This window comes from Falco punctatus (genome assembly GCF_963210335.1).
Source record: "Falco punctatus genome assembly, chromosome: 12".
NCBI lineage: Eukaryota > Metazoa > Chordata > Aves > Falconiformes > Falconidae > Falco > Falco punctatus.
Genome location: NC_137592.1, coordinates 27,026,717 through 27,169,441, shown reverse-complemented (window position 1 = coordinate 27,169,441; position 142,725 = coordinate 27,026,717). Strand labels below are relative to the sequence as shown.

At 46.6% G+C, this 142,725-nt stretch overlaps 1 protein-coding gene across 6 annotated transcripts; it reads left to right on the top strand.

The window, feature by feature from the left end:
• The first annotated feature begins 93,772 nt into the window (after positions 1 to 93,772).
• Positions 93,773 to 139,728, top strand: DUSP10 (dual specificity phosphatase 10). 6 transcript variants are annotated; one of them, XR_013931562.1, is made up of 5 exons: positions 93,773 to 93,944; positions 95,492 to 96,331; positions 115,131 to 115,508; positions 118,633 to 121,028; positions 121,462 to 139,728. XR_013931562.1 is itself a non-coding variant. In XM_080408692.1 (4 exons), the coding sequence occupies exons 2-4, from the start codon at positions 95,536 to 95,538 to the stop codon at positions 118,896 to 118,898; spliced, it is 1,440 nt and encodes a 479-aa protein (XP_080264818.1). In that variant the 5' UTR covers positions 93,773 to 93,944; positions 95,492 to 95,535; the 3' UTR covers positions 118,899 to 139,728. The 6 variants fall into 6 exon arrangements, 1 of the variants encoding a protein (XP_080264818.1); XR_013931563.1 differs by having other exon boundaries at positions 118,633 to 121,562; positions 139,481 to 139,728; XR_013931564.1 differs by having other exon boundaries at positions 118,633 to 121,562; positions 130,890 to 139,728.
• The last annotated feature ends 2,997 nt before the right edge of the window (positions 139,729 to 142,725 follow it).

The window sequence follows — 142,725 nt, the reverse complement described above, 5'->3', positions numbered from 1 at the left end:
GGACGATGGCAATCATGTGGGCTTAGCTGTAGATTAGAAAGTGTTTCTAGTTTGACATGGTAGAAATGGCTGGGGGATCCCAAGGAGCAAAAGCCATTCCTACCCAAACCCAGATTAATGCCATGGGATTCAAGTGGCCAGTTTCCTGTAGGTTCATTTGCAGATCCCACTTTCCATAATAGTAACTGTGCTTGCAGTTGTATAACAACTCTATAAACTCCATAAAACATGATTGAAATAATTCATTTGCAAATCACCACCAGCAAAACTCTTAATCAATTTGTCTGGTTTTGGAAGCTTCCAAACAGCCATTTCCTTCTTATTTTCACAGCACAACTCACTTTTATGAAACCTGCTTGAAAGCCTCTGAGTTTCAGGCTAGAAACAGAAAGAAATATATGAAGAATAGCTTTCATTTGGATTGCATCTCAGCAGGCAGTTTGCTTGCTTACAGTTAATCTGACCTGGGTTGTTCCAGCCAGCAGAATTTTTTTTTTTTTTTCATAAAGGGATGTTAATCAACATGTCTTAGTTCTTCAGATTAGAAGCTGACTTCTTCTACCCTTCTCCAATGTATAGTTCACAGCTAGGGCGCTTGATTCTGCATCTTTTATATCTGAACAGCTCTTATTGACACCAGTGTAAATTGAGAGCGATTCACATTAAGCTAATATAGTTTGAATGACATGATAGTCATTTAAAACAAGGAAACTGAGATGCACTTCTGATTGAGGATTCACAAAATGTTTGGAAATCACTTAAGGTTTGATTTCCTAAGGTTAGCAACGTGCATCTCCTTTACTAAAAGAGACTTTCCACATTTCTAGAGTTAATTTGTGCCTCCCTTTTCAACATTTCTCTTAGCTATTGATCAAAATATTTGCACTGTCCGTGTAAATACTCCAACAGGGCCAGATTTTTCCCCAGTGCATTTTTTTTTTCCTCACTGGCTCCTTTGGAATGGTGTCAGGAATGAACTTGTTTCATTGTTTGTTTCCAGTTATTTCTGGGATCATGCGTACAATCCCCACAGAGCCTTTCTTAATTTTTCTCATAGGTAAAATAATTTTCTTGCTTGCTGTTACACAATGTGTTATTTGCTTCACTTCTATTGAAATGATTTTGCTGTCTTTCACGTATTTTATACAGTTGTTACCCTGCTAGTAGAGCTTGCTTGCTCTGACAAAGCAAATGGCTTGCAAAGCATTCTGCAAAAACGTACAGGCATTCAGTATAACACTGCTAAACTTCCCTAACAATTTGTTCGCTGGTGAACTTCACTGTTTTTCTCTGGGCCCCTCCTGTTAGTGCTCTTATAGGCTGTATAGTGGTGCTGAACCAGTGGCCCACATAGTACTTCTGTTGGTCTTGTAGATGTGTTCTGTGGATCACTGGTCTGTGTAGCAATATGTATAAGCATTTCCGTACCTTCCACTAATATATACAAAGAATTGTTTTTCTTTTCCTATGTGAAAAAGTAGACATTATTCTTGGTTTCCAGTGCCTGCCCTTAGCTCTGTCACACTGCAGACTTTGGCTTGCTTGCCTCTGCTCTTGTCCTTTTTTTCTCATACCTTCTAAGGAGTGCAATATTTTTGGGATGCATCATTGAGTCCAGAGGACATTTGGGTGTGTATCTTTCAGTCTTTCCTTTTCCTTTCCCTTGGCTCCTGGCAGACCTGTGATCAGTTGAAGTCAAAATAGCCAGCTGAATGGCCACAAAATTTCCTGATTGCACGTGGCAACCCTGTTTGTACCAGACTCATTCCTGCTCAGGAGTATCTTTTCCCCGGAGAGAGTTACCGTGGGAATGAACTGGCAGTCACTTTGGATCACAGACAGCAGTCAGGCAGTGTGGAAACTCCAGCCCGCTTTTTGTAGATGTTTTCTGTTGTGACTTGGACCATGTGACCCCTCAGGGCAAGGCACTGCATAGATCCTCAGATGCTGGGATCCCTGTGCGTAAGGTGGGCAGATACCTGGGGCCTCTCATGTCCATTCCTGGAGCAGAGCCGATGGTGCCCTTCCTTGTGTACCAGGAGTGAACATCAGAGCAGCCCAACTCTTGGTTTCAGCTGAAGCTGCTGCAGCTCTGGAGATGGCAGTTGGGATGGAATTAGGAGGCCAGGAGAGATGTGCAGCACTGCACCCCATTATCCCAAGATGATGTGGAAAACCTCTGGAGAGGTTTCATGGTATGGCTCGACAAAGTCGTGGGTGACCTGGTCTAGTGCTGGTGATAGTGTTGTTCCAGTTGTGGGGCTGGTCTAAGGCCATCAAAAGTCCCCTCCAACTGACGCGGCTATGAATTTGTGGCTTTTCTTGGGAAATCAAGCAGACAAAATTGCAAATAAGTAAATAAGAAGAACAGAACAGCTACAGCGTGAAGTAAAACAGAACCATGAAGGAAGAAATGAGATGAGGGAACATCCAGAGGTCTTACAATAAATTCTAATGATGGGTTTAAGCAGAAAAGAAAGCAATCAAAGATGGGCCTTTGGGCATCTTAAGGGAAATACGTTATTTATCGAAGTTAATATTGAAGTTAATGGGACTTTGCAGCAAGAAGATTACAGCAGCATCTGTCAAAATCTGCAATGACAGACATGGTAGTAAAAGAGTAGCCAGAGAGGTGAAGGAGGAACAGAAATGTATTATAGCTGGGGCAGTCATAGGATGAAATGCATGAAACATAAGTGAGAAGGTTGTAAAGCTTTTTTTTTTTTTTTTTTTATAGCTGTTCTCCAAAAATGATGTCTCACCTTCAAAGACCTGTATCTTTGAAGACAAAGCATTTTGGCTAAGGAGTCCTTGAAACATTGCTGTACAATTGACAAAGTCCCAAGTCCCCGTTTCTGTACCCTGTACATACTGTGTGGACCAGCTCCAGGAAGGTGGCATTCTGCTCTGCAGGAGAGGGTGGTGACCTAATGTGCGGGCTGGCTTGTGGTGCCAACGTGTGGGTCACCACACACAGACCCAACACTCTGTGGATCAATGCCTGTGGGCATTGATTGTCTTCCAGGGACAGAAAACACTTTCCTGAAAGCCAGGAAGAGTGGAGCAAATGTTTCAACAATTAGGGGTAAAGGGGCATGGCAAGAGAGAGTGTGGCTCTTCCTCTTCCACTTGTGGGCAGAGGGTGGGGTTGTTCAGGATGCATTCTTCATGTTATTTTGGACCCTGAGAAAGCAGAGTTTCTCTTCTCTTCCTTTTATTTATTTACTTATTTTGGGTTGCTACATAGAACCCTGGGGAGGGCAGGCTTCTCACAGCCCAACCTGAAGAGCTGTTGAGTGAAAATTATGTAAATCCTGAGGAGGTTGTATGTGTGACAGAAGCTGTTCAACAATGATCTTCCTCTGGTATGCCAAGGATTCATTAAATGTAACTGCTTGGGGTCCAAGAAGGGCAAAACAACAGGTGGAGGCGCTTCAAAAAGCGGTTGGAATGTGGCAGCCAATGTCACCCGAGCCTTATTTGCTCCAATAACGAGGCGCACAGTGATACAAAACCAACATGGCATTTACAGTTATGGCATGATAAATGTTCTCCTGCGCTTAACAGCGTATCACATAGTTTTTATTCCTGTACATGGAGATTAAAATAATTTGATATGAGACCTTGCTTTTGCTCATCCCAGCAATGGCCAGGAAGTCTTTGTAATTTGGTCAAGTGCAAGAGTGAACCAGCCGTTTGACAAAGGCCCTGAACTTGCTGTCATTTGCTCAGCTGTCCACTGTGATGAAGTGATTGGGCGTAGCTATGGTCACAGCGTGGCAGAACAAGGATCCAGGTGCACTTTGGGAAGCACTGTACTTTTTGGTTTCTTTAAGCTGAGAGATGATTTCCTGGTCAGCTGGCAAGCATAGGAAACCATATGAGGTTCATGTCCTACAATGGCCATGGACAGGTGTATCACTTCCAGGAGATGGCCTTGATTATTCCATTGCTAGAACAACAAAAACTGGGTGTCCAGGAGATGGGGAGCAATGCCCAAGTAGCTGTCTTACAGCGTGTCCTCCAAAGCTAATGCTTGGACCTGATGAAGGATGTACCATGTGTGACCAAAGACCATCTGTAATAGCTTTTCTGAGATTATTTCCATGAAGAGTTTGAATCTGGCATGTTGTTCTATCAAGATACACTTGGAAAAATAAATGATTTTAAAGTTATATTAGACTTTGGAAGGAAGAAAAGCATCTGGCCTTCATGGAGGAGAAGTAACCTAAAGATGATGAATATACCAATTGTGGCTTAAAGTCAGTCAGTTTAATTCAGTGCCTGGCTTAGTCTTAAACCAGGCATACATTAAGTACTGTGATTATGGTGAAAATAAACTCTTCTGGTGAAGGTGTAAGGGAATGCACACAGTTTCACAGGCTGCCTCAAAATGTTAGCATTTGCTTTTGCTCCACCTGAACTTAAAATGGCAAGTGTCTTTGTAGCAGAGAACGGTACAACAGGAATAACCCCCCAGCAGGTACCGTCTGCCATGGTGTCTGTCTAGCACTGTAACAATTGTGTGTAGAAGTAACGCTTTCCATTTCCAGCAGTTAAGCACTCTTTTAAAAAAAAATTAATTCCCATGTCTGGAGCTAAAGTAGCTGATGTGTCAGACTAATCCACAAACTCTTCCAGTGCCAGTGGGTCCATTTACCCCAATATTTATTGCATCTAAGCTTTCAGGACACTCTGATCATAACCACAAATGGAATAGAAGAGGAATAAGTCCGTGGTGAATTCAGAGTTGGGGAAAAAGCAAGCAAGCACAAAATATCTGTGGTTTGACATAGCAAAGGGCAGTCTTTGCTCGGGGATATTCAAGTTGAGCATATTGATTTCTGAAGCAATTAACACATGATCCTTCATGATCCATTTACCCTTTATACCAATATACATTCAGGCAATGACAGTCTGAAATCAGGACTGCTCTTGCTTTTACTGTGGTGAAGATTTCAGAGAGAATAAGAATTACCATGCTAATTTCAGACAGGACAGCTAAATTAATAAGCATCCTCTAAAAAGTGAATTTCTCTCTTTTAGAAGGAAAGGTGGAATTTAAGGAAAATGTGTTGAACTCAAGTGTGAAGATGAGCTATGGCCAGGGAGTGCAACTGGTATAAGAGGCCAATTGTTCCACTCTTTTGAACAGACCTGAGCAAGGACATCAATTAGAGGAATTTTATCCTTGAAATGTAAAACTGTCTTCAGTATGACACAGGCTTGGAAGCCCAAGAGAAAAGGCCTATGGAAGATTTATCCTAAAACATAGGTTTGTGGCAACATACAGTTGTGACTATGGAGTCAGTGGTCTATAATAATATTGAAAAATGTATTTTATTAAGTTAACAGTAATATGGTCTTCTGTTGGCCAGGTCTTACTGAAAATTCACTGAAGAAAATTGAGTTCTTTGTCTTAATGGGCCCTCTTAAATGTTTTGGGTATAGTTATCTGAAATTTATAGAGAGATAACGACAAAGAAATGAAGAAAACTTAAGGTATTTGCTCTAGTAGAGTGTCTGTGTTTTCAGATTTCTGTAGCATGCTATGGTGCAAATAAAATGGCAGACATAATTTGGACAGGATAGGAGACCTGGCATCTGTGAAAGGCTCTGTACACAGAAAACAAGTCTTAAGACTAATAGGTTGTACTCTTTGAAACTGTTTATAATTGTTTTTTCCTATGGCATGGGAGAAAGCAGACTGTGAAGGTACAAGGTCATCCTTCTCCTGTTTCTTGTGTACATCAGCAGTCATTTTCCAGCAGAGAGATTTTAAGATTCAGCTGGGTCTTGTCCTCCAAACGAACTTGGATTCAGGCTCCTTTCAGTCCTTAGCTTGGATTTTTACTTAGGCGGTCATTATTGCAATGGGGGAAGATAAACAGGAGCAAATCCTCTTATTTTCCAGGGATTTTTTTTTTTTTTTTCCTTTCAGCCAGCTATAGTCTGAGTAACCTAGTCTATGAACCAAGAAAAGGAAGGGAGAGGGGTTAGGGAAGGAGGAGAAATAGCATAGTGAGTCACCCTGTCCACTATCTGTCTGAAGATCTATATTCTGCTTCCTTCTTAAATATAGAAATGATTTCATTCAATTATTAACTCTTGCCAACTAAACATTTGGTATGAAGGGGGTTCTTGGATGCTGATTCATAGTGATGGTTCTCTTAAGGAAAACTGAAGTAATCATGTATAATCTCTGCAATAAATCTTGACTAAAGCAGGAGATACATATTTAAAAATGCTTTTATTCAGTGCCTCTCACTTCTCTGTCCATTAAGCTGTGAGCAACACTAATGTAAACTGATAGATCCTTTTCCACAGAGATGGTCTTGTGGGTTCCAGATCCCACTCAAGTGATGGGTTTTAAAGGATAACAGGACTTTCTAACCTGTGGAAGCATCCTTCCACCCATGTAATCTCCTGGTGGTTTAATATTCCATGTTACGTGGCTCACACTCTGCCAGCTGCTCCTAGTAGGTTACCATGCTCCCACGGACTGCCTGTGATTTCAAATGGTGTCTCACCTAGGCAAAGTGGCTATAACCTCATCTTGAAACCAGGTGGAGGCACAACCCCAAAGTATCTAACACCAGGTTTTCATTCCAGCGTGGGACACTAGCTCGTCTCAGTAAGTCAGTAAGCAGAAGCACATACTTACTGGATCTGCCTTGCAAGGATACCACACTCAAATGTTTCGTTACCTGTGTGCTGAGGTGTTGAGGATGCATCTTTGTTAGTAAGGTGATGTAAGGAAGTCAGTGAGACATTGCTTTTAGTGGTTTATGATTCTCCACCATCAGATATTTTGACAAGGAACAAATTGATGGCTGCATTGGAAGTTTTAGGATGGGAGAAGGTGCTCGGGAAGGCACTATCATCTTATGAGTAAATCAATGCAGAGACATAAATTTGAACCAATAGGCAGATTAGCATGTTAAAGAAGGATTTAAAATACCTGAGCTGCCCGAAACAGTTTTGAAACTCCAGGAAATTCCCCTACTTATTTTAGGATCTGAAAGCTAAGTGGGAGTCAATAGGGGAAAATAATTTATTCTTCCATGGGAAACAGATGACTTGGCATCTGTCCATCTTCTATCTGTGATGGTGGCTGAAGGTAGATATTCACTTAATGCTCTCCCTCCAGACTGATTGAGTTCTTGGTTGCAGAGGGCCTTAGGCGCTGAAATCGCGAATGAACCAATACATCCCGCACTCAGAGGCATTGTGGAAAAATACCCTTGCACTTCAAAAAAACATATGTTACTCTGTTACTTTTTACTTTGGACAGGCCAGTGATACATGTTTCATCCTGCTTTGCAAAAATCATTAGCGTTTGTTTCACCTTGCTTGCAAGGCTTTGCTGACAAGTGCAACTTTTTCCTTTTGTAGCAAACCTGTTTCATGTGTCCAGGATCAACTTTCTCACTGTTTTTTTAGAAGCTAAAATGCACTGAAGAAGGGGAGAGAAGTAACAGTTCTGGCTCTCCTCAAACAAGAGTGGTGTGAATTTATACCATGCAGGTGGCCAAGGTAATCCAGACCCTTCATTTATAATCTGCTTTAATCATTTGAGTTTAGCCTTAATTGCTGGTTTGGGTTTGTTACTACTGTGCTGGAATGGTGGTGCAACAGACTATAGCCTAAAGGAAACCCCTTGACTCCTTTCTTCTTGTAGCTCATTGCTTCCTGCAGCTGAACCTAGGTGCGAGCAAAAGCCTTAGTAATATTGGAATCCTTAGATGTGAAGGAGTTTGCCTCAGATTCCGAGGTGTCCATCCCTTGCACCAAATGCAAAAAGAGGCAGGCATTGCAGGAGCTCTGGAGGCCATGCCTGCTTCACTCATTTTGCTGGCTGTTTACCTGCCTCATGTTTGCTGAGGTTTTTTTTGCCTTCAGGGAGTGTGACTGAAAACGGGAAACCTGCTTGGCCGTTGGACCATGTCAGTCCTGTGGTGGGAGGAGAAGGGGGCCCAGAACTCTCTGGAAGATGGAGTGGTGTAGTGCGTGTGGTCAGCCTCCACTGACTCCTGGGGGAGTAGGCTGCAAAAGAGGAGACTTTGCTTTCTCCCTCTAGTGCCACTCTGTTTAAAGGGGGGAAATCACCACTGAGGGGCCAGGGAGAAGAAAGATAGTGAATGGAAATTCAGAGATCTAGAAGAATGCCCAAAGGAAGCTGCAGCATGCAGGGGTGCACTCAGCCAAAGAGCTGAGCTGAGAGTGGCAGGAGTGGAGGGATGCCATGTTCCAGAAGGAAGGCTTTAAATCTTTTGTTCCCCAAACTCGGGCAGAAAAGCAAGAGAAGGCTGGAGTTTATTCACCCTCTTAGCTATCCTGAGGACAAGACTTCATCACCTAAATCCATTCTTTCCTGCAAATGTAGCAGAATAACGTATTTCTTAAAAGCCATTCTGAGTGAGTGCATGAAAGAAGGGATCTTACTGGCATTCATAGTTATTTACTTAAATGCAGATTTCTGTAATGAGGCAATTATGTATTGATTAGATTGCAGAGCAATGAGAGGCATGTGAGCATTTCCTCACCTCACCAGTAGCACGTTTGCCAGTAACCATGCATTGCCAGCAAGTATGTCTTGGTAAGTTAACATAGATAACAACTATAGACAACTACTGTCACTTGCACTGCAACCGCCTGTTATAAAAGACTATTCTCAGGCAGAGGGAGATGAAGCCAAAAGTAATTTGATCTTTGCAAGCATCTGTTTTGGACAATTATTGCTGATTAAATTTATTAACAACCACTGGGGAGCATACAACTCACACTTTGGATTTACCTTCTGTGGGAAGAAGCGTTTTGGCAAATCTGTGTCTGAAATTGGAACGGGAAAATGAAAAAACATAAATCTGGATACCATTTGTTTCTTCAGATTCACAATGAGTTTGCAACAATTTGTGGAAGCACTGGGGCTTTTTTTAGCAAGAGAGGCAGAGAAAACAGTTTCAACTTGGAAGTTTCACAGCCAGCACTTGATTTTTATAACATGGTTTGGTTGTACACAGGGAGGAGCTGAAGACAGGAAAAGTACTGACCCTGAAGGGGGTAATCATGAACTGTGAATGATCAGTGCAGTCTGATTCATCTACAGCATTTATGTCTATCTATGGAAAGATCTAAGGACATCAAATGCTATGCTCACCCCATAATGCCAATTATTTGTTAAGGAACAGATTCGTCACCATCATTATTATTAGTACTATGTTAGAAAAGCAATGTCGCAAATGAGATCAGGGTTTCCTTATCAAGATGAAACATGTATCATTGGCCTGCCCAAGGTAAAAGGGAACAGGGTAACATGCATTTCCCAAAGTGCAACCATATTTTTCTGTAGTCTTGGTGCAAATGCACAGTAAAGCCTTGCCTGCTCTGACAAGTTTGAATCGGCTCTAGTTATACATGCATGCTTATAAAGATCAGTTATATCTGTGTCCCTTGCTGGGAGTCCTCTCCCAGCCGTGACTGACAAAGGAGAAGTTACTGGCAAAGCTTTCCAATTACGGCATGCAGGTTATGCACATTTAAGTCCTGCTTCTTGTAGAAACTACTACTTTGATATCAAGTCCAAAGAGGAAGACCTTAGGTCACAGAACTCGCAACCTGAGCAGATCAAGTAGGAAGGCAGAGGTGCAAAAAGTTGTTTGTTGTGGGGTGCAGCGAGGACCCCCTTGGGGCCCCGGACCCTGAGACACACGAGCTGTCATTCACGAGCAAGCGTGCCTGCTTCCCCTGGTGCTGCGGGGACGGGCTGATGGGGCGGGACTGTGCCACCTCCAAGGGCTAACTGTGGTGCAGGGGGAGGCCAGCGCCCACTGCTGCGTTTCAGGCATTGCAGAGCACGCTTGGCATATTCCGGTCTCTGTGTGAACATTAAGGGACTATTCTTTGCTGTGCCATAGTGAAGTAAGGGGAATAACAGCACTATTACAGCTGATCCCTGATTTCTGGCCTGCATGTTTTCCTTTACCGACAGTGGAATCATTCACAAAGATGGTTTTGTTTGTCTTGTAATTTCCCATCTAATGGCATTTAAAAGTATTTGTTAAATGGAACAAGGTTGCCTGTTGCTTGTGGCATGCTTTGTTCTTTTTTTTTCTTTAATTTTTAGGGCTCTTTGGTGTTTGACTCTGGGTAATGCCAGTTTTGATTGCTCTCCTGAGTTGCTTGGTGGAAGCTGGCTGTTAAGCTGCTTGCCAGTCACACTTTGTTGTGTAATTGCCCTGAACCTCTGTTTCCAAATTATTGCTGGGTTGTGTAGCATCTCCGACATATTCAAAATGTTTGCAAAGAAATAAGAAATTGGATATCCTGTATTCCAAACTGGCTTATCTGAGTGCTTAGGCAGTATGAGTATGGGCACTTTGATTACATCATCCCCTTTTAAAAGAAGCTGACCCATGGAGAAATCACAGGGATGTTTGGAGCCCAGCCTCAGGCAGTCTTGTGTCTGCCTTCTAGAACTGGCAGCAGGACTCACTGCCTCCCCTCTGCCCACGGAGCCTGGATGGGTACCCAGAGCCATACCATGCACATATCTCTACTGCATTGTAGCATCTGGGGCCAAAAGGGTGTTTTTATAGCATTTTGAGAGTGGATAGGACCAAAGACATTATGTTCCTGTCTGTATTAGTTCTTTTGCAGAGAGTAACATTTTAAAGTGATGGAAAATGCTTGCAAGATAAACTGATGAATTAAGGGCCCAAATCATCCTTCCCCTGTGCGGTTGCATGGAGGGGAGGACAGAAAGGACTTGAGGACTGGTTTTGTCATGGGGGCAGGGCATTCAGCACCTGCCCTGATAGAGCACACACCTGGAGCTGTGCCCTTCCTGATGCCTTTTCTTCTGTTTGATGACATCAGCCTGAGTGTTCCCCCCCAGCAAGGTAATACATTTATAAAGCATACTGAGGAAAGTCAAACTTGTTCCCTGTAGGCAGTCTTGCACTGTGAAAGCTGGGAGAACTTACACTGAATGTTTTTCCTGCCCTGCAGTAAATGGTATGCAGTCAGTTTCCACAGTGAAGGCATTGCTAACCTGGCAAAGCCATCACTGATGTTAGCAAGCGTGAAGTTATTCCCCGTATGCATGTACTTGGTTAGCATGTCCCCTAATTTATTATCTGCTAGGGTAAGCTAGTCAAATTACAAGGACATTGCTACAAAAGCAGCACCATCATCGACTAGGTTATGTGTCCTTGGTCCCGCAACCAAGTTCAGGTTAACACTGAGCTCTGGCTGAACTGCATATTCTGGCTCTGTATGTGTGACTGGCTTAACTGCCTAATAACCAGGCTGCTGCTTTCTGGTGCTGCATGTCAGCTCAAGGCTGCTGCTGCAGAAAGGACAGACAGCCTTTCCAGGCCTGTTCCAGCACTGACTGCCAGCCTGGGTGTCCCTGTGGGGTCCTGCTGTTTTGCTGTACTTTTATTAATCTCATAGCCTGTATGATCTTCTGAAGGAAAGACTGTGTTCATTTGTTGGCTTGCTTGCTTTTCCTGTAGACAAAAATACCCTTCTCCTCCACCAAACCTGACAAACAAGCCTCTTCTCTTCCCCCAAACCCACTCCTGAACTCCCTTCTTTCAAACCAGAGTTTTGTCAGGTTTTGCCTCAGGAGTCAGAAGTAGTTTGCATGAGGATTTCAGGTTGGCCCAACAGAGCCATGGAAGAACCCCCAAATCAAGGTTGGAATGAGGCTTCCGTTTCTCCAGTGCAACCAAAATTTAGGTCTAGAGTTTTGCCCCAAATCCTGGTCTGTCTCTCTAGAGTGGCCTCCACTTGGTAAGCGCAAATGTGCTGCTTTGTCCTGTGAAGGAAACAGGAATACTTGGTTTGTATCGGAGGGAAAGGGACGGTGTTATGTGGCTCAGATCCCACTGATTTGCAGGGAAGATGTACATTTGATGCAGGAGGGCCTGTAACTTGTCACTCTATCACACATGAGCCCAGGTGGCTGAGGTGGAGCCTATGAAGATGTAGATGGCAAAAGATTTGTTAAAGTATCACATGGCAAGTGTGTATTATGTGTCTCGCTGTTCTGCTGGTGAAGGAGCCAGAAGATGAAGTCCTGAGGGATCAGTTACTGTATGTGTAAGCCTTCTGCCAAGTCGTGACTGGCAGCAACAGGAGCCACATTCAAATTTTACCCCATCCAGAGACCCTGTTCTCAGTGGGCTGATTTTCCTGGCACAAATCATTGCCTGAAGAATCAGAATTTTGTAAAGGCAGGGGAAAACAGGAGTGTCCGAACATACCATGCTTCATTCCTTTTTTCCTAAAGAATGTCTAAATTTAAAAAATTAAAACAAGCCCTCCTTAAAGGTTTAAAACAAGCTTCCCCTGCCTCCAGCTGTCTTGTCTCTTCTGTACCCTTGTTCTGGAGGTAGCTGGGAGACATCCTCCTTTCCCCACACCTTGGAGGAGGAGTTGGATGAACAAAGTGGGACGGACTGGCTCAGGCTTCCCTGTGCTACACTGACTGCAAACTGATCTCTACTTCATGACAAGGCTCGCTCTTTGTTAAAAAAAATGCCCCCCAAATGCAGTAAGAAAATGTATCTAAAATAAATGTCTCACAAGCCTTTGATTTATTTTACTCTCTTCTCAAATTGGGAGGTTGCTTTTTTTTCCAGACTGCAGTCGGATGGGTTGAACACAGCCCACCGTGGCAAGGCAGCCTCTGCCCTGTGGTGAAGGGAGTTGCAGGCACCCAAACTCCCTGTAGCAGGAGACGGATGATGGAGGTCCCCAGGCAGAAAGATGCACAGGATGGTGCCAGTAACAAAACTAAAGATGATGCCCTTCAGGAGGAAGGCTTTGCTGGGGTTTGGTGTGGGTGTGCTTGGAGGAGAGGGAGAAATAAGAGTGAGAACAGAAAAAGAGAAAAGAAGCAAAACCAGATAGGAAACACTGACAGCAAGAAACAGAGAAAAAGCCTGAAAGTAGCTTTTGGCAGCAGATTCCATTTGGTGCACCGGGAAGCAGAACACTGCATATTGTCCCCAAGTTCTTCATAAGTTTTACTTACTTTCAGTTTCTCTTCATACCTGGAATGACTTTGAGTGGTGTTTGCATACAGGTGGGTGGTGCATTCTCCTGGTGTTCCAAACAGGTACGAAGTGACTGGGGGGAGAAGGGAGGGAGACGCAGGGAGGCAGAGGGGGAGACTAAGGTGAGGCTGTCGGAGCAGAGCTCAGCTGAGCCGAGCTGGATCAGAAGGGAAAGGGGAGAGAGGCACAGGGGATGGGGAAAAAACAGGGGGATGTAATACTCTGGGTAGGCGGTGTGGGGTTGGCTTTTGGGGTCCCCAAAAATCCATCCCAGAGATGAGCACAGCTGGCTTTGCTGGCTCCACTGGTGGGGTGAGGCAGGCTCAGCATCAGGTGCAGAGTCAGGCCCTGACTTCCCTTTTATTTGGGGCACTGCTCGTTTGTGGCTGTTTTAAAGGCAAGCATTTTATTGCTGAAATTTCTCATCTTTCAAGAGATTAAGAGAAATGTTGTCTGGGAAATGAGCGTACTGAAAATCAGCCTTTAATTGCCCTCTGCATGACTGTGCTGCTTGAGTTCCCTGCATCAGGTGCTTGGTAATACCTCTTGCCTGTACGAGATAAAGTTTGGTGGCAGTGTTTTGGCTGGGTCAGGGATGTAACCCTGCAGGCATTTAACATCCTGGAAGCTTGATTAATGGTGAAGGCAACACTGAGGTACTTTAGCTCACTGCCGCTTTCACTTCTCATGCATCAAATGCGCGGAAACATGCTGTGAATGCACAAGGAAGAATATTTAATATCAATGATGTAATACTGTGCTGTTGGTTTGGTGGCTTTCTGGCGTTATTCGACACATCTTTCCCAGCAGAATGATGTTAGTGAAATGAGATTTTATTAAAAGCAAGCGGCTCAGTGTATCGTTAAGCATTCAGAGCAACGTCTCAATTTCCTTTCTAACGCTGTGGTGCTGAAAACACATCCCATTTCAAAAGCGAATGTTTAACCACACATGTAATTTGTGAGGAAAAAAAAGAAAATTTTTTGTCTTTTTGAAATCTGAAAGCATGCATATTAGCAAAGCAGGGTTTTGATTTTCTTTTTCTTTTCTTTCAAAGGAGTTGCATAAGAAAATTGTTCAAGTGATTTCTCCCCAGCTATTCTGCTGAGAGTTTCCTAATTACCCTCAGCATTTGAAAGGTGAATGGTACTCTTATATAATCAACATTAATAATTCAGCTTAGTCCAAGAAAGCTTATTGCAGCTAGTTCTTTGATGCCAGAAAACCTCTACTAAAGCATTCATTCTCAGTTTTGTTCATAAGCTCCTACTTAAGCCAGTCCAGGCAAAGTATTTTAACTTGGCTTCTACCGTTAAAAATATAGCAGAAATTATTTTGGGTGCACCATGGTAAATAGATATTGGAAACTTTATTAGAAATTTAGTTTTCAACTCTGTTTCTGATCCTCAGGATTGTCTTCTTTGGGTTAGTAGAAGATTCTCTAGAAATTACGTGCATGCAAACACACTTTCTCCCTCCTTTCTGCATGCCTTCTTTCTTTCTTTCTAACAGCCCTTTCTGGGGCAAATGCTGCTGTATGAAGTGATCAGCATTAATGGAGGCGAACAGTGATGATGTTCTTTATAACAGGAGTGTGAAAGGTCACACAAGATTTCCAGAGTGACTTTCTATCGTGTTGAACCACCACAACATACTATTACAGAGTCAACACAGTTACTGGAAGATAATTATCTTGTGCTCTTTTATTAGGGGGAATAATGGGAAGAACGCACCGACAGACTTGTCCTATCAAAATTGCATTGCATGGGGACTCCAAAGAAACTGAAATATTTTAGTAGCCTCCACCATTTTATGAAAGAGAAGATTTCTCCATGGGAATGAGTTTTATCAGACCTGATGGTGACATGTAGAAGTGTAGATGTTTACCTCAGCGTGGCTTATGCAGTCTGCTGTGACCAGAGATCCTCTGAAAGCACTTACTACTTTGACACCACTGTGCTTTCTAAGAGCAGGTACCAGAGGCGGATGAATGGATTTCTGTCAATCACATGTGCAAGTTCTCATGTTTTAATTTATTTCCTTCTGCGCTAGCCAATTTCCAAGGGATGAAGGTGGACATTTCAGGGTGCTGGTAATGTGGCAGGAAGGCGGAGATACAAAATGAGATTGGCAAGCTGGAGTCTTTAAAGGTCCAACTGCCCACGTGCAGCCAAGACCGTACATCATGCATACCTATCTTAGGGATTCTCATGGGCTACAGAAAGAAAAATAGCTCCTTTCTTTTGCTCTATCCTTTATTACTGAGATTTTCAAAAGTTGGGAGAGTCAAGGGAGAGATTTACTGCTTGAGCACATGCAAAACTAGTCACTCTAACATAAACAATATAAAAAACATCTCAGGGAATACTTCTGAAAGCAAAACAAAAAAGGTGCCTCTGCTTGAAATGCCTAATCCTACAAATGCATTTTGTGGGAGTGCCATCATTTCTTAAAGGTATCGTAAAGCTCAGCTGTTTGAAGCATTTTTACCTTATCTGTGGACAAGGAGAGTTCTGGTGAACATTTCTTCACACTTTCTGTTTCAAGATTCAAAATAACATATTCACTCATGGTGGTTGGGAGAAGTAATTTCTAGTAGGTAGAAACACAGTCTTTGCGTTTCCCAGCTTTCCCATCTCTCAGGTGGGTATAATGTTTGCAAACCCAGTAGGTGCATTGGAAAGATCACGGGGTTGTAAAGTGCTTTGATACATCAGGATGTGAGATGCTGCAGAAGAAGAATACTTTGATTTTTCTTTTTCGCTTGTGTAATATGTCCGTGAGCATTCTTGCTTCACTGTTAGCACAATTCTTGGAGTCTGTCAGTGCTTAAAAAAAAGATAGTGTTTTTTACAGACTTGATGGTTTGCCTACCTTCAGAAATTTGTGATTGCATGTCTCAGGATTGAAAAGCATTTGACTGATATTGAGGAAATTGGAAGTGGCTCTTTGTGTTGTCCCCAGTGAGGTGGAAACCAGCTGGGAAAAGGCTGGATCTAGAGCCTCCACCTCACCAGCAGCTGGCACTGCTCTCCCTGCCCCAGGAGGGAGCTTCTGGCATAGCCATGGTGGGATGGTCTTGTACAGATTTTCATAGTTCATCTTGCAAAGGGAGGGCCCAGGTTATTTTGAGACAAGGGACTCCTGCCTGCTCCAGACAATGAGGCTTGCCTGGCCCAGCTACTTTTTTTTTTTTTTTCTTTTTACTGCAACACTTGTTATTAATTTTTGGAGAGTTCAAGAATTATGTTGTAGCAATCCAGGTATTAAATATTACTCTGATTTTTTATTTTTTTTTTTGCTTTTAAAAGAGTCTAGAAAACTTCTTTGGAACAAAATGTTTATTATATGCTGTTTCATGTTTTATTTCATGTTCATCTATTCAGCATTATGCTTCATTAGCTGCGGGCTTGTCATATGATGATGTGTAATCAATCAATCATGTACCATTTGCGGTTATTTTGCGCATAAAGCCAGATTTCTCTGTTTTAGTGTCCAGATTGGTATGCATTTTTCTTGTGCTTTTCCAGCACTGAACCGCAGATAAGACCAGTTGTTAGTCTCAGAGATACCTGTCTGCTCAGGAAACTGCGAAGAAAACAAACTGCCTCTTTAATTAGAAAAGCTGTGGCTGCTCCTGATTTGAAAGACTAAATATCCATTTTCTCTCAAATTAATATGTTATTACCCACGTGGAAAGTCTGATTGTTGTTGAGTGGGAATAACTAGTTAGTGCTGTGCGGGAGGAGTGGTTCTCATGGAGGTTGGGTGGCCTTGGGGGCTGCCACATGGGAGAGGGCGCAGCACAGTTTGGAGCCCTGTCGATGGTGCTGGTGAAGCCCTGGGAGCCCCAAATCCGGTGCACAATTGAAGGGATAGCATCGTAAGCCTTTTTTAAAGATGACATGTTAGTCATTCCTTATAGCTACTTCTCGTGAATGATTTATAAACGTTACGGCTGTTGGGAAAAGAACTGTGCAGCATAGATTTTAAGAGGAAAGGTAAGGTTATTTGGAGAAAAGATGTAAATTAGGAAAATTGCCGTTACTCCAAGAAATCCCTCCAACTCATGAAAGATGTGAGATTTCTACCTACTCCTTCCCACTGTGATTTTATTTCTCTGGGCGCGTGACATTTTTGAGGGTTGGAAAATATGAGTGTGGATTAGGAAGGAAGCTGTGGAGTTCCCTGCATCAGTCAAAACGAAATGTAGTTGTTAGCTCTACATGAACATGAGCTAATCTGGAGCCTGTGCTTCATACCAGTATTCACTGGCCAAGAGCAGCTGTGAATAGGCAGAAAATGATACAGTACCACAGTACCACAGCCAGTGCCCTAGCTGTAACGGGTAGTTGATCAGCTCAGAGAGAGCTGCTCTTCTTCCATGTAGCTGCATTCTTAGCACTGCTCTTTGCAATCTTGTGACTTTCTCTTTGTGCCAAATAACAGTTAATTATTTTAAATCCAAGTGGAGATGCATGGAGGCCTCACTACTCAAGAGTCATATGATGTTGAGCAAAATGCTACGATTTTGCTGCTGGAGAATGGGGCTGTGAAATACGGCATTATCATCTGAAGCAAATAACCCCAATGGTTTTCTGTTTGTGTCCATGTACACATGACCTCTTTTGACTTTGAAGTGTAGTTGAAAAGAGAAATTCATTTGCTATTTGAATTTCCGTCATGCCTACAGAGAGAGAGAGAGAAGAGTCCCTTTGGGATGAACCTGTAAGCAGTTGCTACCTAAAAAAGAAAATAGAAGGTAATGGTGAAGTAGAGTGGGAACAGGTGGATAGATGGACTTGCTCAAGGTCATAGAAAAGAGGTAAAGTAAGCAAGGTCTCCTGAGTTACGCCTGGTAGAATAGCTGCTAGGCCATCATGCCTCCTTAACATGAGAGTCAACTTTGCTGCACCCAAGTCGTAGGCTCTCCTAGCCTGTGAAGGCAAGCTTCTGCCCCACATCAGATGGCAAGGACTTGAGCAGGGTCTCACATGTAGGGCAGAATCCCATGCAGCACTCTCGGGACACACTGGTGCTTGATCCCCTTAGCCAGGTAGCATGCAATTTAGCCATTTGGAGTGTTCATACCACACTGCTGAACATGACACAGCAATATCTCTTGTACGTGGTGGGGAGAGGGGAACACACGGGAGCATGACATGGGATGTTGATTTGTATCTTAATTCGGGGTCCTCAGTTTCTTTCTAACTCTGTGGAGTGTGTGGTACTTACACTTGTAGGTGGGTGGAAATGTCAGCTGCTTGTGTTAAGCCTCAGCTGAAGTTTGCTGGTTTTCATAAGTAATTGGTGGCCACAGTGATAGACAGATGTAGAAGTAATCCTGGCACTGGCATTCAATGACTATCCGCCTGCATAAGGGAAATGCTGGATTTTATCCATAGTGATGTTAGTTTACAGAGGAACTTCTTTGTTCAAATAGTAACCGTTGCTCATTCTGAACAAAAAACTGGGCAAATGTCTCCAGCAGTAGCCTGTGCATGGTCAGGAGACCAGAAGATGTAATAGGACGAAAGGACATCTGTGTATGCTCATGTAGGTACGTGCTCACACACCATTTTTCCTAACATTTGGCCAGCTCTGTTGATACGAGCTGACCACAAGTGAATGGGACAAAGTTTTTGGCTCTCCCTGTGTGTGTTTTGCTTAGCTCCACTGGAAGAGCTTCTAAGAGCTATTTGCTGCTAATCATTCTCAAGCAACGAATGAATGGAAAAGTATCTTACTAGAATGATTTACTGTTCATCACGCATAATAAATGAATAGAGTTATTCACTGGCAGTCACACATCTCTGGCTAATCCTTTTGAAGGTCACTCGTACCAGTCGCCAGTCTCTCATCACAGCTACTGCAGTAGGGAGTGACGTGTTGAGGATAGGGAGTTGTTTAAAAAAGTGGGATCAGGTCTGTCCGCCAGTCTGGGTTTGCTCTTCACCCTGATTCCTACACCTCACATCACTGAGGACTGGTAAAGAAAAGACCAGAAACAGATGAAAATGTAGTAATAGTGTTTGAATTATTAAATCATCTCAGAAAAGGAAAAAGCTGTCACTGTTAATTGGTCTTTAGGGAAGTTAGAGCAAAACAGTTTGTTCTGGGATGTCCTCTTACGCCCAGATATTACACTAACCAGGTTGCAGGGCATCTGCAATATCTTCCTCTTGGTGCAAAACCATCTGAATGAAGAAGAACTGGATTGCAACATATTATTAGCATTTTTATTATGTGCTACTTCAACTTCTTCAAAAAATCCCCTGATCTGAGTTTTGTGTTGTAATTTCCTTTATCAGTTCCAGAATCAGACAACACCAGAGAACAACAGCGATGTCACCTCACTGAAGAGAAGTGTCCAAGGAAATTAAGCTATTGTAATGACCTGGGAGGTATACTTCGGCACTGCTCACTCCCTGGGACTAAAGGAGACCTTAACTGTGTTACCACCCACCTCTCACAGCTACAGCAGAGTTTGCTGGTGACTCTGTTCCCTGCCTGAGCGGGTCTGAGCACCACAGAAAGTGCTAAATGTCTACAGGTCATTTGCAATGTACTAAAAATACACTTTGCGTTTCAACCTAAGGGAACCCAGACTGTATCACCCATCCCAGGGCATACTGCATGCCGAGGAGTGGCTGAGGTCTTCAAGCACAGGGATGAGAGCTGTGGATAGCAACACGAGTTAACACATTGGCCTAGCTTGATAAGATTTTTCCCTGCTGAGAGGTCTGTGAGTCATCTGATGTAGACAGGTACAGAGCTGCTGGAAAAGGCAATATTTCTTTCCTATTTCCCGTAAGTGTGAGGTGATCAGACCACCTGAAAGGCAGAAAGTGATTAGGGAGAAACTGAGAAACTTGCTGTCCCAGTCTTCCTTTCAGCCTCTCTTTGTTGCTTTAGATGATCACTCATTTTTGGTTCGTTTCTCCTGGGCCTTGCCTGGCTTTCTTGGTGTCCGTACAAAGGCCAGTCCTGAGGCTGCCATGTTTAGGGCTTGGTCTTTTGCCTTCTCCCAACAGCTGGACCAGGTATTGATCCTATGTTCTGAAAGATGCTGATCTTAATTAAAGATACCAAATATTCCTGCTTGACAGCAGGCCACTCTTTAGATATACTGACAAAGAGGACTGGGTAAATGGTACGTATTGACGGCACGCACAGTGCCTCAGTCTTTATACAGCTTCACTGATAGCGCTGCTGCTGTCTGTGGGGCTGGAAGATCAGCCTGTTCATGGGCGTGAACCTGAAGCCCCGGGACTCCATGAATCACTGTGGTTATCCGCTTCTTTTCACTCTGGATTCAGAGAAAAACCAGGTGAGCACAGACTGCTGTTATCCATGTCAGGAGCCTTGATACACTTCCATTCTATACTTCAGAAAGTAAATGCAATGGTGTTGGCTCATATACCTTAAGGAGGAGGATTGACTTAGTCTACCTTGAGAGAAATAGAAAAAGTATGTGCAAGGAACATCATTCTTGCTAAGGCCTTGCTTAATCCACAAAATTATTCTCTTCTGTGGGTTAAAGTTAGCCCCCATGTTATCCCCTCTCCTGGAAGAGTTCCCCCAGATACCTCCTGTGGATATTTCAGGCATGGGCCACACCGTGGTGGTTGCTGACTTGCCTGCCTCCACTCCTGTCTCTGGGAGTGTGTTTGTATCATGCTGGCACATCCAAAATGCAGGCAGATTTCAAAGGGCTCATGTTGCTGCTCTGCAGCAAAGTTGGCTGAAGATTTATTTTTGGCAGGCTGTTAATAAATAAAAGGACGTTGAAAATACAGGTCACAGAGTACAGCAGTATCCACTCCTGTTCTCCGCTGGGCTCAGTGGAGTGATGCTAATCCGGCCTCTTTCTCCTTCCTCTGCAGCCTTCCATTTCAAAACCAGTTTTGCATGCAGTTGGGTTGTAGGGATGTGGGAGTTGGGTTTGCTCAATTGGCAGCTCTGAAACCTGACCACCCCCCACCCCCCCTTCAGAACCAGAACCGAAACCTCCTTCTCTGTTTCCTCCCACAGATTCCGGTTTTCAGCTGTGGGGAACAAACCTGTGTGCATGTTTTAATTTTTTCTTTTTTGCTTACAAAAAAAAAGGCACCTTTCCTGTCCCGAAAGTTCCAATGACACTAAAAACTACCCAGGAGCTCAATGCCACTAGTCTTGCTGCACACCCAGACCTTGACTACGGTGTCAGCCAAGCTGATCGCTGCAGCTGTGCTTCAGAGGCTTAGCTTGTTTGTTATCAGGGTTCAGCAGGCAAAGGGCACCCTGAACTTGGCTGCTGCTCTGCTCCACCTCTAAAATCCTCTCTCACCTACCTCCAAGATAAAACAATACAAGCTCCATGCTAGTTAAGAGCGCAGGTGCGTGTAACCCTTAAGTGGAGGAGATGAGAAGTTTGGAAGTAGGCTAGACTATTTTTTTTTTTATGATGCTTAATTGCTCTCTGAAAGTGCCCTCATTGTGTTAAATCACATCAGTGTTGTTCAGCTTTCCCATGGCACCTGGATCATCCTTCTGCTTCAGTGGCACTGGCCTTCCATCATCTCTCCCTTTGCTGCACCATACCATTGCTACTTCGTTTGTCATCATAAATTCATCTAGCTGTGCTGCTGGTGGGTTTCCATTGTCGGGTCATACCAGCTTTCCTCATAAGTTCTTGCTTATCCGAGACACACAGCTGGGGCTTGGGTTTTTTCCAGACCTTTGGCCAGTCACTGTCTTTGTGATGCTCTGATGGAAGGGAAAAGAGCACTGTAGATGTGGAAATAGGGATGCTTTGCCCGTCTTTCCCTTCATCCCCTCATCTGCTCAGCCTCACCCTGCCAGACTGGCCCAGATATTTCCCCTTCTTCTGACCTTCAGCTCTCCCTCTTAAAATCCCTTGTTACATGGTCTTATATCATACAGCAAGAGAAGAGACTAGGCAAAGGAAGATGTGAATTTTATCAGCATTATACCGGACTTTGGTAGGAAGAGGTGAGGGCAGGAGCCCAGGTGGAAGGAAACTAGGAAAAAGGGACAGAGAAAGGGAAAGGGAGAAAGTAATTGCAATGTGCCACAGCAGTGATGGATAGCAGAATCAAGTAGAGTCAGGTTTACAGTGCAGCCAATTATTCTGCCTGTAAAGTTACGAGAGCAACTAATACCGTCCTTTGCCCCAGGGTTTATTTCTCCTTACTTGTAACACCGTTACCAAGAGAGAGATGACATTGCAGAACAACTGCTTGCTTCGTTTCAGGAGCAAGGAATGGTGAGTTGTTACAAGGAGGAGGAAGGATCCTGAAGTGGGATATGAAAAAATGGGATTTTTTTAGCCTGATTGGGGAAAAATGTGATTGAAAGAATCTGAAGTGGACACAATAATTAATTCAAGATAATGATGTTGAAAGAAACACTGTTTCTCTGTGTGATTTCTGTAATGATGGAAGCAAATCCATGCCCAGCCCTAGAATGTCTTACTTAGAAACTTTCTAAATCGTCGGTTCCTGATAGTGTTCTTGATTTTTCTGGTTTTAATGAGGCATCTCCCACTGAATGGTTGGGTTTTGGTTTCTTTCTTTTCATGGCAGAGTGGTCTAGATTTTCCATACATCAAATTTTCAGTGGGAAAATGATAATTTACTCAAGCTTATTAAAGACATTCCTCTGCAAATTTCAGGGTGGTAACTGAGAGCCTCTGATTTCTATTTTGAACAGGGAGGAGTCAAGAATATTCCAGATATTCCTCAGCCTCTAGGCAGGATAAAACACCAGATTAACAATGTACTGAGGATGTTAATGGAAAAGCTGGAGGGAGAAGACAAGCACTGTGCTCGTTTCTAACACTATTTGGGCATGTAAAAAACATTTTGTGCAAATCTGAATTCCTCTAGGATGTCGTAGCCAGTGTCTGTCTTACTACAGACTGGATCTGTTGACCACATGAGGCCATGGGGCAGCTGGACCACCCATGATTCAGTGTAATTTTCAATCCTTTTATTATTTACCAGAGGGTAAATTTTACCATCCTAGCATGTAGAAAGTTCATTCTTCTCCAGACAATTTTACAACTGTCTCCTTACAGAAGTGATACTGGCTCTCAAATCATTTGTTCAGATTTGAAGTGATGCTGTAAGAGAAGAAATTTTATCAACTGAACTGTGCAGTGGCTGATGAATCCCTCCAAGTCAGTACAAAAACATTTGTAAATTAGTATGGGCTATGTAAGAAAATTAAGAGCAATACTGAATTACAAGAAAACAAGCTTTGCCAGATGTCTCCTGTGCTGTGGAGAGGATGCCTGCCTACCCTAGATTTTCAAGCACATGTCCAGTCTGGGGCTTTTCTGAGGTGTCCAGGCTGAAACTTAATTTTTGCAAATGCTGAGCCTCAGAAACTCATGGACTTGAAGACCAGGCAGAGTGTGTTAGGAAATAAGGTACTTTTTTCTCAACACTTTCCAAAGTTATGACATCTGGTTTTAACGCTCAAGCTTTTAAGTGCTTTTCATGAAAAAGTGCAAGAGGCCACCCAGAATATCCACCAGCACAGTGGTTAGGAAACTCATCTGGTTCTTCTGGTGTGACTCTTTCTCTGTTTCTGGTTTTGAGAAGAAATTCAGCCTGAAGCTGGAAGGATTTAATCAAATCCTATTGTGACAAACAGGATTGCATTACCAAACATTGGCATGAAGAAGGGGCATCTCAAGTCGTAATGACTTACTGAGACCAGTAAGTTGCTTTTTCTAGAAGGATCGCAACAGTCTTACCAGCAGCTGAAGCATCATAACTCTGCTGTGAGACACGGTATGTAAACATTCTGCAGCCATATTATAGATCAATAAATTTGCTGTCGGATGTTAGTGACCTGTTTTTTGGAAACAGTTGATTCTGGAAATCAAGCTACCTGCAAGATGACCAAATCTGTACAATGGATCAGCAGTGCAAAGAGAGAAAGTTAATCTCCGTGGTCCGAGACATGGCAATCGGGCTGAGCTTCCCCCCTGTGTGCATGCTGCTCCTTGATGGAAAAATGGGAAGAGGAAATAATGTTACACTGCAGTGTAACATTTACAATTTATAGTCCCTATAGTGGGAGAAACCAAAAGGCATGGACCGCTACCAGGATCTATAGTGTATTGCGATGGAGGCGAGCTGGGCTGGTCTCTGCATTGTTCTTCCCTTTCTCTAGTTTCCCTCTCCGTAAGTCACTCCTGCACACACATTACACCTACCCAACACATATGGAAATAATTAAACAGCTTTGGAGAGGAAGTGTTTCCTGTGATAAACCAATTCTGTCTTGGTACTTAAGTGCTGTGGCAAAATTGACAACAAATTGACTCTGACGGGATTAGGGGTCCCCAGTGAGGGATTGTGTGGAATCTCGAGAGACACCTGCCACCCCTGCGGTGCTCCCCTTGCACGCCTGCCTCTCACACCGCGTGGCTCATCATCCGGGCTGCCTGGCCGCATGCTTTGTTGTGTGAAGCAGCATGAGGGCAGCTTTGCAAAACAGAACAATTGTCATGTGAGGCTGGAAGGACTCACCGTGCACCAGCCAGCGTCAGAGCAGGGTCACTGGCCAGGACCAGTGCTTTTGCAGTCTAACTGAAAACATGCTATCAAATTGTGCTTTCTACACCTGTAGTGGTGACAGACTTTCTGGTTTTTTACTTTCTAGGTCAGTGTTGGTTACCTGGAGGTAACTGTACATGAAAACCAATGAGACCATGTGCAGGGAGAGCAAATTTCCTCATGGTACTAGCCTTTAGGTCCTGCTTTATGTACTTGTGTTCAGGCTTCTCTAACCAGCAGTGCTGGATTTTGGGTTTTAAAACCTTTTTTCTCCTTCTCTCCTCAAACACTGAGCTCTTCTAGAGCAGAACCCTGCTGTTTGTGTTGTATGTGTCTCCTTTATGCGGTGATGCAGGCTGTAACAAAATGTATTAGATTGCATTATAGAGTGGGTAGTTTTGAGTTCATATAACCAAGCCAGAGCTGGAAGGCAGTGACGCTATCTACAGCTTAATGGTGGCCACCTGAATGCACTAATCACTAGCCACATGGCATTGGCAGGGAAATAAAGGCTCATCACCAATCCCTGTCACAGCTGTGACAAGCCGAGGTGTTTTAGGTCAGCAGTGCTGGGAAAAAAAGTCAGGTTGCTCAGCCCTGACTATTTGCGGCGTATTGATATTGTAGCTTGTGACCAAGGGCAGCGAGTGTTCGGATCTGGCTAAAACAGCGCTGGTACCAAGTAAGATTTTGCGTGTTATGATCCTGAAGTTTGCAAACCTGCTGGTCCATCCAGGCTGTTTTATCCTGGGAGAGAAACCCCGGTGAAACGCCTCTGTTCTGCAGTAGTTATCTCAAACAAAGCTCTGCTCAGTTTGGCTGGGTTTTACCTCTGTCTGCAGCTGAGGAGGTCTTGATTGCTGTCATGGCTGCACTGAGTGTGGCTGGGGGCTTCTGTCCTGTAGTCCGTTCGGACCCGCGGAGTGAAGCTGGGACTGGCAGCATGATGTGGAACACTTACTGTGTGTGACGGCATCGAGGTGTAAGACCCTATCACAGACCATTTTCTGCTTCTGTTATAGTTTTATAAAGACTTAAAGCTTTAAAGGCTTAAGGCTTGTTGCTCTTACGTTTAACTGGATGCATGGCTAATGTTTTGCAAAGCTGGGGACCAAAATTGCATCTGTAGAGAGAGACTTCACCTGCTGAGCTGGTATTTTAGATGTTTAATGTAAACAAAAAGTTTGGGGCATGTGCAGCCAAATCTGGACCTTTGTTTTCTTTCAATGTTGTGCCAAACTAATGCAGTTGAGCATGCTGTGTATGAATTGTGGTCATATACTATTGCCAAACAGATTTTGTTTTGCTTTCCTTGCTCTGTAATGCTTCTGTCTTGTTTTATTAGCAAACTGAAGTCACCTTGGGTGTAGACAACCCCGAATGTGCAGGATTGGAGTTGACAAATCTGCCAGGTTTTCCTGGGATTGGTTATTGCTTGGTTTTAAAGTTTGTTAGAGAGAGATTCTAATAATAATTTTTAAAAGCTGTCCTTACTAACTGGAGGCTTTGCTGCCACCTGTGAGAGCTGGAGAGGCCCTGATGGCGGTGGAGGCTGCTCTGAGGGTCCCCGAGTCTGTGGTTCCTCCGTGATCCACCTCTCAGTAAGTAAACAACGATAACATGAATTAAAAAAAAAAAATCCTGAAAGCTATCAGCTGGGTGGGTTAAATCTGGTGGGCCTCGTGGCTTTGTTCTCTGGTGTCTAACTGGGTGTGGATACCAAATGTAGTGTTTCCTTGACTGGGACTGTGTTCTGTCACTGGTGGATTTTTCTGGCATTTGGAAAGGGTTGAGCTTGCTTTCCCTTCGGTTCAGTGAAGGCTACGTATTGCTTCCTCCTGTCCCTCCCTTCAGCATAGCTTTTTCTATGGAAGCTGCAGGGGCTTAGTGTTTCTGGGAATTGAAAGTGTGGGAAATAACAAAAATAAAAATGGTATTGAGGTGCTGTTGAGTGCCAACGGGAGGCGATATGTGGGGTTCATCTGTACCTTTGAGATCTCGCGCACTGTGTAAGTCCCAGCAGAAATATGTTGGCCTCTGTTGTGAGGGGCTGGATCTGCTGCTGCCTGCCCCTGTGAAGTGTGCGTGGAAAGGAGGAAGGCTCTGTGGAGAAATCTGCCGTAAGTTAACTGCAATATATGTTAAGGTTCCTTGAAGCTCTTGTCAGGTCTTGGATCCTATTAGACCCTGCTGAGTAGTGATCTAAGGAAGCCTTAAAGCCTTAATGGTGGTGGGATCTTGCTCTTGGTAGGGGGACATTTCATGTTAGATTTTATTTTATGTTTTTTAAGTTAATGCAATGGTGCTTGTAACCCTCCATCTCCCCAGGCATCTCCTGGGAACTGTCTGTGAGTGGGTTTCTGGGACCAAACCCTTCATCAGGGAGGGGGTGAGGTATTAGTATCATCCCTCTGCAGGAGAAGGGGAGGACTGGAGAGCTGAGATGAGTAGGAGCCATCGCAGGAATGCAATGTGTTGATGGATCTGTGCACAGTTTAACAAAAAAACACTGAACAAACTTGCAGAAATTCAGATGAGGGCCACAAACCATGATTGGGTTTTGAGAAGTTGTCTTCTTGTGGTGAAATCCAGGAGCTTAGCCCTGGCAACAGGGTCAGAGGTGGAGGGGAAGTCTGAGGACAGTGGTGGATGGTAACTGGGGAGAAGGCAGTGAGGGAAAGGTAGAACAACAGGGGTCAGTCCCTGGAAATCAAGTTTGGCAAAGTGGATGTTGGGCACAAAGGGATAAGAAAGCAATTGACCACTGGGATGAGCTGCTGTTCAAATTGTGGATGTTTTATCTTGTGTTCAAATAATGAGTACCTGCCTAGCCAGAGGATGAATTTTAGTGTAATCTGCCGAGATCAAAATCGGCATGTCGGTTAGTGAAGTCTGAGAATTTGTTGTAGGCTTGAGGTAAATGCCACAAGCTGATAGCACAGCTGGGTTATTACAGGTAGTTATTCCATAATAACATGTCTGTGCCATTCTGCCATTTGCACGGGGTGGCTGCGCTTACTCCAGAGTCTGGCTCATGCTAGCAGGAGGTGTACGGGCCGTGAAGTGGTAGGTCTTTGACAGGAGAAAATGCTACCATGTTTTTAATTCTTTAGTGAGTTCAATAGATTCTGCCAAAAATCTGTTGTTATGAATTACAAGTTTGTGGCCTTCTGGTCAAATTTCCAATTAGAACAACACAGGTTTTTGAGAGTGTTTTGCATCTTAAAGTCCTTATGTCTGGAGGATGAGAGGAGGACGGTGTGGACCAGAACAGCCCAAGCATTCAGGTCAATTCATCGTGTAGTTCTTACTTCTCCTCCCAAAAGAGAAATTGGAAAATTGAAAACATGTTTGCAAAGTGTTTCTGGTTTTATTTTTCATGCTTTGAAATCAAATGTGCACTACAATTTAAAAAAACCCAAAACTTATCTCCAGGTAAACTTTCATTTTGGTGTTTCGTAAACCCTTCATGTAAGTGGAGATGAGGATTTCTGTTTTAGGACTTTTCTCAGATAAAGCTATTGAACTGCTGGTTGGGGGTGTGTGTATCTGCATCTTGAGAATGGAGAAATCAGATTTTTGAACCGCTTTGTTCATTTTAATTACTGGCAAATGCTACAAATTTTTCTCAAGGTCCACCCCCCCAAACTGTTGCTGTAGAAGGGGCCTGATAAGAAGAAAACTTATCTTGGCATAGACTGCTTCTGCCTCTATAGTGTTGAAAAGTTACCTTGCAAGACTTTGTTGCGTTTTCACAAAACTGGAATGAAATACAGTCAAAATACTGATGCGTTGTGCTTTCAGAATGGGTTTGCTTGACTACTAACTTCTTTTTTCCCCTCATTTAATCAGAAGAGATGATAAACAACTGGGAGTACACCAAAATCTATCATGCTGCACAGTCTGGAAAAAGCATAAACAAGAAGGCAATTAAGGTCTGGTAGCCCATGCTTTTTAAGAGTAGTTTGGCAGGAAAGCTTATTTAGATAGAGAACACAGGGTCTGTGGTGTTGAATTCAAATAACTTCGGTGCCACCTGCAATGATTCGGTCTCAGGGGGCTGCTCAAGAGTAGTAAGCTTCAGCAGTGCCCTTTTGGTTGTGTCCCTTGGTTATGGCAGTGGCAGAGGTGATCAAGAATGTACAAAGCCCCTGGGTGGATCTGAACAGTGAGTGTCTTCTGGCCTTCGGGAAGCTGCCTGTCCTTCACACGGAGCTCTGAGAAGAGAGAGGGCACATAGGTGAGCAGTAGCCCTGGAGAAAAGGGTCTGTGTGCCTCAAGCTCTGGCTTTAGATAAAATATCCTTCTCCTTTAGCTGAAGTTCCCTTGCTCAGTATGGGCTCAGTCAGCAAGGTAACTGCCCACCATAAACTTCACATAATCCCAGTTTCAGAAGGCAGTGAAATAAATGATGGTGCTAATGGAGACCATCGTTAGAAATAGCCGTGCTGTCCCCTGGCGTGGCTTGGCAGGACAGGGTTAGCCCTCGGTCAAGAGGAATCGAATTAGGCTGTAAAATACTGAAGCAAATCAACCAAGTTTACAGAGCCTTTCCCTGAACCAACCTTTCCTGTGCTGTTGCCCCCAGACCTCCTTCTCCTCTACCTGCTGAGGAGCCCCTCTCCCTCAGGGCCTGGTGCCAGTGCTGTTGAGCGATCGACCTGGGTGTCTGTCAGCAATCCATCGCTCCTTCACAGGCCATTAACTGCCCAGAAATCCCTCGGGCTGTCCTCCCTGGTACAGTGAAGAACAGCTGTAAGTGCAGCCTGACCTTAAATTACAACCAGAAGCTTCATCACAGCTTAAAACCAGCTATAAAGGGGAAAGGGCTGGGTGATGGATCCGTCCTCTGCTACCAAGTTAATGCTGGGGCTCTCTGTCCTTTGTGTTTCAATTAGTGCCTCGGTGTGCATTGCATAACGAGACACTAATGCACTATTAGAAATGACAAGAAGGTGGTAGCTCTGCTGGGTGGAAAAACATGTCATTAAAAAAGGCTGACAGCAGCCAGTGACAAACCACAGCAGGGAGTGTATTTAGCAACCTGGGCTCCCTGCTGTGCAAGGAGGTTAAGAGGAAGGAGAGAGATCATTCATAAAAGAGCAAGAAGGTCTTGCTTGCTGGTAAGTCATTTCTGTCATGCTGCTTCACATAGAGTGTGCTAGGGAGCAAACCCAAACCGCAGTGGAAACAACAAACAAGCGTGTGGGACTGTGCAAACCAGGTAATAACTACTCTTTCTCTCCCTACTGCGCTGTATTTGAGTAACATGCACATCTAGTAAAACTTAATGTAGTTAATAACTTTATTTTTACTAGTTAACTGTATTAGATGCCAATGATACACAATGAATGTTTTCCATTACTCCATTTGTTTGAGCAGGGATTGCAGTTTTTTGCAGCAAGGCCATAGTTATTAACTGTATTTGAGATCACAGCATAAACCTGGGAGGAAACATCTTCAGTCCCGTTGCTGTACCTGTTTTTTCTCTCCCCTACAAGGTTTGGCTTGGAGGTGAAAAAAGTTCCAGGCTTGCTAAAGCAGCTCTGATGGTGGCTGTAGCAACCATGGATTTGAGGCTCAAACCCATAACTGTCACAGCTAGAGCCCAACTTGGGAGTGCTCAGTGCAGCATGGATAGTTAGAAATGTCTCTTTCAGGATGTGCATTATGATTTTTGTCTTGAACCACTTGTTGAATGGTGCTTCAGGAATGAGTCAGTCACATACCGAATGAGTTCCCTGCGTGGGTCCCTCTGTGGCATGGGGTGAATTGGGCAGGACATTATGGCAAAAAAAAACCCTACAACACCCACCAGAAGGGTCTTGAAAATACCTCAAAGAGCAAGTTAGGAAGTGACATATTGCTTTGCAAAAAGTTGAAAGCCTGGTAGGATGCTTCTGTTCAGATGAGCAAAAAGCCATTGCGGTTGTAAAAGAAGAGGCTTGTGTTTCTTGCAGTTCTGCCCTCTGCACATGCGCCAGCTGGTTAAAGTCCATCCATAATGCTTGTGGAAAACTTTGGGGAGGCAGCAGCCAACCCTGATAGCGGTGTCCCTCTGCAGTGTGGGCATATTTGCCTGCTTTTGTCGTTCAGGCTTCTTTTGTGTTTTCCTAATTATCAGTTTTCATGCTACAGTTCCAGTTCCCATCTTTATTTCTGCTTCCGGTGCCTTTGGTGTTTTTTTTTTTTTTGTTTTGGTTTGGTTTTTTTTCCTCTCTGCTTCCACTCCCTTTGGTCCTGCTCTGAGTTTGCCTCCCGTGAAGCAGGGATTTGTCCTTGGGTATTGCTTGACCTGCTTTGCCAAGGTGTTTATCTTCTGCAATGCAGATACCAAACTTCTCAGTTTAATGTTTCCCCAGGCAGTTTGTTGGCTGAGGCAGAATGTGGGGAGGTTCCTTGAGGAAATACGTTTGCCTTCCCTGACCCCTCCAGAAATTTGGAGAGAAAGTCAAAGGGTACAGAAAATTGAACCAGGAGGTGTGTGGAGAGGGGAGAAACGAGAAACTTCTGCACTAGCAACAGGCACTGCAGCTGCCTGCTGCTTTGTGAAACTTGACATGAATTCAAGTGGATATTTATTAATGATGAAAAGAAAGCCAAAAAGGACTTGGTTTTTCTGCTCTCAGGCTGAAAAATTACATGGTGACATAGAAGAAATGGAATCATTTGCATCCAGTGGTGACTGAACAGGAAGGGGAGCCTCTTATCTCATGGGGTTTGGCTGTGAAAGCATCTTGTCACCAGCAGTCAATTCCTTGCAGGAGTCTTTAGCTGTACACTACAGATAAAACCCCCAGCTCCACAATATCATTTTTCCTCATGGAGAAAGGTTACAATGAAATTATAGTAAATGATATGGTATGTCTGCAAATTATTGGTTTGAGGGGCAGTTGTTTCCATTCCAGTTGCTACTCCATCACTCAGCACTTGAGTTGCATAATTCTTGTTTCATTTGCTGCTGCTTATGATAAGGGAGCTCAGACCAGCAGCCAAGGCCGGTGCCAAGAGCACCTAATCAAATCTAGTCATGCAGATCCCTGTCCGTAGGCTGGGCAAACTGCAGAGCATTTCAGGGCTGCAGCAAAACCGGACTTACTGTCCTCTTCCTGGCTGTGACAGCAGCAGGAAGAAATGGATCCCCAGCAGCATTGCCTCTGCTGGTACAACGCCGCTCCACCCCCATCGCCCTGCCTTCTTACAGGACATTGGTAGTGATGGCCCAAGCACAACACCTGTGCTGTGAGGCTGTTCTTCCCAATTGTTCCCTCACCAACAGTGTGCAGAGTCAGTGAGGGGCTGCTAGGGCCCAACGCCTGGGCAGCTTGCTGCAGGTGAGGCTTTCTTGGAGAGTCTTATTGAGCAGAGAAAGGAAGGTGTGTTCTTTCCTCTCAGATTCTTCTGACTTTGGTGGCAATGCAGTTGATGGAAACGGGCAGTTCTGGGCTTAACTCACTGCTTTAATGTGTGTTTACGTTGTCCTACAGGTGTATTTTGAGGCAGGGAAGGGTTGGCTGTGTGCTACTGCTGTGTCCTGCTCTGGGGTGCTGGATGCACCAATGTCCTTCCCAAGGGCAGGTGAGGGACAGGGCTCTGCCTGAAGAGACCTCAAGGAGGCCACCTCCAACTCACTGCCTGCCTCTCCTCTCTGCAGACGTAGCACAGTGGATGGGCACGCTGCTCTGGTAAGCTGGGGGGATGCTCCAGGCACAGCCGGGCAGGGGAACACGGCTCCTGAGCTGGGGAGAGGTCCCCCTGTGGCTGCGGGCAGCTCTCAGGCAGAGCTGCCTGACAAGAGAGGAGGTGACCTGGAGCTCACCCAGCTCTCTCCCTCTCCCTTCATGGTGCACAGGACACCAGCAGGAGCCAACAGAGCCTGACTGACCTGTTTCCTGTTGCTCAAAGTCCTTGAGAAGGAGCTGAGCTGCTGCCATGCCTGAGTGTCTGAATTATATTCCTTGATTGGCCCCCTATACTCTCTCAGAGGGAGTGAATACATCTCTTATGTTGTCATCAGTCCATTCGGAGCACTTCGGAAGGGGGATCTCTGTGTATATCTGAGCCACTCAGTCGCAGCTATGATGAGCAGCGAGCAGAAGCCTACACAAAGCTTTAATCTTTCTCACTGCAGGCTTTGCTCACCAGGTGAAAGCCTGCTTCTTGGGGCTGTGGCATTTTTGAGGTCAGATCATGAGCTCTCCAAGCTCGTGCTCTTGGAGACTTGGTGCTCCTCAAAATTTCACCTTTTATCATTACCATACAGGGGAACTGATCTGTAGCAAATGCTAGGTGCCACTGAGCAGAGCAGCATGTGCAGCAGATTGGGGATGAAAAGGGATGCACCTGACTCTCGGCTGTGCTTGTGACGCATGTTTTGCCTAACCACAACCACTTTTTTTCTCAAGGCCATTGTTGCAATTTTAACTGGTGTGTTCACAGCCTGCTCTGCTGACGTATTCTTCTGAACACTGTTGTCTGTGCTCTGCGCCAGCCTGAGGTGCTTGACACCCTCCTGCCTCACTCCAGATGCTAGCAGGAAGAGTTTGGCAGTGAGAAGGGAATCGGGGCAGAGCCAGAAGCTGCAGAGTTGTGTGTGATGAGGCTCTGTGTGTTGGTTGTCCTACGTGTTTTCCCGAGTAAGGTGTCAAATAGAGGATAAATACTTGTTTGCTGGTGCTGCTCCCTGGGAAGAGCAGCTCTCTTGGTAGGCTGGGCGAATGGTAGTGATTTGGGAAAGGGTGTGTCTGTTGCAAGAGCATGATGCCCCAGCAGTGGGTCATCCTATGTACCAGCCCCTTCTGCTCCGATATATTTCCCTGGCTGGAGAAATACTGTCCCTCTCCACCTACTACCTGTCGTCTCCACAGATCTTTTCAAGCCCCTGCAGTGAGGGCTTCTCCATCAAACTGTTCTTGGTTTTTCACGTCCTTGCAGCAGTGCAGCTCCACCCCTGAAAACACCCACCAGGAGCACCCACAAATGACAGACTGCTGCTGTGTGAGGCTGGTCAGGAAAAGAGCAATGCCCTCCAGGAAGGAGACATAATAAGGGGGTTGAAAGACATGGCTTGTTGAGGTGGGTGAGTATGTCAGGGCTTGGGAGTTGAAACCAAATCCACCCTTCACTTAGGGGTCCTCTTATCTTCAAAACAGCATTCTGGCTTTCACTGGTTTGTTTTACATGAGTGGAGGATGCTTTGATTTCACCAAATTAATTTAGACTTCTTTAGAAGCAGCATAAAATCTGTGACATTGGGTTGCATGTGTGCAGCTGTAGTACAGCAGCGTTGTTGCTTGTGTTTGAGGATCACAACTTCAGGGTGCCAGGCACGGCAGGATAAACACCATCCCTTCTCCTCCAAGCAAAATGCTACAGGAAAAAAGCAGCTGTCATAGTTGGCAGCTGCTGGAGAGCTATCTACAGACTACATGAGAAGGAGAAGCAACTAACCTGTTGGCCTCAGTTTGTAGCACAGCTTACCATATGTTGGAGCTGTGATGTGCACAGACAGTATCTCACCTCCAACAGAAACCACGTGTGGTGCCTGGAGCAAGGCGTAAAAGGTGTAATTGCTGGACTTGCTGTTCATAGGAAGCATGGTAATCCCATATATGATGATGCTTGAAAATATTTCTGCAAATTTGCAAAAGTACAAAATGCTTATGACCTTGTGCCTGCAGATAGTCTTATGCTTTAAGGCATATTTTATTTTAAAGATACGTACTTCTAGAGAAAGAACTTGGCATGCATTTTAAAGCCATAAACATTAGAGCTCTCAGACAAAGTGCTGTCTGCCTTGGCATCCATATCTCCTATATCTGTTTCATGTTGCCAAATTAGTTTGTTGCCTTTTGCTGTCAGTGAGGTAAACCACTGCTAATTTAGTCCACAATAGTGGTTTTTTTTCAGTTTTGTGCTATGGAGCCAAGTGCTCTGCTGAGATAAATCAGCACCCACCTTAGTCATTGGCCTGGGCAGCCGTGGAATAAGCCGGCTGCTGCCCTGCTGAGGAGTTACGGCTGTCCTGCACCCATGCCTTGTTTGGCCTGTGAAATTAGAAAGTGAGGCATGAAATTAGCAGCTGCTACAATTCTTGCTCATTTTGCTGACAAAAATGTTGTATGACATTAGTGAGGTGTTTCCTGCAGTCCAGGGTGAGAACCTGCAGGCTGGTTTCTATTCTGGTTTAGCATTCAGGGTTGGGATTACACAGAACTGCAGAAGCAAAGTGTGACCTCATGTCTGGGCTCCTGCACAGCCTCAGATAACTGAGGTGCTTCTTAAAAACACACCAAAACATTAAAAAAAAAAAAACACCACCACCAAATCAACAAAAAAACAACCTTGCATGTGCCTTCTTTGGGCCTCCATGTAGGAGCAAGGCACAGGTTTGCTTAACTGCCAAATCCAATCAGAAAAAATAGCAAAGAAATTTCATATTTAAAAACTATGGAAAGTTATTTCAGTCCAGCCGTTTTTTCTTCAGCTGAGTGTATATTGTGAAGGAAGACCCCTAAGAGGTGGAGAATAATTTCCATCCCACTAGGGAGATGGGGAGGCTGGAGCAGAGGAGAGGGAACTGCCTTTCTCCATGGTCACACAACAGCCAAGGCTGCAGTTGGAAAGTAGACCCAGACCTCTTAAATTTTGTTTTCTTGCTGTTTCTATTTTAAGGTTTTCTGTCACTTCCTGATGATTACCTCCCAGTCCTGCCATTTTAACAGAGCTAATATTTTAAAAGCTAGAATAAAAAGGAGATGGGGAAGGTGTTGAAGATGCCGGGTGAAGTCATACATGCCCTCCTTTCAGATGCAGATCACAGATCATGTAGGAAAAGATGTTTCTCCTCCTAAGGTCAGGCCACTGATGTATCCTGTAGGTACAGCAGGCTGGAACTGCCACGGTTCCTGCTCCCCATGTCTGGTTTGTCAGCTCTGTTTCCAGTGCAGTTCACATGAAAATCCCATAGTCAGGACCAGGCACTGATTCCAGCATGTTTGGATCTGACAGGTTTCAGCAGTGGGTGTGAGAACTGGGATGAGGTTCCCAACAGCGGGGTTTCCCCCGGTATGGAAATACGTGTATAGTGACCGTAGCCTTGCCCTGAGCTGGCTGTTGCTGTCATCCCAGGGATGGGGACTGAAATGTGGCTGGGTGGCATTTTTGTGTAACCATTTGTTTATAAACAAGAAGAAAAAAAAGGCAGGGGGAAGGGGGGGGGGGAACCAAGGGGGAAAAAAAAGAAACCCAACTCCAAAAAACTAGGAGTGAAAAGAAATTTCAAGTCAGCTAGATGACTTTGCTAGTCAAACACGGCCAGCTGTTTTGAGTGAAGTTTTTCTTGGGAAAAATCAAGCATTTTATCTCAGACTTTTAAGCAAAACTCTTTTGGTTCACAATGGCTTTTGTTCAGGAGTTGAACTAGTTGCAATTACAAATATATATATATATATATATATATAAAAAAAAAAAAGGCGGAGGTGGAGAGAAATGAAAGAAAATGCTGAATGTGAAGTCACGTGAGTGTGAGGGGTGGGGAGGGGTTGGTAAGAGCGATGATATTTTAGGTCAGGAGTGATGTAAATTGTGGTCTTTCCTTTGGGTTTGTTGGGGTTTTTTTTCTGACTCTTCCACCAGGTTGAAAAATGTCTCATTTTGCATGAGTATAAACTGTAGCAATCTCGGTTCAGAGAGGATTTGTACAAGCTAGTATTTGTCAGAGGAACATGAAAAAAGCTGTGACATCCCTAACTTATGCCAGGGCTTCACCTGACCTCCAGCATGGAAGGTGATGGATGTTTCTTCCTGTAGTTTCTTGGAGATTAATTTTCTACCACCTGCCTCTCGTATCTGATGAGGTCTCTGATGTGATATAAGAACATAGCTTTTTCAGGCTGAGCAGATATTGCTGTTGATAAGCAGCTATTTTTAATTTATGTATTATATATATAAATACACATAACATAGCTAATATATGAATATACAATTATAAATAATTTATAGTAGTATTTTAATAATATAATGATAGATTTTTTATATATATAAAAGCAAAAAGTACCTCTTCCAGGTGTGGGGAAACTACTTTTGCCTTTGGTTCATTTTGAATGTATGGCAGAGACTTCCAGGAGTTACTGAGGTGGCTATTCCTCAGATCAGTAAACAGATAAATGGATCATGTCCTCTTTGCTCTTGTATTTTTGAAATTGATTTGCAAAATTCCACTTTCTAATCTTCCCCCTTAATCCAAGCTCATCAGTCTGTTTCAGGCTGGCTCCTGATTCTTTGAATGATCAAGTGGGCTTCCTGTCTTTGTTCTCCAGCTAAAAATACAAACCATTTGACAAAGCTGCAATTAATATTTTCCTGTCATCTTGTCCTTTTCTTTATCAAACCTTCAGATCAAGTGTGGGTATTCAGATGTGAAGAAGGCACTGCATGATTTTATCCTTTCGGTTTGGTGGCAGTTAGGTAGGGAGAAAAAAAAGTCTTCAAAAAGAAAAAAACTCAATAGTGACATAATGTTAGCAAGTATTTTAATTTGATAATGTGGGTTTGGGGTTTGGAGTTTTTTCTTTCTTTTCTTCCCCACCCCCCCACCCCCCCAAAAAAAAAAAAAAAAAAAAAAAAAAAAAAAAATCAGAAATCTGAATTTCTGGAGGCTTTTATTTCTGAGGATGATGAAAATTAGCCTTCTGGGAAATGATTCCTCCTCAGTGTAGCTCTTTAATTTGCCTGTCTGAGCCCTTTAATAATGTTACTGCATCCTAATTGGAAGTCATTTGAAGGCAGACTAGGTTTTGATTGTGATTGATTTAATAGATCCTCATTGTAGCCTGTCTTGAGAAACCTATCTTGCCCTGGAATAAAGTTATTAATAGGCTCTGCTGTATATTGCTGATCCTTGGCGGGTGTGGAGGTACAGTCCTTATGATTTAATTTGGCCTTATAGTGTCTTGTGATGATTTATTCTGCAGATTGAGTGCTACCATGGAGGAAATGACAATGGTTTCTTCTGTGGGACATCCCAGTGGGGTGCCAGGGACCATGATGCCAGGATCTGTTGCTCCTTTGCCCTCAACCTGCTGCCACGATGGGGCTCCAGGGATCTGGGGAGCCCCGATGCTGCAGCCTCCTGTAGCCCTGTCTTTCATCAAGCAAGAATTTGCTTAACTGGGATGAACCCAATTATAGTTGTGCTTATGCATGTTGCAGCCAGGACCCCCTGAAGGTACCATTCCAGATGTGTTTAGCTGATATTGCCCCCCTCTAGGCCCTTTTGCATTTTTTAGTGCACCTGTAGACTTCCTTGGGACAGCTTCTACCAGCAGCAATGAAGTTGGGTCTAAATCAGCTTCAAAGGGTCAGAATTTGGCCTTCTCTCTTTATATGGAAAGAAAGTTGGAGTCACTCAACTTCCCTTTCTTCACACCCTACTGGAGCACAAAACATTCCTGCTCAGTGGCTCAGTGAAGCTACAGTCTAATGTTGAACTGGATTCATATTGGTTTATAACTGGAGTCTGAATACTGGCCAGAGCCATAACACGCTGTTTCTGACAGACTCACATTTTGAAGCTTAAGACGAAGGCATCTTTTAAGTAACCCCATTACTGATTCAAGAGCAATGGATATTAAAATGCCAATCAGTTTCTTTTAATTATGCTTGTGGCAACCTGGGAGAGCTGCTGATTTCATTTTGAGAATGCTGTCACTTTTTGACAGGTTAGAAAGAAGCCTGAGCTGGTGAGACTCCTGATCTGCAAAAGCACCAAGGTGAAGGCAGGCTTGGAATAAAACTGACCCTTAGCATGCTGTAGCTTATTGCTCCTGGCCAAAACCAGCAGTGGCAGTTACCTGAACCGATACAGTCTAATGGTAAAAACTTGCGCTAACCTTTCGTACTGTGCAGCAATGGGTATGGCCCAATTCCCCCTCTGCTTGGGGTGACCAAATGTGCTGCCTGTTTCATGCCACAGCTGACCTTGGGGGGTGCCACCCACATGACTGCAGAGCAGCTCTGACCCTTGGTGTGAGAGCCAAATACCTGTGTTTTCCCTCGTGTAACGTGGGATGTGCTGTTTCAGCAATGTAAAATGCTGCCTGACCTCGTAAGTACAGTGTGCATCAGCTGGCTGCTTGAACATCTTGTTGAAAATCATTATATTGTATTTTCCAAGCAAGTAAGCTTTTGTTTCTTGTGATGTAAGAGGGCAAACAAGTTGTGTGAGGATCCTGGCTCTTACCTACAGAGCATTGAGGAACACGTCCTGGTCCATGGGAGCTTTACCACTTCAGCAGATGTAAGATTCAGCTCTGTGTGTAAGCTCTGATGCACTTTGTGCTAGCGGATGCAGAGAGTTTTCCCTTGTACACATGATGAATTTACACTGCTTGGCTATACATCACTTGTACTCGTTCCTCTTCCAGCTGTCACAGGGCTCTTGTGCTGTGCCAGCAGTACCAGCTCTTCAGCATACTTCTCCATCGTCCCTTTTGAGGGGCTTGCATCTGTCTCCCCTCCCCCTCCTCTTTTGCATTAGCTCTTGTCTCATTTGTAATGGCAGTAAATGAAAAATGCAAAGTGCTGAGTCATGGGGTTATGATAACAAAAACGTCATTTGTGCTGGACAAATTAATATTGTGTTGCCTGTAGCATGATGACTGACCTCCTGTTCAAACGTCTGTCAAAGATGGTAAGTGTTCTGCATGCTGGTGTTGTCTCTGTCTCCTAAAGCATGTCCTGCAGCATCAGCTTACTGCCCATGCGCCTGGAGTGGTCACAGCAAGCAAGCGTGGGAGCTGGGGCAGTGCACGGATCCCTGGGGCTCACTGCTGTGGTACTTGCTCAGCCTCTGTGGATGGGTCTTGGATACCTCTGCTGCATCTGTGCTGCCCTCCTCTGCCTCTGTCCTGGGAGGAAGCTCCGTGGTCTCTGTTGTCCTGGGGTTGAGTTGCAGGGTGAATTCCAGGACTTTGTGCTCATCCTTCTGGCTGGATGCAGGAGAATGGGGGAAAGATGCTGCAAGACTACCAGCAGCATTATGGTTTGTTTTCTGTGAAAACAGTGGCTGGCTTCACATGCTCACCACCAGCTTGGTACAGATGCAGTGTCTCAAAACATTGCTCTCCGTGTCCTTGGGCATGGGGGTTGTGTCACCTCTAGTCCAGCGTGTTCCCTGGTACTAGATAATAAGATGACTCATGATGGAGAGCTGATTTTACAGCTAGAGGGTCAGGATGCTCAGCCACGGACCGTCTTGTTCTTACATAGCTCCAGCTGCTTGCTTGGAGCTACAGTGACTCGGTCAGTGTGTACTGATCATACAGCAGAGCCAGCAGCCCCATCACCTCTGCATGATGCCACAGACATGGGTGTCCATGGGGACACTTGAGCTGTGAGGGTGTGGGGATGCAGAGGGCAAGGGCAGGGGAGTAGGGAAGGTTGGGACATGAGTGCTGGGGGTTTGCTGTGAGTGGTCAGGGAGTGGGTGGAGGTGGGAGAAGGTCAGGGAAAGGGTGATACGTACCCCTACCGAGAGAAGTACAACCTCAGATAAGGTGCAAGGGTTAACGCATGGAACTGGAGCTGGCAGGCCTTGTCCAGCCATAGGAAATGCAGGTGAGCCATAGTTAATTAAACCTGGGGAAATGGCAGGTGAAAAACTAATGCCTCTAAGGCCAGAAGCTGGCTAAAGGTGCAACGGTGGTGTGGCACAAGGGCCAGGCCCTGCCCCACCTTCCATGGTCCCAGCGCAGCAGCTTGGGTGCAGGGGTCCTGAGCCCAGGGCAGGCAGCTGGGTGAATGCTGTGGCTGGCCCCAGCACCTTCCGGGGCGGGTGGGACACAGAGGGCTCCTGGGGGTATGTTGCAGTGGGGCTGCCAGCGGAGCAGCAGCGTATGCTGCTGGTGCGGATGGCTCCTTCTCCCTTTCTGTGGGTCTCTGGTATGCTTGTTTAGCTGATGGATTTGGAAAGTCTCCTCCAGGGCTGGGATGTGGCCTGGTGAAAGAGCCGTTGCTGGGGTCAATCGCCGTAGCCAGGAGCAGGCTGTGAGCACTTGGTCACCTTCACTGGGTTGAGGTGCAAGAGAGCACTTGGTGGATTTGCTCTGGGAAACCAAGCCGGCATTCAAAGCTTATGCAAACAGTAAACATGGAAATGCCCCATGCAGATATTCATGCAGAGGAAATAACATTAGAAAGAAGCTTCTGCAAATGCTCCGAGTGCCAAAATGTTCCCATGAACCAGCAGAGGTTTAAGGCAGACTGAAATTAAGAGCTTGTTCCTCTCACACTTGCCTGACTTGTGAAACAATTCTCTAATGGGAGTGTTGTTATACTGTATGTTTGTCAGCAACAAAACCAAAATCTCTAGCTTCTCCTAGTTAAACAACGAGTCAAAATCTTTCTGCTTTTCCAAGCTTTAGCCCCCTTTGCCAGAGACACCCGTCACATGCTGGGTCACCACCAGATGCTGTGCAAGCACCTAACCTTCAGGAACATCCTCTATTCCCAGTGACTTTAAGGATGTAAAATCACTGAATGTCTTTCGGTCAAACCTTTTTGGTGGTGGTTTTTGGATTGTGTTTTAATGGGTTGGTTTTTTTTTTTTTTTTTGTACAGGCTTACTGTGCAGTTATGGACTGTGACTTCCAGTGTGGCTGTGCCCTGGATTGCCCAGTGCTGGGGGAGGTTTTCTACATGAATTGCTCTGTATAAATAAACCCATGACAACAGTGAAGAAAAATGCAGGCTTTTGCTGTAAAAGTGCATCAGCTACTTCTTATTCTTAAAGAATTCTTCCACCAAATCATCACAAATCATCATTCTTTCCTCATTGCTGTATAGTCTGACAACAATATTTTTTATAGAGACAAAAAGAAGATGCATAGAAAAAAGCAATAACTGCACAGGATTCTAAAAGTCTGTTGAGCAATTGCCCCCTGGAAAGAATAGCTTTACAGCATATGCACATGAGTTTTAACCCTTGGCTGCCATTTAAACTAAGTTAGTGTATCTGGTATCACTGTTTTTTTTTTTTGCCTGGTTCTAGGAGGCTGAAGATCTGCTTTTATCTTCCTGTAGTGTACATCAGTGCAAGCTGCTTCATTGCACTGCAATGTCCTAGAGCCAGGGGGCAAAGCTGAGGATGGGACGGTGTTACTCAGAGGCCAGAAATGAAGGCTGTGTGGGTAGCAGCTCTGGGCTAAGAGCAGTAGATGCGGAGAGGATCCTGGTGCAAAGTAAAAAAACCGAGCACACAAAGCAGGGCCTCCATGACTGAACGTTGGGTGAGGGAGAAAGAGCCATTAGGCCATCATCTAACAGGTCTGGCACATCACAAGCAGCTGGGTGAGTGTTTGGTATTACCTGTGGCTGTCGGTGCACATAGTGCATGGCAATCTTTCACTGCTGAGTGTCTGAGACTTTCACGTGTACTTGGCAAGAGGTGTTTATGCGTTGCCTCCTGACCTCGCCTTGCCTTGGTTCAGCATTTCTTCATCAGCCCTGTCTCAGCACCCAGAGGATGCTATCACACTGCACGGTTCCTTTGTTCAATCTACTGCAAGATTTACTAGCTCTTCAGCTACTGTTAAGAATGGTGCATTTGTCATGTGCTGTTTAATTAGCACGGAGCATGAATCACAATAAAGGAGAGGAAGAGAACTGAGGTAAATGTCAGTTGATATACCAACAACGTGGCTACGAACATAAAATACCTCCATGTACTAGCCACACAATACCAAGGTCCCTTTTAACATAGCGTATGGCTGAATAGATGCGGGGAGAGCAGGGCTGCACTGATGCTGCCTTTTCCCTGCAGGCAGAAAGATCAATGGATTACCTGACCTTGGAGGGATATCTTTTTTTCCCCTCCAGACTTGAACACCCACTGTTATTGCAGAAGATCAAATAAAGAGCACGTTGCCTGTCTTGCAAATGCCAAGCCAAGGGCAAAGCCTGCTGTCATCTTCATTGATGTGTGTTGGCAGTGTTTGATGCTGGCTGGATTAGCTTGTTTCGTTTGCTCGCTGTGTGGCTTTCAAAGTGATAACTGCATTGAAATGACCAGGGTTTGGTTAATACTGATGTGCTTGTTATTCTTAAGTGTTGGTTCGGGATACAGCTGCTCTGAGGGGTGTACACCAGCCCTGTGTTAGCCGTTGGGCTTACTGCCCATGACACAAACGTGGTCAAGAGAAGGTTGCTGCCTGATGCTTTTCAGGCAAAAGCGAGCAAACGTTACATCCCTGCATTTTAGAGATGATGCGTTGAGCTGAGTGCCCTGATGTCACATGGCAGGTCCGTGGTAGCTGTCTCCTGAATCCCAGGTGGGCCCCATGGTTATTTTCTGTCCAGGCACCTGGCATGTCAGGTGATGGGGATGTCTTGTGGCTCATACTTTGGCTTGTGGCTGTGCTTGGAGCCTTGCAGCCTTCCTTCTGACTGCTTCCAGCACCCGGGTCAGGCCTCCTGGCTGTGATTGGTGGTGGGTCCCTTTCCAAAATGTTTTTGCTTATGGGAGAAAACCCCCTCTGCTCACCAGCTGGGGACCTGAGCACCCATTGATCTTTGTGATGTGTTGTGTCAATTCAATACTAAAAAAACCCAAAACAACCAAACGACAAAACTTACCCCAAACCCATTCAGGTGAGATTGGAGTATATTGAGCTTCTCTGTGCCATTGACCTGTGCGTTAGCTGGCTGCCTACAGTTTTGCTCGCATATGAAAATCTTAGGGTTTGCACAGAGGCTAAATTTGCATATGAAGAAAGGCTAACGATGCTGCTGCCTAGCTGTGTGTTTTAAAGGGCATTAGGAAACGTTGCCTTTTAAAATGACAGACAGATACTGTGAGTAAACTAGCAATATTTCAGAAAGGTGCCTGAGTAAGTGAGACCTGAATATTTTTCAACGTATCTAACCATACTAATCTTCTCTTCTGATTAGTGCACTGTTGTACTTAAGGCACAGTAGTAAATTGACAGAGGCTTAATCTTGCCTTTTTGAGGAGTCAGTAGGCCAAATTCTGCTCTTCTGTCTTAGCGCTAATACTGCAGCCACTTACCTCAGTACAATTATTCCCTGGTTCGGCTTTGTGCTGCACGGTTGGAGACTCCTGTGATGTGCCACCACCTCAGTGAGAAGTTAGGAGTAACTTCACTGGGTGCCCACCATGGTACTCCACGTGTGCTACCTTCTTTAACAGACCAGTATGTGCTAAGCAGGTCAGTGCTTGCTTCCTACCCCTCTCAGCAAAAGGGTAGCATGCTGAGGTTATTTTTCTCATCGTTTAGCCTCACCGAAGACCTTTAAATTTATACTGGTGTAAATTGGGTGATGCGGAGTGTCAGAGAGCCTGAGTTGTCTGATTGCCTGCTGCAGCGTTTCCCTCTGAGAGGGTAGGTCTCAGGTCTTGCTCCTCCACCCTGACCATAAAACCGCCTCTTTCCATAAAACGTGTAGGAACACAGTCCCCTTGAAGGCATCTGCTTTCTGTCAAATCCGGCTGAAGTCAGCCAGCGGGGAGAGTAGGAGAAAAACATCATAAAAGCGTTGCCTGTGTGCACGTGGAGTATGGTGGCAAAATGCTCTTGTCTTACAAAGCCTGGTGGCACTACGTGTGGAGGAAGGTAGCACCGCCTGCCCCCGAGCAGTCTCTGTGCACCTAGCTCTCTTGTGGGCGTGTGGAAATCAGTCCTGACTCAGCTATTCAAAACAAACCAGCATGTTTTCATAGGGGAGGCACTACGTGGTCATCCCAGCCTTGGCCTGAGTTCCTCCTGTGCTGCTCTGTCCTAGGCAGAGGTCGAGTCCTTGCCCAGGGCCCCCCAGATCAGGAGCACCCATAGCTGTGGGGCTTTGCCTGTGGGCCACTTGAGGAAGCTGAATTGTCCATCCTATGGTGGTGTGCATGAATAGTGTCATGGGTCATTTTCCTCGTTTTGGGACTTGATGTCCTGCCAGCTGTGATTAGGGAGCTCAGCAGGTGGTGCTGGGATGGGGCTCCTGGCACAGCTTCTGCCCCGCCGTGTGACATTTTGCCTTTTTGCTGTGGTGCTGACGGGACATCTGATGCTTTGAGATGATGTTCTCCACAGGTTATGGTGGTGGCAAACACTCAACCCAGCCTGAATAGTCCAAATACTGTAGCATACTGCAAAGCACTTGAAAAATGACATCATATGCAAAACAGTGGCCAAAATGGGAAAGTTAGACTTTGCTTTTGGCAGGCAAAGAGGGCAATGAAACAAGGCACAGAAATGAGCTTTTAAAGAATTTTCTAAGCAAGACTGGCTGGACAGCTGGTTTTGCCAGGGAGGATCATCTCATATGCTTCCATTTGGAGTACTAAATAATCTGATTTTAGGGTGAAATTGCTTGCTTCTGTGCATCATACTCTGTTCTGGTCCTTTTAATGCCATCAGCAGTGGGAGAAGGAAAAAGTTCCATCATAAGTTCTTCACTTAGGCTGCCTGGTCTCCTCCGCTGGGGCAGGCTGGCACTGTCCTGCATGCTGGTCTGTGCCCACGTAATGACTTGCTGAAGGATGTCACCACTGAGCAGCTCTGTTCACAGCTCCCTTGGGGCTGCTAAGTCCTGCCCCTGAGGACCCCACAGAAGGTCAGAATTACCAGCAAGCAGGTGCCTTACAGCCTCCTCTTGCCTGTACTTCTCTAGTCACAGCTCAGCAGCGAGCCAGAGGAAGACTCAACCTGTTCTCTTCTAAGGGAAAGAGTTTTCTATTTATGCTGCATTTTTCATGCTTTGTGTCTCATGCAGAAGTTTGGATATATTTTTTCAAAAAGCTTTGTTTCTAAGCCTCTGTGGCATCAATCAGGCACAAAGAAAAAGCTTCCAGAGAGTAGTGGATGGGAGGGTGGGAGTGGGTATGCGCTTTGGGGTGACACAGACTCCTGGACCCTGACAGTGGTTAGCTGGCTAATCATGTTTGGTGGTGGCGTATTTCTTTCTTGGCAATTGTGATTTTCATGTGCTTTCTTTTCCTACATACTTCCAGTTAACTATCATTATTCACACATAACATGGGCACGTGCAAACTGCATAATAGATTTTGTTGAACAATACCAGGCATATGGCTAAGGCTTTTATTCTGTCATTGCCATAACCCCATAACCCACTTCCCTCCAGCTCTTCCACCTCACATCACAACTTTTTTTTTTTTTTTACTGTGTAAGAGATTTGGAGCAGGGAGCACATGTGCTTTTTCTGCTTCAGGAGCCACCTAACACATTTAGTGGATACTGAAAAACAGTTGATGCCCAGTGATGTGTAACAAGGATTGCCAGGGCTCTGAACACCACAGAAGTGTTTGGCCTAAGCGTCTCCTCTTCCTGTGGGAGCAGTCACTTGCAACAGATCTTTCCAAGGCTGAGACACATCCCTCCCTTGCAGACAACAAATTTCAGTGCTCAGAGCATCTGGCATGAACCTCCCAGGGATGAGGGCCGGGCTGTGGACAGCCACGCCACGGCAGTGCGCTCGCCAGGTGGGTGCCCTCATTCAGGAGAGGAAGGACTTTGCTCCCCCCAGGTGAGCTGCTGCCCCATGGGGCTTGTACCCAGGCCAGCAGCACTGCAGGGGTTTTGCATGAAGGACACAAGACTCTTTGGTGGCTGGGCTGCTCCAGGTGTGGCACATCCATTACATGTGTGGTGGTTTAACCCCAGCTAGCAAGTAAGTATCAGGCAGCCGCTCGCTCGCTATCCCCCTGCCCTCGGTGGGATGGGGAGGAGAATTGGAAAAACCTCACGGGTTGAGATAAGAACAATTTAATAACTGAAATAAAGTAAAAGATTATAATAACAACAATTACAATGAAAAGGAGAGAGGAATAAAACCCAAGAGAAAAAAAACCCCAGAAGTGATGCACAGTACAGTTGGTTACCCCCCACTGACTGATGCCCAGCCAGCCCCGAGCAGCAGCAGCGATTGGCAGCCCCTGGCCAACTCCCCTTTTTGTTACTGTCTGTTGTGTGGCCATGCCAAGAGCTGCTCCACCTTTAATGCCAGTCCCCTAGCTATGGCTAAGTGGGTGGATTAAGGGAGGAGTGTGACCGGGGTGTACGTTACTGCAGGATAAAGTTATGGGACGAAATTAGCACTACGGTTAGGCATCCCAGAAGAGTTTCACAAATTCAAGTGACCATCTTTCCACTCTGCAGGCTCTCTTTAGCACGTGATCACAGGCGTGGTAAGTGAGATATCCTGTATTTACAGTTGCTGTGGCCACTCTGCCATTTGGTGCTATAGTTAAGGCTTGAAAGCCAAATACCCATGTGTCTCACAAATGACACATCTGCTTAAGAGATTCTTGTTCTGAAGCTGAAAATGTAAATACTTTAATAAAAAAGACATAAAAAGTAGTACATAGATGTTGACAGGGTTGGGCGCCCACCCTGTCTACGCGTGTAAGTTACGTTTTCACTTGTTTGCTGGGGCTTTACATCAAGCAGTCTTGAACTTAGAGACTGCTGAAGTCACTGCCGTGTTCCCCAGACCTCTCCCAGGCTCTGTCTTCAGACTCGTTTTTTCATCCCAGGGGCAAAATAGAGTAGACACTTAGAGGCTGAAGTGCTGAAAAACTTCCACACTGATGGGATCATAGCTGCAACAGGTGCCCTCAAAGAGAAGCTTTGGGCCACTCATCCAGGAGGTGCAGCCCACGCTGCCCAGCCAGGCAGGAGAGGGTTCATGGAACCACCACTCTGTTTCTGGACTGATGGCCTCAGAAGGGCAGTTTGTGTCCTTGTAAAGTGACTGGGACCTCTGCAGGGGCAGCACTGTTGGGACCAATGGTGGCTTAGCCACCAAGACCTGGAGGCTTCTTCTGGTATGGTATTTTCCCTACCCTGCTGTAGCTCTGTTGCCTGATTTACCCGTGGTCCTCATGGCCACCATGGCCAAGCTACCAGCATGGCTCACCCAGCTGCAGGGGTGGCAGGGCATGGTAACAAGGAGTACCCACACCCCTCCTCCTCCTCCTCAAGGCAGTGGTGATAAGGGAGAGCTTGTCTCTTTTATCTCACTTTCTGTCATCTTCCCAGCAGCACTGCCTTTTTAAAAAATAGATTAGAAACAGTTTATTGTCTGCATAAAAAAGAAATGGAAAAGATTGTGAATTCAGGGGCTCTAATCTTACACATTTCTTTGGGTTTGTGAAAGCCCCCACCCTACAGTGAGTCAAAGACTGTCCTCTCCTGGGCATTTTCTTCCAGGATAACAGGGATTTCACTGGGAGGTGTTGTCTTGGGGGCAGCTATGCCTCTGAAGTCCTCTTGTAAGAACTTCTCAGGCAACTTTGCTCTCAAAACAAATGAACAAACAAAACCCCCCATCCTTTTCCTTCATGTTACAGGGAGGTGAGAGGAAAGGATAGACTGCCGGCAGATTCTGGGGATGCTGGAGCCATACGAAAGGGCAGCACTCATGCTTCCTTAGTTACTCCAGTGCTAGCCTTACACGAGTGTGACTGCTCTTGAAGACAGCAGATCACATTTTTATGGCGATGCCATTATATTTAAAAACAATGGTGTAAAATTATGTGTTTGAACTTAAGAGCTCAGGCTTATTTTGGTTTTATATATCTTTTTGCCTTTTATGATTTCATGGATCATATAGCAAATTTAGTTTGACTACCTAGTAAATATAAGTAGGCCTGTAGGAATTGTACCGTTTGGCTCTGTTGAACGTATTTCAGAGAGACTTTTGAAAATAACCTGCTTTGGCCCAGCATAGTTCCTGCTGATGTCAACAGCAGAAGCCCTCTCCAAATTTCATCAGCAGAGGGGATGAGGCACTTCAGTGCTTTTGTAGATCCTGTCTTTAAAACATTGATGGAGAGTAAATACCCACAAATATTCCTGAACTAATTTTTTCCCAATGTTTGCGACATGATGATGTTACAGCTCATTTGAAAGAACTCGCAGCAAAGTGCTCCCATTCTCCAGACTTTCCTCCTTAAGTATTGTTGAACTTTCTTTTTTTTCTTTCTTCCCCCTGCCTCCCCCCCCCCCCACACACACACACACTTTAACCCATATCTTGTTCTTTCTGTAAGTCAAACACAGTCTTCTTCACACCATGCAGCTCCCACAATGGTCAGGTGAATTTTTGTTTTTCATATTGCTCCGATGATTCCGCTGAGGGGTTGAACAGCTGACACCTAATACATAGCACTACCTTGCCAGGTATTGCACAATAAATGCAAATATGGCTCAGAGGTCAAAGCAAAGTGAGGTTCTAGTGGCTTCAATCAATAGGCCTTAGGAGGAATGTGGCATGTGTTATAACTCTCTAGAATCCTTTATTTCTACTTGATGAAGCAATAATGGTAGAAATAATTTTAGAGACTTCCTCTCCCTTCCCAAGTTAGGCTGATACGCTGCAGATCCGGGCAACAGGTTTTGAAAGGGAGTGGGTGTAGATTTGGGGGATATTTCTGAGTTAAGACAAAAGGTCTTACCGTTTTATTTTTATTTTATCCTGCAGAAATATTTGTACTAGCCTTAAAAGGACTCTTCTCCTTGCTCACAAGTTGCATGTAGAAAAGCAGCCTAACTTTTTTTTGCATCAGTGGTCTGGCCTGCCCAGCATGGCCAGCTGAGTGCTCTGGGGGCATCAGAGCTATGCTGGGCACTGGGTGAAAGCAGTGCCGTGGAGGTGGTGTTATGTCAGTCTGGCCTTCTAGGGTCCGGGACCAGCTTTCCAGTGTTTGCTTGTGATGTGCTTGGGATAGTTACTTTTTACTCCAGGCTGTTATCTGGGTGAAATCTTGCGGCGAATGAAGAGACGGGACGCAGCTTGATGCAAGCAAATGTCAATTTATTGTACAGAAGCACGAGTTTTTACAGAAGCTGCACGTTTTAAACAGATTGGTTCTTGAAGCTAAGCCTTGCATACTAGGCAATCCCTGATTGGTGGTTAACTACCATCAATTAACCCCAAGGTGTTACCTTTCCTTGGCGCCATCCATCTCCCACTCCCCTGTGCTCTGTAAAGATGTCTCATCATGTTAATTGTTGTCTAGACAAGCTCGAGCACATTCCCCTCAGCTAACTGATTGCCATGCATGGTCCTAGTTTCCAGCCCACTCCTGCAAAATCTGGCACTGCTCAACCTAAGAGGATGTACCCTTTAGGTACCCTGAGATGGACAGTCCCATGGTGCTATATAGTCTGCACCGTTGCGTGGTCTAATCTGTTGTGCAAGCTTGGAGCTTGTGCTTGGGCGCAGGAACGCATCTGCTAGAGCAGGGCGGCAGAGGAGGCCAGGCTGAGGGCATGGCAGGTGGGTGGGAATTGGCTGTGTTTCTTCAGCTGATCTGAGCTGGTCCCCTGTGGGGACCATCTAGCCCAGCATTTGGTTTCAGAGAGCAGCAATAGGAGAGGCTGTTTAGGGAGAGCAAGAGTTTGGCTGCCGTTCACATTCCCAACCCTTGTACCCTCCCAATGTTCACAACCGTTGGGTTAGAGCTGTTGAGGCTATTGATCCCTTCAGGACCTAATACGGGTTTCTCTGCGCCGTGAAGCAAGCCTCAGGTACCTGGGGCAGTACAGGCATTGTTCTGCACAGTCATGCCTTGAGTGGCTGGTCTCGAGCTCTCTGACGTAGAAGTCAGAGCTATATATTTGCATTCGGAGCTCACATCTTCCTCGTGTTAAGTGTAGTCTCACAGTGAGTGTTATCGGTGTTAACAATCCACTTCTTTCTCCCATGGTTAAGTTGCTGACAAGTCCTCCTGCTGGTCTTTCAAGGGAAATAGAATAGATTAAACTTTAAGTATTTTAAAACAACAAAGTCTTGGAATATATGAGAGTTGGCAGCATTATTGCAGAGCATGGATTTAACTGATGTGAAGGAGTGTGATGGGCTAGTGCTCTTACTTTCTGGCTTTGGTCTAGGAGGTGACAAGGGGTGAGACAAGTGTTATTTGCAAGCACTTGTGAAGTGGGAACTGGCATAGCTCCTGATTTCATTGTTTCTGCTGTTTCATGTCTCCTGGGTGATGAATGAAACTGCTTACAAATATTTGTCTCCCTTCTGCCACATCCTTACCTTCTGCAGATGTTTCTGGGGCTCTACCCCCCCTCTACAAAGAGGATTCACAAGTCATCCTGGGGAGCTGTGGCAATCTACTGCATGCAGAGCTTGGGGCAGCTTCTGGGAGCAACACAGCTTAAAATGTTGGCTGAGGTATTTAGGTGAGCAGAGGGGTGCAGTTTGCTTAGACATTTGGCATCCAGGACGTTTTATGTGAACAAACAGCACATACAAAGAAACATTCGCTTAAGACTTCAGTCCTGGCTGTCCCTCATGGACCCTGGGCTTGAGCGCTGGTTCGGTGTTCCTGGAGGAGCAGGGTTGAGATGTGTACGCCAACTTTAAAGCAGAGTAGAGACTTACCTCCAAGTTGGGCTGTGCTAAGACTCTTTGAAGTTCAAATAGTAAGTTAAGCTGTGTGCACAGATACAGCCTTTCTACATATTTTGCTTGTCAAATCAACAGGGATTAGAAATGGTAATGTTATCTTTGTAATTCTTGAATGTTTGTTTCTTTAACCATCTTTATTCAGGCCTGATTGAAGGACCCTTTTAGGCTCCTTTTGACTTTGGCTGGTTTTGGATTACCTTTGTAATGCAACCTCTGCGTAGTGGGGACCAGAAGGTGCGTGAGATCCATGAACATGCTGGAGGCCTTACTGTGCACACATGGATAATTGCGAAGTGAAAGGCCACAAGAAGCTCCAAAAGCTAGTAATTGAAACAGATAAACCTGCGAATCCTCTTATCCTTCCCTGGCTGAGAGCGAGCAGTGATGCCAGTGTACGTAGGAGGTCTGTGACAAAGCTATGGCTTAGCCATAGTTATCCTGAGCCTTATCTTCGTTTGGAGAAGAAGGATTATTTTGCAAATTGGCAGCCTTACTGCCTGCTACAACTAACTCCATGGGGTGTCTGTTTGGGCTCTCACATCCATCTAATGAGTCCTGCTCATGTTAGTCTGTCTAAAGGGAGTAGAGGAAGGTTTATCATCAGTACTCCTCAGCAGATTGAATATTCTGCTTCAGGGTGATCTGCTGTTACTGGTCAAGTGGTAAAAGAGAGGAAAAATGCTAGGGAAAGAGGGAATGGAGAAAGGGAGAGGAAAAAGACTTCCAAAACACCTACTAAAAGCAACTTACAAAATCAGTTTTTCTGCCTGACAGAATACACTTCCACTGGAAGCAATGATGAGGGACTACTTATTCATGGCCTTGTCTGATCCTTATTTCATCCCCTGTGTGGTACGGTTATGTGCGCCAAAACACATGCCTGGTTAGTGCCTGTGTTCAAACTAGGAGAACTTGGAACCACCCTGAACAGTATTTTATTTGAAAAGAAAAAGTTAGCTGCTGTCAGTTCTGTTTTCTTCCCTGAATCCCAAGATACTGGTAAAGTTGACAAAAAGCATCACTGAACAATATATTAATTTATATTGGTGGAGAATATAAACCTAAGCATTATACTGAGTATACTGAAATACAGTGCAAGGCAAGCTAACTGACACCACTTTCAGGAATATTAATGGAGAGACACAACCAGAAGGGTAAACAGAAACAAATAGTGTAGGATTTCCTATCTGGAAACAAGAATTATCACTTACTGATGGTCCACAGAGTTGGCTGAAGTTCTTGAGTTGGCTCAGCTCCTCAGTCTCCAGCTGCTAAACTACTTTCAGAACAGATTAAAAAGACGTTGGAGATGTTCCTTATGTTACTCTCCATACAAACAATGGCTTTTCCAGTTTGCTAGTGAGAAGCTGCAGTTGACAAAAGGTTGGTAGAGGGACAAGTGATGAAGCTCTGGAGATAGGTAATCCTCTTTTGTAAGGACTTGGACTTCAAAATCAGTTGTGGGTTGTTGTTTTTTTTTTTTTTTTTTGTAGGTTGGTGGAGTTGGAACACTCCCATTGGGAATGAAATTAGTAACTTTTTGCATTTCCCATGCAGGAAGACAGGGGTGAAGACCCCTGGAAGACCTGTGGCTCCCGTTTCTACAGTATTGTGCCTGGTTTCTATTACGACTTTCTTGAAATCGAACTGTTTTCCCAAAACATTTGGGTTAGGGAAACTCCAAGGGAAATTCCAGTTCAGCACTTTTTTCCTGACTAGCACTGGTAAATTATGCTAAGGAATTTTAAGCTACACTGAGCAATGTGAATTACTTTATTAGTGTGCCCCAATCGAAGAAAGCATGTTTTACAGCCATTTGTAAAGTAATAAACACAGGGAAATGCAGACGAGCCTTACACAACGAATAATAATGTTATGGAAAGTAGCAACACTTCAAAGGGTTTAGGGGTAAGAGAACAGAAGTTCCAATCTGATAATGTGGCAGAAGCATATAGACAGGGAGGTTAAAGAGTGGAGAGTGGTGACTTACGATCAGAGAATCATAGAACGGTTTGGGTTGGAAGGGACTTTAAAGATCTAGTCCCAACCCCCTGCCGTGGGCAGGGACACCTTCCACTAGATCAGGCTGCTCCAAGCCTCATCCAACCAAGGACAGGGCATCCACAACTTTTCTGGGCAACTTGTTCTCGTCTCCCACCACCCTCATAGTAAATAATTTCTTCCTTACATCTAATGTAAATTTACCCTCCTTCAGGTTAAAGCCGTTCCCCCTTGTCCTATCTTGACATACCCTTGTAAAAAGTCCCTCTCCAGCTTTCTTGCAGGCCCCCTTTAGATCCTGGAAGGCTACTCTGAGGTCTCCGGGGAGCCTTCTCTTTTCCAGGCCAAACAACCCCAACTCCCTCAGCCTGTCTTCACAAGAGAGGTGCTCCAGCCCTCTGAGCATCTTTGTGGCATCCCCTGGACTCACTCCAACATGGCAGTGTCCTTCTTATGTTGGGGGCACCAGAGCTGAATCCATCACTCCAGGTGGGGTGTCAGGAGGGTGGAGCAGAGGGGGAGAATCACCTCCCTTGCCCTGCTGGTCACGCTTCTTTTGATGCAGCCCAGCATACAGTTGGCTTTCCGGGCTGCAAGCACATGTTGTTGGATCATGTTGAGCTTCTCATCAACCAACACCCCCAAGTCTTTCTCCTCAGGGCTGCTCTCAATCCATTCTCCACCCAGCCTGTATTTGTGCTTGGGATTGCCCTGATCCACGTGCAAGACCTTGCACTTGGCCTTGTTGAATTTCATGTGGTTCACTTGGGCCCACCTCTCAGGCCTGTCAAGGTCCCTCTGGATGGCATCCCTTTCCTCCAGTGTGTCAGCTGCACCACAGCTTGGTGTCATTGGCAAAATTGCTGAGGGTGCGCTCAATCCCACTGTCCGTGTCACCAACAAAGATGTTGAACAGCACGAGTCCCAGTAGTGACCCCTGATGAGCGCCACTTGTCACTGGTCTCTACTTGGACATCGAGCTGTTGACAGCAACTCTTTGAGTGTGGCCGTCCAGCCAATTCCTTATCCACCGAGTGGTCCATCTGTCAAATCCATGTCTCTCCAATTTAGAGACAAGGATGTCATGCAGGACAGTGTCAAATGCTTGACACCCCCTCCTCATCTCCCCAGCCTGTTCTTCTTAAAGACCCTGTATCCTTCCATTCCTACACTTCAGTCACAGGAGCCATGCCACCCAGTCTCTGTGATGCCAATAAGATCATAGCCCTGCAGGCGTGTGCATGTCTCTAACTCTTATTTATTCCCCACACTTTGTACGTTTGCATAGAGGCATGTAAGTTGGGCCCCTGATAAAGCTGACTTACTGGCTGGAGTGGCTGGAATTCCTTTGTACTGCTCTTCAGGTGCCCTTCTGCTGACCCCTCTCCAGGCCCTGTGCATCTGTTTCTTGTACTGGCATGAAACTGGTAGGAATGGGATGGACTGAGATTCCCTTCCCCCGGCAACTTCAGTTGATGATGCTGGTGGGGGCACAACAGTGAAACAATCTGTCTGGTTCTGTTGATCTCATTTAAAGAAAATTTGTGGAAAAAGATGGTCAGAAAAATGCCTAGGGAATAGTTCTTATGTTTGGAGAAAATGTATCCAAAGAGAGTTTGAAGAACTCATCATACTTCACTCATCAAAAAATAAGATCAAGAGTTTCCTGGGTTATGATGTATAAACCCAGTACATGGGGAATATAGCAGTTATTGAATCTAAACAGCTATTGAATTTAGTGGAGAAAACCTATAACAGAGACCTTTGAGTGCTGAGGCCATTTAAGCTAAAAGTTAAGAAAATGCTTTTACTGCTCTGTGTTGATCAGTCACTGGGAAAACTGCTAATGTCAGCAGTGGAATCTCATCTCTGTGTGTCTTCATAACAGGACAGGCTGTCTTTTAGGAAACAAATATATACCAATTATTCATATGGATTACTGGGTTCAGCAGAAGAATAAGTATCTGAATCTGAAAGGGCTGTGATAGCTTACAAGCTTGTTTAAATGATCAGATGGTTTTGTTAGTCTTGAATCCTAACAAGTATGAAATGGAATCACAAAAGGTAGAGGAAGTGTCCAAGGCACCGTTTCAGCTTGTTGTGACATTTCTTGCCATTACAATATCAGATAGCAGTCACAATGGAAAATAGAATAGATAAGTAATATAAAATCTTTCCCTAAGAGCAAAGATCAGGGAACAATTTCCTGGCTTTGGAGTCCTGTTCCCTTTGAAGGCTGGTGGAAGATGGGACCCAGGCTCCCACCTGTCCTGGGAATGGGATGTGGGCACCTGAGTTGTCACAGTGCTGTCACTGTGATGCAGAGCCTGGTGCTGAGCAGCCTCATGTCAGCGTCACAACACGAAGGGGCCACTTCTAAAGCAGCAGGAACAAGCCTTATTTTTGTGTAGCCTCAATACACGCCAGACATGCTTTTGCTGGTAAAGCTCCACACTGATCGCTAGCTTCCATCACTGCTGGTTAGACAGCAAGCAGCGAGACAAATCAAGAATAGACAGTAACGGGCGATGGAGATTTAGCCACTGTGACCTTGAGACTTGCAAATGAGCTATTGCAAAGGGTCAGGAAAAGTGCTTCTGCCTCTTGGGGAAAGGACATACATGGCATTGTTTTATGTCTCTTAATAACTTGCCAATAAATTTTATTAACACTAGCCTCACAACGAGGTCAATCAATCAATCAGTTTCCACATTTGCAGCATATTTACAAGAAATGCCTTAAGGCACTTTCCAAAAATACAGACATCACTGTGAAATCTTTAAATAAACAAGGGGGCTGAAAAGGGAGGAATCAATACAATTTTTATATCTGTATTAATATTTCATATTATATATTATCTGTAAATGAATAGTCAGGTTTTATATAATATCTTACATATAACCTTATAAAAAACATACAGCTGTAATGCAGTCCTCTACTTGCCCTTTCTTTCCCATCTGCTAAAAGGTCATTGTGTAAATGCTGGACTGCACAAATCACGCTTCCTCCTGACTGGAGAAAGCAGCAGAGCTTTTTGTTCTCAAACCTCCTGATAATGATGCAGTAAAAGAGCTATTAAGTGTTTAAAAATGCTGGTCAAATGGACAAAATGAGGTGTCAGGCTAATGAGCAGTAGAAACATTTAGAACCTTTAGATTCAAATTATCTGTACAGTGGTACTGTGGTGGGTCTTTAACCATGGGTGGGTCCCCAATAAAATTTGGGGAAATCAGCCAACTGGGACTTGCAATAATTCAGATTCTTAAAAAATGGTGAGCTATCATACAGGAGTGAAACAAGAAACTGAAGGAAGAACATTGGATTCAGACACAGTATGACTGTTTCTTGTGAGGTCTCGGTAATATCTATCATTGTGCATATTCAGATTTCTGAAAGAGGCAGGAGACGATAATTGAGCCATATGTAATAGTAGCAGGGAGTTGTATAATAAATTCTATGCTCAGTCAAGCATTGCTTAGTTTCTGTCTGAGTTTCATTTCCAGCAATTGCTAGACAGTCAAGATTGAACTCCAGACAAGCAGAGGTGGGACCTGGATTGCATCAAGAATTATGTGTTAGTCATGAGAATTACAGCGTGATCTATTATTAGAGCATCAGAAAATAGCCCTGTGAAGTAAGGAAGAGGCTTAAAAGCATAGAAACAAGACCTGAGAGGGATCTCGCTGTGTCAAAATTAAGGGAAAATAGTAATCTTCCCTTGTGGCAAATAGATTCTTAGGGACATAGCTTAGTGGTGGAGTTAGCAGTGTTAGGTTTACGGCTGGACTCAAGGATCTTAAAGGTCTTTTCCAACCTAAATGTTTCTGTGATTCTATGCTGTAAAACGTTGCCTCACAAATAGGAAGGCTGCCCTATATCGAGATGCCTCTGGACCGCCTGCCTCTTTCAGAGTTCCCCTCTCCGAGGGGCTTGGCTGTGGGTTAGTTCCCTACCCCTGGGCTGAGCTGGAGGCCTCAGCTCCATGTGCTCGGAAGTACTTCCTTAGCCTGCTGTAGCCCTTGGCCCTGCCTGACCAGATGCCCTTTTGATTCAGGGCCAGATCCTGACCTCTGGACTTTCTAGCTTCACCTTGGAGCTGCCTTGTCACTATGGACTGGCTTGGTGGTCTGGACTCTCTGCAGACCCTGGTTACAACTTCTGGATAACAGGCAGCAGGGCTGGAGTCCGGGGCGTGTTCCGCTGGTTCTGTTGGCCTCAGAGGATGTGTGGCTCACTGCGTGCGCAGGATCCTCCGGCACAGTGCCACGTACAACAGCAGCAGCGCACCAGGGCACGTTGGACTCACCGTGAAGTTGCCAGCTCTGCTAACACTTGCACTTGCACAGCTCAGCACAGAGTGCCTCCAGGGCTCCTTCCCAATTTACCACACTCAGGGCCTGTACCTCTCCAAAACTCACTTCCACTTTTAACATGAAACGTTTTGGTGGGGTTTCGTTCAGGCTTGCAGCATCACAGTTAAATTCCTTGTCCTTGGAGGCTGGATAGAAAACCTTGACCTGGAGTGAAGCAGTCTTTGAGTGTTCAAGTCACACGCTTGAGTGTAACCAGACCACATATCCCAAAATTGAAGGCTGACCTGGCACAGTGAACTTCTACAGTGTACCTTTGTAATTTGGAAGAGTACACTCAGTTGTGCAGATACGTGTTGGTGTTTGGGGGTCTTTGGTGGATTTGGTTTTGTTTGGTATTTTTTTAAAGTAGAAATGACTGCAACATTATCATCCTTTCTTACTTATAGGGACTTGTAAATTGATTTTTGACAGCTTTTGCCTTGGAATGGGCCAGGAGTTGGTTAAGAATTTATGGGTCAAGATTTGTAGACAGTCCAATATGGATGCCTTTGTAGTGGGTATCTGCTATGGACCTCCTGATTAGGAAGAAGTAATAGGTGAGGCCTTCAGACAGCTGAAAGAAGCCTTACATTCATAGGCCCTTGTCCTCATGGGGTACTCAGCCCAGTATCTGGTGAAATGGTAATACAGCAAGGCACAAGCAATCCAGGAGTTTTCTGGAGTGCAGTGATGAAACCTCCTAGCACAGGTAATCAGGTAGCCAACAGCGAAAGGTGATTTCCTGGGCCTGATACTTATAGACAAGGAAGAACTGGCCTGGGACATAAGTGAAAGGCAGTCTTGGCTGCAGTAACTAGGAGATGGTGGAGTTCAGGACCCTGAGAGGAGGGAGCAGGGCAAAGAGTAGCCCTGGATTTCTATATAGCAGACTTCGGTCTCTTAAGAGACCTGCTTGGAAGAATTCCGGGGGGGGGGACAGCCTTGGAGAGACAAGAGGTCAAGGGGAGCAGGGTGATATTCAAGGATCACCTCCTCCAAGCTCAAGAAAGGACCATCCTGAAAAGTAGGAAGATGAGAAAAGGGCAGCAGGAGGCCTGCATCAAGGAGTGAGGAGCTCCTAACTGAAATTGGACATAAAAAGGAAGTGTACAAGAGGTGCAGACGAAAGGAGGTGACCCAGGAGTATAGAGTTGCTCTCTCGCTCATGCAGGGAGAGAATTAGAAAAGCCAAGGCCAGCCTGCAGTTGAACCTGGCAAGGGATGTGAAGGGCAGCAAGAAAGACTTCTAAAGTTACATAAACAGCAAAAGGAGGAGTTGCGAAAACATGGAACTACTGCTGAATGGGGCAGGAGAATTAGTGATAAATGACATGGTACTGTGCTAGTGATGCATGGCATGACAAGGCTGAGGTATTAAATGTTGTCTTTGCCTTAGACTTGACCAGTAAAATTAGCCTTTGGGAGTCTCAGGCCCCTGAGACCAGCAGGAAAGTCTGGAACAAGGAGGACTTACCCTCAGTGAAGGAGGATCCGACTAGGAAGCACTTAAAAATACTAGACATGCACCCATGAGGCCTGATGTGTTGCACCCAAAGTGCTGAGGGAGCTAGCTGATGTCATTGTGAGGCCACTCTTAATTATCTTTGATTATGTTGAGTGATCATTATGACTGGGAGAGGTTCCTAAAGACTGAAAAAGCAAGTAACACTCCTGTATTCAAAAAAGGCAGGAAGGAAATGTGGGATACTGCAGGCTGGTCAGCCATACCTCAGTCCCTGGGAAAGTGATGGAGAAGATCTTCCTGGAAGGCATTTCCAAACACATGAATAACGAGTAAGTGATTGGGAGTTGTCAGTATGGGTTTACAAAGATGAAATCATGATTGAGCAACCATGTTGCCTTCTACAGCGAGATGACTAGCTTGGTGGACAAGAGGAAAGCAGTAAATTTATGGGGTTTTTCTTTATTGTGAGGGGAGTCAAACACTGGCACAGGTTGTCCAGAGGGGTTGTGAAGTCTCCATCCTTTGAGATACTCAAAACCCAACGGGACACGGTCTCAGGCAGCCTGCTGTAGCTGACCCTGCTTGAGCTGGGGCTGGGGCGTTGGACTAGATCATCTCAGGAGGTCTCTTTCAACCTAAACAGTTCTGTGTGAATTTATACACCCTATGTAGATTTTGCTACTGAAGAACCTCTTAATCCATATTGCACCAGTCACCAGCGACAACAAATTAAATAAAAAAGGTCATTTTCTAAAGCTTTGGTAGAAATTGCATTGAAGTCACTAAAAAGTCCCATTGATTTCAAAGGGCTTTGGCTTAGTCCCAATGCTCCTTATTTAAATAACTGTCTAAATGTTCTGATTTTCATGAATATAGGGAATGCAGCTGCTCCAGAGGGCTTCACTTGGCTTTGATCAGGCTCTAATTACTTGTACTTGTTTAAAATGTTTCTAAAAAGTTTGAAAATTTGGTATTTTTTTTCCCCTCACAGTCAACAAACTCAGTAATTCCTGGAGGGGTATGGTTTAAACTTTCCCCAGAGCTCAACCTTTTATATAAAATAACTTTAGACAAAATATTGTTATAAAATACGACTCTGAGTATGAAAAATCAGCCACATGGTAGAGAGATTGTTCTGTAATCACAGAAACTGGCCAAGAGGTTTGGTGTCTCCGGCTTGTAAGGGCAAAATTCTGCAGCAGAGTGTTGGAAGGTGTCATCCAGCAAACATGTACCAAGTCAGAAATCAGAGACAGGAATGACTGGAGATAGGGAGAGAAGCATTGGATCCCTCTTTCCTATAAGCAGCAGCTGTGTGGGACACAGTAATTCCAGTGATGGATGTTTTTGCCTTCTACTTAGTCAGTAGGTGCAGGTTGTGTGAATGATGATGTTTCTGAAAAAGACTGGTAATATAATATCCTAGGCTGCCTAGAGATTTGAGATTTGTTATTGAAAAACTCAAATGGGAATCCTGAAACTGTTTTCTGAACCCTGGAAAGCTTAGACGCCAGAGGGAAAGTGATAGCAGTGACATTCTGGTAAAATGTTCATCAGCTATTGTCATACTTTGTTAAAATCAATGAGTTAAATACCCTCAACAATTATGCCAGTTATTAACAGCTTAGGAATGTGTAAATCTAATTCGTAAAGAAGGTCATCTGGGCAGGGTTTCCTATTCTGCTACCAAAAGGTGTGTAATTTCTGTATAAATTATTTTGCCTTTTCTGCAACTGAAATTATCCATCAGTTAAATGATTATAATAAAAAACCCAGGCCTTTAGCTCACAGGGATAGATTGTTATTAGCCATACCTTGGTTCCTATTAAGAGCTCAACATTTTAGCCATACCTTGGTTCCTATTAAGAGCTCAACATTTTTCTTATGTAAGTACAAGATACTGTTACTTTTTTTTTTTTTTTAATACTTCATAGACCTACATTCTGTTTCAAATTATTACCACATCTTAAGGTTGATATAGCCAGAACACCTTGTGTGGTGTAGATTTCTTCTTTGAAAGCACTGGTAAACATGGCTCCATCTATATTTCTTCCCTATCTGCTGCAAAAGCAAAAAAAAAAGCTCTGATGGATGCATATGACTATGGGGAAAGACAAAGCAGAAATATCCAGCCTGGTTAAGTGCAAACAAGAAATATCAAACCAGACAGCTAGCTAAGCAGACAGGCAGATCAAAAGGATAGGGATGACCACAGACATACACTGAGAATTATACTTGTCCCTCCTGAGGATACCTGGATGTGTAAGAAGTGGCATGAGATAATGGATAGAAAGGTACACCTGCCCTCTGTCACCTGTTTTACTTTCCTAGTGAAAATTCAGGGTATAAAGATAACCTTAAAATAAATACTTCTGAGTTTCTTTGTAACAGCAATAAATGGAAGTAATAACAAGTGCCAGAAGAGGAAATGGTTGGTTCTTTAAATGGTCAAGCCAGACTCTGGCTGTGATCAGAAGGGACCAGCCAGAAGGGTTGTGAGCGACACTGAATGCTTCCTTTTCCCCACAGACCAGTTACTACAGAGCCGTGCCGTTAGCCCAGGGCAAATAACTCGCCTGCAACCCACCCTGAACCCATGCACAGCCGCACACTGAAACTTGGCGTAGTATGTTGGCACAGACTGAGAAACAACTTGTGAGCCTCCTCAAGTGAAAGCATATTATCCTGTGACACAATTCGTTCTGCTTGAATGAAAAAGACAAAATTCCAGCATTCATCATTTCCACCATTGTAAACTCCAACAAGGCTAGAGATGTTTCAAATTTACATTAATGTAAAAGAGGGAAAGATTCAGACCACGAACCTCACATTTTTGGCTCACAGACTCTAAGTTTGTTAAGAAGGCGCAGATGTAATGACTGATAAAACCAAAACCTACGCTTTCTTGCTTTGCTATGCAGGAGAGGAAGCGGTTTTTCATCTAAAATGCGATACCACAAAGAACTAACTTTTTCCATGTCTGAGTTATACAATGTTCTTTGTAGCTAGATTCTTGGCACTCATCAAAATATGACTAATAAAAAGACTGCGCTTGAAGAGATATGTACAGGATCCAGCTACTAAAATGAAGTCACCTTGATCTTAGTGTGGGCAATCCTTATCAGAGCGCTTCTGGGTTTCTTGATATGAAGTGTTATTCATCCTCTGTACCTGGCTTTTACTGCTGATGGGGTGCAGTAGCAAGATACTGCTACGTAAGGCAGCTGTCAGTACCTTCAGCTGCAACGAGGACCTGAATCCGTGGGGTACCTACCTGCTGCTGTAGGTGTTCATACTTCATTACACCCGTTCACTCCAGTGGAAGGGTTGGTTGTAACTGCTGGTCTGTCTTTTCACGAGCAATCGGGAAGTCTTGAGGGGTTAAGCTCTCGCATTTAAGCAGAAAGTGGATGCTGTACCAGATATTTCTGCTACGATCCTGTACCTGAAGATAGTAGCATACAGAGCAAAGTTTCCCAGGGAGGATGGACTCTGAGATGTGGGGCCAAGGCCTTCTTTCTGCCCTTTGGCTTCAGGAAAGGGTTGGGGGTGCATATGATTTGGGGAAGGAACCACAGAGCAGGGACTGCTCAGGGCTCTCTCCCAGCACCCAGAACTACCGTGTTTCACCTTGACTGCTTTTAGCAATCCCCAGCTGCTGTGTATTCTTGCTTCTGATCCTCCTTGAGTGATGTCCTCTTGCCACGTGCTGTGATAGACTGGAGGAATTGTGCTCTTTCAGCTTCTGGTCTGGCACAACCACTTCGAGGGACTGCAGCTAAGCCATGGGGCAGAGATGCTCTGCAGGTGGCCCATGAACCTGGCTGGAGCATGCTGAAGCTGCCTTCTGGCCTACGTGACCGATTTTCTTTCACATACAAACTAGGCTGTTGAGAAAGGGAAGGAGAGAACGTCCTATACACCTGGGCCCCTTCTAGCGTGGAGGTGGGCCATGCATGGTCCTGCCAGCCCCCAGGTCCCACAGTTTAGATGAGGCCAAAGGGTAGCTAATATTTAAGTCTTTCATTTAGTTTTATTCAGTTACTGAAAACCTATTAGGTCTAGTTTTAATTGGAGTGAGGCCACGTTGCACTGATCTGAAGGGGTAAAGGTACCTCTTAATGGTATAAATTAGTTTCAATTTTAAAGCACTGCTTTAATTCGTTCTTCAGTGTGAAGAGTGAAGAATAATTGCATTGGCTTCTTGTTATCACTGCTTGATGTATTCAGACCATCTGTGTGCACGCTGGCGTATCTTGGCAATGGCTGGAGAGCATTAATGCATGGGGCAGAGCTGGGGAGCCGACCTGAGGTTTACGGAGGGTACCAGAATTAGGGTTTTGTCTCTGAACATTGTCTAAATTATGTTTTAATTGATGTTTCAAAAGAGAAAGTTTTGAAATACGTGAATGGAAACTTCCTAAAAGCAGAAGTCCCTTGTTTCTCAGGTAGTTTCTTGCTCTTACACCAGCCTGCTGAAACAGGGCATTGTAAGAGCTCCCTCCCAGTTTCCCTTGACTATCCCAGCTCTTACAGGGGTCTGGTGATGTTTGGTATTTCAGTGCGCTTTAAGATCCCTCATGAAAGGTGCTGTATAAATGCACCTTTTTACACAGAAATAATACCATCTGCTAGGGTTGTGTGTGTGTATATATAGAGAGATCTATCTTATTTCCATGCCCTGGCTGCCCATCTAGGATGTAAAAAGATATTATTTTGCCTCTGTGTCCCTGGGCAAGGCTGGGAGAGTGGGTAGAGTCAAATTGCCACAACTACTTGTATGATGCAAAGAAAAAAAACCCTCTTTACAAACAGCACACAACCCCCCCCCTCTTCCAGGTGCAGGTTTTGTGCAAATAGGGACTTCTCATGCTAGCGTCAGGTGAAAATGATGGATTGCTGGTGGCTGGATTGAAGCAGTCTGGTACCTGAGCTATTCCTTAACGATGTGCTGCGGTCTCCTTCAGCTTTTTCTTAATGCTGGGGTGACTTTCCATCTTGAGTGGTGTCTCTCTGTGTCACCAGCTGGCACTGTAGCTGGTCTGCCATGTTATCAGGGGGCTCTTCCAGCTGTGCGGAATAAATATGTGGAAGTGCACATCTTCAAGACATACTGATGTACAAGATGTAGCTGAAAACAACTCAATGGAGCAACCACTGCTGGCCACAGCCTGAGTGTGTGCATTAGCATTAGGCCTTCATGTGTCAGAGAATGGTCTTGAGGTGATGGGGAAAGGCAAAGCAGCAGGGGACAGGTTAATTGTTTGGGTGCCTTTTTCAGTCCTGAGTTTCTACAATCAAGAGACCTAAGGGTTCCTAAATGTCTGCTGGTACTTGGCTCTGAGGAAGTCGGGGTAGTGGGATGCAGAAACCAAGGGCTAAGTTTCTTCCCATTGCTCTAGGGTGAGTGTGACCAGAGTGCCATGGAAAATGCATGCTCCGAGGGCATAAAGGGTGTAAAATACAGCTATTTACATGCAGGAGGTTTCCCATCAGACTGTTCTCTCTGTCCCCCAGATTTCTGCTGACTACGTAGTAGATAAGAGTGTAAGAAAGAAGCCATCAGATCTGGGTTATCTTCTTGCAGGGAAAGAGTGAGCACAGATTTAGGAGGCAGACTACACCCTGCACTACGATTAACCACGTCAACGAGCAAAAAGTCCACTTGCTTATGTTAACAGCTTAGCATCCTACTTGATAAAGCATGTTTCACTAACCATGTTTTCTGTTTCAGTCTTTACAAAGGACGTAGGGCCTTGAACGTGTTGCTAGAGAAGTCCCATCCTGCTGCTGCTGTAGTCCTTTGGCCCTTTCAAACTGGGATGGGAAGCACGGCATGGGTCTGAGTCTCCCAGGAGTGGGTCTGCTGCTGGATCACGGGTTCTCCAAAGTCCCTTGTCTTTGGGTGCTCTGATGATTTTGCTGTTTGCTAATTTTTGTGTCCTCGATCCTAAACCTAACAGTCTTTATAACATCTGGCGTGTGTAATGTGCTGTACATAGAATGCAGGAATCATTTGCTTTTCTGCACTGGCAAGCAGCCTTCCCTTAGGATGAAGGGACTGTTATTTAACAGCCCATAGAAATACATACAGCAGCTGGAAAAGGAGTAAATAAGGAAACAGGAAGCAAAGCTTTTTCAAGAAGTGAAGAGGCAGGACTATTATTTAACACTGAGGGATGTTCTCTGTCCTTCAGGATGCTCTCATGGGGTCTTCTGAAACTGGGCTAGCTTTTCTGTTCATTTTAACAAAGGCTGGATGGGCTCCGGTGCAGTAAGTCCCCGAGAGAGCTGACAAAGGCTACCCAGGCTTGTCAAGGAGGACATTGCAAAATGGCATTTTTAGCTGTAGCTCCTGATTTCTTTCAAGCTGGCACCACACCTGTACAATGGAAAGAGAATCAGCCAGCAGCTAAACTTGTACTTCCTTCTGATATATCAATACATTTTGTTAGAAACAATCAGTCATTTATAATCCTTATACGACAGCTGCAGTTTCTCCTCTCAGACTCGCATACTGTGCCATTATAAATAGATTGTCATATTCCTTGCAGCACTAAATTGCTTTCTGCATTCCCAGTCCCTGGGCGGACTGATTGACTTGGGAAACCTGCCATTTTGGTAGCCCTCCAGAAAAAGTGATTACTTATTTTTGCATCTGTTGCCAAACCTGTGTAAGTGTGTTACCATTAAAAAGTCAGTATTTAACCACAATTACCATAAAGGGGTATTTGATATGACAGTTCTTTCCTGCTGTGTTATGTTTCTCTGTACACAAAGAGCAAACGGATGGTTTTAATTAGAGAAGGAGGGCCTTCCTAGCGATATCTGCACTGCTTCGAACACACAATGCATTCTTGTTTCTTTAACCAATACAGTGATTAAGGATTTAAAAGTGTAGCCCGCAAGAAAGAAAAAAAAAAAAAAAAACAAAAAACAGGGAAGTATACCTGTTGTAGGGAGCCCACAAACACAGAGAAATATCAGGGTGTGCGGAATGACACCTCCTGCAAGTAAATGTTAAGCACCTAAGGGTGATGCTGGAAGAGGAGCAGCCGTGCGGCTGAGGGATACTTCACTGGAAGAATAACAATATTCATAGCATTCACCTGTCCTGTGGCCCAGTACAGTAATGTATGCATGGCAGTGTGCTGGGCGCTCCAGAATCGGGGATCTGTCTCTGCATAGAACAGTATCGATTGCCACTATGACCTGATCTAACCTTGGTGACTCAGTGGAAAACTCCCCATTGAGTGAATGGCTTTGGATCATACTGTAACCCTTTCAGAACCTTCCAAGACAAGACAAGGTGCCGCAAGCCTAGCCCTGAAACCCAGGGCACTTTGTGCCGTGGAGTTCTTAAGGAGGCAGTATCTGTTGCCTGTTAATAGCATCCTCTTAGGCACTGGCCCAGATCAGAGCTCCTTCAGTGGCTTTTTATGCACTTAACATTGAGTGCTTGTCGATTAAAACCCAGTCACAACTTCTGAAGCAGGGACCAGTCCATCCTGACCAGGTCCCAGACTGATGCCCCCTCCACGCTCGTTCTCTCCCTCTTTCTATCTAATCCCACAAACAATGCATTTTTTACTGCGTGGTGACAGAGCTCCAAGGGGAGAGGTGAAGAACTGCTCTCATCCCTGTTCCCTTCTTCACCAACTTTCTTCCTCATCTAGACTGCATACAGCAGTTAAATGCCCCATGAGAAGGTAGGAGAGGGGCTGAAAAAGGGTCTGAACCTCCCCTTCCCAGTCAGCTGCTGTAAAAATGCAGGTAATATACGAAGGCTCAGGGAGGAACTGACATCCCTAAAGTTTTGTTTGTGAGAGATGATGACCATAGAAGAAGGCCTGCTGGCTTCATGCCTTAAGGAGAGCAGAAGATGGAGGAAACATCTAGTTTATAGCTGAGGCTTAGGGTGGATATTATCAGGCACCCCTCGGGCAGCTGTCATCATGCAGACACTTTCTGAGGAACCTGATAAACTTGCAGTTCAACAGGGATCTCACGAACGTATGTTCCTCCAGGTCTTGGTGGCAGGTAGAGACTCTTTCGGGGGCCACGGCTTTAAACTTGGATGCTTCTCCTCTGCTGAAATGCTTTATTAAAACGAAATCTAAACCCAGAGACCTCAAAGTGCTTTTTGGAAGGGGTAAATATAATTATTTCACAGCTTTGGATGAGGGCAGGATTTCTAAAGATAGCCATATGTCTAGCGTCAGGAAAGGAAGCCTGTGCTATTCCCCCCCACCCCTGCTCCCAGTAATTAAACGGGTAGGTGCTTGAGGGTTTCAGTGGAGATTAGCCTGAATCCCATTGAGTATTTATCTGTACCTTGAGGTATCCAAGTAATCTGAAAATACAGCTTTGGGGATTTGCCCAGAGCACAACAGAAGGCAGCTTTTGGATCTGATAACAGAATATGGCTTTCCTGATGTGCTGCTTGCTCCACGAGCACAGACGGGCTTCTGCTCTGCTGCTTCTCTTGTCCGCGCTTTCACGAGGGGTCCTGTTTGACATGTATTTTAGTATTGGATTATAAGCAACAGGCTTATACTTTGGGACTGAAGGTAGAGGAATAAGGGACAGAAATCATTCATAGTAGATACAAAAAGGTGTAGATATACAAAATTCTATTGCTTTGATATAAATAAGAATCTGAAGTTCCTTAATGGGCTGTCTAAGTACCATTTTACACCCGGCCTGTGTAGTGTTTTAGCAGACTCAGTCTATTTAGACTGAGCAGAGACTTACTGCGTACTAATCAGAATACTTACTGATTTAGCACATTTAATGTTTTTCATCTAGCTAATAGGAATCTCTTTAGTTGTTCTTTTCCTCCAGAAATACCTTTCCTAACGTCCAGTGCTCTTTTTTAATATGCAGGTCCTCTCTCCTGCATCTGAAGAGCAAGATTAAATGGGATGCTTATGATACTGTGTATAAATAAATAGCTGTACGCTATTAAAAGCAGCTGGCTAGTAAGTACTGTAAAATCAGCATCTTTTTGTACTTTCAACCTGAGCATAAATGAGCTTCATGGCTTGGCGTACCATCAAATCCAGGTCTTGGATAACGTAAGTGCACTGATCCTAGAGTTTGCTCCAAACCCAAGGAAAATAAGAGATCACAAACCATTACATATCTGCTGTATTTTTCCTGCACTACCTTACTGCTGAGCTGCAGTGCCTTATGAGCACTTCCTTCTGTCATTCCCTGTTGCCAGACACCTACAAAATGCCTGCAAAGCCTTCAACATGAAGTAGGAAATACGATGCCTGTCTCCAAGTTCTGAAGATTGTTTACAATCCAAATATTTGAAGATGTTGCTAGTTATATGGTAACTAGAACCTGTGTAACTCAATGCTTTAATTAAAGGTGTCTGTTGACTGAAGCGTGGATGATAGCTGATTTGAAAGCTATTGCTGCAGCTAGGTTTTATCTATCTCTTAAAGCCAACACCAGAAAACATGTAATTCAGGGTAAATATAAATTTAAAAAAGCTAGTTGCTGGCTGGTTGCTGTGCAAATGCCATCAGCTATTAGTAGACTGGCATGACAGGAGGAATATCTCTGATGGAGAAAACTGCGCCCTCCAAGAAAACCTGCTTCTTGCATTTTCTTACGTTTTCTTTTATTTTGTGACTCTCGATGGTTTTCCCAGGACTCTCTGTCCACGAAAAATGCCATCTGAACAACTTTCTGTGGACTCTTCACAGCTTCTGACCTTCTCTGTGGTTTGGCCAACATTGTTGCTAGTGGCATTGGATTTGGAGACTTGATTATTTATGTTAGTGAGAATCAATGTGGGCAAGCAGGTAATGTAGGACTTGGGTTGGCAGTGCGAGGGAATGAGCTTGAGCCTTGCCATCTTTCTTGTTCCAAATAAATGTGAGCAGAAATATTCTTTGAGGGGGATTTTACAAAGGCATCAGCTGCTCTGGAGATAATATCCAAACCTCTGGACCTTTTGAGGTTTGCCCATCACTTCTTACAATCAGGAAAGAAATGCATGACTCTGTGAGGAAGGTATTTTAAGCTTATTTTCTTTAATCTTCTGGGTTCTGTGGTTGTGACTCCCCTGAGGTCATACAGATATTTTTAAATGAATTCTCACTGCTTGAATAACAGGGAAATAATGTCTTGGTTTTCAACTTCTGTATTCTTCAGCTTCATAACTTTGGGCACTCCCCAAGTGAAGCTGAAGTCACTGGGCTGTTTCAAGAGTCCTTTTGTATTTACATTAATAACAAACCTTCCCCCTTGAAGAACATTTGCCATACTTCAAATGTTTATTGTTCAGCTGGGCTAGCTAACAGCTGTATTGAGCAAAGCCCCATGTGACAACCAGTGCATTCCTAGGTGATTATAGTATACTACCAACGACTTTAATATGTACGTTGTGGTAGCATCTGCACGGTCCGGAGCACAGCTAAGGGGAAAAAAAAGCGCCCTTGCAATCCGAGTATGAAATTGTCGCATAGGGATATAAAAAGCAAGGAAGAGGTTGTTGCACCCCCGGTTAAATGTTTTCTGTCCCTCCTTGCACTGAATTTGTACCTGTTTTCTGACAGGCCAGTGCTCAGCCTGTGCTTGTGTGTACCTTGGCAAGGAGGCTTTGGAGCTGTTTTCCGCAAGAGATAGCTCAGAACTTTTCTCTGAACTGCAGTTGCATCAGAAAATGGAGTTTGTCAAAATCGAAACATGTTATGGGAGCGCACCAGCACTCAGGGGGCGGCAGGAGGGGCCACGTGGTCACTTTGACATCCTCGTTTTTTTCCAGTCGGTGCCAGACTGCATTGGTTTGATGAGAGGAAAGCATTTTGTTTCAACCTGCAGCGATCCTATTACTTTTCACTTGGTGTGTTTACATTGAAGGGAATGTTAATATTAAAACTCATCAAAGGCAGCAGCGCTTTATATTGTCATATCGTTGTAGAAAATGGATCCAATTTATAGCCCTTTGTAAAATTTTTGTTGTAAGCCACACAGTGGAGCCCCCACAGAGGGTGCTGGGGCCTGCAAGAAGGAGGGGAGCATTTCCCCAGTACGGCAGAGCAGGAGCCTTCCACAGCCATCCTCATGCCCTGGGTGCTGCTCGCACCCCTGAGCCACACTGCACAACCACCTGCAGCTGGGGTCTCACTTTGGGCTTTTTAAAAAAATGCTTAGGTTTCTCCATATTTCTGCGTGCCCATTTCCCCTTCTTGCTCTCCCCCAGCGTGCAAGCAGAGGGGTGCAACGGCTGCGTCTGAGCCCTGGGGAGGTACAGCCATACCTGGGTGCTTTTTGGGCAGGACTGCTCCCACGGCAGGGCAAAGCTGGACAAGCCTTGGGGCTCAGCTGCGATCCCATAGCAGGCAGCAGAGGAGCATCAGCTGGGGTGGAGGAAAGTATGGTTTGTCTCCTCATTTCTTCCTCATTTACCGCCCCTATCATGAAGATGAAGGCATCAAAGCAGACCAGGGTTTGGCTTTCCTAATAACGGAAATTCTTAAAATCATCCATGGTGGGATGTGATGGCAAGCACTGCCATGAGCGGGGTCTCACTAATGTCATCCTACAGGCAGACAGGGAAGAATGTATAACTGTGACTTGTTAATAAAAATAGTTTTTAGTGCTTGGAATTGTTTCAAACATGTTCCATTTGGATGGATTTTTGTGCTAAGAACAATGCTTCTTCCTTACCCCCAAAATCTTCCAAAATAAAAGAAAGGGCTGCGTAGCTATCGATTGTCTGTTAGCAGTTCCTGAATAAAGAAGGAAATTATATTCAGGCAGGCCTTTTAAATTGATGTGGAAATCTCATCTGGACTTGTCTTGCGTGAGAGCCCTCCGCTTTGCTAGCCCTCTGTGGCACACAAGCTGGCTGTTCTCTTCAGGTAGACAAATAATAATCTCAAACGTGAATTAAACTGACAGTCAGCTGCTTAAAAAAAAAAAGCTTTTCTAAATCGCTGTGTAAGAATGAACATTTCCAGCAAGTCCGCAGAATGTTACAGGAAAATTGGATGAAATTAGCTCCTTCTGATTAACTTTCATGCAGCGGGCTATCACAGTGCCACCTAGATACTTCCTGTTAATATGGTTTATTTAAGGGGGAGAATAATGATAGTCTTGCAAAATGCCTGCTTTTGCAAGATTTTCAGTGTAATTTTGATGACTCAGAATGATCAGATACGATTCTTTTTGAATTAAGCATGGTCAGTAACTGCTACCGTATCTTTGAAGGATATTAAAGATTTTAAACATTTTCATGGTAATGTTTTTGTTAGGAAATGGGAAATAAGACTTTTCAGGCTATCACACTGTGCAGAAGTTTGGTGCAGGTTTTGGTTTCCTTTTTCTCTGATGCTGCAAAACCAGAATACTCCTTAAAATAATGTTTTATTCATTTAACATTTTAAAAAGTTTCCATTTGGAGAGAATGATCTCTCCAAGGCCTAGATTACACCCTTCCTCATCAACTCAAAGAACTGTTTTTGTTTGGGGGCAGTTACCTCGGTAGGTTCTTTGGGACTTGTTTTCATGAGATGGAAAAAAATGGGAACCGAGCTCTTAACCACGATGCAGCCCAGCTCCCTGAACCCCAGGGGAAGAAAATAAATTCACTTTTTGTGTACAGTTCTTGGTCTCTGTCTGTTGGTACCTTGCTAAGAAAGGTCTCTGGATTTCTGGTTGCTACCTTGATGTAAGTGGAGGTCTGTTTGATGCCTCTCTACTTTTCTTCTTTACCTGTGGTGACTTTGGAGGGCATCTTCTCTGGGACAGCGGAGAATGAGACAGTTTTCTCCTGAATTGCTTTCCTTCTCTGTTACTATCTAGGCTTAATTAGCCCAGCAGGATCAAAGGGAAGGCCATTTGTGTTTCCCAGTCGGGCAGGATGCAGCCCTTAATGGCAGGGTCGTGGTTGCTGGTCTCACTGTGTTTCTGATGCAGGGCAGGGAGACAAGAGATGGAAACGGCCGTAAGCTGAAAATTAATGTATGAGCCCATTGAAAGCTTGGAAGAAAGACTTCAGGCCCTTTGCCGCCTGTGAGATGGTTTAGATATAAGCAAATCCATCAGGCCTTTGGCTAAGTGAGAAAGTGCTGTTATTTGGAGAAAACACTCCATTGCAATGGACCCACGAGACTGTCGACCCTGGGGAAGGGAGCAGGGAGGCCTCTGCGAGTGCCTGATGCCCGTCGGGATGCCCCAGGCATCCTCCCGGAGGCTGCTGCAGGGGAGGCACAGCTGCGGCCAAGTCTCAGCTCGGTGCTGGACCTTGCCCCGCGGCTGCTGCAGCCTGTGTGTATTTTCTGTCTGTAATATTTAGGGGAAAGCGTGCATGCTGATGGAAGTGGCTAAAAATGAGCTGGCTAAATCTGCTTGGACCTGCAGTGTATTTCAACTCTGATCTTTGATAGCTCTTGCTGCCGCTATCTTGTGTCTTCCTTTATCAGAGACTTCCAGTCTCATGTCAATTTTAAGACATGGGCTGTGGGCCTTGGGCAAATGTTCACTGGAGATTAGGAGGAGACTTTAATGAATGCAGCACAGCAGAAGCACTCGCACAACAGTGGCTTTTCAAAAACCTTTCCCAGGGCAGTTGCAGCAAATCTGGGGCACACCCTGATTTTGTTCACTTGAGATGCCAGCTGCAAGGCATGTTGTTCCATGTGAATTTTCTTTTGCATTTCTACCCGCTCAAAGTGTCTGCTCGGTGGCTGCTGGGGGCTTGAAATGAATTTGGGAAGGCATCCAAAAAATGGTGGGTGGGTGTGTTCTGTGGGTGAAGGCTAGTGGATGGAAATCCTTGTCAAATGAGGGGATACGAAGAAAAGATGATCCCAGAGCATACCCCGCAGGGCAGGGGGAGGGAAGGAGGATTTGTTTCCACGGGGTGCTTCAAGATGCTGACCCAGATTGATGCTGCGGTGGTGGGTGTTACACAGTGCCAACTGTGCATGCAGCAGCTCGGCAGAAAACAGCTTGTTCAGCACGAACATTTCATCACATCCCTCCCAGGGTGGTGAACAGACTACCTGGAAGTCCCTGCAGCTTGACAGCTAGATTGGGAATTGCTTCCCACCTCTCACCCCTCTATAATTACTAAAACTCTGTAGAAAAGCTGAGCAGGGGGGTCTGGCTCCAAGGTCAGCTGCACCTTTGAGGCAAGCCCTGCTGTGAGTGGGTGGCTGCACTGGGTAACCCCCGGAGATCCCACCTGAATCACTGAAATCAGGGGGGGTGCAGCGGTGTGAGGGTGGTGTCCGTGTCAGACCCCTGGGGACACACACATTAGTGCAGAGCTGGCTGCAGGTGTCTCCAACTGCCCATAAACTGCCTCCTTCAGAGTTTATCCCTTTTACCTGCATCCTAATCAGTTGCTAAACGACCCATAAATGATCTTAGTGTTTCCCCACCATCAGTCATGTAAAACTATTGATATTATTTCATGCCTGGTACAGTCCTTTAATGGAAATGATGCTGTTCAAGGACCCAGGTGATGCAGAATTTGGTCTGATCAAGAGCTTATTTAATAAAAGATTTGTCTGTCAAGCATTAGCTTCCTCTTTATGCTCAAGTTACAGGACCACAATGTCCTTTCAGTTTCGCGTACCTTCAGAGATCCAAGCTCAGACCTGTAGGAAGCACCAGAGAAAAGAGGAAGGCTGGACTTGGCTGCTAGGGCAAGCCTAAGGGCTAACTCAAGCCTGCTGAGACCCATTTCCACTGTCATGGGCTTATGTTTCCCAGTTTTGTCCCCTTTTCTCTCTCTAGAAAGTGGGAACAATTGTACTGGCCTATCTTATCAAAGTATTAAATAGCTCAAGGATTTGAGGCTTAGAAGGAGCTTGGAGAGTGGCAAAGTACAAACTGTGACAGCATCCTGTAGTCCTCAAGGAGATTGCATTTGCTGTGTCACACAGCAAGGTCACCGGGAAGGTCATAGCAGTTTGGGTTCTTGCTCAGCTCTCCTCCCCAGGATTTGGGGGGAGACTCCCCGCCTGACCTCAGCAGTCTGCAAGCCCTTGGGTCTGTGGATGTAACTGCATGTGGCCATGAGGCTGCAATTTTTCAGCTATTTCAAGTCTTTTTAGGTTCTATTTCTGATGAGGTAGCACCAGAAGAGCCAGCGGTGTGGCTTCTTGCAGTGGACCGCAGAAACATCACTGCTTCTCCAGTTTTGGCAAACGAGTCATGACAGATGTTGTCCTAAGTGAAAACTGCTTCTCCTTATGCCCCATTAGGAGCTGTGATGGAAAGCTTCCTGCGGATCCACTTCTGTGGCGACTTGGCCAAGGAGGAGTTGGGTCCCTTATGTGGGGCAGCTTCAGGCTGGCAGCAGTGACCAGGTTTTTGGCCCCATGCTGCCCCCCGCCCCCCCCCTCCACGCATGAGATCACATCACTTTAACCCTTTGTGAGGGGAGGGGGCAGCTCTCCTCGCTGCTGAAAGCCAACACATTAGTGCTGCGTAATGCCAGCCACGTGGCTGCCCTCAAACAGGCTCGTGGTGGCTGCCAGCATTGATTTCATTGAAGGGAAGCCCTCAGTTTATCGGGCCAAGCTCTTTTTTCTGCCAAGATCTGCTTGGCACAGGGGAGAGGGGCATTTGTCAGGGACTACAGCTATCTCTGAGGTTTGCTGGTAGTTTTTAAAGCTGCCACGGTCTGTGAATGGCCATGGCATTCACTTGGTGGTTGCAGCTACCAGGTCACCCAGGAGGGACTTGGTCACCCCAGGCCCTGGAGGGCAGCTGGGCTGCTCCTTCCAGCCAGCCCGGTGGGACGAGGGCATGATTCTGCCAGCACTGTGTAAGAGAGGCTGCCTCTCCACAGCGGGCACTTAGCGTGCTCCCCGTGGTCAGGATATATCCCCTTTGCCTGGCTCAGGCTGCAGAAGGGCTGGGAGCATGGAGAAGAGCTGGGTCTGATACATCATGCTTGCTGCCTCTTCAATATGATCTTTCCCCTGCCCCTGGTAGGACAATAAATGCCGACCGAGGCACGTCTAATTCTTCCCTATCTTCATCACCCTGTACTTCTTTCCTTATCTGAGTGGCCAGAAATAACCTCTGCCTCCCGTCCTTTCCAAACAGTGTTCATGCAAGACTGGCCCCGCGCTACCCACATAGAGTAAAGCTCACAGCTTGGATTTTGTCCATGGACAAAAGGGATTGAACTGCAGTGAGTGGGGGATTTCCAGAGGCAGGGTTCATCCGCAGCTACTGGGGATTTTCCAAGAAGGATGATCCAAAGCGGAAGCCTTGTGTAGACCTCATGGCATCTATTTGGGTAGGTTGCATTGCATGGCCCATGTATCACAAGGCGTTACAGGAAAAAGTTGGTGTTTTGGATTCAAGAGGGTTTTTTTTTCTTTTTTCTCTTCTTCAGTCGATTTCTTCCTTGTATTGCCTTCTTGTTTTGATGTGCTTCCTCATGTTTGCTAGATGCTGGCATGAAGAGGGTGACTGAAGCAATGGTGTAGAAATGCCCTGTGTGAAAACAGAGACCTTGATATGGATAAATAGAAAGGGGACAGATCCTCACTGGAAGATAAATGGGTGCAGAGCTTCTGCCTACAGATGCAGCCATCCCTGTTTATGGTGCTCTGAAGACCTGACTTGGAGAGAGTCAGCTGAGCTAGGGAGCTAACGTTCTTGCTAGGGAAAAGTATGATGAGACATGGATTCGCATGTGCCTGCCACCTCCTACTTGCTTTCTTGACTAACTGGGCTGTTCTCCAGGGTGGAGGACATCTGATGGACTCAGAGGTTGTTCCCCTCCATAGATGAACCTTCCCTGAGGTGACTGTTCAGGCCAGGGCGGCTCAGGCACGGGGTGTCCCATGACCATGAGCACATCAGGGAGGTGTTGCAGGAGTGGCAGGGGTTTTACGCCAGCCAGGGCTCTGAATAGAAGGGAGGTGATGTGACAAGAGCCTGTGTGATGCAAGCTCCACAGATCTTCTGCACATCTGGTGTGTGAGGTATGAGGAAGCATGGGGAAAATTCTTGAGCTTTGTAGACAGCTTTATTCATATCTTCCAGATAAGGGTGGACTGTGGTGGTGGTTGCAGGTAAATCTCACTCCTCCAGGTGACTGGGAGTCCTTGTCACACCTTCTGATTCGCATTAGCTGTAACTGAAAGCTTAGGTGGGACAGAGGTGCCACTTGGACCTTGCACTGGGTCTCTGCACAACAGGGAGTCTGATAAGTCTGCGTTGGCGTGCTGCGTGCAGGAGGTGGGGGGAGAAGGTGAAATGAGTATTTGTCCAATTTGAGCTTTAAGCACTCAAGGAAACTTTGCAATTAAAAAAAGAACTAAAGCCTCAGCCCTCCACCCTGTCAGTTTCTGTGCATCCGTATATTTATCTGTATATAGAGATCTATTTTAGAAGGCGGTTCAGTCACCTCCCATCCTCTATCTCATCCATTCAGCTGGGGGGTGCTTCTCCGGGCATAATGGTAAGTGGGAGAATGGTAATTCAGGCCACACCGTAGGGCTAACAAAAGCGTCACTTGAAAGTCAGGGTTATAGCCAGGCTTTTGACACAGTGATCTCCCAGCATGACACTTAGTAAAATTTTCTTTTTGCCTTGCTCCTGCATGATGTTCAGTTCTTCCATTCAGCTGGAGACCGGTGGAAAATCTGTGGTATCTTCACTAGGGCCAGCACGTTTATTTCACTGCCAGACCTGGAATACAGATTCTTGAATGCTGTGCACCACTAATGCACCATTGAATAATCCTTGTAATTATTTCCCAGGTCGTTTCTTCTCAGGATACACATAACCTGAACGTATATTAATGGCGCACGTAAGCTGCAGGCAATGGTTCTGTAATCAACTTCAGCAGGCAAGCCTGGATCAGCAGCTGGATAGACTGGTGCTGTTGTGCACATCACTGCTGGCTGCAGATCCGCCCCATCCGTGGCAGCTGGAGAGGGGGAAACTCTTCCCTAGGATCAGGGTCACCCGGCAAGCATCAGCACCTTGAGGGTAACAGGAGAGCTGAGCAATATTAGAGCTGGTCACTTGCTTCCCTGAGGCAACAGAATGTTAAATGTTTGGTCCATCAGAATGCTTGAGGCATGTGCTTATGTGGAGCAAAGCCTTCCATCAGTAGGTTGTTACTGCTGGCTCTGGTAGTAATGGCAACATACCTGCCCTTCTTTGGGATTAGTAAAGGGATTTCTTGAAGCTTCCACTATTTCTTTGTAATTAAGGGCATGACCCTCAAGTGGCATAAAAAGGCAAAACTCCGTTGGTGTCATTGGAGTTGTTCTGGCCAACGTGACAGGGACACTGGCCTCATTGTTACCGTTGGCCTCGGTTACTCAGTTTTTCAGGTTTCCACTCAGAATTACTCAGAGCAGTTTTTCAAATGGGATATGTGTGGTGACTAAGCTGGGTTAGATGAGTCTAACATAGTTCATTATATCTTATGCTAACATGAGTTGTTATTTTTAATATACTGATTTATGAAAAATATATATAGGGGGAGGGTGAGTATTTCACTGTATATGGATATCTCTCCTTGTAATAGCACATCAACTTTCAGGCAACTGATGCTTACTACTTTGCATGCAGTTACATAGAATTGGATTTAGTGCTCTGCAGGGGTATGCAAAAGGATGTGCCAAGGGAACTGGGAGGCCAAAAGGCTTTTTAATGCCCTGTAATATTTAGCTCCCAATGTCTGTGCAAAAAGGAGCAGTCTGAGATGTTTGGCAACACTTGCCCCCAGTCGTCCCAAGAAATACCGTCCCTGATCTTCCTCCTGTACGGTGGGCGTGCAGTACTGCATTACTGATGGGTTATTGCGCTCTGACTCTGCGGGACCTGGAACGCCAGTGCCTGGCTTTACACCCTTGGTGTAACTGCTCTCTGGTATCCATTCAATTCTGAGAGCCTGCAAGCCTGGAAAAACAAGTCCATTGGCATTAAAAAAAAGTGTACAAATCCTCTGTTTTTCTGCCAACAAAGAGGTATCTTCAGAGGAAAACAAAAATAAACCCGCTGATATGGTCTCAGATCTGAGCTGAAAAGTTGAGAGACCCGTATCCTGCCAGTGCTTTTATGTTTATGCATAGTGTGCGCTCAGATCCCTTCTCTAATCAGTGGGCTCGAGGGGTACTGCACTGCACCAGGAAGGTGTTTGGCAGCCCAAGGAGTCTTGTCCTTGTGATGTCTCAAGTCCCAGGGGGGCCGCAGCGTCTGTATGCTATGGCCATGTCCTATAGCACATCCACCTGACTGCTGTTAAACTGCGGTACTGTGAAACCCTTGGGTACACGTTATATCCTCTCTTGGTGGCGGCATTTCAGCAAAACCTCTCTTCTCCCACCCAGCAAGGGTTACGTCCAATTCTCTTGGAAAAGAAAATCCTCCCTCTGCAGCCTGGCAGCGTGTGAGCAGCATGCAGGTTGGACAGTAGTCACTGAAAGTATTCCCTTCTTTTTTAATATGCTGCACCACCTTTCCAGTGAATTGCCACCTCTGTGGCAGTTTTGATTTCTAAATGGTTAAAGCTCGTGAATCACCTTTTGTTTCCCTTTTCCATAGCTTGATAATGAATGTTTTTCCCTTAAGGTGTTTCCTGTACTGCAAATGTCTGACCGTGACTGATCAGCTCCAGTCATCACCACCCCGAATGACTGCAAATTGTGCAATATAGTCCCTTGATGAAGAAGATGAGTGAGGTCATCGTTTGGACCCCAATGTGACTGTTCTCACAGGCATTTTTTTCATTAGCAAGGGAAATAAAGTCATGGAGGAGTAGGAAGGCTCCAGTACTGGAAAGATCAAACCAAAAGACCAGGGAATGGCTTGCTGAAACCACCTGAGTTTATCACTTTTTCAGTCAGCTAGCTAGCACGTGAACCGGGGAAGTTAGGTCACCAAATGCTTGTGCTTCTTGCAGTGTGGGAGTGTCCCAGAAAAATTAGGAGACAGCAAATGTGTGAGGAGTAACAACACTCTGGTTTATACAAGGCATAATTAACACATGGAAATTCCTTTCAGAGAGAGTCTCAAGGTCAAGAGGTAAATGGGATTAAGAGTGAATGGAACACTTAGAGGGCTAATGAGACTGCTCCTCACAATTCTGTTAGAAGGAATCAAAAGCACTAACGTGTCTTGCCTTCAGGATTTGCCAAGCCTTGGATATTGTAGCTGTTCCTTGGCTGTCCACTGAGGGGTTCATTCAATCTTTTGCTGAATCTCTTTGCTCTGAGAGGTTCAGTTTCAGAGTAGGTGGGTCACTGGCATTGCCTGCAATGCCAATTTGTATAGCACAGAGGGAATCACCAAAAGCATTTTGTGTCTGTGTCTGTGTGTGTAAATATACCTACACACACTATGTAAATTGCAACTATTTAATATGCATTGTTGTTCAGACCTCACTAATTTTTATGACTGGAAAGTCTGTAGGCATGACATTGTCAAGGAGAAAACCTTCATTTTTCACCTTTTTGCTTGCAGGATCCGTTTTATATACTGACCTCAGCAAATGTAGCAAGGAAGACAGCAATATCAAGGAAAAAAATCAAAACAAAGCCTCCCAGCTGCTTACATATGCATGTTCCCAAATCCTGTACTGAGCTAACTTTGAATTTTGCAAAACCTTTTCTTTATAATGGGCTGAACAAGCAATCAGGGTAAAAACCCCTCCTTCTCCCTCCCTCTCCCTGCTCCCTCCCCAAATCTGCACTGTGTCAGATCCTCACACCAAATTTTGCAGTTTAAACTAAAATTTCTGAGCTCTTCGTGATATCCATGATTCTTTGGAATACCTCAGTGGAATGTGCATGTCCCAGTCCTCTGAGTAGTGGCTCAAGGTCCCTGCCCTGGTGGGCAAGGCCGCAGGACGTTGATTCAGCCCAGATGACAGAATGCTTGGAAGCCCCCGTCACGCTCCTGAGCCCAAGCTGAAGTTTTATTTATGCAGAGTTTGCCAGAAAAAACATTAGTCATGAATGAAATATCCATAAAATCACACAACTGTCCTCCTAAGCTTTTATTTCATCTATTTTGAAAGTATCTATAATGTTATTATACAACATATAATGCAGTCTTTTAAGAAATGTTGTGGATGAGAAACGACTTATATTTGCAGTGACAAATGGAACAGATGAAGAGACCTGTTGTTTGTTGTCCATAGCGGCAATTGCATACATCCTTCTCCCAAAGAAGCAATTCCTTCTTTGCATGTTGAGTGCTAATTGTCTGTGTTTTCTCTGTGTTTAACAGAAAGGACATCACTTACTCCCGTGGCATTTACAATTAGTGCTAATCGCAGGCAGTGTAGTCAGATGTAGGTGGTATCTAAATCAAAAGCCACAGGGGTGCTGATTTTGTTAAACCTATAGGTGGGAACATCCCTTCCTTCACCAGGAGCAGCGTTTATCCCTGCCACAGGCGCCCTGCACTATCCCAGCCCCTCCTGGAAATGAGAGTGTGATCCAAGTGTTGGAAGGGGGCCAGTCAGTGGACAGGACAAATAATAGGATGCCTGTGAGCTGTAGGACCCCTCTTCTTTTCTAGTCTTGATGTCCTGATGAGAGAGCAGTGGGAGGACAAGGGCAGAAAAGAAGCAGTGCTCAGGCTGTGCTTGGGATTAGAAATGTGTTCCCTGGCAGGGAAAGCTTTGGTGATTCATTATCAGAGCCTCCATGGGTCTGAAACAATTTTGCTGCACATTTCTCAATCCCTGTTCTGCTCGTCCTGCAGATAACTAGGCAACAGGCAAAGACTCTTCTGAGAAAAAAAAAAATAATGTTAGAAGTGAAACAGCATCACAGCAGCAGCTGGCAGAGCTGCTGCAGATAAGGGCTTGTGACGATTTCCATTACCCTGTTGTCTGAGTGCTTACGGTTCAGCCATTACAATTAGTTTGGAGCTAAAAACTGACGTTGAGTCGCTCATCTCTAACACTGAACACACACAAGGTATGTTTTATTTAGTGTAGGTTCCCCATTCTTGGCAAAATTTATAGTAAATAGATTTGCCCCCATCTGTTAGCTGCAGGCAGGCTTACACACGCAGTTTGCAGGTACGGGGCACAGAGGTACAGGGGAAATTACCCAGGTGTGGACCCAGAGCTTGTTCTCTGTCCTGAAAATGGGCACGCTTGCCTTACGGCCGGGCGTATAACACACCCCAGAGCTTCTCCATGTATGCCAGTGGCACACAAGCACACTGGCATGCTCAGCTGTGCTTACTGGTGCTTCTGGACAGGCAGCTGAGCTGAGTCGTGACATCTGCTGGCCCCTGTTTGTCCGTGATGCCAGAAAGAATTTTTATTCCTTTATTTATTTTTTAAAGACAATGCAAACCGTAAGTTTCAACCCTTTACATTTTTAGTTTTGTAACCTGTTTAGTCAATGATCTGCGTCCTTAAAAAGGGTAATGAAACTCCAGTACTCGTCCCTTTCTGTCCTCCGACAGCCCCTTGGCAGTGCTGCTGCTGTTAATAGCTGCTGAATGGCGATGTGAGGCTGCCCATGTGGGCAGGAAAGTACATCTTCAGTAATGGAACGGGAAAAGTCCCTTTGGAGTGCTTATTTCTGAAGAGGTCATTCTGCACTGTAGGAAGTAAAGAAATAGAGAAGATAAATCTTCCTGAACGTGTGTTGTGCCTGTAGAGACACGCGGGGATCTGGTAGCCGCTTGTTGTCAACATGTATGTCTACTGCAACGCCTCTGGAAATACCTCTTGGAAAAATTATTCTTCCTTAGTGATTTTCTGTGGTGTTTCTGAAACACCGCGCTTGTCTGATCACTGACTTGCCCTGGCCAAGCAGTGAAGCAGAGTGGGGCTGGGATGTGAAGGGGAACTGGGGTATCTTACACCAGATTCAGGGTGTAAGATACTTCTTTGGGAAGGGGAAGATCCAGAAGGGAACAGGGAGATGGTGGGAGAGAGTTTTCTTTTGCAGGAGTGCAGGGGTGGTAACTGCCCCTTGCTGAACATCGATCTCATCACGGCCGTAGGCTCAGCAGACCCACCTCTGTTGCCCCAGCTGAAGACCATAATCTCCTCACCACTCCTACTGTGTGACTTAACATTCATCAAGAAAGAATCTTTCACTTCATGATATCATCACTTTTTATTTTTACACTCCTTCAATTAAAACTGTGAGTAATTACTCGCACTGTTGACTTCGGCATCTCCTCTTCGATCTCGTGCGATAAGGAGTGGACAGGGGGGTGACTCAGAGCACTGGAGTGATCCGGGGGTGGTGTCTAATTTAAGCAGCAACAGCTGGGTGCCTCATCCGGGTGGTTTGGGTGCCTCATCTGGATGGCATGGCTGCCTAGAAAGGAAGAGGACTAAAATCCTGAATGAAAGTCCCTTGACAAGATTCAGAGCGGACCCACATGATACCTGGAGTGACAGTGTTTACCACAGTATCGCTGCATCTGACAGGCAAAAAAAAGCTGTTATTTATTTTCTTGCTGGCCAGATGGGATTAGTCATATTTGAAAACTACTTCAATCAGAGTAATAGTAAATGCACTCACTAGGACAGGAAAAATCCTTTTAATTTTTGAGGAAATCCACTTGATTTGCCTGGTGCAGCACAAATGATGGGCACAGCTCAGAAATATTTGCACAGTGCTCTGTCCTGGCCTACAGGTGACTGTTTTACTTGCCTTTGGTATTGAGACCATTCTCTTCTGCTAGCTTACAGCCACTTACACTGGCTTCTGCAGCATTTCAAGGCTGTGTCACCTTATAAATAACATACAAACTCCTGCAAGTTTACTGTATCTTTATTATTAGATCTCTGTAATTAATGGCCTTATTTTGGAGAAGAGGGAGAGGAAGCAATGTTCTTTGAGTGTGTTTATAAAAGCAAAATTAGGCAAGGCTTTAGGAAGAACAGAATTTGGAACGAGTGGTGAGAAATACCCAGGCATTGTTTGTGCCATTGACCCATCTTAGTGTGTTGCTGCTGATGCAGGATTCACGTAGAGCTGAAATTCTGATGCGTGTCCTGGCATGCTCTTACTGCTTTGGTCTCAGAGCTGAGAGATGACCCTCGGGGTCTGCTCCTCACCCTTTTACATCCTACACAGTCTGTTAAGTCACCTGGGATCTCCAAGCCACCAATGACCCCGCTTTGAATGGGATCTTATCTCTCTGGTCACTCTGGAGCCTGTAGGGCCATTTCTGGAGTATGGCACCATCTGACCGGTCCTCTTTTCCTCGTCTCATGTCGGCAGTGTGGAGGACTGGTCAACGTGCTGGCAATGCTCTGAGGACGTACAAGGTCCATTACTATGAGCTCACTCCAAACTGTTCCTCAATGCAGAAGAAGGAGGCCAACCTGGGGCTGGTGCGGTTGTTCTCATGTGGGTGGCATGGGCAGCACTGACTCAGGTGCGGAGGACTGGCACTACCACCGTTTTCAGCTGTAGTGACTCAAAGCATGACCCGTGAGTTACAGAGATCACCTACAAAAGGCCATCATGCTGAACCCATGGAGCAGTATGCTGTTGCATGCTAATGATGCCTGTAGTAGGGACAGTCTGTCCCACACCTCCCTGAACACCACATGCCCCAGTTCAGGTGCTGCTTTGTGAAAGAGAAAGGGGCTGTGATTAAAGCTTGCCCGTATGGTTCCTAATATCTGCAGTTTGCTACTGAACAGAGGAACAAAGGCTGAGCTGACCAAAACCACCAGCAGACACTGAAGTGAAGCTACAGCTGGGCTCCTGCAGAGACGACCATAGGCAGGGCAGAGCTGCATAACCCAAAACTGTGGCATGACTGTCTTACTAAGAGATGTCTTTCCAATACTTCGTACCTACTCCAGGGTGAAGTGCTTCAGGGATCTGGAACCAGGGCCACTGCTTGCTGGTAGGGATTTTATAGCCAGCTCAGGAGCAGCCATGTGGCTATCTAGAACGTGATACTCGTAAAGACGGAAGGAGCTCAATTAAGAGGTCAGGAGAACTACAGCAATTGGACTGGAGTAAGAAAAAGGACTGGTCGGCTGTTGGCTGCATGCCACATTGCTTTCAGTGGGTGGCAGGGGGAAAAATTATTATTGGTCCAACAGACAAATTAATCTCTCAAAGAGGTATCTAAGTAGATGGTAGGTGTGGTGACAATCCTCAGTGGGCTGGGGAGGCAAGCCCGCAGCGTGTAATCTCCACTGCTGACATCTCTTGTGTGAGTCCCTGCACTGTGGTTTCACAATCCATCAGCTGCAGGATCATCAGCGTGGGAAAACAGAAGTCTTGAGAAATGCCTGGGACATTTATATTAACCCTAAATAAACTTGGGTTTATTTTTTCATACCTTGCTATGTAAGAGAAGGGCACTGTGATTTCCTATTAGGAGCAGCCAGCCTAACCCGAGCGTGGGTAATCTACCTTCTAAGCAAGAACAGGCATTTTGCAAAAGATCTATATTTACGGCCAAATCCCGCTTGCTGTACTCTCATAAGTGGGCACGAGGGAGCCAGCTTCCTCTTTTCTCTTGATTACATCATGTTGTTTTCCTTCTACCAAGAGTGGTAGAAGTCCCTTAGGAAGTCCCTCAATCTCATGAGTCAACTGAGCAGGATTTACCTTAAAATTTGTATCAGTTGCAAGCACTGATGATACTGATGAGCTGATTATACCATCCCACTGCTCTGTTACTGATTTAGGTGGGAAGAGTGTAGTCTGCCAGCTTAAAGTTTGGTCTCAAGCATGAACCGCAGGCTCAGCTGGTAAGAGCCAAACTGATCTGTAGTTTTCTCCTACCATCTTTAACCCTCAATGCCCTTCCCTCATCTCCTGGCGTCTGTAATACATTAACCTCACAAAGGAAGAGGGGATGCCTGAACCATGGCAAGAGAATGTGCTGTTCCCCTTGGAACAACGTCCTCTGCAGAGGCTCAGCAAGGCCAGCACAGCGCGCTAAGCTGAAAGCGGTGGTGACCTCCCAGGGAAAGAACTGGGCACCAGCAACCTGCGAGCTGGTGTCCCCCATTGCCCCGCTCACCTGCAGGGCTTGGCAGGGGCTTGGCCTCCTGCACCTGCTCCGGGAAGTCCCGGCAGCCCCCGGCATCGTGGTCAGGCCGAAATTAAGGGGGATGCCAGGTGTGTTGCGGGACCCAGCTGGCAGCTGTGAAAGCAGAAGGAAGCAAGGAGTGGTTTTCTGGTGGAAGGGGGGCTCTGGAGGCAGGAGATGCCTTTAATTAAACTATCATCCCTTTCAAAGGCAAAATCTCTTCAGTGAAGGGTACATAAACCCGCATGGGGCTCACTGGCCTTTGGTACAATAGACTGGCAAGAGAAGCACCCTCTGTACTTAAACTGGCTTGTTGTGTTAGTGTAAGGAAGATGGTGAGCGTAATTATTGCTCAGCGCCTCGGGGAAATGGAGGAGGAGGGAGGCACGCTTGTCCTGTGACCCAGAGCACTTTGGTTGTTTACTAGTGAGATGAAAATTTGAAGCCCATTAATACAAATTGCACTTTCCCCGTTGGCTGGCTTTGGCTGCACGGGGGTGACCACCGGTCGCCCGACCGTGGTGGGAGGCATGGGATCAGTGAAGCAGGCGGAGGGTGCCCCGGAGCCTCTGCTATACCTGCTCGCCCCGCGCTGGTGGTAAAGCAAGCTGTGGCTTGCGCTGTGGTAATAGTCATAAGTAGAACAAGGTCAACTGCCTATTTCAGTCAACAAGACAGAAATAGAGTTGATCTCAGTAAGATCCCAGCTCTTTCTTCCTGTTAACTTCTCAGTTCCAATTTTAGGATTGCTGTAATCAAGCTGAGGAAGAGGCCATTTATCCCATGGAGGGGAAGTTGCTTGAAGTTCAGGCAGAAGGAGAGGAGCCGCTTGAAAATGTGCGTTGAGAGATGAGTCTCTAGCCCACGGGGAGAGTCCGTGTAGTTCAGGAGTTGTTCCCATCCAGTCGTTGTTGTGGCCACACAGAAGGTACATGGGTCAGAGGAGGACCTGTTCTCCTTCCCTTCCGGAGGCAGCTGCACTGAGGGAGGAAGGTAGTTGGGCTGAACCATCTAGTCCGGCCGAGCAAAAGTTTCCAGGTTCACAGGTCTGCACATCCACTGAGCTGTTAAAACTCTGGCTTTGCGCAGAGCCTCCCCTGCCTGCTGCCAAGGAATATTGATGCTCATTTCATTGGAGGCGAGATGCTGACAGCTCTGTCTAATACAGACGGAAATGGGGTGGGGTGGAAGCTGGCACTGAATGTTAATCTTAAATGAGCAGCAACTTACAATACAAAGCCTCCACTGTAAACAAATTAGTTAGGATGTTCTCTTAGGACAAGCATTCGGAGTGGTTTTATGATGGTTCAATTAGTTTCCTCTGAAACACCTGCGAATGCCAAAGCGCAGCGCTGCTGATGGCTGACTGATGCACTTCACTTGCAGCCTGTCTGTGCGCATCCTCTGTCCCCTCGTCTCCCCTGGGCTGGAGGGGGGGCTGGGAGCCTGGGGGCCTTCTCCCCGGTTAAGCAGGTGAGCGAGCAGTGTTGTTCATGGCCCTGAGGAAGGCTGGTGCAGGCTCAGGCAGTCTTCGAGTGAAGGAGCGGAGCCGGTGGTTTCCCTGCGTGGATGGTGCTTTGTCAGTGCAGCCCCTCTGCTCTGTGCCCCTGGGCAGGGGCAGGGGTGCCCAGCCCGGTGGCTGTTCACCGTGGCCCCTCTGCTGTTTTGGCACAAGTGCTGGTGCAAACTCCAGAACTGATCTGGTGTGAGGAGAGGTGAAGGAAGGGGGATCTGTGCCTCTTCTGCTGGTTCCTATCTGCGTGGGATGAGCTCCCCACGCCACGTGTCTGCGCACGTGCAGGCCAGCACAGAGCAGGCAGCGAGGCAGGAGCAAGCAGCCAGAGGTGACGCAGGCAGACAATGCTGGGTTAAAAAGTTACTTATAAACCAGGACTGCTAGTGCCAGTTATCTGGGCTGTGATTTGACCCTGGTAGTCTGGTCACTCATGGTAGTGAGTGGGACTGTAAGAGCTCAGATCTACTGTAGACAGACATCTGCTGTCTAGCAGGGTTTGTCTGGCCGTGCAGGGTTGCACTTTTTCACACCCCTGACCTTCAGAGCTGGGCTGGTGTTTGCAGCCAAGCAGAACCACAACTGCAGTCTCGGTGGAAGGTCTGATGTGGAAGCTTGCTCTGGAAGATGAGAACCTTCTCACGTAAGACGGGAGCTGCCCTTCTTGAAGGCAGGCCGTACGGGGGCTGCTGCTGAAGCAGCTACAGCAGCAGTTGAAACAAGCATCTCTGAAGATGTGTTCTGGTACACTTCCAAGTATGGATAAGCCATAAAGGTCATACTCCCATCCTGCTTCCCCTTTTGTTTATGGGTGTGGAGGCAGAAATACGTAAAGACAGTATTCTCACTCTTGCGGCTCAGGATGGAGCAGCCTCATCAGCTGCAAAAGAAGAACCAGGAGGGAGAGCCCACAAGATCTGCCCCTTCAGGCGGCCAGGCAGCCATCCTCCCGAGCACAAGCAGGAAAGGGCTTGGCCTTACCCAGCTTTGCAGAGGGGCACCAAGGCTCAGGTTTGCCTGGAAGCATGTCTACAGCATCTCAGCTGGGGACCTGGCAGGACCCTCCAAAGGCCCTTGTCCTGTGGTGCCAGTTGCAGCGTGCCCTCGCCCGCCTGGTGCACGTCTGCCTGCAGTTCCCAGCCTGCTAGGACAGGACAATCGGATATTTGCCTCTGGGAAGGAGACCTTGTGCCAGTGCACTGAAAGGCAGCGTTCACTCCTGCTGAATCAATAGGTGGTTTGGGTGCGATGGAGAGCAGTGTTTGGCCCAGCAGCTGTCAATAGCACCGCAGCTTTCTCAGCTCACAGTTATTGTCAGGGCAGCAACTATTCATGCTCTTATTTTCCGATGGAGCTGATTTGAATAATTCACCTTCTCTGATCTCTTTTTGAAGCCAGGAGAGACTAACCTTTATGACCCTGAGATGCTGAACAGAGCTGTAGGAGTGACTCCAGCTGGACTTTCTCCAGTCCTCTTGCTCTGCTCCCCATCACCCGTCTTTCTTTCTTTTTGGCTCTCTGAAGGAGAGACAGAGTGAGGGATCTCACCCAATCTCTAAGAAAAGGAAGTAAGACCATGTTCAGCCTGAATGCAGTTTATAAATAAAGATCTTCAGAAAGCAGTTCCCTTTTTCTTTTCATACTCTCATACTCCTTCCCTCCCTGGTGCTCATGTCCCCTCCTGTGTGGCACAGATGTGCCACCGGTCCCTTCCTGTTGCCGTGCTCCTGGCATTGCTTTGAGCCGGTGCTGTGGGGCTCCAGGAGCACCTGAACCCTTCTAGTGACTGGTGTCTGCTCTGCTCCCTATGGTACATGTACCCTGGGGAGGTCAGTAACTGCGTGCTGACCCAAACAGCCACTGCTGATAAAAGGACTGTGAAAAAAATAATCATCTTTGTCTGTCCTGCTGGGGTTCCTGGCCAGGCTGAAGCCAAAGACGGTTGGAGAAGCTTAAAGACAAATGGGCAAATTGGATCCAGGCAAGTTTGAAAAACTAGCTGACTTTACTGAAGCAAACTCCTATTTAATCATTCCTGTATTGCTTCAAAGGTGGTATACACTGCCGGGCAAGTGGAAATATGTTTGTTTTGAAGCCTTGGGTAAATGTCCTGTAGGGGAATTAAAATGTCAATCTGTAGCTGCATTTGTTTAATGAAATTGTGTAAACAAGGTTGTGAGCACAGATCATCTTCTCACCCGAGCACCAGGTCTTGAAGGTGTTGAACCACTTCCCGCTTCTCCCAGCCCACAGCTGTCCCCACGCTTTACTGGCAGAAGGTTCACAGGGATGCTCATGGGGCTTCTGGAGGCAAATTTGCCCAGGCTAGCTTGTCCCCTACATTAGCTGCTGTCCAACCTAACCCATCCCACCTGCATCCCACCTCAAGGTGCTTACAGGGTGGTCTCAGGGCGAGATCTGTCACCAAGCTCCAGGGAAGTCGAGGATGTCTGCAAGGGCTGCAGGGCGAGCGTCTGACCACAGCCCCACAGTGGAGGCCAAAAGCTGAACTGGAGCAAGCATGGAGGTCAGCAGGTGTGAGTTGACTTTGCCTGTCTGACCGCTTGCATTGTTGCTTTGTTTAAGCAACGCTGCTCACTCCTGTGCCCTCCTTGCCCAAACACTCCCGTGGCATGCCCTGGGGAAGGGACACGTGGCATCACCCGTGGCTTACCAAACCCATGCAGGCTGCTTACTGTGCAGCATAAGCATCCACGTGGAGTTACAATGCCATAGGTACTGCATTTTAATTTCTCACCTAGGTCATGTTATAGCAGCTTCCACAGGAGGGATAAACCATAAAAAGCAACCCGGAGTACAAGGATATGTCTTTGTGTTTACTACTGGCTCTCATTTTCCTTATAAATTGATTTTGTGCACAGTTTTAAAACCAACCCCTTCCTTGGAAGACAAACTGTTTGAAAAGGGTTATGTTTCATCTCCTACTAGTTAGTAGGGAAGTTTGTGTTTTACTGAGAAAGGTGCTTTTAAACAGACTTAAAAAACAACCAATCAATGAAACCTAAAAAGAAAGAGGGGGTATCCTTTTCTTGCAAAAGGCTAACAAAAACTAAATCAAGTGGTTTCTTAGCTTTGCCTGTGTGATGAACTGACATTTCTAATGAGGACAGACAAAGGCGATGCCATGGGGTACAATAAAACCCATCAAGAATCCAAGAGTGCTTAAAAAGTCAAATGGGCAAACTTAAGTAGTGAACAGATAGAAGTTCGGTCTGGCCCCAGGGGGATCTGCTTTTAGCAGTTCATGTGATACCCCTGAAGTGCAAGATATTGGTTTGCAATTTAAATACTGCGCTGGTTAGCACCTTTGCTTTCCCCAGGTTACCCAGTTTTCTGCTCCACAGTGTAAGCTGTTGTGTAGCTTTGGGCAAGTCATTCAGCCTCTTGCTTGCCATTTCTGCTGGTAAAATTGGCAACTTTCTCTGCTCTGTTTAAATCCTAGTCTCGGGAGGGACAGACAACTGTCCTCTATTGTCTTTACACAGCCTGTTGTCGTGAACACCTAACTTTGGTTGTTACTCTCTTCCTAAAACCGACGTAATGCTACTACTGAGAGGGCAGCGCTGACAGCAGCGGGCACAGGGGTGCCCAGTCCTGCAGTCGTACGGACCGTGGAGTGTGCAGTGGTCGTGGCAAAGGCACGCACCGTCTTGTACATCAGGTCAAATCCTTTCTTCACACATCGCTTTGGAGGAGATTTGAATGTTCAGGGGCGGTCAGAACAGCAGACTTGTCTCCCTGCTTGGACAGCAGGGTGGGTGCTGTACATGGCTGTGTTGGCAAAGGTAATTGTATATATTTTTTAAATCCTAAACAAAAGAGAAAAGGTCCCTGATTGTAGAGTGGAAGATAAAAAAGGTTGATGTGGAAGAAATCTTTCAGTAGCAAGGGAATCTTTAGTTTGAGAGCTCTTAAGGGATGCCTGCATTATTGGTGAGAATCTTGATGGCTTCTTTTTCATATCTGTTAAATATTCAGTGTGTGTTTTTAGCAATCTTTACCCTTTTTGTGTGGCTGAACAGGTTTGATAGGATTTTATGCAGCTAGTATACTGTGAGAGTTTGTGAGGACTTGCTTCAATTCTGAAATGATTTCTCTTCGTCTGCTTGTGGTTTTCTACAAATATCTGAGCAAGTGCACTATGATGGCAAAAGCATTTGAGGAAAATTAATGTCAAAATCCCGTGTGCTGCTACTGCTGGAAGTGGGAATTTAACTAAGATCTGCCAGCTTTCATAGTAAGGATTCTTGTGTGCTTTTCAGAAAATAGAAGTTTAGTTATTAGGGGGTAGATAAGTTGTGTCTCTTAAGGGCGTTAAATTACAGAAAGCAAAAGCATTTAGAAAGTTGTTCATTGAATATGCTCAGAAAAAAAGTCAGAGTGGGTTGTGGTTGCTGAGAGTGGGAAAAGGGCCAATCTTATGTCATGGGCTAATAAAAAGTATTAAGAGTGAAGTCAGTAAAAGTTCTGTAGGAAATCCTTCTAAAACTGGGAAGCATAGGAACTTATAGTCAGCATTCTTAGAAAAATACAAATTTAAGTCAAATATGAGACAAAATTACATTTGGCCTCCCTTTGTATTGTAAGAAAACTTGGCAAAGGCTGAGTATCGTTCAGAAGGGAGCACTGCTTGCCGTGGGTAAGCTCCGCATGGCTCTTCTGCGAGGTGAGCTCCTCCACAAACAAGTCACGAAACATTTCCTTGGCGCACGTTGTTGGTACTGAGAAATTTGTTCAGAAAGTAAAAGATAGCTAAATCAATGATTCCAAGTGTTTTCCAGCAAATGTTTGCTTTAGGACACGACTAGCTTTGGGAGGATGCCCAAGCACAGAAACAGGGTTTCCAGCTCCCCTGGGTGGAAGGACCATTTCAGGCAGTGAATTGAACATAAGCCCGTGGAGAGCTCCTTCTCCAAGCCCCAGTGTGGCTTGAGAGGGCAGTTTTGAGGGAAGCATGAGCTAACCCTCCTCTCTGCAGCGAGCCCAGTGCCAACCTCAGTGAGCCACGGACAAAGAGGAATAGAGAGCTTGAAAACACTACAGTGGTGTCTCACACTGGCACCTCCGGGGAACTGAACCATGTTTGTGGAGAGAGTCCAAGACCGGTGCATTTCTCCATTCATCTGTTTGCTGTCTTGCTGGGGAGGGCGACTGTTAACGCAGCAATTGCATGCCGCTGTTAGAAGCCTGATTTGCCTTTGTGCTGGGCATCATAGTGACTTACAGTTTGTAAGCCTTCAGAAGGCACTGCCTCCAGAATGTGGTCTTTGCCAGTGTGAAGATGAAGCCACTCCATGACTTCCTTGCTCAAAGTCTTTGCCCCCATGTTTGCTCTCAGTGGGAGCAGATCGCTGGAGCTGAAGCTGTTGCATGCGGGAGCCATCCCCTGGCTCCCCTTTCCTCTCCGGCGCGCAGGAGAGCTGGTGCCCACTGTGGCATCGCAACACTGGAAGCCCAAAGCCTGAATTTGTGTTGGATGAGTCACTGTCCTGTGAGAAACATTTAGGGGAAAGCTGATTAAAGGATGGTTATGAGGAGAACTCGACTTGCTGTTTAGGTTAGAACTATTCATTAAAAAAAAAGTAATTCAGTGCTGCCGAAATCTTGCTGCCTGTTTTCATGAGATTTTTTTTACTCTGAATTGCTGAATGCTGATATTGCAGCATTTGACACTATTTTTTGTAACAGTCCCAGCTGGATTGGTAGTCACAGCTTGAAAATCCCAGTCAAAAGATGGATTCACCACGTATACTCCAGAACCAAAATCTTTGGGGGCTGATTTAGATGCAATGTTATTGTACTGATGACATCGTATCTGCTCTAACTTCTCCCTTCCTCCTCCAGCTCCAAGGTTTGCATTCCTAGCTGTAGATGAAACTCTCCAGCACTCCCACCATCAGGGAGGACATGGTGGGGTGCGTTCTTCTGGCGATGCCACTTTCCCTGTCTCTGACTGGGTGGATTGATAGGTGATGAGGTGGGGCTGCTGAACGAGGAAATGCTACAGTGGATTGCACGGTGGGGAAGCAAGGGGTGCAAACATCTCGTGCTGCTGCCAGGTGCCCTCCTGGTGTTTGATAAGCTGACCCATATGGCTCAAAACTCAGTTTTCACCTTTTTGCCTCGTAGCACACCCATAGCAAGGGTGAAAGCTCATTATTTCACCCATGTCGAGGCTTGACAGAAAGGGTGAAAGGGATTTACACTTGCCCTCTTCACTGGTCCCTAAAATCTTGTCCTCACGCCTGTATTGCTTTCCTTTTCACACTGGGAGAGTCCAGGCTAATCCGAACGCTGACGATCTTTGCCGGACAAGGATGGACGGGCAGTATGCCAGAAGCTGGATTTGATCTCAATTTGCATAACGCCGAGCAACTGGATCCATCTTTAACATGGAGCTCAGGCAGGCGGAGACCCACTGAGCCTGGCCAGCCCCGAGCAGCGTGCAGGGGACGTCTTCTGCCCTCCCCGCGACTGATAGCTGCTGTGCAGGGAAGTTACGGATTTTCTGCTCAAAGTATTATACTACTAAGTGGGCTTACTTTTGTTAGAGGAGGGTTGCTGGGAAAAGCAGCCTTCCGTGTTTCGATGCTGCTTGGACATCATCAAACGGCTTGTGGCAGGGGCTGGGGAGGACACGCAGGACTGCCCCGCTGCCCCCCCGGGAGTGGGGGGCTTTGCTCCTCGGTGGCCTCACCGGCCCTTTCCAGTGGGCTGTACAAACAGCCCTGCACGTGGAAGTGATGTTCGGGGCTACGTGCGCCAGTGCTCGCTGTCAGCTTGCTTTGGCAGGCAGTCTGGGGATGCTGCTGGTGGGGGGCAGCGCGGCCCCCCGGGGTGCAGCTCCCTGGCGCGGTGCTGTGGCCCCGGAGGCGGCGGGCCCGGGGCCACCGGGACGTGTGTGGCTTTGTCCGAGGAAGGGGCTGCTCTGGGGACGTTTAGCACGTTTTGTCGGGTTTGGGGTTTCTCTGTGTGTGCGGCTTTCCTCCGCGGGTGCGCAGATGGGCAGCAGCGGCCAGGCCAGCCCCTGGCCCCGCAGGTGCACACCCCGTCCTGCAGGGGGCGCTGCCTTGGGGGGCGCGCGGCCCGGCCGCCTCCGCCTGTCAACGGGGAGCAGCTGCTGCCCCAGGGCGCGGGCCGGCGCCGCGCCCTCCCCATTGGCTGCCGATGACATCACCGCCCCGGCGCCCGGCGGGCCGACCCCGCCTTCGGCCCCGCCCCGCCGCCCGCCGCCGCGCGGTCATTGGCCAACGGGGCCGCCCGTCACCGCCTGCCCCGCCCCCGGCGAGCCGTACATTTACGCGGTAGCAAAAGAGAAAGTAACGAGGATGGTGCGGACGGCGCGCGGAGCGCGGGGCTGGTGGCGCGCGGGGCAGCGGGCGCGAGGCGCGACGGTGGCCGCCACCACCACCACCAGCAGCATCAACAACAACAGCGGCAGCAGCACCAACAGCGGCAGCAACAGCACGCACCGCGGGGCACCGGCCGGAGCGCACCGCGCCGGTGAGTGCGGGGAAGCGGGACGCGGCGGCTGCGGGAGCCCGGGCACGGCTGCCGCGGCGGGGAGCACCGGCCCGGCCCGCTGCGCGGGGGGCGGCCGTCCCGGGTCCCCGCGCTCCGGGGCGCAGCTGGAGGTTCCGCTTCTCCTGCGCTTCGCTCCGTGTCCCCGCCGCAGCCCGGGGCAGCCGGCCGCGCTCCCCCGTTATTCAATGGATTTTAGGCGCGTTGGGCGAAGGCGCACGGGGCTCGTTTGTCCTTTTCCCGAGCAGCGGGGAGGGGCAGGGGGGTGGCGCTTGGGAGGGCGAGGACAGCTGGGACGCCCCCCTGTTCCCCCCCGCCGGCCGGGACCTCCGCCTGCACCGGTGCGCTGCACTCCGGCGCTGCCCGCGGGTTTGCTCCGTGCAGCAGCGGCTGCCGGGTGCTGGCAGTGCCCCCCGGGCGGGGGTCTGCGCTCCTCGGGCTGGGGCATCCCCGCACCCCTTCCCGACGGGCCCGGTGCGGGGCTGGGTGGGGAGGCGAGCCGGTGGCACGGGCAGCCCCGGGGCAGCCGCTGGAGTTGGTGAAGTCGCTGCTGGGATGCGCTCCCCGGCGAGAGCCGAGCCGCCCCCCGAGAGGCGGGGGAGGGGGCGGCATGGCCGGGCTGCCTCCGGCCGCTTCACTCTCGGTGGCTCCTTCCCCCGCTAGTGGAGCGGGGGGTCGCGGATCCCGTGCGCTGCCCCTTCGCCAGCGGCAAGGCCAGGGCTGGGCGGGCAGTGACCTTGGCTGGGGCGAGGGGACCCCTCTTTCTAGAAGCTGTGAAGTGTGCTGGGCAGGGGGGAGCCGCTGCCTCCGGGACTGCGGGGGGACAGCAGCCCTCCCGGGGCTGGGGCTGGAGTCACCTCCCTCACCGGGTGACGGAAGTGCAAGGGTGCGTGCTTGCTTTTCGTGAAGTTCTCCAGAACCTCATTTTCCTGTTTTCTCCCGGGTTTTTTTTGTTTGTTTTTTTTAATTTAGCTTTCTGTGTTCAAGTTTGTAACCTCTCAGAGAATTTACTCACAAGCTAATTTTGTTCCAGCTTGCTGGAAAAGTTGCACATCACCACTGACACATTCAGCTCTTGTGCGTTCCTCCCAGTAGTAGAGTCAGCCCGGTAGTTGCTTCCCTTGCAGTTAAGTGATGGGAGCAAGAGAACGTGCCTCTCTGTCATTATCAGTTGCGTGCCTTGCAGCCTGGGGTTTCAGAATAGCTCAGCACCATCTGCATGTAGACAAATGCCTCCTCCTGGGTGTAGCTGCACAGTCCAGGCTAGTCGTGTGTATTCTGCGTGCCATGTGCACACGTGCAGATAGCTGAAGTATTTGCTGTGGGATTGGAAAAGGTTTTTTGGCAGCTACTGTCAGAAGGGGTTGTTGGGTTGTTACCCATGGGTACTGGATGTTGGCAAAGTAAGTTGCTCTTTCTACGAGCTTATGTGATTTCATGATCTGTTCTCATCACCTTTTTCTTCTTTCTGTTCCCCCCCCTTTTTGTCTCTTTGTTTGTTTGTTGTTTTTTTTTTTTTTTTTTTGCAGGGTGATCTTGAGTTCTTCTTAACTTGCTAGTGCTCAGCCTCCTCATGCCTCCATCTCCTTTAGACGACAGGGTAGTAGTGGCACTTTCAAGGCCAGTGAGACCTCAGGATCTCAACCTTTGTTTAGACTCTAGCTATCTTGAATCTGCCTCTTCTGCCGGTGAGAGCCACCCCAGTCTGCTCGGCACAGCTGTCGTGTCCCTAAAGACTGCTAATCTCACGTATATGCCCTCATCTAACGGCTCTGCACGCTCCCTGAGTTGTGGATGCAGCAGTGCCAGTTGCTGCACTGTGGCAACGTACGACAAAGACACTCAGGCCCAAACTCAAGCGAGCACCAGCGGCGCCGGAGCCTCCACCACCTGCCCTGCCAACCAAATGGTCAACAGCAATGAGAACGCTGGCAGCTTGAGCCCACTGGGTGGGGTGGGGAGCCCAGTCTCAGGCACCACCAAGCAACTCACTAGCATCAAAATCATTTACCCCAATGATCTGGCGAAGAAGATGACCAAATGCAGCAAGAGCCACCAACAGAACCAAGGGCCTGTCATCATTGACTGCAGGCCGTTCATGGAGTATAATAAGAGCCACATTCAAGGGGCTGTCCACATTAACTGTTCTGACAAGATCAGCCGGAGAAGGCTCCAGCAGGGCAAGATCACAGTCTTGGACTTGATCTCCTGTCGGGAAGGCAAGGACTCCTTCAAGAGGATCTTTTCCAAAGAAATCATAGTTTATGATGAGAATACCAATGAGCCAAGCAGAGTAATGCCTTCCCAGCCACTCCACATAGTGCTGGAGTCACTCAAGCGAGAAGGCAAGGAACCCCTAGTCCTAAAAGGTAATTCTCCTCTCTGCCCACGCCTAGTCTCATGGTTTGCTTTGCCGCGCGAGTACTCTGGTGTCAGCCTTGCTGATGGTTGAACTGTGAAAGTGGCTGCTTATCTCTAGGAAGGCCTGTGTGCTTCGAGTGACCAGTGGCAAAGCACATGCCTTCCATGGACAAGTCATGGAGCTGGTAGCAGGGAGATGCTTGCTTTTCTCTGACTGTTGTCCTTGAGTAGCAGAGGGGGTGGGAACTGGAAGGAGGAGAAAACGTGCTTCCTGGTGTCTGTCTGTGCAGACAAAGAATTTCCCCCAGTGCTTGCTCTGTGTATTTATAACCCAAGGGGCAGAGGTCCAGGAGGGTGTACTTCTCTCTTAGCTTGTTAGACTGACCTTTACTTAGCAGCCTTATTTTAGTCTGTATAGAACTGAACTCATGGGTGCTGGAGATGAGCAGTGGGTGAGTACAAGGGAGGAAGAAAGACGAGGGAGGCCGCTTGGCCTGAGGCGTTGCATCATGGACCAGTGAGCAGACCCTGAGGAGCGATCAAGCCTTGTTATGGTGGTATGGGGTCAGAATAATGGACGGAGGGAGCTACTTTGTCTAAAAAGTGATCTGAAATTTGTTGTGTTTACATGTATGCATGCTTGTATATATATATATATGTATGGTTTTCTGGTAAAGGCTCCTGGTTTAATGTGGTGTTTGGCCTATCCCTTAATGCTTAGGGGTAGACGAGCCCCACCAATTAAGGCAGCATCCAAGGACACTTCCCTTTCTTCACTTTATTCTGCACCTCCTATTTATAACAATGCTGCCCTCTAGATTGAGTCTCCTTTCCCCTGGGTGTTCACGCCAGTCAGAGGCATGGCTGGCAGAGACTGGCTGTGGCCCTGGGGAGCTATGGAAGGATTTGTTGCTTAGCTTATACTTTATGTCTATAATTCACTTAATTTTTCTGTACAGCTTACTACTTCCAGCCTGCACAATGTGGACTGGGCAGCTAGTTTATCCCCTTCTGTTAGTTTCATAGCTTTAGAGGAGTTAAGGGTCCTGTGAGATACTCCTCTGTGGGTATATCGTGTGGAAGCGTAAAATTGCACTGAACTTTCTCCTTGCTCCCAGCAAGTGTATGGTCATTTTGGGCTTGCTTTGATACTTGCTGCAGGCTTCCAGTATGCTTTTATTGAGTCTCTCTGGTCACGATGGTGCTCCTCATCTGTAAAAGAGGGAGAGGAGGTGCTTGGCAGAGTGAGGTTACTACTTAAGTCCTGCTTTTCTGGTGGTAATCATACTGTTGTACAGCCTTTGCAATGAGATACATGGTTGTAGTCTGCAAATCTTCCTATCCTTGGGAAAGTGGGATGCTGAAGGCGGTTTTCCACTGTGTTAGTCTGAAAACATTGGAGCTCCTGTGGGCCTCAAACTGGCAGTTTTTCAGTACCTGTAGCAGGATCCTGGCTGGGACAGAGCTGCAGAGCCATAGTTGGGCAGCAGTGAGCTGTCGGGCCCCGTGGGCAGTACCTGTTCTCATCTTCCAATGCTGGTAGCTGCCCCTGGGCACGGTGCTGGGTTTAACAGAGTGCTTGTGGGATTGCTTGGGCTGTTTTTTGTTTTCAACTACTGACAAATATCAGCATCTGCCTGGAAGACCTGCTTAGCAGAAATCCCCTCCCCAGGCTGTTCTTCCAACATACCTGGAAGCGTGCTAGAAGACATCCTTTGCTTTTGGGGCTTTTGGGAAATGTGTAGCAAGGAGCATCCCCCATCATCTTAACTCTCCTCCCCCCTCTTTGAAGTGGGGCTCAAACTGGGGCCGATTGGAGTCAAGCATAGGATAAAGCAGCGTTTAGGAAGGCTGTGGTTAAGTTTCCCAGCCGGAGGAGTGGTGCTGGAAGGGCTCGTTATTTAGTTCCACTTGTCAGATAGTGTTTTTTCCATCATGCTTCAGCAGCCCTGGAGCTGGCGTGTGTGCATCCCTGGGTTCAGGCACTGAAATGAAATGGGGGTTAGCTGGGGAGCCCTCTTTGCCTCCATCTATTTCCAGTAATTTCTTTCGCTCACTGCAATCCGGTCCTAATTTATTGCCAGCCCATCTGATCCCCGGTGTTGTGTTTGCAAACACTGGTTGCTAGCCTGGCTGTCCAAGTTCATGTCCCCCTGATCCGGTGCCACCTTCTCCATGTTTGGTGCTGCCTGTCAGCCGGCGGCCCCGTTGCCATTTTCGTGGCGTGGTGTCGCGTTGTGGGGCGAATCCGATCGGCAGCGCTGAGGGTTGAGTTACAGCTCTGGCTTACAGTGTGCTGGGGTAGCGACGTGGCCCTGCCTGCATTTCGGTTTTAGGTGCCCGAGCCTTTTTAAGCAGCAGAGAAACTCTGCTGTTTCCAAAGGCCAGGCCGTGCTCTGTTGGATAAATGTATGTATGGGGCACCTTTTTAGGCTCAAGTTAAAAAGAGGTGGTCTGATTTATTTTTAATGTAGCAGACCAATATATAAACTAGCACTGTGGCGAGGGTGTTGGGGTCTTATGTATGCCGTGGTATGGGGGGATTTGAAGACCGCTGTTCCTATCCAAGCCTCTCTTTGCTGCTTCCTTTAACACAGCCTTCCTTTTTGTCATAAATAGAACATTTGCATAATTTTGATTTAAGCTCTTTAGAAGCAAAGATTTGCTTATTTCTTTGTTCACAAGGCGCAACAGCAATTGAGACGGGCATAAACCCTCTATTTAAAAAAAAATAAAAATCATGTACTTCACAGTGCTGCTACATGGGCTCTAGCAGCCGAAGCTGTCAGGGCTGAAGCTGCTGCTCGGTCTGTTTTGTATACAAAATAGGAAGAAGTCATGTTTTCCCCTGCACCCACACACCTTTGTACTAGACCATGGTATTGCATGCTTACTGAAACCTAAAGACCTTTCTTTTTGTGTTTGTTTGTTGGGTTTTTTTTTTCCTTTTGCTTAGCAATGGGAAGGAGAGGAGGAAAACCCAGTGTCAATTCTGCTTGAGGCCAATGGCAAAGCTTTTGCTGAATTTTGGGAGGAAGAGCGTGGTGGTGTGGCCCCATGCTGGCTCGGCAGCTGCAGTCTTCCTTGGCAGGGTTGTGGCCCTCTCTACCCTGCAAACCCAACGGTGAGGCATCTCTGCCTTCCCCGAGCACCTCCACTCATAGCAAAAGTGACCTGGAGCCTTGGGGGGGGTTGTGTGCTTGAGTTTGCTACTGGGACCTAAAATTAGGAAGTGGGAAATTCATTTGCATTCAGATGGAAAGTATTATTTTAAACAGAATGAAATGTTTTAAGTTTGCAGTTGAGCATCTCTTTTCCAAGTTAAATTAAATCTATACATGAAAAACTGAAATATTTGTGCCAATACATTTCAACAGCTTTTAGCATAAGAGGAGCTGCCTCTGTCTCCCTGGCTGGTGCCTGGTGGAATTGTCTTCATCCTGCCCTTCCTTCTCTGCCTTTGAGCCTCAATAGCAGGAGTTTTGTGAACCTGCTGAAGTTTTGTGTTCCGTTTTTTTTTTTTTAAGGCTTCTGTGTTTGACTGCAGGGAAACGCCAAACTCGAAAGCAGAGGTGAAAAATTTGGCAAATAATCAGGGTTTTTTTCCCCCATGTGCTATGAACTGGTGGCTGGACTGCAGCAAGGAGGATGGGGAGGAACCGGCTGGTGGTGATAACAGCTGGTTGCTTCTCTGTTCTTGTTCCTGGTCTGAGGAGCTTATTTATGCTCTGGCTTTCAGTCGTCTTGTTGCTCATCTAACAGGGAAATAAATGAAGTGACTTGCTCTCATTGTAGTGGGGAGTGTAAGACCTGCCAGCAAACCACTTCGTGCTTTCTGCCACAGTCTAAGAATAGCTTCAGTTCTCTTGCCACGCTGAAGTCACTGATCAGCAAAGTTGAAACAACTACAGAGGCTAGAGACACCTATAAAGGGAATAAGTTTACCTGTTTTATGCTGTCCCGTGTTCATGTAAAACACTATGATCAGCTGCCTTTGGAATACTTGACCTGGTCATAATCTGTTGCAAATACATTATTTATTATTATTAATAGCATAATTTAACAGTGTTGGTGTTACTTTAAACCCTAATTGGATTACACTGCACAAGTGTGAGAGTAAAACTTGACGTGGTCTTCAACAACTCCAGCTGACCGACAAAACACGTGCCCGGCACTTACTTCCACCAGAGATCTGCACTGAATAATTATTAAGTCATGGTTGTAATAGGGAAATGTGTATTTTTAAGTGTGAAGTACTGTGTGTGAAGTGTCCAGCGTGTTTAAAACTGAAAGCGTGTTCCTGCTGCGCTGCTGAGGAAATCTGACCCTATCAGTCACCCGAGGGGAAAACTTCGGCTGGCTCTGGTGGGGCTGAGATTTCACCTTCGGTTTTCAGACTGATTGCTGGAGCTTAAAAGTATCTCCTCCTCCACTGGAATGAATAATCTTACTGGCCACAACACCTGAAAACTGGTTGTGTGTGTCTATACCTTTTGCATATAGATAATAGGGGCAATAGTGTGGTTGGAGGCCAGTCTTTTCTGGACTTTGAGGAGATGCAGCTGCAGGAGTGTGCCTCTAAATTTTGACTGTCCAGCAGTGATGGAAAGTGTAGCACCCCCTCCCAGACGATGGCATCTGAGAGTTCCAAGTGTTGGCTCGCACAGTGCCTGTCACATTTTAACTGGCCTTGAAGGGGAAGAGGGCAGTGACACTGCCTTGGAAAGAGGGGAACAAGAAGGGGATTTTTTTTTTTCTGTTTGTGGTTTTTTTTTAAGCTCTCCAGCTTTGCTTCTTGACTCTTGGTTTGGCTTCCAAGGGTGTGCAAACTGTTACATTAGGCAAATGCCTCTGCTTGTAAAGAAAAATGTGGCTCCAGTTCTCTTTAAACTGGGGGTGACATCCCTTGCAGCGTTGCTGGTAGGCAGGAGGCACTGGGTTATAATTAGCTGAATGCCTCGTGTGCTGCCCTTACCCTGCTGGAGGTGAGACAGGACTAGTAGAACCTTTATAGAGTTGCTTGCTGGTGTCTTCTGGCTTCTCATCCTTAAGGTGAGCACAGCCTTTTTGAGAGGTGGAAGAGTAGCTCTGAGGTTTCAGTGGTCTTAACTGATAAAGGTGGACCTTCTGGGGGTTTGGGTTTGTGTGTGTTTTTTGTTTTTTTTTTTTTCTTCAAAGCTATACGTGGGTTGTTTGCCTTCCAAAGCAGCAGCCAATGTTTTTCCTAGGCTTAGGAGCACAAAAGTTTTCAGTGAGATCACCTTGTCTTTACAAAACATCTGAAGTGGGGGATCAGCCGCTTGTCTTGAGGCTATGATTCTTTCTTTACTTGGTAAAAAGCCATATTATAATTAATTCTTTTTATTTATGAAAGCAACTCTCAAGTGAAGAAATGCCATAAATAGGAGCAGCAGGCACACAGTCTTAACACTTGTCTGTCTTGCATGTTTACTGGCCAACCAGGAGGGAAGTATTATTTTTCAAATATTCAGCATGGGCTTGCAGGGCTATAGAATTCATGCAGTTTAAAGAAATAATTTATGGTAATCTGTGATGACCTAATGCGTTATCCTTTTGCACAAAAGATAAGAATATGTGTGGTGCTTTAGCTTTGTCTGGGAAGTCTGTGGTGGCCTTGGGAGAGTCCTGGCTACAGAAATTGCAAGGCTGACCTGAATTACCACAAGCTGTTGTCTACCTGGAGCTCTGTTTCTAGGCAGTCACCTGAATCTGTCTTCAGCAGTTTTTAAACACCTCTGCTGTAAAAGTTAAACTTTTTTTGAGGTTCTTGGTACCATGAAGGCGTTTGGTAAACTGGGGCTTAAAGAAGAGCGGTTGATGAGATGGATGTCACCTTTCCCCACCTTACCTGAAAGTCAGAGCTGGAAGAGTCCCATTGAGAGGAGGCTGGATGAGGTGCTGTCCTGGGCGCTGCGCTTGCTGTGGCTGGCTGGCCTCTCCTCTGGCCTTGGTCCCATGGATGCTGACGGCTGTGGTGGTGAAGCTCACATGTGCACCAGTGCCTTCGGGTTTGGCCAGCAGTCCTGGCTGTGCCCCTCAGCGGGGGGGTGGTGGTGGTGGTCAGCGGGGTTACTTCTGCAGCCGGGAAGTCCTGGGGTGCTTGTGGTCTCTGTGCAGGGTGGCTGATCAATGCCCCATGCTTTAGTGAAGCTGTGGGGGCTTGTTGTGGTTTGTTTTTTTTAATGCTCTGTGAGGTTTTTAGTACAGGAAACGCTTTGCTTCAGTTACTGTCTCTGATTAAGGCAGCCTCACGTCCTGAAACAACCGGAGGTTGGATGTGGTGTGTCCTCCCCATCTCTGAAAGGTGCTGGTTCCCCAGGAGCACGTGTCCCTCCAGAAGGTGGTCTCTGACCTGCTTCTGGAACTGTTAAGCAGCATTTTGGGGCTTGAAGGAGGCGAGGGGAGATGGGAGAAGTAAGCCTCTCTCCCGTGGGCTGCAGGAGGGGAGTAACCTGGCCAGAGGTATCTGTACCGTGCCTGGGGCAGGGCAGTCTCGGGGCCTGGGAGCTCTGGCTGAGGCTGTGCAATAGTTATTCTCTTGCTCTGTGACTAAGCGCACACAGCAGACTCGCTGCGAGGCCTTGGATAAGTCATTTTAATCTGCCTGGGTTTTCTTTTTCTATCCTTCGCGCGGTTTCTAACACTATCCTCTCGCTATCCTCTCGCTGCCGTCAGTGCCAAGCATGGCCGACCCAGGTTCATCCGCCGTCACGGCGGTGCCCTGGGACAACGCAGCTGCCTGCTGCAGAAAGTGGGAGACAGACTTGGCAGCACCCCCTTCCCCTCTTCCCTTAACAGCGCGTTTTAGCTGAAGTGATAAACTGTAGGCTCTGATTTGCCTCTAGGTGGTTTTTGTTCTTTTAGAAGTTCAAGGTTTGTTTTCATGTCTTTCTCCACTTGGCTGAGCAGGTTACCTCCTTTGGAAAGGAAAGGTCCATTCCCAGTGAAGAGACCAAGGTCCAGGAGGGGTGCAAGCTTCTGATCTCCTGGCACTTTATTATTTTTCTTTTTAGTGGTGCCCCTAAGAACATGTCTCTGCACACACACCCCTGGGACACCTGAACCAGCAAGTCTGCGCGGAGCAACTGGGACCCTGTAGGTCTGGGTGCCACCAAGTCCCTCTTGTCCTGAAGGAATGAGCCTCCGATTCCCGCTGCCTGGGGCAACGCTAGCCTTGTCTAGCTCCCTTGGCTGGGGTCCAGCCAGCCCATGTGTCCCCCGCCTGGGGCTGTCCCCACTGGAGGGCTCTGGGGTTAGTGCCGTCCGAGTGGCTGTAAATCTGTCATCACCTGCTGCGGGGGACACACGGCATGAATGCGGTCAGTGGGTGGGAGGGCTTGGGAGCCGCTGCTCCCGCTACGGTTAGATGCTGCTTTGCACATACGCATCACTCTGTTTCCAAGATAATGGCTTTGAAGGAGGAAATTGGAAAAAATAAAGAGAATAGTAATAATACAGCGATTTGAACACATTAGTTCCAACTCTTTTACTATGCTCTAGTTTTAAAAAGTCTACGGCACGCCTGGGTTAATTCCCACTAGATTTGCTGCAACAGAGAAGAACTGCTTCTAATTAAAGGTAATAAAAAAAAAAAAAAAAAAGAACAAATGTTACTCATTGTCCACACATGAATTACCATATTTATTTTTTTACAATGGCTGAAAGATTTGGAAAATAGAAGATAACTTGCAGGCTTCTGTCATCAGTTGAATTGGTTGTCTCCAGTTTATTAAGCCTTACATAAGTGCTATGCCAGTAGTGTTTTACATATAGTGTTACATATGCCAATAGTGTTTTAAAGCAGAAGATGTTGTTAGAGCAGTTGGCCTGTACCCTGTCAGTGGTAGGCTCTAATTCTTCTTGGTCTCTGCTAATATAATGGGAGTCTGTTCAGCTGATGGAAAGAGTAAACATTTTGCTGCTGCTTAGAACTTGCAGGCCTATTTTAGGTGCAAAACCACTTAATGTGATGGTTTATCTTGGGTTCATAGGTGTTTGTGTTAGTCCTGCAAGGCAGCATGACATCTCTGTTAATGGGATAACACAATACTTATGATTCCTGGGAAATGTTAGTGCTAACTCTCCTGTGGAGACAAGGAGACACAGGTTAGTTTTGACCTGGCTGAAGAGATTCCTTGTTTGATTGCTATTTAGCTCTGGATTCTGTAAATATGCCTCTCCCCCACCTTTTTTTTCCCCCTTCCCCTTGACTGTGGAGTATGTAGATGCAAACTGGGTCAATTTTCTCTCACCTTTTGGGGTTTTTAGGGACCAGCCTTGCCTCCCTGGTCATGAGGAATGGGATTTAAGTGCTGCCAGGGCTGGCCCTGAAGTTCGTGTCAGAGTGGAGGCTGGCTTGCACCCTGATAGTTTCAGTAATTTGTTGCTTTTATTTTTGGACAGTGTGGGACTAGGATATGTTGAGACAGCACCCTTTATTTTCTCTGGGTTTTCTTCATGTGCTTTGAAATAACTTGCTGGAAAGCGTCAAATCAGAGCCAGATGTTGCTATTATTTCTAGCCAAAAACTCTAGAACTCTGAGTTTAGATCCAGCAGGAGCGGATGGCACTCCCAGATGCTGGTGTGGTGTATCAGCACCCTGTTTTCATTGCATGTTAATGCAAATAGTGCTGCTGTTTGTGATGGGGAGGAGCAGTAGCTTGGGCTGGAAAAGAGCGCCTGTGTTCATCCTCAGGAGAAGGAAAGCAGCCTGTTCTGTCGTTGGAAAGAAGCTGTCCTGAAGAGGTTGCCCTTAAAAGGGTAAAGTGAATAAATGGATGGCTGAACCATGAAAATGTCAGTGTTCTCTAAAACATGCAAATTAAACAGAAACGTCCACTCCTACGCATCCAGGATTACAGATGTCCGACACAGTGTCAGGACCCCTCTCCCTTTTCAGATACACTGAGTCAAAGCCCCTCTTCATTGTGCTCGTGTGCTATCACACCGGCCGCTGGCCATCTCCTGGGCAAACGGCCCACTTGCTTGAGGGATGCATGTGGTGATGGGCAGGGGGAGAATTGCTGGTAGGTTAGAAACCAAAACAAAATAAACCTAGTGGTTTGGACAAATCTGGTCTTTTCTACCTCTGTCTGTGAAAACAAACTCCTAGCTTTTTGTCAATATAAAACCATTTGTGGTATCTTTACTGCATTAAAATAGTTTGTTCCCTCCCCCCTCGCTTCCCCTGCCTCCTTTGTACATAGCTTCAGCGTTTCTTGATGACCTTTTTGTTAATATGATTTCCAGTGGGAGCATTTCACAGTAGAAGTATGTATTCCTTCAGGGTTTATGCCGACATTTCCAGTGATTATTTAATTGGACTTTATGTTAGCCTGCATCCCCATGGGAATGCATACTTTTGCTATGAGAAGTTGTAATGTGTCTAATTTTGAGTTTCTGCTATAAATGCTTGCCCTCCAGGGAGGGTAAGTCCAATCTTTGTGGCTGCGGAATCGTCACCATAGTCTGTTTGGGACGTAGGGTTTCTTGTCTTGTTCCTATTTACGTTCTTGTATAGCTTAATCCTTGTACCAGTCACTTTCCTGACCGCTCCCCAAGGATGATGCAGTGCTTTGAAGGATGCTGTCATGTGAATGCTCCTTCCCTTGCCCCCCGGTCTCCCTCTTTCTTTGAAATGGGCAGATGCGGTACTTGCTCAGCAAAGGGAGATTTCCAGTTACAAGCTGGAACTGGTGTCTTGAAATGAGAGATGTGGTACAGAGGTATTCACAGCAGCTTCTGGACAGGCTGCTGAGGAGTCCAGAAGTTAGTGGCATCTCTTGGAAAAGCTGGTGAGTTGGGTAGGGAAGGGACATGTGGGATTTGTGTGGGTGTCCTGGGCCAAAAACTTAGGGTCCAAGGAAAAACAAAGTTGAAGGAAGAGAAAATTAAAAAAAAAATAAATAATAATTCTCAAACTGAAATACCCAGAAAGTTTCCCTAGTGTGGCAGGTTAAAAAACAAATAATAAGTTATTGATTGTTTCTAATCGGAACTAATTTGGATGACGTAGCGGTCCTCAGAGGAAGAAAAGCGAAGGTGTGGGAGCTGATGGTGACAAGCAGCAAGGCGTGTGTTAAGTGTGGCAGTGTGGCTGAGAGCAGGTGGTGGTGGGACAGGAGGAGCTGGGAGTGGAGCTGGGCAGAGCCGGCATCGCTGGCACAGCGCGGAAGCGGCTTTCCAGGACCTCTCCCTGCCTCCCTGGATGTGTCCCTCGGACAGAGCCGGCTGTGCTGTGCCTGGTGTCAAAGTACAAAATAAAAGTAGATGAGGCCGGGGACCGCAAAGGCCAGCGGGAGAGGATGTGCCGTGGCACGGGGTGTGAGCTGTAGTGAGATGGAATTAGAAGGAATGTGTAAACGTGCGCACGTGTGCCTCGGTGCTGAGACCTTTCCTCCTTACCCAGCATCACGCTCTTGACTTCTAAAGGGACCTCAAAGCAGTTGTCAAGGATGTGCTTGTAACTCTTCTAGGCCAGAATCTGTGTACAAACTGACCTCTCAGGGTAGTTTCCACATGGAAAAAAACTGACCTTGCAAGTTATTCGGAATGCAGGAGGTTGTTGGTTGTTTTTTTTAAGTGCTGTTGGCAGCTTGATTAGAGGGAGTGACTAGATTAGACTGAGTGTATCTAGGTGGAAGCTGTTCTTTTGTGAACTATGTTTACTTTTACTTTTCATGTTTGCTTAAAGCTTAATCTTTTGCAGCAAGGCTGATGCTCTGTGGACAACAGGGAAAGAAACCCTGTGATGGGTCTTCTGAACCTCCTGCAGACAGGTGAGAAATACACTCGCAGGACCGGGAAGTCAGACCTATTCTACTTGCTGGTAGCAATAGAAATAATAAAACTTTCAGTTATGCCTTTGATTTTGGAAACCAAGGCAGTGTGGGTTGTTGAGGACAATATGGATACTTACACTGTAAAAAGGATGGATTTTTAATTTTTTTTAAATTTCTCCTCCCCTTTCTTTAACAGCTGGAATGGTAATGTGTAAAGCAGTCCTGGTGTCACTGTGGTCTCCTTGTACTGCAGGAGGATGGGCTGTGCTCTGCTGGGGGCTTGACCTCACATAAATCTCCCTCCAGTGTTATAGACACAACCAACCAACCAACCCCCCCCGCCCAATTTCCTTGAAATCAAAGGAGCAACTCCTACCATCACCTGGGTGAGTGTGGTCTGATCAGTCCCCACCCCTTTTGACAGAAGGGAGTTGCCCTTCTCATCTCAGCTTCCCACGGTATGGTCAAGTACAGTATTTTCAACCACGTTGAGCTTTCTGCAGTGGTAAGGGCAAGCCCTGAGCATTGCTCAGCAGCAGCTGTGGTGAGAAGGACATCTGTCTTGGAGAGTAGGAGCACTCCTACAGTGACCTGCTTGGATTAGCCCTCTTACTCTAGAAGAGGTGTGGGAAGGACAGCTCTTCACCACAGTGAGTGGAGTCCTGCTTGGACAAGGAAAGTGGCTGTCTTGTGTTCAGGAAATTTGAGCATCCCTTCTTTGAGTACATCAGCATAAACAGAGAATGGTCCCCAGTATTCACCACAAACCATCTTTGCTATGGCTAAAACGGTGCCAGCAAACAGCTGTGGGACAGTGTGGTGGCTAGCTCTTCCGCTGCAAGGTGGGCTTAGCTCTCGTGCTCTGGGGGTGCAGCCCCAGTGCCTCCACGCCCTCCCTGCTGGTGCCTTTGGTTCGCAGTAGACCTACCCCTTCTCAAGGCTAAGGGGGTACTGCAGAAGAAATATGGAGAGTTAGGTGCTTTTCTCCTGCTTTTACTCTTTCCATGTCATCTGGTGGTGTTGGAGATAAGGTAGTGAGCCTTTGGTTTGGTTATGGCCCAAATATAAGATCTTTTGTGCACAGCCATAAACTTCTGCAGACGTGGCTGTGTTGGTTGGTGGTATGAAGAGGTGGCCTGGGCAGTTGTCCACATCCTGGGAGTGAATTTGGCTTTTACTGGCTGAATTCTGCTTCAGACTGTACAGTTCTTTTTTTCCTTGGTGGAAGGAAGCAAGCTGTAGTGGATTTGCTACTAAAAACGTACCTGTGTCGGAGGGGAGCGATGTCGCATGGGGTGCCCCTGTGCTGCTGGCTCACGTGGCGTGGGAAAGCACTCCTACCAGAGACGTGTGATCTGGGGACAAGAGGTTGCCTCCAAGTGAGCTCAGCCAGCCTCAGCCCTCTGTAAACCTGTCGTGTGAAGGTCAGCACAAGGAAAGCAAAACTACCTGCTGAAGCCTGAGCCAAAGGTGAGAAATATGATGTGACAGTAAGGAAAAAACAAAACCATAAGCACGGTGCTCAAAGGTGAGTGCATCTCGCTCAAGTATGGTGCTACAGTCCATAGTTTCCTGCCCGTGCTATGGGACCAGCCCGAATGCTGGCACTAAAGCGGGGGTGGCTTAGCACCAGTGTGCCACCCTGCAGCAGGACCTGTGGGCACTGATGGGGCCTGGAGCCTCCTGCCAAGCTGAGGAAAGGCACAGCACCAGGTGGGGAAGTGGCTGGGTAGTACCTGGCCTCTGTTTTTACATGCTGGAGTCGTGTTTGCTTAACCTTGAGGCATCCTGCACTTTGAATCAACTTGACACAAAGTCATCTGTTCATTAATAACACAGGAGCAGTTTAATTGTTGTCTTAGTGGAAAAATACATGAGACTGTCATCAGCTGTTGCTTCTGGCAGTGCTTTTCTGCAGTAATGTAAATAAATGAGGTCACAGGTTTAAAGGAACAGGCTGTACTTGCACAAATTCAAAGCATCATCTTAAACAGATACGCACCAATTGTCTGAATATCTCTGTCTCAAACGCTTGCTGTAACACTGACCTTAAACACACTCAAACGCAGCCGCAGGGGCTCAGTGTGGTGTGTCGGTCCTGATGGGGCACATGCTGAGTGTGGGTGTTCTAAAACTTGGAGTTGTTCCTGAGGGAGTGAAGCCTTTGGTGGCCAGAACCCCAGTATTGCGGAATTCTCTGCTGCTCCCCCTGCAAAAGCCCAGCAGTTCGAGGGGAGGGGAAGTTACAGACCAAACGTATTTTCTGCTGATACTTCACAGCATCCTGGGATTTCTGTTCTTGTTGCGTGTGTGTTGGTTTTATTATTTTATTTTTTTTTTTGAGATGGCTTTGTGGTATTGTAATCGAGGATGAGCAGATCCAGAAATCTGCCTGGACAGCTTTGAAAGCTGTATAAAAGGTCTATTTGTCTCCCAGGACCACGTGTTCTGTCTAAATGTGGATCCTGCATGGGCAGTCTGTCATGTATAAAAATGTTCCTGTTTGTAATCGTAGTGGGAACACCCAGTACCTGCCACGCTCAGAACAAAGTATGGCCACGCCAGTGAGGTAATGCAAGGTATGGCTTTATGGCAAGGGTATTTCATGGTAACTGCCTCTCTGTAAGCTCTCACTGGAGGGAACAAGGTCACTTCACTCCCTTTACTGTGGGGTAAGAGCCTGTTTCCAGATCGGAAACATATTGCAAATCAACCAAAACGTATTGTAAACCCACATCCTAGTTTGCATATAGTCACACAGCACAGAGCAGCAGCGATGGTTGAAAGAGGTGCCAAAGAAGACACAGAAAAGGAGGGCAGGTGTTACTGTACTCCTTGTGCTTTAATTTTCAATCTTATCTTAAAAAAAAAAAAAAAAATAAAAAACCACAACACACACACACACACACCAAAAAACCAACGATAACAGCAAAGCAGTTGTATGAAATGTGTGCAGTAAGGTCTGGTTTTGTCCTTGCTTTCTTTGAAGATGGTCACTTCTAGTGCAAGGTCACGGTCTCTTGTAAAAGCAGGTTGCTCAGTGCCTGCCGTACCTTTGTGCCTGCCTTGCCTTCTATTTGCCATCTTCTGGTGGCACATGACAGACACCATGATTGGCACGATTCTTATGAAAGCACCATGCTGCTTGTGGGTGGTGTTGGTTTTTTTTTTTATTATTTGTTCAGAGGTGCTTTGGCTCCCATCCAGCTGCTCACCTGGCCTCGTAGTGCTGGTGCAAGCCCTGGGCTCCTGGGGGGCTTCTGTGCTGGGCAATCTGGGTGCAGCTGCTGCCTGGGGCCTGCTTGGTGGGGGACTTTGAGCAGCATTAAGTGAGATATTTACGGTTAGATGGCTCCAAAGAACTTGAGCAAACAAATGTGAATAGCTGGAGCATGTTACAGTGCTGACTTGAAACTTCCTAAAAGTTTTGAGGTCTTGGACAATCCAAAGTCTGTTGTGTCTCAGTAATTGTTACGGCAGGGCAGGACGCTGGAAGATGTGATGCAGTAATAAGTGCAAAAATATCTGGCTCTTGCATCAATGGCAGGCAAGAGCCCATGGTCTTTTACCATGTTCCACTAGATAGCAGGCAAGGCCATCTGCCACAAAGCGTCCTGCTTTATTGATTCTTTTCCTTATGGAAGAAATACCTTGGGCTCCCCAGTGTGCTGGGCATCCTTCATGTCCATCTCCGTGTAGACTCGGGTAGGTTCAGCCCCGTGAAAGCCTGCCTGGCTGCCGTTCCGGAGCAGTGTGTGCACAAAAGCGCTTGGGATGTTCTCTGCATCCACGTGTGGGCAGCGTCAGACTGGCTGGGTGGTTCAGGCTTTTCTGCTGTACTTCAGTTATTAAAGCAATGTGTTAATGTTTAAAGCAAGAAGAGACAGGTTACAGGCATGACATTCTGGGGAAGTGAAGATCGAAGATTTGCTTATTGGGCTGCTGGTGTCTTGGTGTGTCACCAAAGGTGGCCGCGCAGCTGAGTCTAGGCTCCGTGGCTGTTCAAACAGCACTGCTGTGCGTGCTGGTGGTCTTTCCTGGGGGCTATATTATATTGCCTCTCTGCTTAGGCTGCCTGTAAACAACGAATGTATGTATGTATACAATGACTATGCTTTTTGCATATTGCAAATAGCAGCTGAAAAGCTGCTTTTAAAATGCATCTTACTTTTGTGCTAGGGAGAGGCTTTGGCCAGGTTACGCTGCTCTTCCATACTCCCTGTTTCTGCCCTCTGTCACGCTTCCTTCACGCCCCAGGTTTGGGAAGGCTTGATCAGCTTCTGTTACACCATGAGTGGAGTCTGCATCCATGCCTTGAGCTTTCTTGTGGGCTGGTGTTGCTGTTAGTAGCAGTGATACATCTTGGTCCTTGTGGAATTTTGTGATCAACTCTTAGATGACCAGGCTTGTAGTAGCTATGTGTTGGCCTCTTCTCTGGGTATGGCCTCTTCTCTCCCACCTCCTCTCCCACTGCATGAAGGCTTTAAATCAGGGGTCCTCAAACTATGGCCTGTGGGCTAGATACGCACCCCCCCCCCCCCCCCCCCCCCCCAGGGTCCTCAGTCCAGCCCCTGGTATTTACAGACACCCCACCCCGCTGGGGGTTGGGGGGGAAACCAAGCAGCCACAGATGACCTCCTGCCACTTCATCTGCGCGCCGGCCCCCTGGTTAAAAAGTTTGAGGACCCCTGCTTTAAGTGCTGAAATAGCAGTTGCTTGACAAAGGGATACAGATGTAAATACAATGTACAGGGTGTTCAAGCACCTTCATGTGGAAAGTCTGTCCCTCTGATTCTTTCTGTTCGTAATGAATTGCTTGGACCTTTTTTGGGAAGTAGTCTCAAAATTTCAGAAAAACCTGAGCGTTGTGCATGCATGAGCTCCATTTAAATTACACTAGTGCCTCATAAATCAGCTAGGAGCAAGGATTGTGCGTGGTGAGCGTGCTGAGACTGGATTAAGGGAACAGCACTCATGAGTTGTCTGGATCCTGTTCTGGGACCTGCATGACTCGTATGGCAGTGCAGATCCAAGCGAAGCTCCTGCAGTTGGCTTTAGAGTTCAGTTTCCTTCTGTGACTGCATCATGCTGCATTCTTTCTGGGTACCTGTCCAGTCCCCCCCTTGCTCGCGTGTCTCGGCCAGTTCAGGTTAGTAATCCTCTCCCCAGGAACGTGTTGTTTCGGGGATGTTTGCTCTGAGAGTTGCTTGGGGTATGGTACTTTAAACATTGCTTGAACTTTTAACTCCCTCCTCATATGAGGGAGGAGAACAAGGAGTGGGGGGGATGTGGGCTGACATTAGGAAAGGTGACATCTTCACTGGCAGACGTCAGGAGAAAAATTGTTGGTGGAGTTATTGTGTGTTTGGCTGCTCCGCTCGTTCAGCATCTTCCACATGGCGTACCTGGGGTTGCCTTCCCATCCTTTAGCGTGATGCTCCTGCTGGAGTGGTGGTGATTGCCCTGTACCTCTTGGTGTCTCCTGGGTACAGTAATAACACTGAGCTCTGCACAGTGTTATGGTCTCTTGTCCTCTCCTCCCTGTTCTCATCTGCTGGACTAAAGCTCACGCTGAGGAGGAGTTGGTAGCAGGAGTAATAGTGTCTCTTGGCTAGCAGGGCAGGCAGAGGCCCCAAAAGGAGAACACAGGTGGTGAAAAAGCTTGCTTCTAGACTCTCTAGCCTTGCTGTATCTTACAAGGTGGCTGGTGATGCAGGATGGTGTCTGACACACCATCTATGTGTCCACACCTGAGTGATGAAGCAATGGGATCCTACCTCTGCCTATGGCCACTTACTCCCAGAAGGCTGCGGGAGAGATGGAAAATGAGTGTGAGATCTGGAGTCACTAAAGCCACTTATTTTTCAGGGCTTTTCCTGAAAATCCCAGCATGCTCTGGTTATTGTTTAAAGAGCAATATTTAAGCTGAAAGGATTGCTTGCCTATGCAGAAGGACAGGAACGTGGATTAGGGCATTAGCCTTTAACCCAGACTCCAGGCTGGGGCTGTTGCTTTGGATGAGACTTCATATGTCTTCGGCTTGGGGACCATAGTCTTGTTTGCTTTTCTTGAGCAGACTGAGAAGACTTTCCGACCCTATCAAGGCCGGGTGGTGTGGTTGGCACTTGAGCTCAGATTTTTGTCCTTGCTCTTCCTTCTATCCTGGTCCTCTGTTGTAACAGCTTTGCGAGTACAAATCTTTAAGGCAGATCTGTTTGCGCTGTGTCCTGTGAACAGCAGGAGCAGCTGAAGTACAAGCATGCTGTTGAGGCAGGGGGAATACTCTGCGTTTTGTGGGCAATTCAAGGATTCCTGGGAAAATGAGTTACTAGCAGCACGTGAAGGACAAAAGCCTGGACAATAAAAAGCGCACTTGTATTAGAGGGGCTCGGGTGGCTGTACCTAGGCTGGGTGCCTCATGTGCATAGAGTACTGCGTAGGGCACAGAGGTGGTCCCTGGGTGGGTGCTGCGCTGTGGGCACCCACGTGGACATCTGGGGTTGCAGCACTCCACGTAGCATTGAAACCCTTTGGTGTGCCTGATCCAGAGCCCGTGTGACGGCGTGTTTTGCTCTGTTTTAAAGTCTTTCTGTACTAGGTCACTGTGAAAGAGCATGGAAAAGACAAATAACCTTTCTCTTTTTTTTTTATTTAAAAAAAATAACATTATCGGGATGATGACATTCAGCATTTATTTTGGCTAGTGTAGCTCTTTCTAGTAATTTCAGCGTAGTTCTCCCCCCTCCTGTTTTTGGTTTGTTTTTTTTGGTGGTTTTTTTTTTTTTTTTTTTGGCTTGCATTTAACCAAGTGCAATTGAGTCTGAGCACTTGGCCTGTCTCGACGTGGTGCATGACTCCAAGTATCCTGGTACAACATCAACGTGTGCTTTTGCAGGCGAGGTGGGGGGGATATATCATTGCATTTCTCCTCTTTCCGCCTTTTTCTTGTGGAGGAGCCACCTGTTAGCATTACATCAGTGGCTCCCAGGAACGCAGCCTCCTACCAAAGGCCTTACACAAAGTAGTTCTTCTTGTATTGTTTGTGCTCAAAGAGCTGATGTCATGCCAGCTGATGTCATTGTGTGCTTTGTGTAATCGCTATGGAAACCGGGCAGGTGGGGAGCCTGGGGCTGATGTAATTGCCGAATGAGGTGTAGAAAGAAGGTCTGCTTTTCTTGCTCCAGTTCTGTGGAGCCACCCTCCTGAAAAAAAAAAAAAAAGACGGCGGGGAGGGGGGGAATGCTGCTTGAAAAAGCCAACAAGATGTGCAATAGAGCCAGGGGACGCACGAGCCAAAAAAGTGACTTTTCCCTCCCTCCTCGGATCCATTTCTCAATCCATATTAATGTCCTAAAAATAACTCTTGGTAGATATTTTCAGGCAACTGGGGCAGAAAAAGGAGAGCTGTTTGCCACATGTTAAGCAAGCCCCTCAGTCGCTGTTAGGTTTTCCTTTGTTTGACTGCACAAATGCCTAGGTCGGGTTCCATTCCCTGCAGCGATGCTGGTGGGAGCTGCACCCACCCCTCCCTGGGGGTGTTGGATGGGGGGGTTGCTCCTGGCAGGCAAATCTGCTGTGGACAGGTAAAGCTAAAGGACTGTTCCAGCTGCTCTGCTTTGGTGTGCTGCTAGCCCGTTTGCTCGTAGTTTTCTTCCTGGAAAAATGCCTTTTGTCCCATCCCGTCCTTCCCCTCCCCCCCTTTTTGCCTTTTCTCAGGGGCTCATAGGTGAGGCAGCCCCAACACACTGGTGTCGCACAGAGGTGTGTTTGTGAGCATGTTCCTTGGCCATCGGCCTCGTGGAAGGGAGGACAATGTGTGCCGCTGATTCATGCCACCTTGCTGTTGATGGCCTTGCCCAGCATCAGTCACCATGACAGTGGTGGGGACAGTAGAGCTAGCTCCAGTCCTGGTGGCCCCAGTGTGTTCTCTTGAGAAAGGTGGGTCCAAAGCATCGCCGACTTCCAGGTGTCTAACCAAAATACCTGCTTGGTCTCTTTTCCCAGGAGGACTCAGCGGTTTCAAGCAGAACCACGAAAACCTCTGCGATAACTCCCTCCAGCTGCAAGAATGCCCGGAGGGGGGAGGAGGGGGCGGCGCGTCTGCCGTGCCCCCCACGCTACCTCAGTCCATCCCCACCACACCAGACATCGAGAACGCTGAGCTCACCCCCATCCTGCCCTTCCTCTTCCTCGGAAATGAGCACGATGCTCAGGACTTGGAGAAAATGCAGAGGATGAACATAGGCTACGTAATCAACGTGACCACCCACCTGCCCCTGTACCATTACGAGAAAGGCATGTTCAACTACAAGCGGCTCCCGGCCACTGACAGCAACAAGCAGAATCTCAGGCAGTATTTTGAAGAGGCTTTTGAGTTCATTGGTAATTACCCTTGACTGGAAATATGCCTGTTTTCTGGTTGTCTGGGTCTTTTTTTTTTTTTTTTTTTTTTACTTTCTTACCTGTAACAAGAATCTAGAATGAATTTTACACTTCACTAACTACCCTGCAGGCTGCAAAAGGCCGTATTTACTTTGGTTTAGCTTGTCAGAAATGCTGAGCACCTCTTGTTTCTGCTCATTCTCATCTCTGGCATGCCCAGTTAAGTAGCCCGGGGATACAGTTTTTATCCAGCGATAGTGATGCCTACCTCCAGGCTTCCAAATTCAGGAAACCCCAGAAAACTTGAGACATTTTTCATCCCCTCTTCTTGATTCCTTTGCATTCCTAGTTTCCACAGTGGCTTCCAGCTGATTTTTTTTTCATAGTAACTATTCTTAATGATGGCTGAGTCTTTCCTAACTTAATGTCAGAGAAAGCTAACAAACTGTCACACTTCACTTGTTCCACCCTTAGATTTGTAACTTCAGAGTGTGCGCGTGGATGGGTGGATTGCGATGAGAGCTTGTATTAATGAGCCTCCAAACCCTGTAGGCTGGGTGAGAGCATGCACCGCAGGCATGCAGCTGGTTGGGGAGGTGGCAGAAGAAATGACCCAGCAGTGTTACCCACGTTGCTCTGACCCTGGCTATGATCCACAACCCGAAGCCAAGTTCAGGGCTGTGTTCGGCTCTGGCTGGTCGTCTAGGCTGAGGCCAGATGGCCTCTTTAAGCGAGGCTGGTCAGTGAGGACATCAGCACATGATACTGGAAGCTTTTGAGGATCTTCCCTTCCTTGGCCTTTTCTCTATGTTTGTGGGCCCAGGTTTTGCAGCACAGTGAATGTCCCCTCGTGCTTCCCCTGTCCTGAGAGATTTTTTTGAAATACGCTGGGGGAACCACTGACGTAATTATATTTTCTTGTGCTGAGGCTGGGCTAATCTCTTCACCAACATCTTTTGATTGCTCCAAAGTCTCTTCAGGCTTGATGGTGGAGGCTAGACAAAGGCAGTGTGCTTCTGTGCTGCGGCACAGCTTAGGGCCTTAGCTGACGCTGTGATGAAGGGGGTGCAGAGCCATCTTCCCCCAGACCATCACTGTTTGTGGCCCTTGAGTCAGGGTGTGGGTACCCAGCTCCTGAAACTCAAGCCTGCTTGTGCTGGCTCTGTGGAGGTGCCCTCTGGCTCGGCGGGGATCGGGCCCCCCTGGTGCGACTGGGTCCCAGGGCACAGCGTCTGAGCTGGGCATGTTCTTCTGAGCCCACCTGCTCCTGCGGGGGGCAGGGTCTGGCTGCTCTGGAGCAGACGGCTGGTGGGCCCAGCCTGGCTGTGGCAGTGGGCAGGGTGTCCCTGTGCACTGGTGCGTGCGGTCTGTGCCCACGCTGCTGCCGTGATGGGGAACGGGTAAGGCACTGCTTACGCTGTGGTTCAGATGGAGGGTACGTTAAGGCTTGAGTCTTACCTCTGGGAGCTTCTACCCAGAGCCCCTGAGCTTGTCCTCCACGCTGTAGAGCACCAAAGGATCTATAATTAAAACAAAATTTTCTGTAGCGTGCCCAACCCATTCCCTGGCTTTACCAGCGGTGCTGTCAGCTCCCCAAACCGCTGATTCTTTTGTGCGCGGGAAGGTGAGTGCCCCTTTCTGGGTGAAGGGAAGGGAACCTTGCTTTGATCCTTTGGGAAGAAAAGCTGAGTCAAGAAATCCAGTAAAACCTTAAACTTTAATGAGATGGGGAGGTGCAATAGGTTTAGCTTACGTAAAGAAACTGCAAAGCTCCGTGGAGGCCCTTTGGGGGTGGGAGGGAGATTTCTGCACCCAGCACCCCTGTGAGATGCAGGATCAGGGCTCCCAAAGGTGGTGTTTGGCTTCTGACCGTACCAAGGGCAGAGAAAGCAGTCTTGCTCTGAAAAGGTTTAGAAAGGGTTTCCAACCCCATTTTACTTTCCTTTGTGATAATTATGGCTTGAGGGTCTGTCTTTGTTTTTAATAAACAAGTATTTCTCCAGTGAGAGTTTTTCTCCGTAGCAAACCCAGCCAGCTGGGGAGGTAACCAGTCAAAGCTTTCCCTTCCTCAGGGTAAGCTTTAAAATGCATTTGAGAAGATTTGGAAATGTTTAAACAGCAGATCATTGGCCTATGTTTCTTTAAATATGTCTTGAAAAAAACACAACCGAACCCGGGGTTAGCTAAGACTAAAGCCATAGGAAGTGAAATCATCAAAAACTCTTTGGGAAAGTGTGTCAAAATGCGTTAGAGCGTTTCAGCTTTCTGAAATATTAACTGGCAAAAATGTCTAGAGGGAAGTTGGCTTCGTTTGTGCTTTCACAATACAGGTTGAACATGTGGGGTAGGATTGGTGGATTCATGCCAAAACTCGCAAACTAAATTTGTGCTCCTCCTGTGGATTGAAACAAAAGAAATAGGTTGAAGTGTCACATCTTGGAAGTTTAACCTCCTGTTACAAAAGCGTGCTGTGGGAGAAGAGGATGATGTAGTAGTGACTCTTCTATTTCTCGTGTCCTGTTAGTATGTGGCTGGAGGGGCTCTGTCCTCCCTAAATCCTGCCCAGGTGCATCTTGGTGGAGAACGTCACCCAGCTCCTGCAGTTGCAGACACGCAGCAGAGTGCCCCATTGAAGCTCGTTTCAAGAGTAGCTTTGCAAAAGCCTCAAAGCATCGGGCTTTGAAACAGACGTATTGTTATGGATTGAATCTGAAAATACCTGGTTTTTGAAAAGGTGGTGCCCTGCTTTGATAAACAGGGAGGTCGAGATGCCAAGGTAACACAGCGGTGTTGCGACAGAGGTGGAGATGGAGTCTGAGCTGCCTTGTCACGGGCCTTGACCTCTGAATAACTGCTGCCTGGCAGCACGCATGGGCAGCATGGCAGGGGGTCTCAGGGGAAGGTGAATGTGAGGGTTTTGGTGTTACTGCCCTGCGTGTTTCACATTCAGTTACTCTGAAACCCCGAAGGAAGTCAGGCTGGAGGGGAGGGGGAGAAAATGCTGCTGTGCTTGTAATCAGATACAGGGACTTCTCACATACAGTTTTACTCTTAATTGCACTGAACTTTTTCTTATTTACAAACTGGCAAAAACCTTACTTTCTTCTGCCTTTCTCGTTTCCAGAAGAAGCTCATCAGTGTGGAAAAGGTCTCCTCATCCACTGCCAGGCTGGTGTCTCCCGCTCTGCCACCATAGTTATCGCATACTTAATGAAGCACACGCGCATGACCATGACGGATGCCTATAAATTTGTAAAAGGCAAACGACCAATCATTTCCCCTAACCTTAACTTTATGGGGCAGTTACTGGAGTTTGAAGAAGATCTAAACAATGGTGTTACACCACGAATCCTCACACCAAAGTTGATCGGCGTAGAGACCGTCGTGTGACGGCGAAGCTGTGAGGAGGCGGTCAATGAAGGGGTTAACCTATTCTTCCTCTGATCTGGGGCAGTGATGGGTGGGTTGTGGGTTTTTCTTTTTAGCTTTCAAGGGGGGGGGGGGTTGTGGCAAACTTTTTGTGAGTAAAAACCTTTTTTGTAAGGAAAGGTTTTTAAAAGATCCAAGAACTTCGCCGTGTTTGGGATGCTGTTGTGATTTCTTCCCAGATGCCGGCAGAGCAGGGAGGCTTCGGAGCAAAAGGAGTAGTTTTTAAAATCAAAACAAGAAGAAATATTGGGCTTTTCTTTTTATTTTTCCCCCCTCTCCAGCTACTTGTAGAGTTTATGGCTAAGTAGTCTGTGCAGGTTCATAGACTGAAGAAACCTAAGTTGAAGACAAAACACAAACAGCCAACACAAAGCAGAAAAAAACCTCCCCTAAACCTATGGGCCTTCGTTTTGCAAAGGCTTTGCTAAAGATAACCTAGCAAAATGCTCACTGATGCAAAGGAAATCGGAGCAGCTAAAAAATTCTGCAAGGCACTTTTCACACTCCTGACTCAAACTAAAGAAGAAAAAAAAAAAGTTTATTTGGCGTGTTTCATGTTCCAGTTCTATTTTTCTATTTCAGGATGTAAGGTTTTAACAGTAAGGGACTTTGATCATTCTATGCCATATGCCTTCACTGGCTTCTTGTGCAATAATAATATGGGGTTTGTTTTGAGTGTTCAAACCAATTAGAGTTGGCTGCCCACTAATAAGAAGTTAATTTTTAAAGTCTAATAGTGTAACGGCAGCCGGCTTGGTTCAGAAAGGATAAATGAGAGCAATTATTTTGTTCCTTTATATGATTTTGATCCTGGTTACAGTGCCATAAACCTTGTTACATATGTATATCAGAATGTACAAAAATTGAGAACGAGCAAAGTTTATTTAAAAATATTTTTCGCACAAAATTATTGGTGTGCTTCAGTTGTCTGTGTAAAAAAAAATTGATTATAAAACAAAAATCTTTTGGAAAATGTGCGTCCTTTTATTTCTTTAACAATTTTCATTTTCTTTCTCTGGGATGGGTTTTTGTTCTGTTCTTCCTGTTTTGCTTTTTGTTGCAATGTACATCTCCCTCTGATAAAACTGATATCTCTTGTTTGGCATCTCCTCTTCAGTGTTTCGTTCCTGTCCTCTGCTGGTGGAACGTGTTTTCCTTATTTTTCTACTGTATTCTTGCATCCTTCAGTTTCTGTAACTGGATTATTTTTTTCCTGTCCTGGAAGTGCATCAGTTTTGGAACTGTTCAGCTGAATTGGCACTACTGGTGAGGGCTCTTTTGGACAGACCTGCTACTTCTACAGCTCAGTAGCCATTCGGAAAAATAAGAAATAAACATTCTCCACTGATTCCTTTTCATCTTCCTGCAATTAGCTTATCTTCTATGTTACAAAATTGTCCAGTTTCTAGAAATATGTTGGTCTTGTGTGTACTTTTCCCTAGCCTCCCTATAGCCCCCTCCTTTAGCAGTTTCACAGTTCCTGGGATTTTCCTCTCTCTTGTCCATCTCTCCTTCATCCCCCTCCTTTCCCAGCTGTGTCAGTGTTAAGTGTGGTGCGTATTCTAGGGCTGATGTCCCTTAGGCGGCTGACTCTTGCTTGCTTTGTTTGTATTTACTTTTTTTTTTAATGATATAACCTGATCTCTTCTGGACTGTTACACTCTTAAGTTTATTTGTATGAGCCTAAAATGAGTTAGAAAACATTTCCCGTATGATTCTGTTGTGCAAACTGATATATCCCAGGATGTCTGATAGCAGTGAAGGATTTTCCTAGCTGAAAACCTAGATGGACTGAACCAAGTTTAAAACAGGACCTGTCAGAAAACTTCTGTATAATCACATTAGACGTGTATATTTTTGTGGACATTTTACTTAAAATGTTGTTACTATACAGATATTTCTTGAAACTTATCCCTTTATTAAATTATTTTTTCTACCGGAATTGATTTTTTAAAATTTTTTTTTCTTTTCTATGATGAATATTGGTCCTTCTGCTGAGATGCCCTTGGCAGCAAGCACTGGCTGGGCCGCATAAACATCTTGGGCTGTGACCACTCCTGGGGCTATGGAGAGAGTGGCTGGATGGGAAAGGTATTGTTTGCTGGCTGGGAGCTCTCGTGCTCCAGGAGGAACGGGGTCCCTTCGCTAAGGTGCTCTCCCCCTTCCTGCCCTTGCCCTCTTGCCTTGCATTTGAGCCCAACCCCTTCTAGCTGCTCTCTATGAGGTGCAGGTCATTTGGTAGCAGGGAGGAGGTTAGGAAACCTCTTTGTTTCTTGCCGGAGAAGCTAAAGCTGCTGCAGCAGGGCTGAGGGCTGGCGGGAAGGTTGGTCCTGGCAGCCTGTGCTCGTGCCCACAAGCGCTGCGTAACAGTGCTGATGCTCTGCCGGGGGGAGTGTGCGAGAGACCTGCCTGGGAACAGCTCTCCTGGGTGTGATGGGAAGGAGAACTTGGTTTGAAATTGGTTTTCCTTGTTACTACCGGTTCCTCGTTCCCATGTTGAATGGCCTGATGCAAACATCTCCAGTGTGAGGAAGGGCCCTGCCATGCCAATGTGACTCACGGCATCCTCTGGTTCAGCCTCAGCCACCACACGCTGCCTTGGATCAGGATCAGGTTCGCCACCAGGTAAGTGCTTGTGTTTTGGTTCTTATTTAAGCCAAAGAATGGCCCTTGCAGCCTTGGGTAAGTTACTGGCTGAGGAGGATCCGATGGATTTGCCTTAGTAAGGCTGAGCAGCGGTGCTGCTGCGTGCAGGAACGGACGTGTGGAGGGCTTGCTGCCTGCTGCAGGAACCCCGTCAGCCTCTGCTCCTCATGGTGGGAAGTGGTGCCTGATTCCGCTTCCCAATGCGATGAACTTGGACGTGGTGGGGCAGGGCAGTGAGGCTGTAAGTGAGCAGTTTGCTGTGGCTCTGTTGGTAGCAGGTGGGCTGGATCAAACCCTTTGTGCAGACCTGTTCCCTTGGAAGGGACTGGAGCTGGGCCGGAGGAGAGGAGCTCAGGAGGGTGATGTCCCACTGCAGGCAATGCTGGGAAATGCCACCCTGGGGATCACTTCACTGGGGGACAGGCTGGGGAGGAATGCTGATTGTTTGGGGACAGAATTTATTGAAGCTAGTGAATGATCGCTTGACATCTTTGTGCCTAAGGGCAGCAGAAATTCAGTTAAGGTTTCTATGGGTGTCAGACCACCTGGGAGCCCTGTCTGAGTGCACAGGTGTTGGAGATGCCTCGTTTTGTGGCACCTGATACAATGCACTGCAGATACATGCCTGAGTATCAGTAGTAAGCCCCTGTCTTCTGAGCATCACATGCTACTAGTCAGGAAGAAAAAAAAAATAAATAAAAATCCCTCATTTCTAGGAGGAAAGAAGGCTGCAGGGCTGGGGGCCCCATTTGTGAAGGAGTTTGAGCAGGTATTGGTGTTGCTTTGCTGCAGAACCTCCAGAAAGGTTATTTCTGACTTTAAGGTCAGAACTGGCTGCAACACACTCCCCGCCTTTCTGAGATGAGGTTTGGTTAACACACAAATCAGGACGACCATTCAGTAGCCTTTGATGTGCGTGTGGTCGTCAGCCAGGACGGGAGCTGCTTTTCCCCACTCAGCATCAGTGTTGTGTGCTTGCGTGCGAGGTACGCTAAAATAGCTACGGTCCTGGAAAACTGGTTACCTCGTAACTTATTTTCCATTTCTGCCCTTTGTGAGTTCGGGGTGGACCTGAGGGCTCGTTTCTGAGACCGTTACCCTCGAGGCCGGGTCTCGTGGGCAGACCCCTGAGACCCAACCTGTGAAGCAAGGCAGGGTGTTCGGCCGTGGGTTTACCTGCTCCTTACAAGCTGGGAGCCCTACTGAATGGTGAACTGTCATGTCTGTGAGTGTTAGGACCTGCTGTAAATCCCTGTTAAAGCTAAAACTGTTCGATTCCTAATCTTGCAAGCTGTCCTAACTGTAAGGTTAGACTTGCAGAGTTAAAAGATTGTTTAACTTTCCATATCTCATAAGCTTTGTTCTTCTGGGTCACACCAGGGGCTGAACCAAATCCCGCTTTTTGTCTTGGCAGTCGATTTTTGGAGGCTTCCTATGACTTTACCTCTCAAAAATGTGCTGACGTCCTTTGGGGAAAGAGGAATCAAAGGTCCCTCTCCTACCCACTTGACAGATACAGGCTGGGAGCGTTTCAAGATGAAGCAATCGTGTAGGAAGCGCGTTGTTACCTTATGGTCACAAGATCTGCCAACCACTCCTTGCAGGGAGGTGTGCTCATGCAGGAGCTGAGGAGATGGAGACAGGAGTTACAAGGGGTGTGGGAAAGTGCCGAGCAGACTGGGAGCGTTTCGGCCTCCGGTCCCGCTCAGTCGCGGTGGAGCTGGCTTCCGCGTGTGGGCTACCAGCAGCAGGAAAGCCTCGGGGAACTGAGGATGCTGACTCAGGAGGCAGGACAAAAAGCCTCTGGGAACTGAAGATGCTGATTCAGTAGGGAGGACAAAAATAAAGCCTGCTATCTCTTGACTGAGTCAAGAAAGTAATCAAAGAGATAACAAGTGGTTGATGACTGTCTCGTTAGCAGGTATATGCTTTCCCGCGGCATGCTTGCCTGCTGCTCCTGTAGGTACCACAGGGGAGGTTACTGGTGAGCAGGTTCCAAATGGTTTGGGCACAGCCTGACATCAGTAGAGGATAATTAGAGCCGTTGGTTTTGCCCGGAGCATGCTGCTGCTGGCAGCAAAGGGGGGTGGTTCAAGCCATGCTGTGTTCCCTGGAGCAGTCCTGGGTGCTGCCAGCCCCCAACATCCTCCCACTGCTGGGTGCAATGTTAATCTTTCTGCTTAATCGGGTGCTCCTTTTGCGAGGGGTTTCTTTCTTCTGCTGTCTCCACTCCCTCTGTTGGACTCTAGCCCCAGTGGAGTGTGAGATGGAGGAGCTGGCTCACTTCTTGTCTTGCTTTAGCTGCCTCCTGCATCTTTTCCAACCCTATCGTTCCCCAGACTAGATGAAAGAAATTTAAAGCCAAGCGGTGCTGCAATGGGATTAATGCTTTCAGTGACCATATAGGCTCCTGGTTTGATTTGCTTATCCAGGCAGCATCTGTCCTAGGGAGGCCAGAGCCTGCAGACTCCACCTGCAGCAATTCCTGTTCGCAGGCTTTGCAGCCGCCTCATTACTAGAAACAAGAGGCACGCTTGGGATGACAAAATTGCATGTTGCCATCACCTGCTGAATAGCACATGGGTCTGTAGCTGGTGCTGCCCAGGGTGGGGAGGTCTGTTGAGGTGCAATGTGCTGTAGCAGGACTTACCCAGTGTGCAGCCAGAAATCCTGCTGGTGACTGGATGACTGACCTGCTCTTTGCATCTTTATGGAGCCAGAATCCTGGAGTATGTAGAGATACGGTCCCTTGCCTCAGAACCTGCCTGAGCTCCTGTTGAATTTGGCCCGATCCAGTCTGGCTTAAATCCTGCACTGTGAGATGCCCATCTGTTCAGCGTGTTCCTGGACTGTGACGTGAGTTTGTCAGGGTGAGCACGGAGCCTGTGAGCTGCTGCCTCAGGGCTGGCTTCATCTCAGTGATGAGCAAAAATAACCTAAAGGCTTATTCCTGGGGATAAGAATTGCTGTATCTAGGAGGGGGAGATTTCAGTGCAGTACAGAAACACTTAAAAAAACCTGAACATGAGTCAGGGAGTAAAGTTAAAACACATAAAAAAACTATTTCTGATAGATAAAAGCACTCAACCAGAGGTTAAATGTAATTTGACTCATATGCCTTGTCTTCACACTTCTGTACCTTAGCTTCTTTGATTGTCTATATTTAAGAGGTGACATTGGAGAGCATGGATTTATCATGAAGATTTATTTGTCATGGAGAGATGAAGGAGCTATCTGGCACTTGGGGATTTTGTATCAAGTTGCGCTTCTGGCAGACACCAGTGGAGTGTTTAAAGAAGATCACATTGTAGAGCAGAGTAGTAAGTTGCTATAAGGATGGACAAAGGCTTGTCTGTGGTCTGTGATGCAGGGACTCTGACTAGAGAGCCCTTGGACTCGTAAGATGTCTCTCTGGTCCAGGATGCATGCAAATACAAAATGTGTAGCCAGAGGCACAGGCAGTGGCTTCCCCAAAGGCACATTCTAGTCATTTGTCAAAATCCATTGGGGTGATGGAAGAGGTTGCCGGTGTGAAGAACTGTGAGATATTGGCAGCTGAGGAGCTTGCCTGGAGCCATTTATGTTTTCAGAGGTCTGAACAAGGTCTGAGAGTCCTGAACCAAGCTTTGCCCCACCAGCATCTATTTGAAAGCCCTTTTCAAGGCATCCAGTTTTCGATGTAGTGTTGTTTGTGCTCCTTCTCCAAACCCTCCTCAGCTTTCAGCTGTGCTCCTGGAGTGGCGTGGTCTGCGGTGGCCATCGGATCATGGCATGGATATTCCAGCTGTGTTTCAGCTGTCGGCCTGCTGGAGTGTGACCCATGGAGAAACTCCTCTGGGCCTGGATCTTCTGGCCTGGGGTCTGTGATGGTGCCTGAAAGGGTAACTCAAGTGCGCTGGGTGGGCTGCTGCTGCCAGCTGGCTCAGCTGAGCTCATGCCCATGTAGCATCAGTAAAAATCTCAGAAAGCCTGAAATGAGAGCCCAGTTCCTACCCTGACTTTTTTATATGTATTGGGGATTCGGTGCACAGTCATGAATACATAACCTTTGTGAGGGAATCCAGGAGATAAGATGTTTACAGCTTTATAGGATCTGTATGAAATACAGTATGTTGGCAATAAGACAGGATTGTGTTTCTTGGGGAGTCCTCTCTGTCCCTTTGTCACCCATGCTTGTAAATAACACTTTGAAGCAGGAGGCAAGACTTCATCCTTGGATGGGTGTTGTCCCCCCGATTTTGCAGCCGGGGCAGAGGAGAGGGGTGCCTGTGGTCACAGGGCAGAGTGAGGAACAGAGCCTGGGAGCTAGAAACTCACCTGTCTTTTCTAATGTCACAGCACCATCCCTTAAAACTTGAGCTGATGGCTGGTAAGTGTGGTGATTAGCTACAGCTTCAGATACTGAAGATACTCCTTGAAATGGGAACAAATTAGGTCCTCGTTGTGTCCAGCTGTCCTATAGGCACCGAAAATGCCAGAGCAATTTTAGCTTCCCCGAAGTGACACTGAAGTTTTATTAGTGCCATTGACTGAACCCCTTTCTGCTGCTGTATAAGCGTTAGCAAAAGGTCCTCTGCACCTCAGCTCGAACTGACGAGCAATGCGTACGTATGGCAGTTCTCCATCCTATATTTAACAAAGCCACAATTACATGGAGATATAGAGGCAGATAAGCCATTTGAGTGCTCTGCAGAGAAATGGCACCAAAATAGTTGTAGTGTTGTTTCTAATTGCAACGGACGAGCAGCCTGGCTCATTAATCCTCCCTATCAGCAGCACGTAGCCTGTCTGCACCAGAATAGCCCTGATCTCAGCAAACCTGCATCCAGCCCTGGCCTTCTGTTTTCAACGTATTTGGAAAAGACAAGCTTCCAGCACAGTCCCAAAGGGACTTCCACTTGGCTGGGCTGCCTTTCCACAGCAGAGATGACCCAGGGCATGAGGGGCTTTGCAGCATTTCAGGGGGCTACCAGGGTACATGCAGATGTCCATGCAACCCCAGCTTCAGGCTGAGCAAGAGCTCCAGTTGGGCAGGTCCCGCACTGTGGGTGGTTGTGCTGGTGAGCAGCGAACCATCACACCAGCATCTCCCGTTGCTCAGGGGGTGGTGGGGCTGCTGCCCATTACCTGGCGACCACCAGCCGTGCAGCACAAGCAGCTGTGTGGTGGGAATGGTGCTCCCTTGCCCCACCAGCCCTGGCCGTGGCTGCCGTGGCTTTGCACTGCTGCAGCCTTGGCTTTAAGGCCAGAGGATGTAATTCAGACAGCGCTGCTGAGCAGAGGGCCCGTGCTGTTGTGCTTCTCCCTTCTCTTTTCCCCCCTTTCTTCTTGGACACCTGCATGAATCTGTTCCAGGGGCTATAATGAGCGCTGTTAACAAACCTAGTCTGTTTTCTTGCCGTCCTCGGTGACTTCGGTCTAAGCTGTGTTTGCAGAAATTTTCTCTCAAGAGGTGGTAAGAGCTACTCTTCAAAACTAAACCTGAGCCTTTAAGAGCACTCAGTGCTGTTGCAATCATCCTGGAATTCTCATGGTAGGAGCCTGAAGTCAGGGACTACATGGACAAGGAAGCCAAAGCTGGGGTCTGACGGTGGCTCGGGAAACGTTCCTGCTTAGGGCAGAGGCTGCGCAGTGCATGTGTGAGGTGTGGAGTGCTGCCTGCCTGGCGTTACGGGCTGGAGGAAGGTCATGCAGAGGCAGGGACCGTAGTGACAGGGCAAGCAGGGGTGCAATGGTATCACTCTTTCGGCTGCTAAATGGTGGTTTAGTCCGCTGCACTCGTATGGTGTGCAGGTCATCAAGTATTGTGCAGGCAGGAGATTTGGGTTTGGGACAGGCTAATGCGTGCTGAAAGCTAGGAATGTTTTCCATCTATTTTCTTCATTTTAATTGTGCGTATCCTCTCTTTGAAGACTAAATGGCTAGACAGCAGCATCTTATAGCACACTCCGACGTGGTGGGAATGTCAGCTGAATCCTAGCAGCCAGCTGCAGCTGCTTGGTCGACACCAGCCTGGTTCAAGGCTGGCTTCTGCAGAGCTGAGCCCTTTCCCACTCACCACCTTGCGAAGAGTTGCTTCATGCAAGCTGTTGGATCCAGGGCATGCTGGACTTAATGTCCCTCCCAGCTGAACTCCTGGGATGACTGGGATGGATATAGCTAGATACACCACTTGGGAATTCAGTACATAAAGTTCTGCTCCCTTTGCCTTGCTTTCACTGGGATGAGGGCACATTGTACATGAGGAAGTGGAGGAACCATAACTTGGTGCAATCTGTCGGAGTAAGGGTCATGTATGGAGAAACTGGGCAAAAGGACTTCTGGATCATCCTAAGATCCCAAGGAAATATACTGCACTGTTTTTGCTTCTTTAACCTTTTCTTTTCTATGTTTTTGTCTGCCAAATGCCTTCAGTAGCACTCCAGGCACATGATCTACACCCATAGAATAACGATGTTTTGCCTATTAAAATTCTCTTTTCCATTTCAGCTAAAGATGGCATTTCTCTTTGCTTCCTTTTTTCACCTTTAAAAGCCTGATTTTTTTTCACATTAATGATTGAAGGGTGAAAAAGGCATAACCAACTTGCTGAAAAGTACCACGTGTGGGAGATGCTAAGAAGCAGAGGATGGCACACACAGGGGAAACTGTGCACAGAAGCAAGAGTCCCTCCTCACCTGGGTTTGAGGGACAAGGCCAGATCTCTGCTGAGTGGTGGGGAATCAGGAACACCACCCCTGGCAGTCGGTAGCTGGACATCTTGAGATAAGCTGCTGCCCAGGGAAAGAAATGGGACCTGGCTGGAGCAAAACAGTAGTTCACGTATTCCTTTATGATACTGTTGGGTTGGTTCAGAGAGATGGAAACGGTGACCCAGATAGAAAGGGAGTTTCTACATGGCTAAAAGTCCACCTTAGACCCCGCTCTGGGTGGCGAGGAGAGCTGGGTTGAGATAGGATACCTGCAGAAGGTAACGGAGACTGTGTACCTGTCCAAGGGTGTGAGATCCTCCTGGAGTCCACAGCTCCCCAGGGAGTGTCTGGGGCTGGCTGCGTCCTGCTGACTGAAAACTGGTTGGGTCCAACTGGCATCCTGAAGCTGGGAGGCAAGGCTGGACATCCAGCCGTGGGCAGCTCTGCTCACCTGAGAACCATCTTCGCTTCCCTGCAACCCTTTCACCGTGAAGGTAAAATTCTGTTGCCTTATGGAGGGGACTTGCTATCACCCTGGTGGCTCTCTGTCCCATTGCAAAGGCTCAGGTTTTGGTGCCTTACAACTTTGCTGAACTTGAGCTACTTGGGGCTAAAATTTTCCATGCTGTCTGGGTGTCAAGTCTAAGCACCCCTTTGCACTCTCCTGAAGCTGATTTACTCTATTTCCATTGTGTTCTTAGGTAGTTCTCTTTTAAGTTGAACTAAAGAGAATTTTTTGAATGATGTTTTGTTTTTATTCATTAGGACAATGAAAATAATTTAATTTTCATCAGGAAAATGATTAATTCCATTAACAGCAAGGCATTGCATGGAATGCGTGAGTCTAATAAGGTTTTTGTTTAGAAAATAATTGGAAAGAAATATTTTTGATAAGGACAGAAGTGTGTCACTTCAACATTTTTAGCAATGAAACTGTTCTATTGCTCACCCCCTCCAGAAAAGACTTAATCTTCTGAATGTGTGTCTAAAATGAAATAAAGTTGCTATTGGAAAGAAGTGCTTTGACTTCTGTCAAAACTTTCAGGCCATCTGTAAATGAACAGGTTTTTAAATGTCTCGGTGCAGGCAGTTTCTGAAATGATAGTGTTCCTTCCAATAGGGAATGTCAATATTTCCCAGTGGATAATAACCCAAATAGTAAATGTGAGCAGAGAGAGGAGCTTTGCCTGCCTCCTTTGACAGACTTTGAAGCACCCTGAGCAGCTTTCTGCTCCTCTTTCTGGGCAGGCAGACATTCAGGTGCTGAAATGTGAGCTTGATGCTCATCCTCAGCGTTCTTGCTTGTAAAATGAGGGGAGGGAATTGCTTACAAGACATAAGGCTCAGTGCTCCTTGAAGACACTGTGGCTGGAAGAAGTTAAGTTGGAGGTGCTCCAAGAGGAGCCATGGCTTAATGAGGAAATGCCGGTGTGCTTCTCTGGATTCACCCTGAAAGCACTTAAAGAGCCCTTGATGTTGTCCATGGTAATGGGGTAGGAATGCTTATTAACGAGAGCACGAACGTTACTTTGTTTGTGAAATAATATTATGCAACTGAAGTCAATATAGTGCTTTGAATTGCCAAAGCGCAGTTCAAGGAGTTGGGGAGTATCAAAGTTCGTGTGCTTGAAAGCCACGGGCTCGCGTTGCTCCGCCGTGCCCAGTGCCGCGCTGGTTCTGAGCTTCAGTGAGAGCATATTTCTCCTATGGCAAGGTGCTGGGAAGAAATCAAGGTATGCCTGAATACCAGGCTGGAGATGAAGGCAACACGTGGCTTTTATAATTTACAGGACTTAATTCATCTTGAGGAAAAACATTCCTGTTGTCTTTTCAGCTCTATGACACCCCCCCACCCCCACCCCATGTCTTTGTGCATAATTATCCTGGGTCGTTCAGAGATGCGGCAAAAGGCTTTAGGTATTCACTAGGGATGATTAGTGTTAAATTAAAGGAAGCTCGGTGTATTAGTGTAGTCAAGAAAGTCTTGAAAGGAAGAAAGCAACATGCTGAAGCTGGTTTCTGTGCAATAAAAGTGAACAAGCAGTAAAAACTGGTACAAACACTGAAAATCAGCTGAAAATGTGCTGAAAAGGACAAAACAGTTCATAATTATGATGAAACCAGTCCTGTGGAGAAGCTGCCATCTAAGGTTGAGTTAGAAGCAAGCAAAGTATGCCAAAAAGGGATTTTAATATCTTGATAATTCAGATATATATTCTTTAGTTAGTAATTCACCTCTTCTTTATAAAGCATCTGCTTGTTGTTGGCAGGACAGCTGCCAGGGACATTTCTTTCATTTCCTACAGATAACGCCACTGACAAGGTAAAAGGTATCATTTAAAGTAATTTTCCAGCAACATTTCTTTATCAAAATGTAAATTTCAGAATTTCATGTCTTGGTTGCACAGTTTTTGTTTTGTGCGGATGAAACTAGGATCGCCTCTTCTGAATTATTTTATAGAAGTTTACATCATTTTTTGGAAAGTCGACAGCAAAATCTTTATAGACCTGAGATCACAGCATTAGCAATCTAATTTCCTCAAAAGTAACCTTGCAATTAGCAGCTGGAGTAAATTTTTAAGAAAGTGAGACTGACGCAGTGTTTGTGCCACAGCACTTTATGCATGCCAGCGTTGAGCAGTGGCCTCAGGAAAGATGTGTGTGGTTTCTTGGAAGAACCCAGCCAGAAACTGTCCAAACAGCCAGCGTGGCATAGCCGCAGAAACCAGGAAAACGGAGGCTACGGCTGAGGTGACCCAGCGAAGGAGCACGGGCACCCTCAGCTCTCCAGCAGAGGTGGTTTCTCACCCTGGTGAGACTCTGCGGTGGGAAGCGGTGTAGCTAGAGATGGTCTGGTGCTTCTGCGCTTACAGCTCCATGCATGCCCTCTCCCAAAGTCCAGCTCACTGATGAGTTTGTAAACCTCCTTTTAAGGATCTTGTTCCCTATTTACCGCTGAGGTCCCTGAAGTGTCTAAGCTTTTGCAAACCGAAACCCTCCCAAACCACTGATGGTAAAAGCACTGCGAACGCTCCCTGAAGCTGCAGCTCTCAGGGGTCAGAGTCTTTGGTGCTTGTTCCACACACCTGGTCCCTGTTGCTTCTCTCCCCAGGTTCTGGTTGTGTTCTGTAAATGGAAACGTACAGAGAATTGTTAAAGAAAAATATCTTGTTTTTTTTCTAGATCACCCTCCCCCCTTCTTCCTACGTTTTAACCACTCGATTACCCTGTTCCAGACAGAATGCAATATTTCTCAGAAAAGGTGGTTCTTTTTTCTTCCTTATCAGCCCCACTTTAACCCAGAAAATAAATCAGTGAAAGTTCAGATTCCAGTGTAGTTATCAAACCCACAATGTTGGAGTAATTACAAAATAAGTCTGCCTCTCTGTACCCATGCTTTTAAAATTACTCTCTAATTTTGGCAGTTCAACCCAATATCTGTGCACCTATTTGAAAGCAGCTACTTCAATCCAGATTTTTAAGCCTTGTCATGTTTAGCACCATTTTTTTATCGCTTGCTTACTTAGTCCATGACTCCATGGATGGTGGTGACCATCGGTCACGCTTACAATTTGACCCACCTCCATCCAACAACGGCATATGTTTCCCACTACTGATAGTTTATGCTGTTCATTTTGCTCTTGCTCTGCTCTGCTCCTTCATCATCTTCTCCTTAGCTGACCCGGAGGTTGAATGCCACAGAAATAACCCTCCTCAAACAATTAGCTAGCCTGCTTTCTGTCACCCTAACCGCATACAAACTGGCTGATTGACTGATTTTATTTTAAGCTTATTCAGTAATCCTTTAAAGGATTTCTTTTTGAATGCAAGTAAGAGGATAATTATTTAGTGTAATTATTTTATTCATGTACTTTGCAACATTTTTTACCTTAATTGCATTGAGGGTTTTTATATTTTTACTGCATTGCAATCCTGATAGCAACACTGGGTTTTGAAGTTTCAATGAATAACAAATTAACTTCTACGTTGGAAAGAAGTAAACTTCATTCCTTGCTTCTAAGCTGCTCCGACCTGACAGATTGAATTTCTGAAGCACCATTCCTGTGATCTCCCCCTTTCCTAATGGACAGCATGATCTTGAAGTTTCTACTTGAAAAACTAATTTGGCTTTGAGTTTGAGCGTTAACCCTGTAGCTTCTGGCTCCGCAGAAGAGTGATGGGTAAGTCCGTTCGTATTCTCAGGTCATTTATCAAATCCAGTCCAGGCAGGTAGTTTCCAAAAGCTGAGAGATACCTGTGGCATATGTGAAACGTGTCAGTCAGTTGTGAATGGATTTCAGCATCAGTGAAACCCAACTGTAGGCTGGAACCTGCAGTCCTCCATGAAAATATACGTTTTTTTTTAAAAAAAAATAATAATTTGTAAGCAGTATGATGAGTGGCAGATCAGTCTGCATGATTTGGAAAAGGCATTGTTGTTCTTGGTCTGTGTGTATGGGCAGGGGAACTGAGCTACCTTTACTTTTATTTATTTTAAAGTAATATTGTGCTACTGCCAACCTGGAGGAAGTTCTTTAGCAATAACACTCCTGCCCTCAGTGGTCACTTGCAGTCTATGAACGTTCCATAAAAATAACGAATCTGCTGCCAGAATCTATAGAAGCCTTTTTATAAACCCTGAAACAAACTCGGACCACAGTAATTGCTGCCAGGCAGGGCTGTATAGTGTTTCTTAGTGGCATAATATTTGGGGTGAGAAAGAGTTGAATTAAATATCTTGAATGAAGCAATTTTAAGACATTTTAAAAAAAGACGTAGCTTTCTGGGTAATGAGCAAAACCATGGTCCCCTCTCCACATCTGTTCCTGGACCTTGAAGGGGGGACTTGGTTAAGAGGACATAGGTTAGGATGGGGATTGCACAAGAAATAGCACTTTCCAACTGATTGGAAAGGGTGGAAATAGGCAGTTGGGAATGAGAATTTTCATCAGAGAAAATGATGGGTTGATGCAATCGTTATGCAGTGCTTAAAAATTTGACTTGGAAACAGTCCTGAGTCTGGGACGTCTGCACCTTGCCTGAAAACGTCTGCCAAGTACTGTGATAACTGTTGTAGTTCATCCTAACGTAATGGTGAGTTTTCCCAAGAGATCCTGATGTTCCAATGCTTTCTGTCCGAAAGGGAGGTGCTCAGGGAGGGCGAGATGCCATTTTACGCACGTATGAAGTGCCAGTGCTGAGTTACTGAAGTCCGTGTGGCCATGTGCTCAGCTCCCTACCCCTGCGGCACGTCTGCAGAGATCGCCGCCTTCAACCTTGGTGGCACAAGGGCGGTGGGATGCGGCTCCCACCTCGGCGCTCAGGGGGCTGCAGTGCCTGGTTCTACAGGCTGGGAGCCCAAAGGGCACACGGGAATCCAGCCTTTCACTATAAATGTGGTATGAACCTGGAGGAAAGCTGAAATTAAATGGGAATTAAAATGCATAAAAGGCTGGATGTCACGTAAAACTAAAGAGCCAGCAACTGGTGTGAAGTACAGTCTCATTGTAAAATAATGTCTTATCTAATTAGATGTAATAGGATCACAATATAACAATTAAAAGTCGTTGAAATGACAGTAATTGCAGGAGAGTGTGAGTTATAGCGTGGCTAAAACTCATGAAAATCGGTGTCGGTTCACAAGCATGCGTTGCTAGAGGTGGCTAAAGCAGCAGCCTTAGGGCTACCTGACAGAAGGGGTGGGCTACTGGCCACTGTCTGGGTTTGGGGGCTAGATTATACACCAGCGCTCTGCTTTCAGAAAGCAATGAGCTGGCTTCCTCAGGAGGGTCTCCAAACCGACTCGTTCTCTTCCAAAACATGAGATTTTGGCTGTGGCTAAGCAGAGCTGTGAGCACTGGTCATGTTCCTGCAACTTCTTGTGGTCCCGAATCCACATTTTCCCCAGCTTTGTGGAGGCCAAATAGGTAAACATGCAGGATGAAGCTCCCCTAAGCTCAGGTACAACAAAACATGACCACGGAGCGAGGAGCCCTCACCTTCCTCCTGCCCTTTGCCTGGAGGGGGCAGATCCTGCTGTTCGTGGCAGCAGAGCAGTGCTGTGGCCAACTGAAACATCATGGTTGCTTCTGGCTCCACGGCGTGGGTACACCAACGTCCGTGTCGTGACAGTGCTGCCGTGAACAGGACCTGTCAGGACTGGCGGTCCCAGCCGTTCCCACCGCCGGGTGGGCTGGGGCAGGTGCAGGTGGGAGGGAGATCACTGGAGCAGAATTTGGGTGGTTGGCTGCTTTGCTGAAGAGGCAGGGAGCCTTGGCTACCAAACCAAAAGTGACGGGGCAGTATGGCCAGGCCGTTAGCTTTTCCTTTCCGCAGTGTACTCGGTAGCACAATTTCCAAGGGCAAGAACATTTGTTAACTTTTTGGTGAATAATTCTGTTTTGGCTTGTTCAGTGAAGGTGTGTTCAGTGCTGTCTCGCTACCTGTGGTCCTAAAGTCTTGTTGGGCCCAATTAAGGAGGAACAAGACAGATTTGTGAGTGCTGGGACACTTCATAACGTGATGGTGTATTTGTGGAGAAATAACTTTGACCGGAGTGGATGTTACCATTTGGCCTTGGCAATTATGTGCCTGCATATGAAAAAAGCAGCGTTCCCAGGGAATGAGGACCAAGAGAATCGGGAGCTGTTAAGAAGAACCCCAAAGTCAGCAACCAGCAGATGAGATCATTAAGTCTGAGGGTAATGTGGTTCCTGGGAAAGGTTTAGCAACTAATGAATTTTCTTTTTCTGCTTATGCAGACACTCCTTTGGGTACCGCCAATGGGTGGTTGAAGCACATCCGTTGCTTCATGAAGTGGAACCTTACCAAGTCCCTGAGTATGACTCAGCCGGTCTGACGTGTGTTGGGGTATGTGGGGCTCAGCGTCTGTATATCCCTACGGAGCAGGGGACCCCGCACTTTGCATGTTCAGGCTCCCTTACCTCCTCAAAGACGCTCTTTCATTATTTGCTCTTATTTAGAAGTACACTCTCGCAGTGGGTAAGGAGGCAGCTGTGAGGAAAGCGGTGACTGAATTACTCAATGCCTCTGAAGTGTCTGTGGGCAGAGGGAAGGATGGAAAAGCGGAGGAGATGACTGCGCTGTCTTTCCAGGAGCAGAGAAGGCACAAGGATGCAAAGACTGACTTGCCTTTAAAATATATTGACACTACATACAGATCTGTAAAGTATTTGAGCTTCAGCTTACAATTTTAAGAAATCAGGAGGATGATGCCCCCAGATAACAGCCACTGGCATGCTTTCATTTCATTAAGGCCATTAAAATGTAGCGTGCCAAAACAGGCTGTGCCTCTACATCTGCCTATGCATAGGTACCCGGTCACACACAGCAGATATTGAAAAGCCAAGGCAAAAAATATCTGCCGGGGTCGGTGTGTGGCTTCATGTACGTTAGTAAATACTCTGCTGTTGTCTTGTGGAAAATTAATGAGATCTGAGCCGTGAGAACCCAGCGTTATGTGCTGGCTGGCGAGCAGCAGTGTGCTGATTTTCCTCTCCTTCCCCCACCCTGTGAAAATGACGAGGTGCGTGGATTAGTGACTTCAGAATGAGTAAGGTTTTTCTGCATTTACTTACATAAACCATAGTCCAAGTAGGTTTACTGAGGGGATCCAGTTTTTCCCAGCGTTAACTCACAGCCCGTTACGGCAGCAATCCTCTGTCCTTCCCGGCAGGTAAAGCCCCCTTTCGCACCCAGCCATCGAGAAGTGCGGTCTCAGCCCTCTCTGCCCTGTTAACGGGTCCCAGGAGGAGAATGTATGTATTTCATGTATGATTAGTAAATTCTGTGGAGACACGGTCCTGGTATTGCTTCAGGCAGCTCTTAGGAAAGTGCTGCTGCAGATAAACACAGATGCCTTTTATATTATTTCAACGGAAAAGCTGTTCGTCCGTGAGGTGTGAACAGGCCCTATCACCACGACACAGCCCTGCTCCCCAGACTTCGTTAGTTTGCTAGCTGCATCTCGGCAGCCTCCAAAAGAGTTTAAGATTCTGACCGCCTTAGGAAAGACTTAGTCAATCGGACAGCGTTATCTTAGATGTCATCTGTGAAAGGATCCTCACGTGTTCCGTGCCAGTGAAGCTACCAGCCAGGTCTCCAAGCCAGCTGAGACCTTCTCTGGGGTGAAGCGCATCTCAAAACCTAGTTTTTCCTCTGATCCAGGGGGAAGCTATTGCTTTGTGGTCCTCTAGATGAACGGATGATACCTAAGGGGAGGGACCGGGTTTTGAGGTTAAACATAGCAGCACCCTAGAGAAACACCGGTTGTTGGAGGTGGGGGGCTCTAACAGTAGCGTGGCTGTGTGGTTTATGTCCTGTGGCACAGGAAAATGCGCTGCTGCTTCTGGATCTGCGTGAAAAATACTGAGAGGCAACGCAACGTGCAGCGAGCAGCGTGGCAGTGCCCCATGTGCCCTGGCAGGACTTGTCCTTTCACAGGGAAGCAGGAGGAAATAACGGGAGGGCTCGGGGTGCTGCCTCCGTCCCCCAGCAAGGGAGATGGTAAAAGGGGTGCAACACCGACCACCCAACGAGAAAAAGCAGACAGGCGTTAACCCCGGAGGCGATTAAAACAAATCCTGCGTGCTTGTTCCGCCCTTTAGCGCAGCGTGTTGTGACGAAGCAGCCGCTGTTCTCCTGGGGCTGGGGGAGGGAGAGAAGGGCAAAAGTTGTGGTACACGGAGGGGGAACATAGGTAAGAGCGAGTGCTTGAGTCTAACCGGACCTGCCACGGGGTGTCACGCCGATGTGCGTGGGCGCAGCTGAGGGAACATTTATCTGGCAGCTCCCGATGCGGAGGATTGTGGAGGTGCCTCTGGATGCAGAGTTCAGGTAGTTCAGCACACGGCATTTTCTGCTGCTCGTGGGGAGGAGGTGAAGGCCGTGCGTGTTTGTGCCCGGCTCTCGGGCATTGCCTGCCTGTTTGCAAACTGCACACTGCGATGTTGTATGTATTAATACTTGGCAGCTTACATAAATAGGTTGGCTGCTGATGCACAAGCGGCAGTGGGCTCCAGCTTCCCTGACTGCGACTGCTCTGCTAACAGGAATAGAAAACAGTTTTTAAGTCCTTCTGACTTCGAATGCTGCACCGCGAGCCAATCTTTTATATTAAAAATAGCATTTTCTTACAGTCTTTTTTGGAGTGGCTCTGTATCTCCACTTTCCTTTCCTCTTCTGTGCTTAAATAAAGACTGATTAATTAATCAGGCTTTTCTCTGCATAAATGATGAGGATTTCTGGCAAGCGATCTGATATTGCTATCTTCATGCTGTCCATTGAAATTTAGGGAAAGCAAACTACTTGCAAGTCACTGTCAGTGGTGCAAGACAGTGCTGCAGGTTTTGAGCAGGGGAAATTGTGTGAAATATTAGATAGGTGCTTTATTTGAATGAATCTGATGTATTATTTTTTTTTAACTGAATAACGATGTAACTGCTTGACCTAACGCAACTTGATCGGACTTTCCTCCTTTTGACACCCCTGTACTGTAAGGTTAGCACATGGGGTTATACCTGACTGCAGTAATATGAAAAATTTCAACTGAATTTTTACTGTTTTGTTTTGTTTTTAGCTCCCCCACTTGGAGGGCACAGAGGGTCCCATCCGCCCCTGAGCCCCCCAGGGTGGGGTGCTGCACAGTGCCATAGCTGACTAGCCCAAAGGCAGGCTTTGGTGCCCAAGGGGTAGATGCAGCCAAGGCCACAGAGGAGCCACTAACTGCTGGGGGAGATGAACACGGAGGGGGACCCCACAGCTGGGGAGGGCTATGGCTCTGCACAGGGGTGTTGCCCACCTGGACTTGTAGTTAACCTCTGCATGGGGATTGGAGCTGTGGCTACCCTACAATGCCCGATGGCTGGAATGGAGGGCCACCTCCTCTTGGGAGAACATCTCCATGCCTCATCACGTGACCCGTTCAGCAAAAAAGGACACAGTGGTGTGTCATGGAAGGTATCATCCAGTCAGGGAGCCCACCCGCAGGAGGAGAAAGGAGCCAAACCACAGCTCCACACCTTGGCCCGCTTAACGTAAGGCTCCTGTGTGGAACTCCACTGTGGACCTGAGCCTGGCTTTGAAACACGCAGAGGTGACATGAGGTGTTTACAGGGACTCTGCACCATTGCATTTTTGCTTGGTTGGTTGGTTGGGGGGGGGGGGGGATTGACCTCCGTATTGATTGGAATTTGTGTCTGAAGCGTTTGGAGATCATTCCTTCTGACAGCTCTGCCTAGGAAGATAAAGAGGAAGGATTGTTTGGATATCTCGGTAACAAACTAGGTTCCCTATCAGTGTGACTTATTAGATAAGACCCCAGTTTGGTGTCGGGAAATGTGTGCTGTATTCTCATCTCTGTACTGACGTATTAGGCAGCCTTGCTAATCGTTTCATCGCCTCCTGCCTCTTCTTTCTTGCTTGCAAATTGAGGCTGCTGATGCTTGCCTCCCTTTGTCACACGCTGTAAAACCCACAGAAGCAGATTGCTGTGGACGATCAAAGGAAAGTCTGATTGTGCTGTTCAATACATCAAAAACGTGTCTTATTACATGAGTTCTACTAATGGAAAGCTTGAATTTACACTTACAGTGGTATGAATCTGACTAAAAGCTCACTGACGTCAATGCAAGGCTTTACGTCGATTTCAAAGGACATTAAATGAAGCTTTATATAAAGATGCATGCTTAATTTTTTTTTTTTCTTTTTTCTGACTGCCATATTTGCTGTTTGCCCAAAATGGCAATAATTCACTTGAACTGTCAGAAGATACTCAATGGATATAAAATACGGCAGTGGGTGTTGTGGTTTTGAAGCAAGGACAGGGAGAGGGACTCCACAAAAACTTGGACTGTTTTGGACACAAAAAGTGTTCTGCTCGCAGTCATCTTTTATAATATTGGGCCTCAAGATCTCGTAGAAAATAACATAGCTCTTCCTCATCTCTGAAAATGCAGCAGAAGCACTACTATAAAATGGGGACTGGATTCCCAAGTGTCTTGTGAGATTCTCCCTCTTCAGACTACAGAAATGTCTGCTGTGTCTTTGATGGCCAGTCACTCCCAGTGCTTGAATGGCAGGCCTTCAACATGCTCAGAAGAAACAGCATACTTGGGCACATCAAATACATTAGATGTACGGACTTTATTAAGAAAACCCCAAAGACGTATGATCTTGAATTAACAGGGCAAGAAGAGATCAGCGGTGACTTGCACTGTCCCGTCCCATTTGTTTGCACTGCCCAAGGAGTCCCTCACGCAGCAGGCTAGGTGTGCACCTGAAACCTCTGCCCTTCATGTCCAGGCTGTCCATACTCGACCTACAGCAGCAGTGAGTCACATGCATATCAGTGAACCTACTCCTCTTAAAAGGGCTGCCTCTGAAGACGTTGCTGTCCCTTCAACACATGAAAATAAAGCAGTTTGAGTCTTGTTTCCTAGGTTATTTTTCCTGCCAGCCAACCCTTGAATTGTTAAGATCTCCATTTAGCCCTTTAGAGGCAAGTAATAATCCTGACAATTTTTTTATTATTATTTTTTTTACTGATTACAATTATATGGTAGCTTTAGCTTTAGTCAGTTATTTTCTGCAGCGACGCAAAGACAAATGCTGAGATGAGTTATTGAATGTTTTAGAGATGACTAAAGCAAGACACAAAGTGTTAATGGCTTATCCAGGGAAATGCCAGGAGTGAGCGATACAGCTGGCAGGAGGCTTCTGGAGTTCTCCCGCAGCTCCTTTATCCCAGCTGGAGTTTAGGGTGCCCTAATTCCCATGAGCAGGTAGCAATTCTTCCTCTGCTCTTCACCTTGGGGGTAAAAATGAACATTGTGCAACAAGACGAGCTCAGCTGGCTGGAAAGCCAAGTGTTTGGCTCTTCAGAGCTGAGGAGGTGGCAGAGCATCAGTTGCAGCAACCCTGGGCTTGCCTTTAGCTCTCCAAAATACCGCACGTGTGTTTTAGGTCTCATTTGAGCTTTAGGGGTTTCCTTCAGGTACCCAAGAAAAGAAAGTATCAAAATTTAGAGATTTATTGAGGGAGAAGAACCTGAGTTGGACACAATAAAGACAGCTTGGGCTTTGGCACACTGGCTTCCTTCTGGAAAGGAGATGTCCCAGCAGAAACCAGAGCCTGGCTAGGGGATGGAAAGAAGGAAGTTTTATGGCCAGCATTTCCCTGATACTACTTTTTTCTACTCAACTGTAAGTAACGTTCGGCCAAGCTACAACAAACAGGTTGATGTATAGGCTGGCTTTCAGATGCACAGCTTGTTGTTCCTGTGCTCCCCAGTCAGCAAAAGATCTTTGTCCTTAAAAGTCACTTTTCTGGGACAATCTGCAATCAAAGTGGGATGTCTCCCCCTTTGAGCTTTGTCAATCAACGCAGAGCAAAGCAGGAGGGTTTCAGAGCTCAAAATGGGTCTGTCAGCTTGGATGCTCTGTTACAACCTTACACGCAGCAAAAGGGATGCGGGCAGCGGCCGTTTCACAGTTAAAACCTGCGAGAGTGGGGGGAATGGCTCGGGATGCTGCCACAAGCACCCAGCTTCACGGCACAGCAGTGTGGGGAGCAGGACAGGAGAGCTCGGAGGGTGCTTGGACTCAGTCTGCTGGAGCTCATGGCATGGTCCAGGTGCTCACTGCGGGCTGAAGTCCTGCTCGTGGGGAGCCTTAGACACTCAGCTGCTGCTTGTCTTCAGAGGGAGCAGCCCATCACGCTTTCAAAGATCTGCCCCACTTGCTCTCAAAACATATGGAAGGCTGGTAGAAAAGCCATTTTTATGATGTGTGTCAGTTCACCTTTTTCTTTTGCCCTGGCCTTTTCAGATGTTATTGCTGAGGTGGAGTTGAGCCAAGTTTTGAATCCTAACGCTGGTGTTCGCTGCTTCCAAGAAACTGCTCTTTCAGCAATCAGCATAACAGATGTACAAAGATATATCCATATGGAGCGGCTGTGAAGCCATGGGATAGCACAGACGCCTCAAAATAAATTAAAAGTATATATTTTGGGGAATTATGTTGATTTCCATTTTTAAATTTCAGAGTTACAAGCAGAATTGTTTGGAGATTACATAGCAATGTAAGTGATTAGCTCTTAATGTTGCAAAGGCCATAAGGAAATAACTAACGCAAAGTCCAATAAAAAAGATCTGGAGTGCAGCTTTCAGGTGGTGATTTTTTTTTTTTTTTTTCCTTGATTTAAGATTCCCGTTTAGGGAAGATCTGTCACAAGATACAGCATACGTAATCCCAACGATCAGTTATTCTACTCTTGCTTTGTGTTTTATTTCCAGGATGAATTTGGCTAGCTTCATCTTCCATTAATTGATTCCTGCTATATTTTTTGGTTGTTGAACGTAAGAGCCATTAGTTATGGCGGTTGTGGAAGTTGGTGATTAAACTGTGATGAAAACATTTGTAATGTTCTTTTCCATAAATTACACAGGCTGAATTGTGTACATCCCTCGATCTTTAAGTGTTTTCATTATTCACTGATCCCTTTACCGTTGCTGAGCTGCTTTCTAGGCATGCGGGTACCAGAATGGAGCACAGCAGTAGTTGCAACAGAGCCAAGCGGGAGGATGTTTGGCTTCTTGGTATTCCCCTGTTTACATGCTTTAAAATATACTGATCACAGTAATTCACAGTGGATTGATACTTGCCGTAAACATAAGCCTTTTCTAAAGGTTGCTGGTTCCCCAGTGAGCGTGGCCTGGGTTCCTCCCTCGGGGGTACAGAGCCGCTCCATCAGCTCTCCCGGAGCGAGAGGTGCTTTTGCCAGCAATTCTGGCCACCAAGCAGTGATGCCTGGCCCCCTGACTTAGTCTTTAGGTCTCTGCCATTTGTAACCCTGGCTCAAGAGTAATTTTACTTGTGCTGCAAGATCGCCCACAAAAAATGTAATAAATAAGGTGGGGTGAGGACTGGTTCCTATAGAAACCCACAAACCTGGCTGTGTTTGGAAACGTGCCTTCACTGACCGCTGCAGCTGACGATGCGCCTGCTGTCTGGGCCAGGAGACACCTGGCATGTGTCACATGGATTTGTGTTGTTGTGGTTCTTTGGTCCAGGAGGAAAACTGTTGCAGAAGGGCAGAGGCTGTTACCTCTGTTAGGAAGCCCCACATCAGTCGTTCTCTTACCCTGCTGGAAATCGTGCCTCTCTGGTATGGTATATGTGTTCTTGTACTTTCCTGGAGCTTCCCCAACATTCAAAGATTTAAAGATTCAGCTTCAGTGATCTAAACAACCCTTTGGATGACTGCTTTTAAAACTTGAATCCACGTTATGTTTTATTAAACCTTCTCCTGTTATTTTTGTAACACTGGGTATTTCTTCACCATATGATACAAGCCGATACTCTTTTACCTATTTCTGTAACAGAGAAATATCTACCAACTACTGATGCATTTTCTTTGTTGCTACTCATAAC

What these genes read in the sequence shown, in the direction of transcription:
- DUSP10 (XM_080408692.1), top strand. Translation starts at nt 95,536, where the DNA reads ATGCCTCCATCTCCTTTAGACGACAGGGTAGTAGTGGCACTTTCAAGG. An exon ending in GGAACCCCTAGTCCTAAAAG is followed by an intron (nt 96,332 to 115,130) that starts GTAATTCTCCTC and finishes CTCTTTTCCCAG; the next exon opens with GAGGACTCAGCGGTTTCAAG. An exon ending in AGAGGCTTTTGAGTTCATTG is followed by an intron (nt 115,509 to 118,632) that starts GTAATTACCCTT and finishes TCTCGTTTCCAG; the next exon opens with AAGAAGCTCATCAGTGTGGA.